Below are 121,896 nucleotides of genomic sequence, written 5' to 3'. Positions count from 1 at the left end.
CAGCTTTGGTAAACGCAGCCCCCGATAAAGCTGCCAGCAAGCCTTCACCGCACATCACTGCGCGTAGGGGCCCCTGCTTTGGTGCCGGGCGCTGCCAGGGCTCCTCTACCACCAACGCCACAATGGCGCTGGAGCGAACCCGCCGACGCGCGCTGCTGCGGGCGGGAAGGACCACATTTCCCAAGAGCCTCCGCAGCGCGGTGCGCTGCGATTGGCCCCGGCCCGCACCCAATCGGCGGCAGGAGGTGGGCAGCGGCGCCGCAGGTGCTATCCTGCGGAGGCCAGCGGCTAACGGGAGGGGGGAACATGGCGTCGGGTAGCCGTGTCCTGCGGCGGCTGCTGCACCTGTCGGCCGGGAACTGCCTCCTCCTCTTGCTGCTGCTCCTCCTCTTTCTCTGCGGCCAGCTCGGGGGAGGCCAGAAAAAGAAGGAGGTAGAACCTTTGCTTCTTTCGCCGTCGCGCCCGGCTGAGCGGCCGGGGATGCCCTGCGGTGCCCCGGAGAGGGGTGTCCGTCCTCCTGCCCCGCCGCTCCGCTCTGCCCCGGCCCTGGGGGTCACCCGCTGGGCGCCGGGCAGCGGCTGGTCCCCGCCCCCCCCCCCCCGAACATGGCCGGTTGCCGGCTGTCCCTGCGGCGACACAGGCTGAGCCGCAGCAGGAGGAAATTAAAGCGTGTGTTGCGATGCCACCTGAATGCCCCCGGCTAATAAGTAATGCTGAAGCGATCGCAGCAGGAGTGTGGTGTACGGGTGTACATGCTGATTGCCGGCCCAGGGCATCTTCGGAGTGTGAGCCATGGAGGAAAGGGTGGCTTTCCTTTGGTGGCCATAGAATGTCTGCCTTCAGCATAAAGGAAATGTGTAAATATTTACCTGTTTCCAGATTTTAATGCTAGTGTAAGTACTTACTGCATTGGCTTCCCCCCTGTTCCAGGTGATATTCTGCCCACCTGGGTGCTAGGCCACTTTGCTACTAAGCTATCTCACTGATCTCTGTGCAGGCAGAATGGTCACAAACATTGGATGACTTTGATTTTCTTTAAGTACATAAATTATTAAGGCTCAGAGGTTTTGGGAACTAATGTAGTTTGTCAAATCACATTTTCGTCATCAAAGTGGTGGTCTGACTTTGTGGTCCTACCAGGTTAAATGTTGCCTGTCCACATAAGTCATTTGGATATCAGTGTGGGAAGTTAACACCTGAAATCTGCATTCCCCCTCCCCCCCCCCCCCCCCCCCCCCACACACACACACACACCTCCTTTTTTCTTTTTTTTTTTCCCTTCTTTTTTGTTTGCAGGACAGTTTTATGCAGCTGGAAAGCATAGACAGTAATGTATTGTTCTGTCCTGTCATTAATGTATTTTTTTTTCAAATCTTTTATGTTTTTTTCATTTAATAAAATGTGTTTAATTTTTATCACTATAGATTCCCTTTTGCTGTGGTGTACTGGCTTTGCAACTTTTGTTGACACTCTCATGTAGAGTGGCAGCTGTGCTACCAAGATAGCTGAAATGATCTTTATTTCTTTTTAAATGGAATCCTCTCTCAACAGTAAATAATGGCAAATTAAAAAGGCCATCTGCAAATACTTTCTACAAAGTTTACTGGTGTTACTGCAGAGTTGTATTATTTAACAGGATTGAAACATAGCATTTACCTAGCCACTTGCTAGTGTTGTTCAGGATGGTGGTCCTCTTACGAAAAGCATCTGTATGCTTAATGTGAAATTTGAACTTTCTCAGAGTAAGCGGTTTGGAAATTACCTCTGCAGAATATTTTGAAGGAATAAACTTAAAAAACACAAAAAGAACATTAGAACCTTTTGTTACCGGAGGTTCCTGTTCAGAACACTGGTGGTGGCAGAAGGCAAAGGTTATAGAAGTTAAGAATAAAGTGAACCTGTTTTTCCATACAAAGATTGCTATAGCTTATATGGAAATTGGAAAAATGGTTGAATGTACAGTGATTTTTTGCGAAGTGAACCTTCAAGTGGGATGTTTAAAGTGAGGTTCAAAAGGTTAAATACTGGGAGATAAACATGTTGTATCTCAGCTGGTTTTTCCTTGCTTTGTGTGTTGATTTGTTGAGGTGACTGCAAGGAGGGAGAGTTTAAGTAGTAGAAAAATGAAATTTTCCCAGTCAGCTTTTTTTGGAAACCTTGTGTACTTGAAAAAGTACTTTAAAATGAAATACTTGAGATGAACTTCAGGAGTTAGAAGAGAAACTTAAACACAAAAAGGAACCTTGCTGAAGACAGTATTTTTTTTTTTTCTAAAGCACTAACTATATAGAAAATCATGTATTAAGTGTGAATCATTGCTGGTGTCTGGATCAGCTGTTTGAGTGTAGAAGATGGAAATAATGACTGCAGGAAGGAGAGAATTGAGTTATTAAATGTTTTTTGAAGAACTTATTGCTGGCAGGGAAAAATGAATACAGGAAACAAGTGAAAACTGGTGTGACTTTGTCACAGATACATTGTATTGATTGCGAATACTGTGTTATAACTCTTAAGAGTGGAAAACATGTTAGTTCTTAAGTTGCTGAAATACATGACAAAATACACTGATATGTTCAGAAACTTTTTTTATTGTGTATTACAGAAGGCTACTGAATTCCACATTAAATTTGATTATATTTGCAAATATATGAGGAACTATCAGAGAATGAATTTGAATTAGTTCATAATTAGCTGTGTGCCGTCATTGAAGTTAGATTTCTGGAACGGCACCATGATTATGTAAACACATAAACATTCCTATTTCTTCCCTTTTTCCTGTTCTTTGTTTTTCTGTTCAGCTCTTTCACCCAGGAGAGCTTTTTCTGTTGAGGAAAGAAGTAGAAAATATTGTAGTCTTTTTATCTTAATGTTCCTCTCAGTCTTATTTCTGGTGGTGGTCATAAATGCAGCAAAAAGCCTGTCAGAGCTAGGGTCTGCCCAGCTTGCAGCAGTATGCTGCTGTCTTTGGTCACTATTGCTCCAGAATGGAAAGGGCCTTATGGGACTTCTTCCTCCATCTCCTGATACTGGTCTCATTGTCAGTAGACTGATTTCCTTCTGAGAGATATTCTGCTTGCCTATTTAATTTAAAGGGAAAAAAAAAGGTAATGAATGTGTGGCAAAGCCAGTGGAGAAGAAAGGAAAGAAGTAAATATTAGAAGAAAAGTCTTCTGCAAAAGTAGTGGTGATACTTTCTTGGGCATTATGTTATTTCTGCGTGGATCAAGTAGTGTTGGAAGAACAAAAGTAAAAAGATGTGAGAAGGAGTGTTTGACACATTCAGTGGATTGTGTGGTATAAAGGATCCTTATCTCTCAGGATCTCTGATACTTCGAAAACAAATAGTGATAATTAAAACCCTTTCCTCTTTTTCTTCCTTGACATTTTATTTAACGTTCAACTTGAGTTTAAAGACTTTTTGGTCTTTTAATTATTGGAATGTTTTGTTTGGTATCCAGACTGTGGAGCACTGCATGTCTTTGCTTGTGAAACCACATGCAGGCAAATGTTTGTCGCCTACGGGAAGTATGGGCTCCTCTTTAGCATTATTAAAAGTCAAGATGTGTCTAGGGTTGAGTTTTTGAAGGGAAATGCAGTCTTATCTAAAGATTCAGCTTGAACTAATTTTAAAGCTGTATTTAAAGTGGAAGTTTTATATTCTTTTGGGTTATTTCCTATTTTTTCTTTTGTTGTGGTAGGGAGAGAAGAGGCATTTTCAATCAATACTTAAAGCAGTTTAAGGTCTATAAGGGGTGGGATGTGATTTCAAGAATTCATTATTTTCTGCTGATCTTTGCAAGCAGCCAAAACCTCTATATCCCTTCCCGCTCCTGTTCCTAATTAACTGACATTTTGGAGAAACTTTAAAAATTAGCTAGCACTTATTTTTTTAACAAGGGTGTGTAGAGAAACTTAATGCCTCTTGTGATGGCATACAATAAGTAAAATAAGGAATACTTACAGCAACAGCTTGACAATGTTTTTGTAATTAGATTCCTGAAACTTTTTTCTGCCCAGATGTCTCCATTTGGCATCCTTGCTGTCATAAGACACATCTGTGGCTTAATTGATCTTTTCCCCTGTTCTTCTCCTTAATCAATTATACAGCACATCCTTTGTATCCACATGAAAACTACAACTAGTATCTTCTTGGGTTTTAAGTACTTCGGTAAAATCAGTATATTTAGAGGGGCAAAGAATGTTTGCTTGATTTCTCTTTTATTACTTATTGTGTGTGTTATTATTTTGGATAGCATAGAAAGCATGAACATGTCCTTTACGTTCAGAGAAATAGAAGCAAATTTCATCATTTCTTTGGGAAGACTGTTTTCCCTTCTTAATAGGATTAAGATTTTGATTTAATCTGATTGTTGCATCTAATATTTTGGAATGCCCTCAGTTTTTCATCTTCCAAAACTGCAGCTGGAGTTGTTAACCTAATTATGCCATTCCATTACTTTTTTCTTTGAAATCCAAAGCAACTTATTCTTGAATTTCATATGTTTTAGACATTAAACTTAGTAAAGTTAGGCTGTATTGCATAAAACACTTGTATATGAAGGTCATAACATAAATGGTAATTAGAATTGTGCTCTGTGGATTGATAGCCTGAGCTTACAATTCTTCAAGATTATAAGCTTCCACTGCTTTAAAGATAAAAACTATTTTCAACGTTTAGAATAATTATTGTTTTAATAGTGCTTTTTTTTTGCTGAATAATATATAATTTTATGTAAAGTGTGAGAAGTATATATTATTCACTGTCTCTCAAACTTTTCTTGGTAACTATAGGTGCTTTACTTTTTTTGCTGACTCTAGTGGTCCAAATTGTTACTTAGCACATTTATATTATTTTTCTTAATACCAACTCCATATCACTTTCCTTCCTCTACTTTTAGTAGGAAACTAAAATGAAAACTAAATTGGATTGAACCCATGGTTAGTAAATTCACTAAAGTACTGATACACTAAAAATATGAAGTCAGTTTTACTTTTAAACCTGTTTTCTGTGAATCTTTTGTCATTCTGTAGAAGTTATAGCTAGAGACTCAGACTCTGCAAGGAAGATTAATGTGTGAAATAATAAAACTGAGCAGACAGGTTGCTTTTAAATATGACTCCTTTCTATGCTCTGCTTCATCAAGGTTATCTAAAGATATAAAGAATACAAGCAGAAATCTGTTTTAACTGAAAGAGGTGATATATGTTTTTCCAGATAACGTGGAAGATGTTGTGTAGATAAAGTGAAGAAATAAAATAACGATAGCAGCATGTGTTCAGGCAGCTCTCAAAAGAGAAAAATTGAAACTGCGTATAGGTGAGGCAATTGAAGAGGGTATTAGTAAGAGTAGGACATCTCATCAGTGAGCAGTACCTTCACTCAGTGTTGTCAGTGATGTTGAACTGGAGAATTAGAAATGAAAAGGAGAAGAGTGTTTGTGAAATCTTATATCTTTTTGGATCTTGGATGCTTAAGTCAGTGTTGTAAGGCTGCACCATCTCTTGTGCTGTTCATAATTTGGTATCGTTTACTTGCGTAGGTGATTCACTGACATAAAGTGTTCCATGAACTTTAGCTATAGGAGTAGGAAGCAGTAGTTATGACTGTATATTGATTCTTCAATGAGGATTCTGTATGTTGTCCTTAAAAATAAAAATTAAAAATTAAAAAAAAAAAACAGTAAGAAAGTAAAATGTGAATGTAATCACTACATTAGGATATTGTGATATTTTTTCTTCAGGCAGTGATGTAATTATGCTTAAGGTGGTATCTGCTCTGACTTGTGTTCTGATTGTGTAAGATGGTCAAGTATGACTATTGATTGTTTATATGATATGGTTGCAAGGGTTTAAATGCTTTCAGGTTGATGATTGTACTGAACTTGTATCTCCTCACTTGGCCAAGCCAAGAATTTAGAAGGGTGCATGAATACATGCGTCAGAAAATTGATTTTCTTTTAAAGCAGCTTTTAAAGTAAATCTTCTTTGACTCCTTTCAGTAAGATGGTTCTGAGTTTGTTAGATTTTTTTTTTCTTCAGATTATGCCAAAGATCAGGTGCCTAGGAAAGGTAATGCTCTTACTGCCTCCTATATCTATCTTACTCGTGTGGGACTATAGTCATAATCTCAGTGCAAAGTCTGAAAAAATGTAGGATGTGATCAGAGGCCTAGAGAACATTGAGAGTTCTTCCTTCAGGATAAAACCATGAAGTTAGAGATTTGTATTTGCTTTTATGATTTTACCTTGCTGACCTCATTTCCAAAAAATGCTTTAGGTTTTCATCAACTGCTTATGCTGCCATTAGATTGTGAGGAGGCTTCAGCCTATCTGTCAGTTTAGCCACTGAATATTGCAAAAAACAATTCAACAGATCAATCTTTGTGATGATGGATGACTGAAGGTGATAAGATTTCTTCTTGTCAGCTACCAGCCATGTGCTTTAAGTGGAATTGCTGTTAGTGGCATGTAAAACATCATTAGTAGGCAGATTTCTCCTTCATGTTCACTCAGCAAGTCACAGGTTCTTTTAACTTATGTTGAAATTCAGCTGGCTTAATGTGTGACCTGATGTGGCAGGAGTGTTGATACATAAATATATTAGAAAATATATAGTAAGAATGCACTTCCAAAAAGAAGTTTTGATCACCTAATAAAATACTGTTTTGATCTAGCATAAATGGCAGAAAGGAACCATATGAGGTTTAACAAGAGCGAGTGTAGAGTCTTGCACCTACGGAGGAATAACTACATGCACTGGTAAAGGTTGAGAAAAGATCTGTTGGAGAGGAGCTCTGAGGAGAAGGACCTGAGTGTCCTGGTGGATGATAGGCTGGATATGAGCCAGCAGTGTGCCCTGGTGGCCAAGGAGGCCGATGGCATCCTGGGGTGCATTAAAAAGAGCATGGCCAGCAGGTCGAGGGAAGTAATCCTCCCCCTCAACTCTGCTCTGGTGAGGCCTCACCTGGAGTATTTTATCCAGTTCTGGGCTCCTCAATATAAAAAAGACGGGATCTCCGTGAAAGAGTCCAGCGGAGGGGTACAAAGATGATAAAGGATGTGGAACACCTCCCTTATGAGAAGAGGCTGAGAGACTTGGGTCTGTTCAGCCTTCAGAGAAGAAGACTCAGAGGGGATCTGATCCACATCTATAAATATCTAAGGAGCACAAGGCAAAGGGACGAGGCTGGACTCTTCTCAGCAGTGTGTGGTGATAGGACAGGGGGAAACTGCTGCATTGGAAGTTCTGCACAGATGTGCATGGGAACTTCTTCACAGTGAGGGTGACGTAACCCTGGCACAGGCTGCCCGGAGAGGTGGTGGAGTCTCCTTCTCTGAAGACATTCAAGACCCGCCTGTACCCCTACCTGTGCAACCTGGGCTAGGGAGCTGCTTTGGCAGGGGGTTGGACTAGATGATCTCTAGAGGTCCCTTCCAACCCCTACAATTCTGTGATAAATATTATGTTCATTCTACCTAGATCTGTCCGTCTGTTACAGCTCAGCAGTGATTGTTTTCACCAAATCCAGATGATTCCATTTGGTAGTTCGATGTAGGAAACTGCTCTGGTTCCTTATAGCATACTGCTACAGTGTGACCTTGCCTTTACAAATGTTCAATAGGTTTAAATACTGCAGTTCAGTGATCAAATGCTGTCAGATGCGTGGGTTCTTCAAACTTAAAAATCTGCTAGAGGGTAGAGATGGTACTGCTAAGTTTGAATTCTTTCTTATTTTTGCATCACACTTCAGTCATTATTTGTATTTTGGGAAACCACATGATGGTTCAGCTTTAATATGTTTCACTGGAAGATTTTTAATCTTTTAACTCCATGCCTTATTTCTTTGAAAACTTCCACTCAAAGTGGGAAATGAATGGCAGGAGTTTTGTTTGAGTTTTATGGAGGTCAACAGTCCTTAGAAAACTAATCCAAGATGAAAATGTGGGACAGTTGCACCTTTTATTTTATCCACAGCAGATGGATTCACTTACTGAGAATATGTCTGTGCAAAGGATGAGGCAGAAGTTCTAGGCTGTCCAGCTGGATGGAAGTTGCTCATTAAATACTGAAGTTACTGTGGTAAATATTTTTCTTTTGTTGTAAGACATTTTCTCTTCTAGGCTAGGTGTGGATAGCAGCTGTTGCCTATGTTTATAAGTTTTCTTCATATCTCTGCTTATTGATAGCAATGCTCTAACTTCTTTAGTGGGCAATTTGTTTAGAAACTAAGATAAAACATTATTAATATCCGCTGGAGAAGCTCCAGATGCTATCATTCCTTTTCATTTCCTCTTTGCTTCTTTGGCATTAGACACTGCTGATCATTTTCCACTTAAAATGCATGGTATACTTTTTCATTTTTCTAGTTGTTTTGTCTAAGCTGGATAAATCAGACAATACAGATAGCAAAATACATATATAGTGGTTTGCCCTGGCCTATACGAAATAGCATTTACCTTTGCATTGACAACTGAGTTTTTGTCTTCCAGAAGTCTAAAAGTATCTCCTATTAGGGATGAAAACACGTAAACCAGACTTCATGGAGAATTTAGCTTTTGGAGTCCAAAGTCTTCATCTAAAATGGTCTTGTGTAACTGCATATTGGTTCTGGAGGTTGTTAACTAAATTTGTCTTAAAAGTAATAGGCACATGAAGTTCTGCTTCTACACACGCTGAGAACAATCCTCATCTAGTTTGGTCACATTTAGCCAGTTCTGTGCACGGAAACTTGATGTTCTTAAACTGCTGTCATTGTTTGCTGTGAACTTGTGTAATGTTCAGCAATGGGATTTAATTTGTCAGTGGAACGTGACATCTTGTCCCTTAAAATGGTAGCTTTGTGGTTAGAGCACGCCTGGGAAATTGAAATAGTGAAAGCAATTTATACCAGTTTCCAGAAATCAAACAATTATCCTGCTTCACAGGATAAACACTTGGTTGTCTGCTGTTCTGGGTGCTTTGGTTTTTCTAAGGTGATCTGTCTTACAGTTTAAATTAAAAAAAGAGTGAAGTCAATCAACTGTCTTCCATCTGTGAGACACTGTTTTCTTGTTGAAATGATTGTGTGGATTCTCATATTGAGAAACGTACCCTCCAGAAATGCAGGTACTGCACTTTAGTTGCTAATTTACAGTCAGTCCTTGGTTGAGAATTAGGTTGAAGTAAAATCCTCAAAACGTACAGGATTTGAATATTGGGAATGAAGACCTAGGTATTTTTTCTGCTGATCTTTTCTTTAGACTTGGACTACTTGCTTATATAAATGTAGTCCCAAATATCCTCTTGCACAGGCAAAGAGGCATTTGCTGAGCCAGTGAGGAACAACAAGAGGAAAAATAATTTTGTGGCTGAATTATGAGCATTCAGGAGGAGGAGTTTTAGACTTACCAGAACTGTTCATACACATAATCCAGTAACTATTTAATGTAAAATATTGTAATGCAATCTGTTCAAGTAGGTTTACTTGTCCACCATCTGGAGATGACTGCTGCCAGACTTCTTAGTTGGGGAGCAGACAGAGGGCAGTGAAAGATGTCAAGGTTGTTTCTGAGTAGTGAGTTCTTCAGTGTAAGCCCTTCACATTGACTTTCTCCATGCAAGCTGCCATTGCATTCGCAGTTGTAACTGCTGTTATCAGTGGAGGTGGCTGAAGGAAGGAAATGTACAGTACACTATGCCCAGTGCCCTAAATGCCATTCCCTGAACATCCAGAAATAAACAAGGAGTATAAAGGTGTTCTAATCAGTATTTCCCTTTCACTCTTCTAGACTTTCTTGTGTATTACAGGAATGTGAAGGAGAGGAAGAATGCACATTTAGGCTTTAAGTACCCATCATAGCCAGGAGAAGCTTCTTCAAACCTGAAATTCCTAGCTCGTTTTACTCCCTGGTTGCTGTAGATCACAGTACCCTAGTTAACAGCTTCTTTGTGACTTAATCAAAGTGTCACTTTACTTTTACGGATCGGATACCAGGCTAGTGAGAGTATAGCAATAACAAAGTTAGTGGGGGTTGATGTAGTTTATAGATAGATTTGGTTATATATAACTTTTTTATTGGAATACAAGATGGTATGGTTTATTTTAGTGAAGAATGTTTTATAAAACATATTAGTAATAGGGCTACAGTAAAGCACAGTGGAACTTGAATTCATCCGACTTGAGACTTTAAAGTGAAATATTTTTATTGGAGATTTAGCAACCTGTAGTATCATCAGTGGCAGAAGAGAAGGCAGTTCCATGCACAGAATATTGGAATGATATTTCCATCAGTTGTGTTTGTTTTAGAATATTCTTGAGTGATGTGAACTGGAGAGTTCTGAAGTTCAAGTATGTATTATACGCTTAGATTAAATGTAATTTTGTAGAAAGTAGAACTTTCATCTGTAGTTGCATTTTTCTCATCCCAATGTGTTCAAATAATGTAATTGCAACTATGTTAGTATGTTAGTCTCTTGGCATGTATCTTAAATGTATCAAAAGTCTAGCTAAAGTTTTTCAGTTATGGCAACATCATTTCTATTTTTATCAATGAATGCATTGCGCTGTGATGCAGAACTCATGTTCATGGCTGAGAGGGGAAATTATAAGTTCATTAGCTGATACAGCAGCTTTGTTTTCAGAAGTAAATTAAAGTGTATTTCTCCTAAGAAGTCAAAATAGATTTTTTTCCTAAATTTAACAAACTGATGATAGTAAAAATGTTTGAGGAAATGCGTTTTTTGTTTTCCTCAAGGTTCTACATTGAATCTTAAATCTAAAAAGAGTTAACAAAAGTATTTTAAAAATGAGTTTATGGTCTGTGAGATACTTTCAATTGGTTTTGATTATATAAGAACAAAAAATGCATACACCTTTAGAAATTAGACTTCAGTTAAATTTCAGAAATTCATTTCAGAAGGTAGAAGTTAAGACTTCAGTAACAGTAGCATATGTCATGAGCACATCTAAAGGTTTAACACGCTGGCCACTTCTAACAGTTTTGATATAGCATTCAACAGCAAACAAACTTCTTTAGTCTTATTAATTGCACTTCTTTAGTTATCTAATTACACATTGGTATCTGTAATCTCTCCTTAAACTGCTCAGAAATAGATCGGAAAGTACAGAATCATTATTTTGTTTTGAAATGATTAGGAGTTTTATCTATCATGAGACATGACCAGAGGCTGTCCATTAATTTTTGCACCATGCTATGTCTTTTGTCATCCCTGGTATTCTGACTGAGGCCTAGACTTTCAGTTGTCTAAGGTACAGAGAGAGATTTATGATTTGATGGCATGGAATTAACTGAATACAAGATGAATGAGCATTGCTATAGTTATTTTTTCAAAGTCATGTGCTTTTAGGGTAGTTCGTTGGCTGATGATCTTAATTTCTGGATGCAGAGCTTGCAGCATACTTCAAGATAAGAACTGTCACATTACCATAAAGCTGTAAAATGACAGCTTTTATTAATTTATCCAGGTGATCACCAAAACAGCAACTATAACATATGCATAAATATCAACATAGAATTAATTTCCCTTTTGCTTCGGTACCATCAGTTAAAGCCTGCCTTGCTTGGTGTGAGGAAAAACTTTGCATTACCAGTTGCAGTACACGATTTCCAGGTGCTTTTTTAGAACATGAGGGTATAATAACATTCAAACTCATCTCCAGTTGATCAGTGCTGTTATATTTATTTTTTTTTTTAAATTTTAATGTAATTAATTTCCTGCTCAGAGGTTAATAATGATATTATATTTCATTTTATAAAATAAAAAATATTGTAAAATTATATCTCAGTGATATTCAAGATGTTGATGTAATGCAAAACCAGGAATAACTTATCTTAAATTCACCAGCAGGTGTAGATTTTTATTTATTTTTCTGCAGGTAGAAATACTGCTACATTCCAGTATTTCATCTAAATGAATAACAATAGTTCTTGTTTATTTACATTCACAAGAGGATGTTATATTTGCCTAGACTCTTATGAGAATAGGAATAAAATGAGTAGAAAAGTGAATACACTCTTTTCCAATTTCATATTGCCCATTTTTTTTCCTTGTTTTCATTACTGTCAACTTTGGGCTAGATCTCATGTCTTGGGTCAGTACAAATAACTGCTGTGTATACTGCACCTCCAGAACTCATAAGGCAGTTGTGTATACACTCATAAACATCAGCAGAAGTCCTTACTTGTAAACCTTGTTAGTAGACATTTTAGAGAAGGTTTCTGTGCTTCACTGATGCATTTTTTTAAGAGTGTACCTACTGCAATTCTGTCCCAAAAGGTGTGGTTGAAGAGTGGATAGCCATGGCTTAGTATTATGCAATAATTACCAGGCATGCTCAGTGCATCCCCTCTGAAACAAAAGTGTACCTCTGAGGTTATGTTGTTAGAAGGTATGTACTAGATCTTTTAAAGCTTCCCTTTGTGAATGTTCTGGTATTCAAAGATGTATTGAGTTGGCTGAAAATTTCATTGAACTGATTGATTACACGAAAAGTTTTCCAAATGTCCCGATGTTAAGTCTATGCTGTGATCTGTTTTACTGGTGTCTTGAACCTTGGGCTGCTGTTGATTCCTTTTCCTCTGTGTTTTCAATATCTTCCTAGTTAGAACTTTGGATATCTTCCAAGGATACATTTCAAATACATATAATCTTTTAAGTCACCACCGTGCTTTGAATTGGTTGTTGAACTGTCTCCTGTGCCAACTACAGGCTGAAACCTGCATCCATGTCTTGCAGCTGCCCTTGCTAAGGGACAGGCAGCCCAGACTGCAGTGGAACTAATTCCTCCCCTAAATGTCTTCATCTATAAAAATGACGAGCAAACTCTAAATACTTTTGAAGACTTCTCAGATAGCATGTGTACCAAGATAGAGTGTTGTTTCTTTCATGTTCAGCATGGAGTCTGAATATTTAAACTTCGAGAAGGGATTAAATTCATAAGTTTTACAAACTGGTGGGAAGATGTGTAATTTATTACTTCAGCAGTAAGAGGATTGTAATCTGTTTTTATCCTTCAAAATTCTTCTATGCACTGTGTTTTCAAATAAAATGAATGTGGTCTTTAAGCACTATACAGGTATACTGCTTTTTTGTGGAAATGCATAAATTGTCACAGAAGAATATATTTCAAGTAGTTATGTGCTTTAGTATAATGAAGCTTAAAGTTGCTGTTAATGAAAAGTTACACTGTTTAATCCAAAATGGTATAAAATCTCTTGTATATGACAAGAATGCATATTGCGTATGTATCGGTAGTAGGTATTTATCCATCCATGTGGAAGAATGGTCATTCAGTAGTGATTGTGTCACCAGTTTGCGGGACAGTTTGACCCGGTACTGTGACAATTGAGGCAGGGGACCCACAGGCCCAAGGGGAAAGGGGAAAGGAAAAAAGGAGAAGGGAGATGGGCCTAAGAACAAAACAGTGGCAACGATCTGAGGAGGAAAGCTAATTTACTAAATAAGATATCAGAAAGGAAAATAACACAATATAATATAATATATTTGGAATTTCATAGGCAAATGAATCAAATAAAATGAGCAAGAGAGAGTGTCCGATAAACCGAAGGCCTTACGCTAACGCTGAAGGCGGACGGCTGCAACAAACACCCACTGCTGAGCTCCATCCCAAAGGGAAGAGAGAGTCCTGTGACTGCAGACAGTTTTTATCTTTCCCTCTGGATGGAAATACGTAAAAATACAAAGCATCACACAGTCCTCTGGGGAATGTAGTCCTCCTTCTCTTCTGAGACAGGTACACCCAGAACTATTGATGATCCACAGAGCTGGAGCATTAACTCCTTAACTTCCAATACACCACATGATGTTATGATGTGGAATATCAATAATACAACAAAAACCATAAAACCATAACAGATTGACAAAAACAGTATGCAAAATATTGAAGTTTTATATGATTTTTTTTCTAAAGAGAAATTAACCTTGTGATTCAGTCAACTGTCTAAATATCTCCTAGAATGTCTGTTATTTAGGTGTTGTCAGCTGCCTTTTACCTAATATCTTTCACAAAGAGTGATCCAAAATGGTAATAAGCCATTTACCATCTTCTCTGTTATATGTTGGGTCAGCTGATTTTACACTCAGTGTACCCCTGTCCTTCCTTTATTTGGTCTGTTACTGTCTGTTCCCTCTTCCCTTCTGCCCCGGCCCCCCCCCACCCCCCCCCACCCCCTTTGTACCTATTTTTACTGTATAAATATTTTAGTTTAGAAACATTTGGTGCTTCTGCTTGATAACATGCCTGTCTGTCTTCCAGAGAGGTTGCTTAATAGTAACTCACATAGTGCAATTAGTTTTACTGTACTGGAATATGTGTCCTATTTTAAGGACACTGTACAAAACAGAAGAAATAGCAACATTTAGTAGGAGTAGTGAGGAATCCTAAAGAAGCTGGAATACTATCTGTGTATGTGTTTGTTTTTAAATCTGATTTTTCTCTTATGTGCTGTCCATCCTTGCATATCTTCAATTTTTGGATGCTCAATTCTGACAGATAAATTAAGGAGTGATCAGATCAGTTGATTACTCTTGTAGTTACTAAACTGATTTAATTGAAATGGGATGGGGGAAATGTAAGGTGTCTATATCAGATGTGGTTCTGTCTATGGAATAGCATTTCCACATTGAGTTTATTTCATTCTCTGGATGTTATTTTGATCTTTAAAACAAGTTTGCCATCTCAGCAGGTAGTTGTCTTTGTGTATTGGTTAGTCATCGTGACCTATCATTTCTCCTTGAAATTCTCTTATATAGGCAGAATAAATTATTTCCCAAATGTCTGGTAGGGAATGCAGTCTTTCTGTAATAGCTGTTGCTGCTAGCATTGACTTTAAATGACTTCAGATCAGAAGAGTGTTTATCTTTTCATTACTGAGACTATTTTTGTTGGCCATCTTCCTCTGTTTTTGTTATCTCTTTCCATGTAATTCTCATGGGGAGCAGTTTGGCATCTATGTTGTCTTTGTATATTTGTCTATAAAACCTGTAAATAAAGAAACAGCATAATAGCAGATCATCCTTAATAACCTCACTTTATTTTCTTCTTACACAGATTTTGCAGTACTTTATAACACATTTCTAGAAATAACTTATAACTTTCCAAGTAGACTTTTGTTGTACTTTTTTCATTTGCTTTTGATTTCAAGATAGATTTCTACTTGTCTGCCAAACCCTCTGAGCTGTTATGAAACACAGAGTAACTAGCTGTAGCACAAGTCATCACATAAAGCAATTTTATTTTGCTACATGTGGCTTCATTTTTAACTGAGAAGTCTACCTGTTTCCTTCCTGTATTCTAAAGTGCTCTTCTTTTTTTTTTTAATGTATCAATTCATATCACTTGTTTCTTCTTTCTGTTAATTTTTGTTATTCTCTTAACATCTTTTCTTTATGGATATTCATGCATTTGATGGACATTTGATGCCTGCTCAACTCATCTTGGAATGTTTATGGCTGCTGTGGGGAAAGTTACTGGTGTTATTTTCTGCCAAAAATTGGCTTCCAGGTCTGTTCACATCAAATTTAAGACTGCCACCATTCATTTACTGCATTACATTGTATTTCCTTTTTCTTTAATGTTAGAATGTAGTATTTTCTTCCATTGTTTTTTTTTTTCATACTGTAACTTCCAGTGCTTCTACTTTTTTCTTCATATTAGTTTTCCTTTGTCCTTTTTCTTTTTTCATAGCTATTGCTTTTTTATTTTTTGATCTGTTTTTTTTTTTTTCCTTGTAGGCTTTGGTTTCATCATGTACATATTCTTCTATAATATTCAACATTTTTCCCAATAATTTTGATCATTTTTCTTCATACTAGTGTACTGCTTAATTCTTATGGATGAATTTAAAGAGGCTACTCTGCACTCTGTTTTTTTTTTAATATATTTTATGTACTAAGACAGTTGTCACATTTTGCTCCTTTAAGACAAGAGCTTAATGAAGTAAAGTACGTTGAGTTAGATTTTGATGCGCTTTTATTGGAAGAAGTACTTTTTTTTTCTTCTCCAAAAATCTGAGTGTCATGTCTCTAGACTTATTTGGAGTGGTGGTGAAAGGCATGTTTGTAATCATGGTAACTGGGGACAAGGGTACCAAGGAAACAAGGGTTTAATTTCATTATTTATGAAAGAAATTCTCATCTCATTCTCTATTTGTATGATATATCTTAAAATCAAATAACATGTGCAAATTTTGACATGTTTGCAAACCAATCCTGTTGATCAGGACCAGAGTAGATTCAGTTTAGAGCATTCAAGTAGTGCACGTAATGTTTCCTTCAAAGTCCCTTTCAAGTGAAGACACCTTATCATTATTATTATTATTTTGTTTCTGAGCTTTTAAGGAATCAGTTTTTCCTGAAACCGAAACATCAGTTTACTGCTGAGTTAATCAAATCATATAGAAAGCTATCCTTTGGCTTCCACTCCAGAAAGAAGTACTCAAAATCTGTTTTCCAGATGCTAAGTAGTTTGATACAGATTTTCTTTGAGAAATTAATGACAACACTAATCTAATTGTTAGTATATACTTATAATCTCATGTTTTCCTATTGCCTCTGAACACTATGAAGTAAGAGCAAGTAGAGATCCTTCAAGGACCATTATTACCATTCCTGACAGTAAGGAACAAAATAATGTTTTAGCCTTATAAATACTTGACACATAGTTAATAAAAGGAAATACTGCATTGACTCTGCTGCAGCTAGCTTGTGTAATTGTGAAATGAAGTTCTGAAACTGAGCACAGTTCTGTTTCTTGGAGACCACTATCCTTTTATCTTAAGAAATTTATTACGTTCTTATTTTTGTCTAAAAGATCTTCATTGTAAATCTGCATCTCTGTTTTGTATTTCTTTCTGAAATTGAAAACAAGCAACGTGGATTAGCTCAAGAAATTTCTTCTTTGGTTTACTTGAAGGAAAAAACACAACTGGGAGGGTACTGTATGTAACACTCTCAAATGTACTGTGATCTTTTTGATTTTTTTTCTTTTTCCCCTCCCCCCATCTCCACTGATTGCAATACCCTGACATGTATAAGGCTGGTAATGGATTCTGCTCTCATTGTGATCATTCTCTGCACTAACGTATAAAAGGGATGATTCTCACTCATTAAGCTCTAATCGTTGTCTCTCATGTTACCCATCTATTGACAGAAGACTTGTGGAAGTGAGTTTTGTTCTGTTACTATGCACTGTTGAGAGAAAATGGTTCAGATGATATCTTTCAATAACAGCAAACTGCTGTCCATACTGTGATAATCAGAGGAAATTTTTTTTCTCTTTCCTCTTTAGTAGTGGTGCATTTAGTATTTTTTAACATCAGCCATGATCTCAATATAACATGGTAAGAATGATTTAAATCATTCAGATTGAGTTCATTCAATCCCTGTATTCTTTCTCAAACAGGACCTGAAAGGAATGCTTAGGGAAGACTAGTAACAGGAAAAGCATTACCCCATTGCCAGCCCATAATCTCCCACCCTTCCATTGTATTGTGCTCAGTCTTTCTCAAGTCTGATGTTTTCCACTAATGGAGCTCTCTGAAGAATGCTCTATTGTGATAAATTCAACAATCCTAAATCTTGCATAATATTCTGTACTTAACTAGATAGAGTTTATACAGAATCTTGATCTGTAATATGTGGAGAGGATTGTTCTGACCCCAAATTAAGAGTATCTAACCAGCTGTAAATTGTGCTGTTGTGTGCCTTCTGTTGTGGGAGTGTTGAAATTGGAATGTAGTGCAATATTGTCCTCCATTTAAGAAGCAGGAGAGCCCATTTTTCTGCTGAAGGCACATATACTTCAGGGTAATTGGGATGATATTTGAACCTCTTATTAGTAATATTCTTAGGCCATGAACACAGTCTTTCAGCTTTCTGTGACTGAAAGTACATAAGTAGGATTGAGCAGTTTTTTGGCTTTTTTATTTAGCAATACTTTTTTGTCTTTAAATATATTTTAAGTCATGAAGTTAGACTGCATTTTACTGTTGCGATAAAGGTATGTTTCATTCTTATGTGCAGTATACTGACACACAGATTGCTAATGTGGCATACTGGAGAGCCAATTTTTCAGATATTGCACTATTAGTAGCAATGAATTCCTGCTCAAAGCCTGTGGATAGCTGTCCTGGATGTCATGCAGTTTCTGAATTGCTGAAAAATTGAAGCATACTATTCTGTTTGTTTCTTATTCCCCAAAAATATGATGTGTGGGCAAGTTTGTCATTGTCTAGCACTTTGCATAGTGAAAGGACAAATTGTTGAGGGTCGCAAAATGTGTGGAAGTATGACATTCTCTGTGTAAGAGAAAAAAAAGAAAATAAAGAGGATAGCTGGAGAGATGCAAACAGATTGGATCTGTTTATGCTCAATGCGCCTAGGATTCCTATTGTACGTAGCATTTCTGAAATGTAAAGAAATGTGAAAGTTTCTGTATCTACCTGGGTAATGTTTCTGTGAAGAAAACTTTTTTAGAGAAAATGTGACTAGTTTTTGTGTTGTTTGTTTGTCTGTTTTTTAATTAAAATCCTAAAGCTGTTAAATGCACATCGGTGTACTTTTAATAGACAACTATGAATAGACTATAGACAAGTGCTTTGTAGGAATGATGTGACTACAGATGAAAAATTATCGTTTAATATGGTTGCTTTGGTAAAGAGATTAGTTTTCACATGTATGGTAATCTCTAGCTACCAGTTCTGAAACTTTGGACAAAAGAGAAAAATAGACTTTTTGAACAGGCTTCTTTATTTTGTATTTACCTATGACATAGAAAAACGTCGGGGTTTTGTAAATTATATATTTTCTGGTGTTGTGGAGGGCTGGTATAATAGCCCAAGGCTGTACTTTCAGCTGTAGTCTCTTGAATTTGGAATTAAATTGTGATGGAGATCTATCCATTGTAAAATGTAGTTGCTTTTGAAGTACATTAGCAATCAGTCTATCTGGCTGGGTGCATGGGGGGAGAGCAGTGGATGCAGTTTACTTTGATTTCAGCAAGGCATTTGACACTGTCTACAGCTATGTAGCTGTTGAATTTTCCACAACTGGAGGAGGTCAACACTACACTGATATGTAATCAGTCAATTCATTTATAGATCATAGAGTTTTCATCACAGGCCTGAGAGCTGGAATCAAGATTTTTCTTAGCTAATGTATGTAATATTTTCTAAAAAAAAATAATAATAATAATAAAAAAAAAAGGTGGATCTGTTCTCTTTTTCTTAAGGAAATGAAATAATTGTCCTCTCTGTTCCTCCTCTTCTGTCCTCTGGAGTACTTGAATATGTTAGCATTGTGTGAAAGTAGCATTTACAGTTAGGACAAGAGTAATTGCATATTTGCAAACATCAGTATTCAGTTCAGTGATTATTTTTTTTTTTTATATCTTACCATCTTGTCAGAAGAAGTCTAATGAATTATCTAAGTAAAAGTACTAGACTAAGTACTTATAGAAATTGCATTTATACTGTCACTGAATTCAACCTGAAGTCTTTTATCTGTAGTTGGTAACCCCACTTTGAATGTCGCTGTGAACTTCCTTGCTGATCTACTTTATATGCTATCACCTGAACAAGAAGATGAGAACAAAACTGTCAACTTGAGGGTGGCTAGATTTCACACTTAATTTCACACAGTGATTAGTAACAGTATTTTAATCAATTACCTGAGGAAGTGATCAGCTGTGGTTTTGTCTGTAGGCAAGGTAATAAATTTCGAAGAGTCCATCCAGACACTATTTAGTAGTAAAGTCCCTGTCATAAGAACTGACAGATGAATTTATTTAAAAGAAAATAATTTGAAGGTAAACTGAAATCAGTTTTCTCCATACCATTAATTTAGGAAAAAATGCTTTGGGGTTTCCAGAAATTTAATAAATATGTATAAGGTGATATTTTGTGTTCCACATCTTTTACATTTATACTAACTTATTAAAGATTTAATTAAGTTTTCTAAAAAGGGAGAGGATGCAGTCTTGCAAAAAATGTAGATGACAGTGTGGGTTCACAATAATTAGGGCTTCAGGGATAAAATAAAGGGTCTCTACAATTAATGAATATTAAAGCAATGGCTCCACTGAAAACTTAAAAAATGACAGCATTTTATTTATCCCGTCTGCTTTCTGTTGTATTCTAGATCTGATCCTTCAATATTTGTGACTAATGACATACCATTTACTTCTGCAACTATTGGTAGTAAACAAATGCTTCAGAATGTATTTCATTTTACTGTTCTTTGCATAAGCAGATTTTTTTTGCAATCTCTCTAGTCTTTATTATCCTGCAGTGTCTTTATTGTCCATCTGTTTAACTCTTCAAAACAAAACCACAAAAAAAAACAAAACCCCAAAAACTCACCTCTAATTCAAGTTTAGTAATATTTTACTACTGAAGCAGCATCTCCAAGCATGGTAAAGCATTTGTTCTTGTAGACAGTTCCTTAAGTTGCTTTGGCTTTTGTTATCTTATTTCCAAAACCCTCATTGTGATTAGATAGTAAATGTGAAGCACATAAATGTGTCCACTTGCATTCTTAATTGATCTCTTGTAATCTTTTGTCTTCCTTTATTCATAGCTTATACACTTCAAAGGCTAGAGTTCTCTTTAGTTTGTGCTTGTCTAGTGCCTTGTGCAGTTGCGTTCCGCTCCTAGACTTGGATTTCACAGAACTCTATATAAAGTACTATAGTGAAGTCATAGTTCCTTGCACAAAATAATTAAAAGCATAAATCAGAGTGTTATACTTGTGAGCTAATCTTATCTACAAAATCTTTATCTTTTAGAGTAGAGGAAATGTGTTGTTCTGCTATTTTAAAAAGTGTGTTCAATACTGAATTACTGAGTTGTATTAAACTGAATTGGATTCTTTTTTTATTTCCCCTTCTTTCAAGTGTGTAAGGTCTTGAAAGCTTCTTTCTTTAAGCTTTACAGAATGTATTTAAATATTCTGTTTGTCCTTGTGCTGTGAGTATAGCAGAAGCTCACATTGTTTGTGCTTACGTCTTTCCTGGCTGTTTTCACAATCTGCTTCTTGCTTTCATTGTTAATCTTTGTTGTTGATCACTCTTGTTGATCCATGTTATTTTTAAAATGGAAAAAAGAAAAATGAGTTGTTAAATCTACTTCAGACCATGAAGACAGAGAACAGGTAGCTGAGCTTTCTCTGAGTGTTTGTTAAATTTCAGGAGCTGAAGTCACCAGCACTGCCAAAGCCTCTGTGAGAGCCTTGGATTGCCTCTCGTATACATCTTCTGGCAGGAGTGTTTTGAAAGTGTACCCTTTCCTGAAGTTTTTCAAATTTCAAACTGTAATTGTCAAGAGATTACTCCATATGCCTCTCTTTTTATCTCCATGATGGTCTGTTTAATGCTATTTACAAGTAGCAGAAGAGTAAATTTTCCTTTGAACTGCGTTTATTGGTTTTTTTTTTGTTTTGTTTTTTAAGTGGAGACTTTCATATACATAAATAGAAATACTCTTTTTAAAGCATAAGTGCAAAGTTTTGTTTTAGTGTTACAGATTTGGTTAACTTATCCTGAATGCAGAACTGTGGATATGAAAGTGACTTAATAACATACAGATCGTTTATTTATTTATTTTTTAATGAAAAAGTGGGAAAAAGCCACCTGGGCTACACACCCCCCCCCCCCCTTATTTTATGGGCTCTTTAAATTTTTTATTTCTGTACACTTATTTGTCCATATATTCATGTAGTTTCTGATGGAAATGTTTTTTCGGAAAAATATTATTCTCTTCTCACGTTGTACCACAGAACTGATGCAGTGTTGAGTATTTGTCCAAAAAACAATAGGCCACGCTAATAGGTTGCATGGAAAATGATGAGTTCAGTGTAACCGGTATTACTTGGATTCTGTGTATAAACAAACTTATTTGCATGGATGATATCATACAATTTCAGTTCTTTAACTTTGTGTGTGTATATAATGCAGAATGTTAATTTTAATTTTTGTTTACTATATACATTTTATTTGTTTTACAAATGATTTCTTCACTGAAACTATATTGTTCTGTATAGCAAATTCAATTCAACTGAACTAAATTCTTGGAGAGGGAGATAAGTACTTATTCATGAGGATAATAAATTGGAAAATAATGCCTCATACTTATTTTTAAATTTGATTCAGAGCTGCAAGTTGACAGCAAATCACATAGTGTTCTTGTTAAAGGATAGCTCTCTGTCAAATGGAGATAAAGTGTGTTCTCAGTCTTCATGTCTGTAGGGATTAGGACAGTAATTGCATCTAATTTTTGGTAATTCATTTCTCCTCCATATGGTCACTGATGTATTAGTTCAGTGAAAAGAAAAGCTGAAGTGTCCATTGTGGATTTCTTAAATCTGGATGTAAACCTCGTTGTTTGTTTGATCTTTAGGTATGGCAGAATGAGTTAGTTGTTTGTTCTCCCGTCCCCACCCCCCTATAATTCTTTTCTTTCTAGAGAGGAAAAATTATTGTGTAAGTTGACAATTTTGTTTAGGCCTGTGCACGTTCGTAATACTATGATTCACATATTTCTTTTTTTGTTTGTTTTCCCCCTCATATTAGAGGGTACATTTTGTGCATTTTGTGACTGTAAATAGTAAAGTTTTGTAAAAACTGTATTTATTAGCATGAAATCTAATCATGAAGTTAGTTCATGACAGGAAATCTAAACCCTGGTGGTAATAAGGCAGTTTGGTTCATGTTTGTGTGCATGCAGTGAATCTGTAACCATTTTGATGTGAAACATATGCATGAGATCTTAACTTTGTTTTTAGGTATCTGTAATGTTCCTCTCAATAGAAATTCTTCTTTTATCAAAGGTATTCCTCACTTACTCTTCTCCCTAAAAAACCCCTTTTTTCTCACTTTGTCTTTAGTTGGTTAACTTGCTACCCATCTTTGTAATGTTGAGTTGGCAAATGAATATATCAGAGTGATGAGTAGATCAGAACTTTGTTCTCAGTTTCAGTCGTTGCTTCAATATATACAGTTTATCTTTCTAACAGGGAGGTGTGGACATAGGTCATTGTTCTGTCACAGCAACTAGATCTTTGGGGTAGCTGACTTTGACATCTAATTATAATGGCAAAAACTGTATTAGCACTTGTTGGAGAAATGGTGAAGTGTTTTGCTATAGGGTCACATGGAGAAAAAGTGTAGCACTGCAGATCTCGTTCTTAAAGGAGGAACTTTTGCATGAAGTTTCCTTCTGTCCATTGCTGAGTTTGTAAAACAAGGTTTCTGCTTTGCCTTTTCTTATTTTATTTTTTTTGCACACTGGATAGGAATTGAAAAGTGAATGGGTGCTGGAAGGTAGTGTGGTTAACTAGTGCGTTAATATTGATATTACAGAATGCAGATTTCTAAAGTAGGATATTTAAATGTGAAATAATAAATTGAATTAGCTACAGTGTATCTTTTCACTTAGCTGCTAACCAAGAAGAGGTGCATACATTTTATTCATGCACATATGGATGTGTTCCTTAAAGATAACACAGCCTTTGGCTTCAGTAATTTTTCAATATTCATCCTTCGTGAGGTTATTTTAAAGACAAAGATAGCATTTTCTATTTCAGCATGTCTCTTCAGTACAAATCATGAGGACCAAGAGAGTATATAGTAGTATGTGATCAGTTCCTGCAGTGTTTTGTAGGTGTCCAGAATTGATGTGGACTAGGCTGGTGCTTGGCCTGTCCAGGCAGAGTTGCTGTTAAAGAGCTCACTGTGCTGGAGGGTGGATCAGAGTGCCTGCAGGTAATCAAAGACAGAAGTATCTGCTAGGAAAAAAAACCACAACAAAAAACAACAAGAACAACAAAACGCCTGATTACTCTGAAGACTAGGTTCTCGTTATATGTCTGCTTTTCTTTTATAGTTTTACCATCTCTTTTCATTTTTAATTTCTTTTTCTCAACAGGGAACTCCTTAAATTCCAACACTGATAAAATACTAAACTAATACTACTTGTGCTCAGAAGCACAAGAACAAATATTAGTAATAAGTTTCTTACTAATATTGTATGAAATTGTGTTTCTTTAAAAACAAATTCAAATTGGATATCCAATCATATGACACAAAGCAGATTATTTTTACTTAGTTTTTAGGAACAACAAAACTTTGTCTTTCTTCCATTCTTAAGGTGCAACCTCCATATCTTGGACAATTTCAATTCTAGCATTTGTCAGTATCTTAGAATTCTTGAGCAAAAAGATACTGTGATTATTGCCATTGCATAAAGATCTGTAACTATTGTTCATGTCTTATGAGACACTAAAATGTAAGCTTAAGGCAAAAAACTATAGGAAAACTGAACTCATTCCATTAGTTCCTCCCAAACCTTTGAGTCTTTTGTTAAATCTCTTCAAATGTTTATACAACTCATTGTGGCAGGATGCATATACTATCCATGTATTCTGAGGCATTCCTTAGAGATTGGTGTTGGGTCTGGTGTTATTTAACATCTTCATAGGCAACATGGACAGTGGAGTCAAGTACACCCTCAGCAAGTTTGCAGGTGACCCTGAGCTGAGTGGTACAGTTGAGATATTAGAGGAAAGGGATACCATCCAAAGGGACCTGGACAGACTTAAGAGGCGGGTCTGTGCTAACTTCATGAAGTTCAACAAGGCCAAGTGCAAGGTCCTGCACCTGGGTCAGGGCAATCCCAAGCACAGATACAGGCTGGCGGAGAGTGGCTTGAGAACAACAGCCCTGAGGAGAAGGATTTGGGACTGTTGGTTGATGAAAGATTCAGCGTGAGCTGGCAGTGTGCGCTTGCAGCACAGGAGGCCAATGACAGACAAAATTTTAACACTGCCATTTTACAGTGATCTGCAGGTTGTACCCTGAATAGTTATGCTTGCTGTGCAATCTAAATTTTTATTTATGATACTACTTAAATTTTCAAACTTTAATATTCTTTGAATGTTTTTGGCATTAGAATCTTAGACACAAATGTAGCTGATAGCTGCAGTGAGTATTTTACCAGTGTCTCTGGTTAACAATACTAACTTTTTCTACTTCAAAGCTTGATAACCAGTTTGATCACAACTTTCAGAGTAAAAGCTTTGAAATTCTCATTTTGTATGTAGACCAACGTGTGCATAGTTATATATCCTATTTCAGAAAATAGTTATCTATATATCTTGACTCAAGATATTTTTATCCATTGCTTATCACTGCATCTTTGCTCTGAGATTAGCCTTTTAATTCTCTTACTATTCAGTGTGTTGTGAAGAAGCAGATGAGAAATTTAACTGTTGCTTAATTTCCCTGTGTTCTAATAAGAAAGGTTGCTCTTATTTATTAAAAATAAAGGTGCCAATAGAGAACAGATACTTGAGAATTCACTCAGTAATACCAAAAAGGCAAATCCGTTACCTCTGCCTATTCTGTTTATTAATTTGGAGAGATTAAGTAGCCAGCATGCTCATATCCAGAATGCTTTTCAGCAATATGTTTTACATGGCCTGTAGATCAAATTAACTGATCTTTCTTTGCTTGTGTGGAAAACCTTCTTTATAAGAATTCTGCTGATGGATTTAGTTAAAGGTCATTTAGCCTTCTTTAAAAATCTTTCATGTTCTTTAATATTGTCTTCTCTCATTTTAAATGCCCATTATATAGTAACAAAATAAGTTGGAAGTACTGCTATGTTCCTTGATGGAGCTATTAAAGAATAAATAAATCTTGCATTCGTTATTTAAGGGATTGTGTCAACATTATTACAGCATGTTTGATGGAGCTGTCATTGTTTTCTTGTTCAAGCAGTATATTTCTTGATTAGTAAGCAGTGCTTAAGTACCCTTACAATAATTTAATTTCTGCCCTTTCATTCCCCTTTGCTGTGGTAGGTTTTCACTCATTTATGGAACCAAAGCATCTCTGATTTGTATCATATTCACTGTCTGATTATGATTTTGAAGTGAAATTTATTAGCAGCCTTTCTTTTAACAGAATATTTTATACCATTCTTCCTTTAGAATCTAGTTCACTGTAAAGTGTTGTTGATTTTCCAAAGATAGAAGTTTATAAGAAGGTGTTTTGTTAAAACTTGATTTGATTGTAGCAGGTCTTTCCGTGATATGAAATAGAACCTACAAGATTTGCATCTTGGAATGTTATTTGAAGTAACTTAGAAAATTGATGATGATGAAGTAAGTCCCTTTTCATCATTACCTACAGTTTGGTTATCTGCTGTAATTTGGTTTGATTATCTGATTACTAGTTAGCTGAAGTGGTGGCACAGTAATCAATAGCTTTAAGGGTTTAGAATTCTGTGTGGAGATTGCATAGTGAAGAGTGCTCAGCAATATGTGGCTTATTAAAAATGTCTGTAATATTACTGTTTATAAAATGGTAGCCAAATCTTTTTGCTCACATTCTTCATTTTTTTTTTCAGAAATGCTGTTACATAGTTGTCTAAGATTGAGTCTTGAGGCACTTGACCATATGTGTGTAATTTCTTTCATCTTCACAATATTTTGACTGACTTGTCTGAGCTAGTTCTTTCTTTTTGTCTCAGCATACAGTAATACTCTGAACTATAGTTCAGTTTTTGCCCCTCTTTCAAATGATGATTTATTGCCAGTATTTCACCAAAGCAAAAATATGAAAGTGATTTACCTTTGTGTGTTATTGTCATCATCACCATCACTGCTTTATTATCTGTAAACATAAAAATTCATAGTTTCACAAATATGCTCAGGAATGTACAGGAAGTGTGGGGTAGAAAAAGCTGAGTGGGTGACCTGTGAATTTAGCAGAACTGTGCACATACTGCTGGAAAAGAAAGTATGGGTCCTTCTAGTAATGTAGATTTCTAAATTACTTCATCATGAAAAACAGAATAAATGGTCACAACATTCACTTTGAACGAAAGAGCAATACTGTTAGTATCTGTGCTCATTCAAGTTCTCTTTCCTGGAAATGCTATTATTTTGTATAGGAGAATTTGCTTCACATGCATGAAGAACCAAAAATAGGATGGCGCTACTGTTAGTACTGTTCACATGTATGCATTAAATATCATACTTTCCATCTAGTGTTTTGAAATTGGAAAGGTACTGAGGAAGGGCTTAAAGAGCTGAGACTATTTAGTCAGGAGAAGAGGCTCACAGGGAACTTATCAGTGTGCAGGAGTACTGAAGGCAAGATAAAGAAGGTGCTATTCAGTGGCATCTGGTGCCCGAAGAGTCAGTGGGCAGGAGGTTCTGTTTAAGCATTGGGAAGTACTTGTTTGCTTTGGGTGGCTGAGCTTTGGCATAGGCTAGTGGAGTCTCCTCCTTGGAGATCTCCAAAACTGCCTGGATGAGTGGGCCTTGGCACTTGCTGTGGGTGTCCCTACTTGAGCAAGAGTTGGACCAGATGGACCCAGAAGCCCCTACCAACCTCAGCTGTTCAGGAATTCTCTGAAATTGTTGAAGAAATGTGAACTAAACCTACATCTAGGCAGGTTTTTGAAATCTAGAGTCATTCTGTGGAGGATGAAGTCCAGGCATGCAAACTGTTTTCTTGAACTTCAGGCTTAGTTTGTTTCTAATTGCCTATAATACATTCCAAAGAAACATCAAATCAACTTAATGTTGATTTTTTTTTCTTCCTGTTCTTCTGCCACAGATACAGAAAATATTAGTGGACAATTTTGAAGATGATTTTTTTTGAGGATCATACTGATATATACCTTTCTTCATGAGTAGCGTTTTTTTGTTGTGTATAAAGTATGTGAGATTCTCTGTTGTGAGCTGTTTAACACATGAACAGACAGATCCTGGATTACCTGATTGAAATGGCTCTCTCTGTAGCAATGTGTTTTATTCATAATTTTCCTTTTTTAAAGAGATCTAATAAACTACAAGAATTCATAATATGTTTGGAGGAATTCCTGAGACTAGTGAAAATACTGATGGAAATTAATGTAAAAGGCTCTCTTAGCTAAGCAAGCATGTAGTAGGCTTAGCTAGAACTGTGAAATAGTCTGAAGAAATGTCTGAACGAATGAATGTCAGCATATGTTCCAATGGTCTGTAGCTGTAAGGTGTGTTTGTGGACTAATGAAGGTTTTACTTGTAAAATAATAGCTGTGCATAGAACTAACATAGAACATCTGTTTAAAAGACCTAAGTTTACCTGTCTATGAAGATCAGCCATATCAAGTTGTCAGGAATCTGAAGAGTTCTAAATGCTGAATAAAACAGTCATTTATAGTGTGAAATGAACTGTTGGCGCAGATTTTAATATTTTGCAGTGGTTTTTTTCCCCCATCTTACGGTCAAGAAACTTCATAATATTTTGTGCTAGGTCACCCTGAATCTTTTCCAGTGAGAATAAATGGAACTTGTTAAGCTTTCCTCTACAACCTTTAGTCTCAGAATCATCCTGGTTGTCCTATATTACACTCTCCCAAGTGTAACATCCTTTCAGTATAAGGGTGATCTAAACAAGATATACTATGAAGTTTAGCAGATGCTTTTGTTTTAGTATCTTATCTCAAATTCATAATGCATTCTTCTGATATTCCTCATTGTTAATTACCTCCATACTGTAGGGAAAAAAAAACAACAAAGCAACACAACAACAATGACATAGGGAGAAAAGTCTATAGTTATGTTGTATAAGGCATCTTACCCAGGCCTGTTTCTGTATACTCTGCAAGAATTGAATGTGGTATTTAATGCAATACAACAGAGATCATGAAATCATATAATCAGATAATGGCTTCTGATGAAAGGGACTCCAAGGGTCATAAAGTTTCAGCCTCTTTGCCACAGGCAGGGCCACTGACCTCTTCATCTGGTACTAGAACAGGTTGACTAGGGCCCCATCCAACCTCATCTTAAACATCTCCAAGGAAGGGATTTGTGCTTATTCGTAGTGCCAGAACCATACTCAGTAATAAATACGATTAACTTTATTTTAGTTGAACTTTATAAATATTTACATCCACGAGAAATAAAATTTGTGACAAATTATGACCATGATGAAAAATACTACAAAAAAGTTAATTTCCTGTATTTTGAAAACAGTCAAATTTGGATTTTACTTCATGGAAATTCATGGAAATTTACGGGATCAAATAAATCCATATAAAAATCTTGTAGGTTACTTTCTGTAGGTTATTTTCTACTGTGGAAAAGAAAATGTATCTTAATGTACACATTGTCTCCTGTAGAATTATCAGATAATAGCCATATTAATAGGAAATCAAAAAGGTTTTTTCTTTAGTTGCTGGTAATGGGTCTTGTGGGCTAAAGTAAAAAAAAAAGTCAGTACTTGTAGTTCTCTAGTGCTTTATTTACTCAGACCTTAAAAGGACATTTTAAATTTATTTCCACAAAATCTAGGCTATTTTGCATAATGATGAAAATCAGTTGTCTGACTTGAAGAAACAAATCCTGTCTAAACCATCAGAAATATATCAACTTCAAGTCAGTGGAGCATAATATTGAATCAGTCGTACTGTGCCAGCTAACATGGGTTCTCATTATTATGTTTAGATAATGACTTTTTGTAAATAGAAATAATACTTTTATCTCTTTTCAGAGAAGTTACTGTCTTAAAAGATTTCTATGTATATCAGTAGTTATATTTTCTTTAATACATGTTCGTTTATTAAACAAATTTAACCAAAGAAAAAAGCCAAAAAAACATAACTGATGACATGGGAAAGAAACACCTGCAGTATGGGTTCTCAACAAAGGACTTAATTTATTAGGTATAAAACAAGAATCAAAGTAATTACTTTTTTAAAAGAACTTGATATCCATATGCCATATGAGCTCTAGTTTAGCATTACCTCTTAATGAAAGAGAGAGAAACCGTACGGAATAGTTAGAGAAACTCCTGCTTTTGCAGAAAATTCAGGAAGGTTTGTGGGGGAAAGTAGTCATGTAACATTTACATTTAAAAATGGAAATAAAGTCCATAAAACAATTACATAAAATTACTTAATTAAATGTAGGTATTTTTTGGATAAGGTTGAAATATTTGGGGTATAATCAAGAAAACAGATATAGATAGTATATGTTTATATGCGGGCACAAGGTGAACAACAGATAGCAGAGAAATGAATGACTTTAAATAAGCACTATTTCTGTTAATTCCGCTGTCATTCTGCCATTAGCCTAATGGACCCAATAATTATATGTCTATGATTTTTGGAGAAGTTAACTATTCATTCAATGTAAAAATGTAATGCATTTATTAATACAGGTAGTTTTTCTAGTTACATTAAGAGTAATAGTTTAAAAAAAAAGTTACAACAGGTTGTAATTCATGGTGGATGTCAGATTAAGAGTCATACTTATGAGTCTAATGTGTCTTATCAGCCTTGGTATTTCTGTTTTTTACAGTGAAATTCGTCCAAATATTACCTTTGAAACTAACATTTCTCGGGAACATGGATCACTTTCTTCAACTTCCACTTTTTTAATAGTGCTTTATGCTGTAAGTTACCAGTGTAGTGATGTTCTAACTGTAGTCAAGGCAAATCAAAGGAGGTTTAAAGACAAAAAGTACTCAAAATAAATTTTATGTAATGTGAAACACTCAGGAAAATCTGATTATTTAGTTTTTTATTTTCCCCCAGTGATTTTATCTGAGTCTAGAGAAATTTACAGAAGATTAACAGTCAATTTAGGGAAAACATCTGTATATATTAGGTTGTGGTTATTGTTGTTTATCTTATAGACATTGTGTTTAGGGAGAATATATAAAAAAAGGTGTGTTTAGAGTTGCTAATCTGCTAGTCACAGAATACTAAAAGGAAGGCCTGTAGATGCCAAGCTCTACTGGTTTAAGAAGCAACAAAGAGATAGGGACGTTGCTGGGAAGCAGTCCCCAACTGGGAATTATTTTGTTGGAAGCTTCTAATCAACTGCAGATGCCAGAAGCCAAGCTTGCCAGCATCTTTTTTTTTTTTTTTTTTTTTTGGTAACTTGCTACAGCTTGCCTTCAGTTTTGATAGGTAGCATAGGTATTTTATTACCTCAGTGGAAACTGAGATTTATAGCCAAGGAACATTTAACTTTACAGCCGAGGAACTCTTAACTTTACTGTTTTGTTTTGTTCTTGCTTCAGTGGTGCAGACAACTTCAATGGAAAATGCCTTTGTTAGCCATAGGGACAAAAGCAGAATTATGTTGCTCTTCTAGTAACCTGATTTCAGTAGGGACTGCTCATCTGCCTAATGGGATTGAGGCCAAAACATGAATTATTCTGTTCCCTGCTGAAGCAACAAAAACGATCTTCATGGAAAAACCCCTGTCCTAAATAAAACAAAATACCAAGTTGTTTTGTTTTTTCTTAAAGAAGGTCCTTTCCTCAGATTTATGCTTGTGATTTTTTTCAATATTTCAACTAAAATAGTCCCATTGAATTATCACGTGTAAATTAACTAGTAAATATTTATAGCAACTTTGTAAATAAGTAAGCTAAAGCAAATGTAGGGTCTTTATGGAACAGAAAGGAGCAAAAAGGAGTTACTATCTGTGAATTTCTTAATAATGAGTAACAATTGTTACTGTATCTCAGTCATTGCTAGATGAGTTTTGTCTAGAGAATTATAGAATCATAGGGACCTCAAAGATGATTCATTTCCGATCCCCTGCCATAGGTAAGGCTGTGTGTCTTTCAGCAAATAAGCCACACTTGGCCTTCTCCAACCAGACCTTGAACATCCCGGGGATTGGGCATCCACAGCTTCTCTGAGCAGCCTGTGCCTCACCACCCTCTGAGTAAAAAAATTCTACTAAATAACTAATCTAGATCTCCTCTGTTTTAGTTTAAAGCCATTCCTCCTATTCCTGTCGGTATCTGCCCATGTAAAATTTTGGTCTCCCTCCTGTTTATAAGCTCCCCTCTAGACCCTTTTCTTCTCAATGCTGAGCAAGTCCAGCTCCCTTAACCTTTCTTCATAGAATAGGTGCTTCAGCCCTCTCATAATTTTGTGCCCCTCTTCTGGACCTGATTCAACAGTTCTACGTATTTCTTGTGCTGGGGGCACCAGGCCTGGATGCAGTACTCCAGCTGGGGTCTTACAAGCTCAGAGTAGAGGGGTGCAGTAACCTCCCTCTCTCTGCTGGCCTCTTCTGATGCAGCCCAGGATACTGTTATCCTTCCAGGCTACAAGTGTACACTCTGGCTCATGTCCAGCTTTTCATCTGTCGGGACCCTCAAGTCCTTCTTGTCAGGGCTGATTTCAGTGTGCTTTTCTCCCAAGCAGTACACATACCTGGGATTGCCCCCAGTTCAAGTACAGCACTTTGCACTTTGCCTTTTTGAATTTCATTAGATTCACAATGAGTGGATCAAGTTTAATCATTATTTTAGCTGTGAAGGATTCTGGCAAACAGAGTAGTTTGTCAGGTGGGAAGAGGTGAATTACTGACATATTTGTAAAAGTCCAGAAGCCTCATGGTGTTAGTTTTTGTACTTGTGTGGTTTGTTGGTTACTGGGGAAAGAAATATGCTGAAGGACATATTTATTTTCTTTGCAAGAATAATTTTGGATAGATCACTTTATTTTCTAATAGTGCTTTCCTGTGTATCAATACACTTCCTTTTTCCTATCAAGTTTTCTTTCCTTTGCTTTTCAACAGTGTTGATTTATATGGGAGAAATTTTTTTGTTGGAAATACAGCTCAGTCATGCTTTTATTCAACAACCATTTTATTTTATTCTTATACAGTTTTATTTTAACAACTCAGTTTTCTTAGAAAAATATTGAAGATACATTCTCGATTGTGAAATTCAGTCTACTGCTGTCTTCAGCATTTAAAACATACGTTTATTTCCCTTTGAATAGACTGCTCATATTTGGAGCACATAGACTAAGAAGTTAGTGCCTTTTTGATAGTAATTTAAAACAGACAGTTATAATGCTGAAATCTGCCATATTTCCTGAACATTTGTACTCAACTTTAAAGTAAAATGCATCACTACAGCAGAAGCTCATTTAACACTAGATGAATTTCTTTCATTATTAAATGAGGGGAGCAGCATTCATGGTGTAAAGATCTTATAAATGACCGGACAGTATCAGACCTTCAGCTGTCTGCACAGTGTTATAAACCAGAAGGCCTTAAAATAAAGTTCATTCCACAGATTTGATTGTGAAGTTTAGAGCTACTCTAGAAGATCTTTTGTATTAATAATTCTACAGAAGGAGACTTTCTGGAGTAGAAATGGCTTTTAAAAGTGGTAGGATAATAAAGTGCAATCAGTGACCTAAGATTAGGTAATCTGATCTATAGAAGTTTTATGATGTATGTAGTTATCCACCATCTATTCAATTGTAGTTTTATATTAAACAAAAGTATATTGCTTCATTGGATTCTGAACGAGTAGTAAAATTGTACCTGATAGCTTCGTATTCCTGAAACACTAGCCTGATTGTCTAGTGAGGTATATTTGCTAAGTTTATTTTATAGCTTTTTATCTGGTGCATTTAGAAAAAGACTGCTGTTTGTTGTTATTGCTTGTTTGTTTGCTTTAGTTGTTGTTTGTTTTCTTTTTTTTGTTTTAAAGAAGTTTCATAGTATCTTTTAGAAATGAAACTACCAAATAACTAGTAAACTTTTTATCAGAAGAAAAGTTCTAGTATTAACTGTTTCATTGGTATTCTCCTGATTCTCCTGTTGCAGTCTCTCATTCAGATTGGTGATTATAGATCTCAGTCAAAATACGAGAATGTCGATGAAAATTCAAAGCATTATTTTTAGGCTTAGTAGGGACAAAAACTATTTCAAAATTATTTATGACTTACACTGATCAAATCTTTTTTTAAACTTGAAACTTCTGATTACAGTTTGTGTTTTATAAGGAGCTGTACAAGAGCCACGCATTTTTTCTAATTTATAGGATGGAACATCTGAAAGACTAATTTTCTGGTAATATTTGTGCTTTAGTCTTTCACTAATATATGTAGGTCATGTTGGAAGTAATACCTCCTGTTTATTTCCATGGAAGCTGCAACACACACAAAGAGCGCAATAACACTATTTGATAGAGCAAATTTTCAGCTAGAAAACATTACTGTTCATTACTTTTCAGCATAGTCACCACTGTTAGCTCTGTTTTCATAAATGATAAAGATGAGCCTTCATGCTCAGCTTGTAAAAATCTGTATAGCCATCTGAAATGTGGCTTGTCTTTCATATCGTTCACTGCTCACATCCACTGTTTGGTCTCCATACATGTTCATCAAACATTGATGAATGTTAATGGGTGAATTTTTTTTCCTCATGGAGGAATTCAGAAGCACATCTTTGCTTCATATGCATTTCAATGTCAGATGCCATTTTGGCAGACTGCCAAATTGTTCAGCCTTTACTGCCATACTATTAACAACTGCCTCTGATATAGTGGGCCAATGTGATAAAATAGGAGGAAGTACCTTTGGAGCCACCCTCGTAGATATGATATGTATTAATATAGCCTTACTGATTTTTATACTGATTCTCCTGTTTATTTATTTATTAACCTCATCTCATTGAATGTTTCTTGCACAGTATTTGGGTTCATATTCATTCATGCCTGTCATCGCATTCTCTTTTTCCTAGATCCTCATTAGTTTCTCTGCCCATTGCTAACTCATGCTTGCTTTGTCATAGGTCTCTCACCTTCCAATTTTCTGACCTCAGTTGCTCTCTTGCTTGCTGCCCCTTCACCTTCTGTCTCCATTTCTGTTTATCTTCCTGTCCTTCTTGTCCTTCTGTCTCCCTCCCACAGCACTCAGCTTCTGTGTGTCATACAATCCAATTTTCTCATCTACTTTTTCTTTAGCAGATTTTTATTTCATTATAATATTTGACAGTATCTTCCTGTAATTTAATTTTTACTAAATAGAGTATGTGATATAATATGTTATTATATATGTATAATATATAATATGATATGTTTCATTTTCTAAAGTTGCGTGGAAGTTAAATGACAGCCATACTTTCATTTATTCATGCTTGCTTTACTCTTTTGTCTAGGTAACAAGCTATATGTCTGATTTCATTTTATGTATGGTTTCTCTTAAAGACCGAACGGTTACTTTAAGATACTTGTGATCTACTTGTCTACATACAAGGCTAAACTGTACTATATAGTTGCCCCATAACTTACAGGTTAAGTCAGTAGGCGCTCAGGGGATGCAAAACTAGAATATAGCCACAGAGTGCTTGCAGTTTAAGATTAAGCATTCCTCTTCTCTGTCCTCAATTACAGAATCTTCTGGCTGAGAAGGTGGAACAGCTAATGGAGTGGAGCTCAAGGCGCTCGGTCATCCGCATGAATGGAGACAAATTTCGAAGATTTGTGAAGGCTCCACCTCGTAACTACTCAGTGATAGTGATGTTCACTGCTCTTCAGCCACAACGGCAGTGCTCTGTTTGCAGGTAATTTACACTGTAGCGATTTTTTCCCATCTTTCTCACCTCAGTTTACAAGTTAACATTTTGATCGTTGTTCAATAGGAGTAGGGTTGCTCTTTGCGTGGGGCAGATATTTACTGTTTAACACCCTCGTGTGTTTTTTTACAGAATCTTTTTCAACAATTTTTAGAAGTTTTCTCAACATTTTTAAATTACAGTTGAATAATGTGTACACCACAGGAAAAAAATAAAAAGAATACATATAAGAAATTGCTTTATGCTTTGGTCTCTCCAAAGGTGTTTTGTGATAAAGTCCATAATCATTATTTAATAACATGACATCCCACAAATTTCTTCAGTTAAGTGATATCCAGGGCTCTGGTACAGACGTGAGTCTGTGATTTCATGGATTTGAACAGTTCTTAAAAATGTAAGCATATTTTTCCACGAGGACATACTTCCTGATGAATGTCTGACACTACAGTTCGATATGTGCTGGTAGCTTCTTTTAGAGTATATATTGTAGTAGTAATGGTATTCTTCTAATACAAGATATTTTTCTGCAAATTTGTAGTTCAATTGAATTAATCCAAAAATGATTAATGATAGATGTGGGAATGGGGCCAAAGAACTGAAAGCTAGTCATGTATTTAATTACCTTACTAAATCAGAAACTGTGCTAATGAAACCTTCTTCAGCCAAAACATGCATTGGAAATTACTGAGTCTAGTAATATGTGGCTGTATTGTGCTGGATGTTCTAAACAGTATCTAAATATGCAGCAAAATGCTGCGTAGAACTGTGAAATAGATAAGCTTTATAGGAAGAAATACTTCTTGGTTTTAAGCAAGTGCACTGTAAACAATATGCAAAGTTGATAAATGCAGTAGCTTGCTGGATTTGTAAGGTGATGGAATGCAACTCTTAACAACAGAAACTTCAATTTGAGTAGGGTTGTAAGATTTAAACCTGTAGTTCTATATGTTTTTCCTTGAACTTTGTCATAGTTTTTTTTTTTTTTTTTTGGTCAAAATTGGTCCTAAGTCAAAGGAATATTATTTTACCACTTCCTATACATGGGTTCTGTTTCTTCTTTGCATTGCCAGAGTTCATCTTTAGAAGACAAATTGAGAGTTGAATGTTTACCATATGTTAAATTGCTCCTTATTTTCTTAACAGGTAGATAAATGTACAGGAGTTCAGCATTATAAGGAATCTGTGTATTTGTCATTATAATGGTAGTAGCAAATTCATTCTCTATGTAATGTACAGATTTTTTGCAGGACGTGAAAACAGCATAAATATTGCTGTTATTAAGGAAGTTAATTTTGCTTACAACTGCATTTGTTTAAGGAAGTTAACTTTTTCATAAGCTTTATCCTGTAATATGCTAGTCCAGGCATTTATGTACAGAAGCAACTGAAAATCTTTAAGCATAGGAGGAAAAAATCAACATACTGCTTTTGATTAGGATTGTTTAAATGATTGTGAAGATGAGATCCTCTCTTTCATGTGGAATAAAAAGAATTTAATGAGGTTGATCATACTGCACATAAAACCATTATCAGGAAAATCGACATTTGCAAATCAATGGCTAATTAATGTGTATGAACACTGATAGGATATACAGAACTGAAATGCACACGTTATTTTATTGCTAGTTATTCAGTACCTAGTTTGCCTAAAGGAAAAATAGATTTTTAAGTAAATCTCTAGTGTTCTGTGATGATGCTTCTGTCCAAGATTTAAACTGTTACTCTTCATAATATTTTTAAAACAATTGCATCCAAAAAAACAAAAACAGTGCCGTATTTAAAAATACCTGAAATCCTTGAATAACTGTCCCAAGAATTAGTACATTTTCCCCCTAAAAATTACACCTTAAACACCGTTTAAATTACCTTTTTTTTAAAAAGGTAGGGGGGATCTTTGCTCTTTGGCTAGATTTGACGTTTTAGTATCTCATCTAAGTGTCTAGTTTCTAAAAAACATTATTTTTGTAAGGGAAATGTAGTGTACTGCTGCTGCTTAGAGCTACCTCAGAAGCTAAGCATGAATAATACAGCATCATAGAAAAAATAAGATTAATAACAGATAGGGGAACAGTGGTGGATGATGTGCTACTCTTTTGGAGAAGAGCAGTAAAAGCTGATCATCAGAGCGGGCCATTGTAGATGTGCACATCTGAGGCCATAAGAAGTTGTGTGTCCTATTATATTAGAATAACCTATACCCTTCATATACCTTAATAAACCTTCTAAATACAGCCAAATGAATAAAGCCTGAATGAGCCCAGGCTTACAGTAAAATTGATGTGACTTACCTTGCAAGCGTTTTGAATGACTGTGCTACCTGTGATGAAGAGGCAACTTCTTTCATCCTGAAAGTTAGTATCACCTTCAGCACTCTCTCAGAGTGAATGTAAAATCAATTTGTTGATCATGTTCTCTATCAGGCTAAAGGTTGTTATGTCTGTACATTGCTGAAGTGTTGCAGTTTGGTCATTGTCTAAAAGATATTAAGAAAGATGTTTTTCCTTCCTTTTAAACACCAGGGAAGTTCCAAATTTTAGATGAAACTTGGTTGTATAGCCAAATCTTAAAACTCTTTGGTTTTGTATCTGTAAAATAAGAATCTGAATGTGGGGAAGTTACCCTTTTTTTCTCAGAAAATAAAAGTTATTATTCTGTGTGAAAGGAGAAGTCATTGTCACATCAGTCAGATAAAAATGACAGGTGTGCAAAAAAGCGTGTGGAAACAGTGCCAACTTAACACTTTCAGTACTGCATACAGAGGAATCCTTGGGACTTCAGATGTTTGAACGAAACTTGTGTGTAAAAATTAAACTTTCAGTTAGAGTAGCTTATCTTTTTCATTAAAATCAAAACATAATTAGTGTTTAATAGCCATTCTGTAGCAAAAGTTAACTTAACAAGATCTTTTGTACTAGTGGAATGAGAAGCATTTTTCATTCCTGTAAGAAATTAATACATGATGTTGTGCATCAGCTTAGGAAAAGTCAAATGGAAAAAAGAGCATATTTAATGATTATTTCTTATCTTGTCAATTTTATGAAACTTACATATTCAACCATTGCTTGGCTTCTTTATACCGGATACACATCATATTGTTGTATTTAATGATTTCTCTTTATGAAGTTTTGCTTGGTTTGCTTATATTTTTTTCATCTGTAACTTCAAAAAATTTTCAAATATGTATATTTAAAAGTTAGGAATTATAAGCTTGCAGCATTGATTTATTCTATGTCCAAAACAGATTAACTTGCAGGTATTTATGAAAAGGTAACAGATAGCCAATTTGTTGAGACAATATAGCCAATCATTGAGACACAGATCAATTTGGTGTTCATCTTAATTTAAAAATTTTTCCATACAGTTTTCCCGAGGTTGTGCTTAGGAAGGAGGAGCCTTAAAAGACTGGTAATGGAGAGAAGCTTGTGCAATGAGTGATTTTTCCATTGTGAGTTGACCAGGCTATTGTTTTCTTAAAAACTTTTGAATTTGGATTGCATTGAAAGGTGCACTGATTTCTCCCATTAGATGAAATTGCATATGTATCTATAAATAGGTGTCTGAGTGTAAAAGTATATAAATGTCTTTTTATGTAATGTATAAGACTACATAATAAACGTTTTGGAGATATGGCACATCCTTTTTGAAGACTTGTTACATTTTGAGTGACTAGGCTGATTTCTATCAAGAAATAATTGTAGCTGTTGCAGGAAGCTTGTAGCTATTGCAGAAAGCCTGCTGCAGAATGATCTAAAAGTCAATTGCTTATAGGTTTTCTTTTTGCATTTCCTTCAGAATTATAATAGATACGCTATATTTCAGTGTATAGCTTGTGTGAATATGGGTGCTGAGCTAAATTTAACTTGTATTTCATAAAGGATTTTTAAGTTTAGCTGTCTTCTGCTGTTGACTCACAATGTGCAGAAGTAAATGATAAAGTATACAAAAGAACAGAGTCCGCATATTTTTATCATCATTTATTCTATCAGTAAGAGACATCTAAGAGGTTTTTTTTTTTAATCTAGAAAAGAAAGAAAATCTTTTAGTTTCACTGTTTAAGAACATGTCAGAGAACTGTTTCCAAGTAGCTGATCAAACAAGTTAATAGTTAATAAATAAAAAATTAAAAAATTTGTTTGTTGAAGAGATTTTACTACAAAGAAAAGGACAGGATCTCTCTGCCTCTCAGTGTTCTACTGGTTGTTCAAGAGCAAAAAAGTAAATAGTGAGAAAATTGTTGCCATACATCTTAGCTGTACTGAGAGAGTTATTTATTGAGCTCTTGTTCAGAAAAGGAGTGGGGTGTGGAAGGAGTCACTGAAAGTTCTACGTACATATGTTTTTCCAGTACAATTTAGTATCTGATAGAAAAGCTTGGATTGGAAGGGACATTAAAGATCATCTAGTTCCAAACCCCTGCTGTGGGCATGGTTGCTACCTAGTCAATCAGGCTTCCAAGAGTTTCATCTAACCTAGCTTTGAATGCTGCCAGGCATCTACAGGTTCACTAGGCAACCTGTTCCAGTGAGTCACCACCCTCTGATATCGTAGTATCTAATCTAAATCTCCCCCCTGTTAGTTTAAAACCATTTCCCCTTTTTCTATCAGTAGAAGTATGGGAGAGTCCTGTTTTTCGGGGATAGTAGTTATTTTTGAGAGAGAATCCTTAGTCTTTTTTGTTGGTGGTGGTTGGGTGGGTTTTGTTTGTTTGTTTTTTGTTTTTTTTTCCTTTCCACTTCTCAGATTCTACAAAATAGCATTAATTTTAACTTGCTTTCTGTTATTACTAATATTTAGAATCCAAAAATAGTGCTGTTTTTAACTACTATCCATACTGTATGGATAGCACAAAATAATATTCTGGACATAATGGCAGGTTCTTTCATGCTTTCCACCATGAAACTGAGTCATTCTAAATAAAACCAGAAGCAAATAAACATTCTTAGTTTGTTATCTTGATACTAAGTAGCAGAAGTTAAAATTATGTCTTTAGCCTCTTCCTCTCTTCTTTTAGGGAAAACTATTCCAAATAAAATACAAGAGTTGGTTTGGAGTTAAATTTCTATACTGATCACAGTTTATTTAAGTGGATGGGTAAGAACTAGGAGGTCACCTGCTAGTCCATTCTTTGGCAATTGTACATTCTTTGATGTTTTTTTTTACAGTCCATAAGGTGCCAAAAAATAATGTTTCTAGTGCTTTCTTTGGCAAATAGTTCCACTCTATTTTATTCCTTCGAGAACATTGCCTTTGTATTTTCCATACTATAATGCTGGACTAATTGAGTAAAATTAATTTAATTTAATATAACTAAAACTATACAAATGTAATTATCTGCCATAGACGCCTACATAATTAATTTTTCTAAATAAAACTTTAGTATCTAATGTGTGTAATATAAAAATATTTAATGAATGTAGTGAAAGAAATTTTGTAGAGCACTTGCTTAGCATCTTTCTTTTCCATGTGTTGAATATTCTAGGAGAACATAGTAGTAACATTCCATTTTGATCTGTTTAGCTGTTCTCTAAAGACTAGTTAGAATTTCTAATGGCATTGCTAGTTCCTAAGTTGCTACCCTCTTTTACAAAATTAAGAGGTGAATTCAGCATTATTTAAATTTTCTCTAATAAAAATCCTATCAAGCTTAACAAGAAGAGAGCTAACATTATTCTGACGAGTTCATCCAAAGTATGATCTTGTCCTATGTCTATATAGTATTTTATATAATTTATAATAATAATAATTTCATACAGTATATATATTACAATTCTATAGAATTGATGTTGCTTAATGTAAACATGCAGTAGAATTGATATTAACTAACAGTAGAGGTATACAAGTAGATTAACATTGACAGAGTTTGTATTAACTGATTTTAAATGGAGAATGAATTTTTAACATCCAAGTTCTTACACTAATAATGTGTTTAAAAAGGAGTAACGAACATTTCAGAAATTATTAATGTGATTTGTTTAATCAGTTGTGTATTCCTGGGAAATGATACAGTGGATGTAGTCTTTGTAATTTAGTACAGTAACTGTAGGATGTTCAATAGTAGTTCCCTATCTGTGTGTTCCTACTCTTCCTTGTTGCAGTCTGCCCCTTCCACACTCTCCAAGAGCTGCTATGAGGGTGAACTGCAGAATGCTTTACTATCTTAAGTGCTTTGTTATAGAACATTTTTATGTTGTTACAGAAAATTTATGAAGACTTTTTGCAAATGTTACTTTCTGAAGATATACTCTACTTTTTTATATTATTCAAAGTAGTTTAAAGATGTAAAAATACATGGAGATCAAGGGGAACAAGAGGCCTTTGTCAGATAGTAGTGGCATATCTGGAGTATCCGAATTTCCCAGAAATAGAATTTCCCAGAAATAGTTTCATCACAAGTGAAAAGCAGACTAAGGAGAATGCTAGAATCACGATGAAGTGATTTTTATCTTGTTCTTATGATGAAAATGGTCCTGCTTTAATATAACAGGTTTAATAGAACAGTGCCCTACAGAAGCTACTTTTTTTAACGCGTTCCTTTGATGTTGTCTGACTGCCCTCTTCAGGATGGCAATGAACATGTTAGTCTGCTTATTACTAGCATCTCAATCTTGAAGCAACCAATCCAATGCACAATCCATTCTTGTAATAGCAAATTTAACCTGTTGAGTAATTGCTTTAAGTTGCAAATTGTATTTGGCCAGTAAAGATTAATTTTTTTCAAAATTTTTGAGTGTTTCATGAGATTTGTTTTTTAAGGGGTGGATATTTTCTTCATGATATATTTTATAAAAGAAAAAATTATTTCTACATACAAGACAGTTCCACTGGAATTATGTGTAATATATCTCATACCTAAAGCTGATCTTGGGTAAGATGAAACTGGAGAGAGAAGTGTTTTTTTACAATATCTATCGTCTTCTTCCTCTTTGCTCTCAAGATTTGATATTTTAGTGTTCAGTGCAGAGTTTCTGTCTTGAAGCTACAGTATTCTGTGCCATTATATACGTAGAAAATATTGTTATAGAAAAGTGTTTTGAGAAAAGCTACAGAATATATTTATGCTGCTTCTGCATCTAACTACATGCAGCTAGGAGTTGCCAAATATTGGAGTGCTGGTTTGGGATCTATGACAGATGCAATTAATATGATTTATCACTAAAATAGAAGTAATCAGTGAAGCAGCCTATGTAAAGATGAAAATATTGCAGGAATCCTTCCAGGTTCTTTTCCTTTGCTTTTTATTGAATTATTCGTTGATATGAATTAGTGCTGTGTTTCTGTCTGTTGTTTTTTGGCTCTTCTCTGTGGGTGAGGATCCCCAGTGTTTGTTTGTTTTATGATCTTTTCAGTGCAGACATGACAAGGTTTTAAACAAATGAAGGTTTTAAACAAATGTTTTAAACAAACCAAAACAGAAACAACCCTGAATTTAGAGTTTGAGGAAAGCCAATAGAAACCTTTCTTACAAATAAAAGTAGTAATAAAAATGACTTAGTAATGATGATGGAAAGGATTATTTAACTCTGTATGTTGTCAAAAACTGTCCTTTATCACTTCTAAAACATGTTTATAGGAATAATCTTGAGCCTTTTTATGTTACTTACAAACATCCTGTCAGTTTAATTGCTTCCCCCATGTTTAACATTTTTTTTGGCATAGTGTGGGCAGAGCTTTTTCTGTGCATTTGCTATTTTAGAAAAAATACTGCAGTCACATTTCTTCATGACTTTTCCACTAGTTTCAGTATTCTCCTATCCTCTTCCTCAAGTAAATCCTGGTATTGTACTCGAGTACCATGTCTTTCCATGCTGCCACTCGGGCAGCTCCTGAGGCTTTTGTGTTTTCTGAGGCTTTTAAATGTGAAAAAGATTAGCATCTGAAATATCACTGCTTTAAGTTTGACGTAAAGCATTTGTAATTTTAGAGAAGGCAAGTATGAAGCAGAGATATATAATGAGCTGAAACTTCTTTTAAAATTGGTAACATGGAAGTTACGAGTGATATTGCAAGAGTAATTCATCTATCTGCTGCAGCTGGCTAGGGTGTCTCTTCAGCCAGTGAATGCTACTCGGATGTATATTTGTTTCTTTTAGGCAAGCTAATGAAGAATATCAAGTGCTGGCTAATTCATGGCGCTATTCGTCTGCTTTTTCAAACAAGCTGTTTTTCACAGTAGTGGATTATGATGAAGGGGCAGATGTTTTTCAACAGGTAAATGATGCATATTGTAAAACAATATTATTTTCTAAACAACACTAGAAAACTGTTTCTTTAGATACTCTGTATGTGCTTCATGTGTAAATTTCTGGTTACAAATAACAGTCACTGGAATTTTAATGACTTTAACAAGGGTTGCTTATGCAAGTAGCTACTTTTGGTATTTTCCTTGTGTGTTTCATAATATTTGTTTATAAATTAACTGATACATAGCGAAATTTTGTCAGCTCATTAATGTTTTCTGGAGGTAAATATAATAGAAATAATATTTGTATTTAAAGATTTCCGTTAGGGAAAAGAAGTATTTTAAAATATTTACTTGTCTTTATATAAGAAAACATTCTTCAAATGTTGAACTCTTTTCTGGAAGTTCTTCAGGCAAAAGAAAATAGACTTGGTTTTCTGTATTGACTGTGAAAAATGAGGAATCAGTTAGTGGAGTACAGTCTGAAACTCCCTCTCAAATGGAGTAGTGAAGGAAAAACACATTCCTGGAAAATGTTACTAATTACTGCCGTGCTGTTCTGTTTGATATTTATCTGTTGACTGAGGCTAAAAATGGAGATTTTAAGATTAACAGGTTTTGTAGCTCTCTATTTTTAGCCACCTTTTTGGTGCATTGTGAGAATAAAGTTTTCTGGGAAAATCTCTTATTTTCAAAAATTTAATATTTTTGAAAGTTTAATTACAATATTTCCTAATTATTTCTGCTTCCAATAAACGTTTTAGAATATGTTCTGTTAAGTATGTTTGTTAATGGTTAAAATTTTGCTTTATTAATTTTGAAATAACCTTCAAAAATTTCATCTTCCATTATTCTTTATGGCTACAATAGTACAAATTATACTCTTTAATCTTGCCTTAAGTCATCAGTGCATATTGGAATTATCCAGTAAAACTTTTTCCTCATGTAGAAAAGAGCAGAGTTTATTTCAGATTATGTAAAATTTAAAGTCACATAAAAGTTATACCAGATTAGATAAACTGTGTGAATTTTATGGCTGCTTGTGAGAAGGACAGTGCTTAGTATAAAGGACACCAATTACCAAGGACTTTTAATGTGAATTTTGGAATAATTCTGACCTTGTGCATGGTTATGCAAAGCAGTACTGTTATTGTGCTGTCAGAACAAGAAGAGAGGAGGGGAAGGAAAAAAAATCAGCAACAATGACAACAAAAGCAAAAAAACCCACTGTTTTGATTTCTGGCTTTTATCCCATTTGTAGAGAAATGTCAAAACTACTGCAAACCAACTTTCCCTAGGCCCAGTACAACGATGTCAGAAGGTTTCTGTCTCTCTGGCTTCCAAATCTTAGAAAATATTGTGTTAAACTATTTCACAACAGTTATCTTAGCCTTTCTACGGGTATTTTTATTTAGATATCAGTTCACTAATGAAGTGGGTTGTTTTTTATTTAGATAAAAAATATTTAAATATCTGGTAGTTTCTAATGATAGAATTAGTTCTGTATGTGATGAGATAATGTCTGGTACATAAAAGATAAAAAATTTTTAGGTATGAAGTTACTAATTTTTTGTGCTATTTTTTCCTGGTTTTTTAGCTTAATATGAACTCTGCTCCGACTTTCATGCATTTTCCTCCAAAAGGTAAACCCAAGAGAGCTGACACATTTGACCTGCAGAGAATCGGATTTGCAGCTGAACAGCTAGCGAAATGGATAGCTGACAGAACAGATGTTCATGTAAGTCTTTCAACAATTTTAAAAGTTGGAGCCAAATGTATATACCTTGTTAGTTTGAGACAGGCAGATGATAAATGTCATCTCTCCTTAATACCTGTTTTTCCCTCAAACATGGAATCTTGACAGCATTTTAAGAAAATACAAAATAAATAAATCCGAAGTTAGCTGCTTCTAATTCACACACAACATGCATATCTGTTTAAAATTATAATTATTATGGTATATTATATATATACATATTTTTTATATATGTCAGTTTCATTTTCTTAAGAATTAAGAATGGAAATATTCTGTATTCAAGTTTTCAGATTAGTTGCAAATTATTACTGTTTAAAAGCTGTTTTCTGTTACCTAAGCTAGCACTGTTTCTTCTTATTCATAGATACATTCAGTAATTAGTCTTTGTTAACACCAGTCTTCAGATGCTCATTATTTGTCTATATGGAAAGTGTTCTCTGTATTAATTTATTTATGATCTCTATGTATCTTTTTCAGATTAGAGTGTTCAGGCCCCCAAACTATTCTGGTACAATTGCTCTGGCTCTTCTTGTATCTCTTGTTGGTGGATTGTTGTATCTACGAAGAAATAATTTAGAATTCATCTACAACAAAACTGGCTGGGCTATGGCAGCTCTGGTATGCACTTTTACCATACTTATATGCTTTGCATTATTTCCCTGTTTCAGTATATTTTGTTACTTGCACAGCGAAAGCAAAGTTGCATGTGAAAATGAAAAGAAACACTTTACTTTTAGAGTGACTGAGCACTGGAACAAACTACTCAGAGAGATACTCAAAACCCACCTGGACACTTTTCTGTGCAACTTACTGTAGAGAACCTGCTTTGGCAGGGAAGTTGGACTGGATGATCTCCAGAGGTCCCATCCCACTCCTATGATTCTGTGATCATGTTGGTGGTTTGTTCTGTGATTCAGCAGTACCTTATGACACTCAGCTGATAAGCTCACTGACAACTTTTATTACGTGAGTTCAATGAAGAAATTATCTGGTAATTGTTAGGTTGTGATTCATTTTAATATCTAAACAATTAACAAGATCTTGAAGTAGAGTCACTGTTCAGAATTGTTTAGTATTTGGCTTTTGAATGCCACAGTTTAATAGTGGTTACTGATAATGCTATTCAGTCACATGCTATAATAGTATTTCTTTCTAGTGCACATAGGTACATAGCATACGTTCTTTTGTTTAAACACCATGTTAGTCTACCCCATACACTAAGAAAAGTTTGAAATCCAGGATTTCAAATAAACCATCTGAAGGACTGAATTAAAGTTTCCTTTCAATTTAGAGACCTAAGGGCAGAATATATTCCGTGTTCCAGAATGTCTTTTGGAGTATACTGAACTCTAGCACAGAATTTTCAGAATTCCCTTCCAAAGTAAAGCTGTTGCATTTAGTTAGTTCCATGTATTTGTCTAGATTACTGGTATTTATCAATGATAATACTTTTCTACATTTTACTAGGTGATCATTATGGTCCTTTTCAATGCAGGCCATTCTATGATTCTATGATTTAGAAAGTACCAGAAAGCTTGTTTGATAAGGATATGTACCAACTATTAGAATCTTAATTAAATATTTTGAGATCACCCATGTCAAACAATAATTAGCATAATAACATAGATATTTGTGTCAAAAAATGAATAAAAATATGTTGCTGATAGATTTTCCTGTGTTTAACCATGTACCATGTCTCTGAACGCAGAAGTTTTATTACAATTTCATGCCTCAGTGTTTCTGACCAAAAGCTTTATGTTGGGAAGGGGGGAGCAGGAGCAATTATTTTCCATCTTGCAGAGGTTAAAACTCAGTTCTTCAAATGAAGAATCATTCTATTACAATCTACATGAAATAAATAATTAAATACTGAATGAAATTAAAAACTAAATTAAGAAAATTAATGCATCAGGTTTTTTTTTTTTTTTCCAGAACATTTGCTGTTACCCATAGCAGCTACTTGACATTTTACATCTGAATATGACTGTAAACTACAGCATAGAAAACTTCTAATTACAGTGAACCAAGCTTCTTTGCAGGGAGTCACTGCCTGATTGTGATCAGATAGTTAAAAAAAACTGAACAAACACAATATTTGTGCCTTTCAGTACTTGTCATTCTACTGACTGCATTAATAGGTAAATAATAGAGTTAAAAGGGATAAGAATTGCATGATTGTGATTTATTGCTGTTTCTAATACTACTTACTCTAAAATCTGTTTACTTTAAAGATGTAAAGTACTTGAAAGGATATTTTAGAAAAACATCTTATATCTGAAAGTAAATAAGATAGCAATTAACCATGACTTCAGCTATTTTTTATTAAAAATCTTCATTACTTCACAATATTGCCAAAGCCCCATGCTGAAAAGTGATGTTTGAGCAAAGTTTATCAGTTATTGTGAGTCCTGGTTTTAATCAGATCTACATAGAAGTACAGGTTAACTGAGATTTCTTTTGGTGGAGTCAGCAGGGAATCCAGATTGCGGGCTTTTCACAGATGATCTCAGATCCTCTGTATGTTCTGTAAAATGACCAGAATGTATCAGGATTCATAGAAGTGAAAATGGACAGTCATTAATATATTCATTCTAAAATATTGTGCAATTATGATTGTCATATATTGGTGCTTTTTTTCTTACCTCTGAAAGATACTTTATCTACTAAAACTTTTGTTTTAATTTTGAAGACCTTTTTATCTCCTAACTGTTGGATATATATATATATTTTTAATTAAAAAAAATTCTTCCTTAAAAAATAGAAAAAAATTCACTGCATAAAGCACCTCTACTCATAGGAGAAAAAGGAATACCAGTTGTGTTTAGTAGATTTATTATTTTCAGCAGTATTTTAATAAAACAAACAAACAAAAAAAACCACCTGGAATGCCACTTTTAATGGCACATCTAATGGTTTTGATAGGCTCAGAATTAAGGGAACTTTTCATCTCATGCATTGACTCCAGCTTCAGTTAACACAAGACTCAAATAAGTTTTGTCCTAAATATTAAACTGAGCAGTAGCAGTTCAATTAGCTGTTTTCATCCCCTCATGGAAGCACTGCAGACTCACTAGTACCTTGTACGCCTTAAGCATTTTCACTTGCAACATTAATAAGACTTCTAGAATAGCAAACAATGGTGGTTTAGTACTTCATATTACAAAAGATATCCTTTGGAATCACACCCAAAACTTATCCCCTGTATTATTTTAGACTTTAATTCAATTCTTACTACTCATCTATGGATATTTTTTACTCTAGGTATAGTGCAACGTGAGGAGGGATTTAGACTTCAGTCCTTAGATATTTGCAGAGTCATTCATTTTATACTGATAACAAAAAGCAATTCAGTTTCTTGTCAAGAGTCTTCATTTCTTAAGCAGAGAGTAAAAGGTCAGATGGTGTAAGCTGAGCAAATTTCTAACATTTTAGATAAGGAATTGCTACACTTCATACAACAGTTCTAGTGCTGAGAAAATATTTGTTCAACTGAATAGAATGTAGCAATGGAATTGCTTTTCAAAATAGTTATTTACCAGGTTGCCCCCATGTTTTTCTGCATGTAATTTTCAGTTTCATTTCAGTGCATTTCAGTTTTGCCTATGGTGTCTGTGAGGGCAAAGTCTGTGCTCAGATCCCAATGCCTAGGAGTTGATTCTTCTGGGCAAAGGATGTCACTTGAATGAGGAGATTAAGCATGTATTTACTGTTTTAACAGTTAGTGATTATGAGAGATATGTTCTGTGCCAATACACTAAACAGTACCTATTTCACACAGTAAAGTTATCATCAGTTTCAGCTCCAAAGAAACTTAAAGGATATCATGGCTACTAGTAGATTCTTTAACTCCTTCTGAAAATGGGGGTAGATAAGCAATTTGTTTTATTCCAGGATACAGAAGGAAAAAATCAGGCTCTTCTACATAGAAACTTCAAAAAACAGCAATTAATGCGAGTTATTAAAGCGTTTTCTTTTTTCCCCATAGTTAGATGCTTCAGAGTTGCACATCACATTTAAAAATAAATGCCTTCTCTTCGCTTGTGTACTATAGTTCCTGTCCTTGAAATGTCTGTTCCCTGCTAGAGATTCTAATGTGATGGATTGCTCTTCAGAAATTGAGTACAAATCTTGCAGCCTTTATTGAGTGCAAAAGCAAATCTAAACTGGGTAGAGCAGTATAAATTTGTTTAGGACAGTAGTTGTGAGTTGGATAAAATTTTCAAATATACAGTTAATCATAGAAATTAGCTACAGAAATGGCTACCTGGGTCTCCTCATTTTTGAAATTAAGCTTCTATTTAACTAAATTTATAAATGAATCTTGACTTTTCTTATTTTTCATATGTTACCCATTCCCTTTTATCAGAACTAAGGCTGAGATTCTTCACTGTGAAACTATTAAGAACCCTACTTGCAATTTGTTAACAAGGTTCTTGAGCATTCAGGCATTTGGTGCACTCAGGACTGGTAGTTGGGATGTGCTTCATTACTGTTGAAACCATATTGTGGATATTTGGTCCTGGGACTGTAAAGTGTTGAAGCAGATCATTGGTCCTTCCCTCTCTGTATTGCTTGAGTTGATCATACAGTTCCACACTTCAGTGTTATGATTTAGATGCAGAATAAGCTAGCTAGATAAGGAAGCTCCTAAAATAGCCAAATCCTGAGCACCCCTGATAATTGAGATAGCATGCAGCTGGTGAAATATTCTGGGAGTATAATGAAAAGAAAGAAGGGTGCAGGTGTATGAAAGGGCTAACCTTGGTAAGGTGTATGTGGTACTGTACTCTGAAAAACAGCTAAAGGAGGGACTCTGCCTGGGCAAGTGGAGTTGTAAATCCTTTTAAGTGCATAGATGAAGATGCCTCAGCTTTAATCTACTTTCTATTAATTTTTTCTACCTTGACAAGATCCAAGAACACTGGAAAGAGTCCATTTTTCTGCATATGAGTAGTTTCATTTTAATCAATACCATATAAACTCTTAAGTTAAATATGAAGTCATTAATCACATGTTTCAATTCATTCATAGAAGTGAGTTTATAAAAGCTTGAACCTGAGAAACATCAACTCACAGTAATGATAAAAGTTGTGGAAAGTTTGGATCACAAAGCTTGATATCATATGGAAACTGAGGGGTTTAGAATGTTAAGCGCAGGATATCACTGTATCTTATAATACATGCATCAGTTCTAAAAATGATGGAGTATATTTCAACTAAATTTTATGAACATTAGAAATCTGCAGATTCCGATAATTAATACTGTAGAACAATACCTCAATGATACCAATAACAGAATATGGAATGGAGTAGAATGTTTGCTATAAGGGATATAATGGAAATGCTGTTTTCTTGATGTACTTAAAATAGATTAAAAGGTTTTTCCATTTATTGTCTTCCTGGGTATTTTTTTTGTTAGATGTTACCTTGCTGTGAGGCAATTTATTTATACTAACAAATGTTAGAGAGCTTCAGTAATTTGAGAGAATTCTTACTTACAAAATATATCATTAATAAAAACTGAGTTTTTTCATGTTTATGTGTGGAATCACTCAGGTTGCAAAAGATCTCAAGGATAATTGAGTCCAACCACAACTTAACCATGCTACCCTAACTCTAACAATCCTCTGCTAAATCACATCCCCGAGCACCACATCCAAACAGCTTTTAAACACATCCAGGGATGGTGACTCAGCCACCTCCCTGAGGAACCTATTCCAGTACTTAACAACCCCTTCTGTATAAAAGTGTTTCCTGACATTCAACCTAAATGTAACCTGGCACAACTTAAGGGCATTTCCTCTTGTCTTGTCACCAGTGAGAAGAGATCAACAGATTTGGCTCAAGAGTCTGTGAATCAAATACATCAATTTAAGAATAAGTAAAATGATCATTTTCATAGAAAACTATTTTCTTTTGATGTTTTATTTTCCAGCTGTCTAAGTTTTGGATTTTTGTCTCTCTCACCTCACTTTTCTCACCCTCATCAGTTTCTACACTTCACATAAGCTAGCTTCACATATGCTACCTTCACATAAGCTGTCTATTGTGTGATTCATCACCAAAATTACAGTATAAATTCTCAGCTAGAATGATCTACAAGATACGCTTTTCTTTGCCAGCAACCTAAGCGTATAGTCTTTTCACTTTATTGCATATTAATGTTTAAAATATAATCTGTTTGCAGATAATCACTACCAATACGCTTTTATCTGTCATATTAATTACAATAGTGTTGCACTCTAAGTCCTGTTATGTAGCAGCAATCACACCTTACATTTAGAACCAAGAATTTGTTCTCAGTGTAGCTGAAATCTAACAGCATATTTTAGGAGTTATTATTTAACCAGATATGATGATTATGGGGGAAAAAAACATTTTTACTATTATGTTCCTATTGATTGAAAACAGTTAATAGCAAATACACAATTAAAATTGTTATGCGTATACTTCCTACTATCTTTCCTTTCCTTTTTGAATGTCATTGTTAGTCTTCTGGTTCTCTTTGAAACAAGATCTTCAGCTATAGCCTGGGAAAAGGGATTATTATGGTAAGTTCTCAGTGTCCTAGGTTCTTCACTGGGAGGAAGATAATTTCTTCCTCTTTGCCCTAGGATCCGCTTGGGGATATTTTAACATTTTGTCCTCCATTGAATGATCTGTAATTACACTTTAAATCATAATTTACTGGATAAAAGGATGTATATACTTTCCCTCTGTTACGCCTAGGGCAGGTTTACACTAGCTTCCTTGTCTGTGTTTTACCACTAGTGCAATATTTATAGGCTTGTAATCTCCAGTGTCATCATGTGCCCTCCCTCTTACCATTCCATACTGTGTTTTGTGTTACTGCTTTAGATATCTCTGCTGTCATCTCATGCCTACACTACACCATTATTTTAGTCATAGCTAATTCATTGTAATGAGAGTAGGAAAACAACAAACAAAGGTTGTGCACTACATAAATCCTCAAAAGTAATATAAATTATGCCTAGCTATCTGGTCTGTTTCTATAAAACCTGACAAGATTCAGTCCTGAGGTGTTTGAAAGTTGGTTCAAAATGTATTTCTAGAGAGGCCATACTGTATTTACTGGGGTACAGAGTTATGCTAGCTTAAAAACATTTGACAAATGCAGTGCTAAATATTATTTCCAGAAAAACTGAAGAGCTTTTCCCCATCTTTTTAGTAAAAAAAATTTCCTTTCTCTGCTTAACAAGCCATCCCACTAAATATAAATAAAAATTTTATACTTGCAATCAATCTACTTATTTGACTTTACTATGCTAGGGGGAATGTACAGATGCAGTAAAAATGAGAGTATATGTAGAAGCTAGACTTATTTATATTAAAGTTTTTAAAGGATTATTTGTACTAATAAATCAGAAACGTATTTAGAAAATTTCTGATATTTATCAGAAACATCAATTTTTCTCATTTCGTAATCTGAAGATATACTTTCCTCCTAAGACTGTTGTAATGACTTCTGCTATGACTGATATTTTTTCATGTAGATTCTGCAGTATGACCTTCTACAAGAAGTATTTCACAGTTTTCATAGATTCCTAACCTAACTCCACATAAAGGGAATTTCACTTTTTGTTGACCATTGTACTTTGTCATGGCTAAAATGAATCACAATCATCCAGGACTAACAATAGTCCTAATTCTTAAATGGATGGACAGTTGCATTTTTTTCAGGTGTTTTTATATGGTTTCATATACCTTATAGCAAACTGTTAAACTAAGTATTTATTGTAGAGGCAGAAATAGCTTCATGAAAGGTTGAAGAAATCTTGTAGTTTTCAAAATATTTGCAGTGAATGCCTTCTACAGTCACAAGTGCTTTCTGCCATATGGATATATAAATGTGACAATTCCAAGTGCACATAATGTGATGATTGTTTCAAGTCAGATTCTGAAAATTTGTCTTTGTAAATAACGATTGTATTGGTCTTTGTATTTCTAGTGTGTTGTATTTGCTATGACTTCTGGTCAAATGTGGAATCACATCCGTGGACCCCCGTATGCTCATAAAAATCCTCAGAATGGACAAGTGGTAAGTGAATTCTTTTAACTAGGGGGAGGGGGGAATTTCACTTCCTACACTGAATCTGTGACTACAAATATGTGTGCTGTATGACAGTGGGCCAGAGTCTGAAATCTCAAATGCAAAGTCTATTTTGTTACAGAATTTTTGGTGTTTTAGAAAATTCTATTGCCTTTGATTTGGACAATGTAATTTCAAAATTCTCTTATCACGCTCCTAGCCACAGTGAATATACTATAAAGTGTTTCATAGCACACAGTTTCCACTGCTCAGTGATAAATGGGTTTTGTCTTTCTGTAGAAATATACTTCCTCCCAATGTGAAAAGCAAATGTTTTTATTTACCTTTGAGATCTGTAACCTCTTCCTCTTGAGGATTTTATTTAGAAAAGATGACAAACGAAGCACATTAAAATATTTCCCATTTTCCATCGTACTTGTCAGATTTCTGCTGAATGTTCAGTACTTTGTGGAATGCTTTTTCCTGTATTTCATTACTCTTTCAACTTAAGTTCTCTATCTGTTTCTTAGGAATTTACCATTAATTGAACATTCCTGAGATTACTATTATATGCTGTTTGTGCTTTCTTTGAAGGATTTTTCATTCTTGCTCCTTTCTACTCATAAATTAACAAGTGTTCATCAGAGCTCAAAAAGGAGAAACTCTGCCTACTGGGCGTGGGTTAGGGTGTAAAGAAGACCTTCTGTAGCTCCTGGTACTTTTACCTGTTTACTACTTTTCTAATGAATTGTTGTGAAACTTAGGCAGGAAACTTCCATGTATGTATGGCATATTGAACCATGTTCAGCTTTGACCATCACTAGTTAGAAGAGATTGGCTGATGTCTTGGAACTTAGAAGAAAATTTATTCTCTCCTTGTGTCTTATCTTGGATTAGCAAAAAAAAAAAAAAAAGATGGTTTGATTTCTGATCTGCTTTGTATCAGGAATATAACAGCATAATGAGATCATAAAGTGACGTGATTCAATCTGTCAAATTTGTTATGCAGAAGGAGAGCTGGTAACATAATAATTAATCTTTGTAAAACACAGTTTATAAAAGATTAATTTTTTTCATTACTGCTCTGCAGAATTAAACTTACAAAGCTTTCCTATTGAGTGACAGAAAGAGAAATACTGCATAGAAAAAAGCTCAGTTTCTGTTAATTTTTTTTTTTATAAATAATGAAAATGATTTTCAGAACTTAAAATTTTCCTTCATTATTTATAAGAAATGATTAGAATTTGGAAAGTTTGCGTGGAGAAGGAGATGCTGTATTTTTCTTGTCAGATATTAGATGACTTTCCTATACAAGCTGATGCTTTGTGAAATGGATAATAGTTTTGTTTGCCACTATATTAATTGGATTCTCTTCTATGTGTCTTCTATTTTAAAAGCTTGTTAAAACTGTTCATGCGTAACAAAAAGTATGTTATTAGGAAGTAATTTTTATACATTTTGGTAAATATTCTAAACAGAACAACTTTCAACATCAGATCAAATGTAGGTATTTCTTTTGCATTACAATATTGTTTAACAGATTTAAAATGGTAGATTTTTATTCAGAAACAGTCTTTAAAATATCACTTTTCGGATAGCCTCCCTGATGGGGATGTCTTGTAACCTGTATGTTTCTGAAGTTAAATGAAAAATGTTTGAACTCTCTGATTCATTTTTCCATTTGCCAATGTAGAAATAAGGTACAGTATGAAAATTTATATTTGGACTATCGAGATACTAAATTCACAGTAGTTTTCTAAAGCTAAGTAGTAAAAAAACTTTTCATGTAAATCTAATAAAAATGTAAGCAGAAGAAAAAAACACCAAAACAATCACCTGAACTGTTGTTTGGAACTGTCTTTAGAAATACCTTCCCTCTCAAGCTCAGTAGATCATAGTAAATTGTCTTTTTGTATTCAAAATTTGTGTAAATATGCATGAAGGCAGATTGTATTTGGAGTGTGTGATTTTCCTGAAAGGCCATGTTATTTTGTCGCAGCTTCAGTATATAAAAAATTTATTTTCTGTATGATGCGTATTACATATTTGTATTTCTTTTGGATTTCTTTTTATCTTAAAGTTCTCGTAAGTTATTTTCCCAGTGTCTAACATAATATGCATAATATGCAGATTGGCCTTTTACTGCAGCAGTGTTTTGGTGCATCCATCAACAATAATCATAAGTGTACTATTGAATTTAATACAATTTTTGTTGTTTTTGTCAGAATAGCTAATTATGTTAATGTACTTGATATAAGTGAGAAATTATTTACTTAGGTTTATTTATTGAAATTGATTTTCTGTAGTCATCACAACTGATTTTTTCAGAAACTTTATCTAGTAAAGGGTTTTTCTGTCCTTTTCTTAAAATTTCCATCTTGATTCAGTCAATAAAATCTGTAGCAATTGGCAGCATTAGGAGTTGAGCTAATATTAAAGTATCAAGGATCAAGCGCATTACAAATAAGCAAATTTGTAGTGTTTGGAAAACTGTTAACAGATGCATTTGTCTTAATGTTTTGAGATTGAAATGGGAGTGGTCATAGCTGGCATTTTAATAACTTCCTGTATAACAAGTGTTTCTACTTTGATATTCAGAAAGGGTGATCTCACCCCATATTTTGCACTCATTTTTAATGTGGGAAGAGAAGGAGGTAAGAATTCTCATAACAAGAGTTTTTTAGATGAGCGTTGAGAACCTCTATATTATCAATTCTTGAAGCATACATGCTATAGAGGTTTAGATAGACTAATTTTATTGAAGTATTGCATTTTGGCTCAATAAAAATAGAACACATTCTCATCAAATAAAAGTGGATTTTGAACAGTCAAGAAGTCAGCAAGTATTTTGTCGTGATAAAATCCAATTTAAAAAAAAGCCAGATTTTAATTGCTACTCCTAACTACAGAAATTCAATTTTAATTGATCAGTATTTTTAAGTAATAATCAGTTCTTCCCACTGCCCCCTTTCATTTAACTATGTGTAGTATTCTTCTAGAAGTAATTCAGTTTCATTTGGAAAATGAACTGTTCTATGCATAACAGTTCTTCTTTATATCAGAAGTTAGGTAAACCTCATCTATGTGAAGCTGTGAAGCATTTTTAGGTAAGAAGACAGAGTGATAGATCAATACAGAAAAAATACACTTTTTTAAGAAGAGAAAAAAGGAATGATGAATGGAAAAACCTGTTCATGTAGCCCTGTTTACTGCTTTAGTAAATAGAGCTTCAGAGCTAGGTAGTTGGTTTTGTTGTTGTTGTTGGATTTTTTTAAACTAGTTTTTCTCTTTTCCTGGTCTTTTCTGGCTGTGTAGATGTCAAAGGTAAGTGCTTTTTCTTAACTGAATAGTTCTGACTGGAAGATACCTATGAAGAACATCTAGGCTACCTCCATGTTCAAATCTGTTCAAATTGCTTGGGACTTTCTCATAGTCAATTTTGAATGCATGCATGAACAGAGATTTCTACAGCCTTTCCAGGCAACCTGTTGTAGTGTTTGACCATCCTCATAACTCATTATATTTACCTTTTAATTTAATCCTGTTATCCTTTTAAATTTTATTTCCTTCAAGAACAGACTGGTTAAGTTTTATCCTGTTCAGAAGATACTATTGACTTTAATGTAATTAAACTTTGCCAAGCAGTACCTCTTCAGAGTTTCTAAAAATGTATCTTTTCCTAAGTGGTGGCATCAATATCAGATCACAAAAATACTTGTGCTGGAAATGAGAAAAAGATACTAAGCCTGTAGATTCTAATTGCTATAGTTGAATAGAACTGTGCAGACATTGTTCCTGTACCATAAGATTGTTGTTTATTCTAAAATCTTAGGAAATGTTTTCAACAATTTTAAGGGAGTGGGGAAAGAAGAGAGGAAAAACTCTACCAGCTTTCCTTGTTGCATAGCATAGTCTTTTCCCATATCAGAGTATTCTGTGAATACTTCATATTCCCTTCCAGAAAATAATCTTTAACAAAAGAGTACTGATATCCCTTTTGTTGCAGTAAAATTTCAGCATTGTGTGATGATTCAAATATCAAAATATGTTCTATCCTTCAGAGACATTCAGGGTTAAAGTGTGGTATGCTCTTCTGTTTGCTCTTCTGTTGAAGAGCACTTCAATTTCCATATGGTTTTCCAGTAAACATTAATGCTGTCATTTCAGTATAACAGTGTTAGATTTCTCTAATGCCTGTGAACAATGTCAAGAGAAAGAAAAGGCATTTGAAGGGCTATCTGAACTGTTGCTTCATTTTGTTTTATTTTTTTTAAATTTGGAAAGTGTCAGTTATTTGCTTCTTGCTATCTATCCATCTATAATGCTTTTTATTAATTTTAAAAGTAAAAAATTAATCTGATTGGTCCAGCTCTTGTTCCAATATTTATTCCTTTCTTTAGCTAATCATTTATTAAACATAAAAGACTGTTTTTGAAGGAACAAATATGTAGCAAATACTTCTCTGTGTCAAAACTTTCTGGTGTTCTGCTATGTCCAAAGGACATAGGGTGTAGTGCTAGTGAAATGTTCTGTGTGTTAGAACAGAACTTCAAAACTGAGTTCTAGAAATATGCAGAAATATTTGGGCATATTAGTACTCACAGCCATTTTGTGTGGCACTAAATTTGAGAGAATTTTGACAATAGGTACCTTGCCTTCTGAGTGTGCATTTAACCAGAAATATACTATAGTAAGTGGAAATAATACAAGCATTGGGTTAGCTACACAGTTTAAAAACCTATTTTAAGAATTGATTTGTGAACCAGATTGAATGAAATTCAAACTCGATAATTGATTGTTTCGTTTTATTATTAATTCTCTCTGGAAAATGCAAAATCACAGCTACAATGTGAGAATATATATGCTACTGTAGGGACTCATAGTGATTGTAGTATGTTTGCTGTATAGTACTTCCACTATTTTGGAGTCATATTATACAATTGTTTGGATTGGAAGGGACCTTTAAGATCATCTAATTCCAACTCCTCTGTTGAATGCAGGGACACATCCCACTAGACCAGGTCGTTTGAAGTCCCATCCACCCTGGCCTTGAATGCCTCCATGGTGGAGCATCCATAACGTCTCTGGGCAACCTGTTCCAGTGTTGCACCACCCTCATAGTAGAGAATTTCTCAAAAAAGAAAATAATCTTCCTCATCCCTTAAAAACACTCTGTTAAAGTCCAGGTCTACAGTAATATATTACAAACCTTGAATATCTTGAAAAATAGAAACAGTAAGCAGGCTTTAATTTGTTATTGCTCTTTCTGTTTTCTTCTGTCTCATTTATTTCCCGTTCTCCCTATTAACATTTGAGAATGCTTCATTTCTTGAAGAACAGTTAAAATCCCTCCAAACAAGCCTTAAAGGTGGGGGACAAATTCTAGAAGTAACAGATTAAACATTCATTAAAACCACTGTTATTTAGAGACTTTTTCTGTATAAATTGAAGAACGTACCTTCAAAAAGGCTTAGCAGATAGAGCTTGGGATAGGATGGAGTCCTGAAAATAGACATCTCAACTGAAACTGTAAACATACAGTGACTTGGGGAAGGATACTTCCTGTAGAATAAGTATACTACCAAGTTAGCAAGTGCAGTCCAAATGTATAATATTGGTTTGAGTTTTTTCTTCTCTTTTGCTTCTCAATATTTTTAAAATTGTACCAATGACACCATTTCAAATAGCTCTATAATTCTAAGTATGCAAGGATTCAGAAGCAGGAGGGGCCTTGTATGATCAGTCATGGGCAAGTGCATCTTATCAAAATCATAAACTTATTTACATTTTGTTTTTATAGCACCATTGTATCACTTTGTACTCTAATTAAACTTTTTATTAATTGAGTGAATTGCCTTTTATTTATCATTGCTTGCCTCTGAGTTTATTTCCTTCTTGTCTCTTATATATATTTACAGATATCCTTCCTGTCATCCTTTATTTTCTAAAGCCTACACAAACTCTTTTGCTCTTCCTTCCAATAGAGTAACATTCTGTTCTTTTGACTTGCTCCCTGCCCGTTCTAGACAAATCCTGACTAGAGGCGATGAGTAGTTTATTAAATATTGCAAGTGTGATTTGCATCCTGAATTTGACTTAATTTTCTGGTGGACAGATCACATTAATGAAGAACATGCTTATTCATATTTCTTTCTCAGTTGTTTTTCAGATGAGAACATTATTTGTAGAAATCCTTCTGATTTCCCAAGCAGATAGCTTTCATTTCTTCCCATGTACTGTAGTGTTTTTTTAAATCGGATTTTTTTTCTGGCATCGGCTGAATTTGTTAGTATCTATTTTTGTAAGTCATCAACTTGATCCTTAATAAATTAGACCCAAAGTGTGGGGTTCTGTAAAATATTTCTAAAAGCCAATTGAGCCAGTTATTCAGTGTTCTGTAATGTTTGCTCTAAAACCATTTTTCCAGCTTTAAACGTAGCAGAATGAATTAGTGAAGTCCAGATAAGTAATACCAATTTGTTAGTCAAGAGGATTAGTTACCTTATGAAAAATATTTTCTCTGCTCAATATGGTCTCAATCTCCTTGGAAAAATTACTTCATCTCATTTTTCATATTCTTTCATACATTTTACTTTTTTTTTTGTTTCAAATTTCCTCTAAAAGCATTTCAAGTTAATGAAAGCTAGATTTGCTTTCAGAATCTGTATGCTAATCTGTAGATACGCACAAGCATTCTCTGATAGACTCAGTTGGGATAAATGTATTAAATATAACATCAGATTTTAGGGTTCATCTACTAGTTTTGAAATTAGGCTTTTTGAATTTGTCATTAGTGTGACATTTATGCATTCTGCCTGCTGCTCACCCTTACCTCTCTTTTATTCATCATTAGCATTACTGAAGACAGAATTCAGAAAATATGTCATTACCACCCTTTACTGCATATTACCTTCTTTGCTTGCTCTGTTTTAATGACTGAAATATGAGCTATCTCTTTCCATTTGCAGAGTCAGCATGGCTTACTTCTTGACAACTTGCATTTTATCTGTAAGCTTTCTGACCTTTTAAGAGAGAAATATATTTTCTACTCAGTCTCTTTTCCACTCTTTCTAAGGTCTGGTCCGTTGTTATTCCATTTGGGATTATTTATTTATTTATTTATACAGATACAGATCCAAGATAGCTTAAGGAGCTATGACTTCAAGTTAGTATTACAAACTATAAGATTGTGATTCATTCAGTTCACCAAATTTTCTAGTATAGGTGACTTCCCTCCTTTCATTTGAACTGTTTTGAAATATGAAATTGTAAATGGAAAGTTTTGTATAGACTTGTTCAATTTTTAGTCTAATTTACTAATTTCACGAGTCATTATCTCTGAATTTTTTATACTTCCTGTGGCTTTACAAAGTCTTTTCTCCTATGAAAACAGTATTGCTTCTTGTTGAATCAGTGAGTGACTGAAGATATAATCTGCCAGTTGTCACACACTCATCAGTGATGCCTGATGTTATTACTATCTGTTTCAATTTCTATCTGGAAAATTAGTCTTAAATCTATAATAAGGATCATTTTCTAAATACTTTTCAGTAGTTCAGTTTTGCAGTATCCTCCGCCATGAGTGGAGCCTGGGATATCTGTTGAAATTTTTCTATTTCTCCAGGGCCTGAAGTGTTTTGCTGAAGCTCTGCTTATTACTTTCTCACTTCCATTTTTCTGTGAGTTCACCTGTACTTAGTTCAGATAAGGAGTACTCTTTGGAAAACCTTAATTACTTCAGTTTCCACCTTACATGCTTGTATCATGTGATTTGGTTGTCATTACACAGCATTCATAGAACGTGTTCCTTTTGAATGAAGACAAAATGTGGACTCTAGGAGTTCACTCTATACACCTCTTTCTGCTGCTGTTTTTGTCAGTCCATGGAACCAGAGAGGAACTACTATAAAGTAAAACCACTTGAAATATGTAGAATGGGTAGTGAGTTCTGAGAATCAGTAGGTTCTACTTGCTAGTAGAGTTAGCTTGGGAGTCTTCAGCAGCTAAACATAAGCGTCTTTGCATCAGTTGTGATGGTCTTTTTCCAGTCAAGTATTGATATTTTCTCTGATATGAAGGGTGATATATTGAGCAGAAGGCTCCAGTTCCATGAGGATATTTCAAGAACAGCTTTGTATCTGGTACTCCTGTTCCTGAGACAAGGCGTGTCTTACATTTTGCTATATACGCTCTGATAATGGATCCTCAAATGAATGTTCATCTATTTCTTGCTGATATATGTATATATGAAAAATATAGCTAGAAATAACTTTGAGATGTGCCTATGTTTATCTTAGCAGCTACTATTGTCATCATCTATGTTAGGCTTCTCTTACAGAGCTGCTCCTCTGCATCTGTGAGGTTGAGATGCAGACAGAAATATTTTGTGTTCTCCGATTGTGTTTCGTTTAGGGTGGGTTTTTTTGGTCTTGACTTTACCTGACGGAGGGCTAACTGCCAAATGCAGCAAAGACAAATAGTGTTTCCTGGTGCTTGAGCAGGAAAGACTGTAACAACTGCTGCTACTGAGAAGTTCTTTGACTTAAATACAAGCAGCGTACTACACTAAACTATAGAATCATAGAATGGCCTGGGTTGAAAATGATCTTGAAGATCTTCAAGTTTCAATTACCCTGCCATGGGCAAAATTGCCAACCGCTAGACCAGGCTGCCCAGAGCCACATCCAGCTTTGCCTTGAGTGCCTCCAGGGATGAGGTATCTACAACCTCCCTGGCCAACCTGATCCAGTGTGTCACCACCCTCTGAGTGAAAAACTTCCTCCTAAAATCTAACCTATGTCTCCCGTGTCTTAGTTTAGAACCATTCCCTTTTGTCCTGTCACTATCGACCCACTTAAACAGTTGTTCCCCCTCCTGTTTATATGCTCCCTTCAAGTACCGGAAAGCCACAACCAGGTCTCCCAAGAGCCTTTTCTTTTCCAAGCTAAACAAGCACAATTCCCTCCCTATAAAAGAATGACACTTGTTACTCAGAAATAAACATTCTTTCATAGACATAAAGAACAAAGCTCTGTCTTCTAACAGAACTAACAAATACTTTTGTTTATAGATAAGTATGTATATTTCATAAATTAATATTCCTTCTTTCATCTTAAAAGATAGTTCTCTTATTCCTGATGATTTTAATTTGTCCAGCTTAAAAAAAAATAAAAAATGAAATAGGACACTTCCAAACTCACGGAAGTTCCATTTTAATATCTATAAAAAACAGTGTAGTTCTCTAAAGAGTTTGCTAGAAAAGGATTGCTAGATAGTATTAAAATATAGTTGCAAGGGAGACAAAAGACTAACCTTCAAACTTTTTTTGACTTTGTCTCTTATCTGTCATGCAAGTGTCAGTGTCATAATGTGAATACTCAAAAAGGCTTTGAATTGTCAGTAGATGAAGCTTCCTCTTTGAGGTTATATTCACTGGAACAGAAGAGATAACGCTATTATCAGTGTTGTTATAGTGTAGCCAATTTCTCGTTGCATGTACTAAAATGCAGTTTTTAATGCAGTTTAGATATTAGTATAATGATAAATACATTACACTTTAAAAACTGTATTCTGAACAGTATTTGGATTGTTTCAGTATGAAGTTCTGCTTTTATGTCTCATAGATATTTGTGAATATTTTCTGAAAGAAGTGATCTTTATACACAATTTTTATTTTATTTTTTGGAATTTAGTTCTGGGATGTGGATGTTGGATTGAATCAACAGCCAGCTGGAACTTTAGTGTCTAGCACCAGAATATAAACATACAAAATAAATACCAGCCCTCTGTATAATATACAAATAGTATTACAAACTATGATGATTAGACCAGGGTTTTTATACTCTTTTTGGTGATGCATGCAAATTCAATATTTTAACCACTGACTGCATGAGTTGGTTTGAACTGAACTTAATGGACTTGTTGCTATCATCTTGTATGTATTGATTTCTAGGTTTCTGTGTGTTTGTTAATGCACAAAATCCAAATGTGTTTTAGTCACTGTGCAAATTATGCATGATAAGACAATAACTCTGAGCTTTTATAACTCACTTTTTTAACTGAAAGCCAGGTTGTTTTATTCAGTATCAGAAAAAATATTAAATATTGGAATTAATCAGTCATGATCATAGATCTGCATTTGGTATTAACAGTATCCTGTGTTTTATAAAGTTGGCTGTGTTTCCCTGTTAATATCACTCAGGAGTCTGCTAATAAACACACTTTTTTTGAATGTATGTCTCCAGATGAGTTCATACAGTGGCCATTAAATCAACTTAGGATATTTTGCTAAGAACTCTTGACAGTGGACAATTTCAGTGTTGGAGATTTTATATCACTGATTAAATATATTTTCTAATATGTGAAATGTCAGGCTATAGTGCTTGTCATCCAGAACAAGGACTAATTTTTTTCTCATTTCCATTTAGTTATTCTCAGTTTCCTTTTCTCTTATCCTGCCAATCTGCAAGTCTTCAGGAAAGTGAAAATAATTGAAGCAATGGACAAGTTTCTTTTTCCCAGTTTTCATGCTGCCAAGGGAATAATTCATTGGGTTAGAAAAAGAAGAAAATACTACATAATTAGATAAAAATACATAAGAAACTTACACCCAGTACTCAACGCAGTATTATTAGCAAATATGTATTTTCACATTGATCTGCATACCTTACTGGGTTGAATCCTATCATCTATTGTATTTTAAAGAGATCCAATTCAGATAGCAGTAGATCAGTTCTGTAGGAGGTAAATCTTTTGCAAAGTGTTTGCTACAATCTGTCTTCAAAGTTCCAGACACATAGGGAAGAAAATTACTTAAAATGCTGCAATAAATACACAGCTTTACTTGTAATATTTGTAATGTCACAGTCGAACTTTTCAAAGATAAAGTTGTTTCACCTTTAAGATACAATTGGCATCTGTATTTGAAGTTGCTCTCTGGCTTAGTTAACCACCTTTGCTTACCTTTTTTGAAAGACATGCTGCAAGTGTAGACCAAGAGACTTGTGCTGTGAATATTGAATTTCTATTAGGATGAACCTGGAATCTACTGAAATATCTAGAATAATCTTCTTCCAGAAGTGCTATTTTTCAGTGATTCTAATCAGTGTTTTCTGAAAATAGGACATGGAATTTGATTCCATGGATTAAAGATACCTGGAACAAGTGTTTCTAGAAAAGTTTGCAAAGTCAGTCATGTTATTCAACATTGAGAAGAGATTTATTTGGCTTACTGATTTGTGACATTTTTACATTCAATATAAAAAGAAAAGGCTTGTATCAAAAGTCAGTACAATCAAAAGCTGGCAGTAGCTAGTCAGGAGTAGCTTGAAGTTGTCGCAGAGCAGGACGAGAATAATGAAATTAAAAAGAAATTATGTTTATATTTTTTAATTTCAAAAACTATTTGTTACATTTAAAGATTCTTTTTAACTAGCTTATAATGCATATTTTGGTTATGTTTGGTTATGCTCAGTTCAAGAAATACAGTTAGACTAACTCTTCTTAGAAAATTGATATCTCTAGGCTACAGAGTTTGTAGTAATACTTGGGTAAAATGAAGACATGCCTCTTTCAAGTCTCTCTGTAACAAAGATCTGCAGACAAAAACAACAAATTCCAGTCAGTTCGTTTTCTAAGGAAGTAGGCTGCATATTTTTGATGGATTGAGCTTACTTGAATCCTAGAAAAAGGCAAAGGAAAATTGTTTATGTGAGGTAGAAACATTGCTGAGTTTCTCCCATGGTCACTAAAAAGATTTTCTGCTAGCAATTGCATCTGATATTTTTTTTTCTCATTTATATACTTTATACTATAAATAAAATCTTTAAATCTTAAAGGTATCATGTCATCTTTCTAAGCAGGGTGAAGAACATACGCAGTACAATAGAAATATATCGAGTTCTTTGTTTTTACTAAATTGATTTTCAAGCTAAGAATGAAATGTTTAATTTACACTAAAAGGCAATGTAAGCTTCTAAATGCATGAGAGAAAGGATAAGGACATGTAGAGTATCACAGCAGTATGCTTGTCCTGGTTTCACCTGGGACAGAGTTTACTTTCTTTGTAGCGTCTGGTATGATGCTGTGCTTTGGCTTTAGGAGAAAAACAATGTTGCTAACACATGTTGTAATTTTTACTGAGCATTGTTGTATGGAGCCAAGGATATTTCAGATTCTCAGCTTCTTGTACAATCCTGCAAGAAAGGAGACTGCAGGAGCACAAGGAGCTGGAAGGGAACAGAACCAGGACAGCTGGCCTAAATTGGCTAAAAGGGATGTTACAAGCCATATGGCATAATGTGAAAAAACTCTAAAACAGTGGGGAGTTGGCCAGGGATGTGGGGTACAGCTTAGGGAGGGGGCACAGTCAGCAGGTGGTAAGCAATTTTATTGTGCAGAAGAACTCTGGAATAGTGTTTTCTGCCATTGTATTGTTTTGTTGGAAATAATCGTGATGTGATTTGAATGGAAAAAGCACTTTGTATGTTTTTGCTATTAAGTGCCTGTAAAATGATTGACTCTTAGCAGACTATTCAGGAGTAAGATCTTTTGGTTATAATAGCCAAATCAAAATTTCTTCTAAATATGCAGTAGTCCAAAAGAGCGAACAGTGTCTAGAATTATAAGGATGGTTTACTGTAAATTCTGTGTTTCATGCACAGTTTAATAAATCTGAAAAAAGATCAGGAAAGGACACAGGATGAGCTTAACTATGGAAATGCTTCTGTAGATGAAATGATAATGGTAGAGTAGGAAAGCAGATGACATGCAAATCTGAGTGAGGTCAGATTGAATAATGACAGAAAAAAGGATAAGTTTTCAGTTTATTTCATTTAAATTTGAAGGCAATGCCTTTAAATGAAGTATTTTTACACATTACATAGACAGCTGTGAAACTCCTTGCTTCAGGCTATTACAGGTATTTAAAATTTACAGCTTTCAAAAAGCTGCTGCACAAATTTATAGCTAGAAAAACCTGTTCAGAATGGTAGTTTCAGGATAGTCTGCTTAAAACCAGGAATATGGCTTGGGAGACAGTTTCTCAGAGAGGTCTACAGAGATGATTCTGGATCACAACTTGGATTTAAATATTAAGCTGTAATGTCATTAATAGGTTCTATCTAAACTATCATGTGCGAAGTTGTTATTGTCTTTGTTCACATCTTTTAATAAAATAAAAGCATGAATTAGAGAATGGTTGACTGCAAATAATTCTAGTGTGGATACTTAAAGAAATGTGAAAATGCTGGAAATATAGTCACAAGAACATTTTAATTAGTTGATTATTTAAAGAAGAAGTAGAAGTTGAGAAATAGTGGAGATGTAGTGCTGGCTGTTCTCATTTTGATGTGTGATTGTAATCGTTGACAAGAATGAGTACATACATTACATATAGTAGCTTCTAGCCATCACAGTTCTTTTCTTTGTTGAGTTGGATATTACAGTAAAAATCAGTGCTTTACCTGTTGTATCCCTTTGTGAGTAAGCAAGAAGCATTACATGCATGAGTTAAAAATAAATACATGATAAGGACCAGAAGACAGAGCTCAATTTTGAGAACTTCAAGTGCTAAAGAGGGAATACTGGACCTTGTGTGTAGTATTATTGTCAGCATGTCATGAAGTTCCTCAGAGATTTTTTTCATGTACTGTTAGTCATGTTACTCAATTCACTAAAAGCTCTCTCTTAGATCAGTGTAGAAGGAACTTGCTTGAGAGGTGTTTCTAGTCACCAAAAATTGGATGTCAGTTCACCTGCTGAACCTGTATCTTGAACTTATTTGCAGAACCCATTCTTTGGTATTATTGAAAGGTACCCAGACTTCAGCATGATTTTTCTTGTGGCATCCTATTTAGTCTTCTGAAACTCAATTAAATGTTACGTAGAAATAATGCTAAAATGAAATTCTTTAATACACAGTGAATTATTTTACTTAATAGTTTATGTGCAACTACATGGCTTATTGCATAGTGTATATCTTTCTAAATATTGATGTCCATAAATTCTATGTCTAGTAAACTGTTAGTGTGAAATATTGGTTCTTTGGAAACCTATAGCAAAAAACCTATGGAGTTCTTTCAAATCAGCATTTCATACAGATTATTTCATGTACAGAGAAGAAAGCTCTGTGCTCTTTTACTACTGTGTATAAACTAAAGAAATGGTTGAGGGTAGTGTTAAGCCTTGATTCAGGTTCAGCTACTGAAGAAGTTTTAATTTCTATATATTACTGTATACAAAAATGACACAATATATTTGGCCTCATCTCTTTTTTCTTATTGTTCAAGTAATATTTCTTATTTTTATAGTAAATTGTTTTCAGAATGAAGTTCTGAGAAGAAATTCTTTTCTCAACATAAAGCATCAAATACAAAGCACTGAAAAGGTATTCTTTAATTTGTAAGATCTCTTGGGAGGTATGTCAGTTTTATCCAGATACCTAGGCTGCACAGACTGCCATTTAGCCTGAGGAAATCCACAGAAATACTTTTCAGACCTCCTTTATTTTCTCTATTTATTTTTAATTGGGAGAATGGTTCATTTAGTCCTGTTCTGCTTTTTTGATGTTGTTATTGTTTTTGTATGTTTTCTTTTTCCTATTTTCAGTGACCCTGTCAGGTTAGATGTTTGGCCTTTCTTCATCAACCTTTTTTTGTATTTAATATATCGATGCTATTACAAAAAACGTGTTGTGCTAGTGGTTTCATTCTGACTGTGGTGCGCTTTGGCAGGGAGGTTGGACTCAGTGATCTCTAGAGGTCCCTTCCAACCCCTACAATTCTGTGATTCTGTGATGAAGTTGAGTTGTCTCAGTCTCCATCCTCAAAAGAACAGGGGAAGAAAAAGAGCTAATGGGTTGAGATGTGGATAAGGCTATCACCAGTCACAGGCAAAACAGCCTAAATGTGTGGGAGAGCCCCACCAATGGCTCCTCTCCCTGAGCCCAAGGCTGCTCCTGCATGGCTTTCTGTGGGATGCAGTCTCCTTTGGGCCACATCCACTGCTGCACCACAAGTTCCTTCATGGCTGCACATGGAGATCTGCTTTGTGTGGTGCCCATAGGCTACAGAAGAATATCCTGTTAAACAGTGGACCTCTCCTGGCCTGCAGGAAACTTCTGCTTCACACCTGAAGCACCTCTAATTCTGCACTGACATTTTGGGCTGCAGAGCTACTTCCCTTGTATTTCTCTACTTTCCCACTTGCCGTTGGATACTAGTTCTTCCTTCTCTTAAATCTGCTCTCTCAAAGGCACAATGCATGTTGCTGAAGGGTTTTGCTATGGCAGTGGTGGGTCCCTTTTGGAGCTGTTTGGAAATGTCTCTTATCTGACATAGGGTAGCTGCTGGGCTTTGCTCACAGAGGTGCCTCTGCAGCCCCCTACCTGCAAAATATGGCCATGTGAGCCCCATACAGTTATTGTCATCAGTATTTAATGTTTTAATGGGCAAATCTATATCTAAAAAGTGAACCGTCTAAGGTATTACATTTCAACAACCTTACCAAAATTAATAGCATTTTTTTTTAACTACTGCTGGTTTACTACACAGTCTGACTTAAAAATCGAACAATCACTTTGACTGTAACTTCAAAAATATGTGTGGTTTGGAACTTAGATTATGCGTGCTTTATATATTGTAATCTGAAGTACATTTACTTCTCTCATATTAGAATTATGCAGTCGCAGTAAGATTTACTCAAACTAAAGCAAGGCAAAAAAAAAATTTACTGGGGAAATTTTCAGTCTTTGTCCATAACTTACAACTGAGAAGTTTGGTACAATAAAAATAGAAGATTTCTAGCTAAAGTAAAATAACTGGGCCTGTACTGCTCCCTTCCATCACCCAGCAGTAAGTAGAGGCCTAATAATTGTTTTGATTTTTTTACAAATTTCAAAACCAAAATGGGTCATGAAAGTAAAATATAAAATTTGAGTAATTTTATGAATATAGGCCTAGTTGAATTTTGAATCAAACACCAACTTCTGATAGCTGTAGAGTGTGACTAAGGTCACGTCTCTCCTGAGTTAAAAATATACTACAATTCCACAATCTAACAGTAAAAAGCTTGCAAATTCCTTGTATGCAGGTGTCAAAGTCTCACATTAGCAAGCAGTTATTATGTCTTACAAGAATCTTTCATTTGGCCTCAGGTAATTCCCAGGTTACTTTTTCCTGAGTATGTCAGCGAGTTCTATTTTCTATTGATTTTCTTCTTCTAAGTATTATTAGTTTTGACTTCTTTAGTAAAGCTAGCATTTTAAATACTTCTGTATAATCTTGAATGTAGTGATCATTTTGAACTTTGTTGTATTTTGCCGTTGTAACATTTTGGTTCTTGACTGTGGGTTTGTATTTCTTAGAGACTGCTGACAGAAGGAACTTGAACTGCAGCTTTTCTTACTGACAACAGTGTTTGATTTGTATTCATTGCAGGCTGGAATACTTGTTAAGTATAGCACTGTAGATAGGTCTGAGGTTTTGTGTCATAACATAATTTTTACCTTCAGGCTTTTATAGTATATTAAGTTAATGCTTGCAGTGCTAAACAGATGACTATATAAAATACATCATTATAAATTTGATCATTGATGAAGTAGAAGATGTTTAGTGTTACAACGCATCTATTGAAAAAAAATATTCTCTCTTCCATTCTAATAATTAGTTAATATCTGCCAGTGTTTTAAACAACAAATTTAAATAAATGACTCCCATAGCTTCCTTCATAAATCATGGATTCAAAGCATAGAAATAAATTCCTATTTGTCAAGTCTGTCCACTATCAGATTTTATATTTCAAACATGGGGTGATTCCTTTGTTCTCAGATTGTCCTGCTTCATTTTGCTCTTGTTATGTCAGCACTACTTTTTAAAATAGGCTAACTAGACTTAAAATCCCATGCAGAAAATTGCTCTGGGCAATACAGAGTAATTTTTTAATAACTCAGTTGTACAATTCTTTATAAAATATAGGTCTATTCTAGAATATTGATGTGAACATGAAAAAGCAGCACAGCAGGTCTTGGTTCTGATCCATTTTTCAGTGGATTCAATTCTCTTTTGAATTTTATATTCAGTTTAGAGGTACTAATTATCTGAAACAAAAACTAAATAAGAGAGACTGTACTGGGAAGAAGACAATAAGCATGCACCTTTTTTTCCATTGAGAAAATTCTAGTTTAGATGTGAGTTTTCTGTTATGGTGGAGTTACTAAGCTTGTAGAAGGGACCAGAGAGATTAAATACAAAAAATAAGTTTTGGAAAAAAAGTTAAAGAAGAAAAGTTGATAAGTTTTCTTCAAGTGTTGCTTGCTTGAATTCAGATTTTTTAAAAGCTGGATTAGATATGTTCCCTTTATCCCAAGAGTAACGTTAATATGTATTGCTGTGGAGCTGTAGTATATAATAAAGTTTAAGCTTCAGTATTTAGAGCTTTAGATTATTAAACTGGTATCTTATTATAATAGCTGAATCACAGAGTTGTGAAGGTTGGAAGGAATCTCTGTTCATCTGATCATCTAGTCCAACTCACATGCTAAATCAGGTTCTCCAGTATAGGTTGCACAGGAAAGCATCCAGGTGAGTTCTGAATATCTCCAGAGAAGAAAACTCCACAGCTTCTCTAGGCAACCTGTTCCAGTGCTCTGTAATCCTCAAAATTATTGAAGTTTTTCATGGAACTTCCTATGTTCCAGTTTGTGTACATTGTCCATTGTTCTGTTGCCTGACACTGTTGAAAAGAACCTGGCTGTAAATGCTTGACTTCAGCCCATTGGATATTTATAAGCACTAATAACAGAATAATAAAAGTTCTGCAGTAGTGAAACTATACTTCCTTCTTTTTAATGATTTAAACACTAATACTTCATGCACTCACATAGTTTGGTATATAAAATCGACTACTTTGTCACATAATTACCAAATCCAAGTGCATGCTTGTGTTTATGTGACTGTGTAATACATGTAGTGAAAAATGGTTCATAAAACTGTGATGATAATTTAGAATTTTTGAAACAGTTTCTTTTTTTCTATGCAGGCATCCTTTGCTTCTCTGTGACCATCAAACAAACAATAAACACAAATAGCTGAAAACAAATACATTAATACTAATATGACTGTTGTTCCTTAATGGCAACAGGAGCTATTTTCCCTAGTGTTCATTTTAAGTCAATTAGCTGTCAATCTTCCTCTCAGTAATCCAGTGTTTACATTAAAAAAATGAAGTTGAAAGTGGATCAGAGACCCACAGTAGCAGTCAAGTAATAGTTTTTCAAATTCCTGGATTTCTTAATTCATACTATATTCACTCAGATACTACTTTTTAAAATAAGTGTTATTATGTTTAAAATTGATACATAGGTTATGCTTTATTTGATACTAGAGGTGACTTTGGCATGAATGATTAGTCTGTTTTTCCTGTCCTATCTAACTTGTCAATTATGTAGACTATTTAATAGAGAGGATCATTGCACACCATTCTAGTTGAAGAAGACATATTTAGTTTTGTTAATGCAAAAAAAACAACTGTTATAAATATTTTAAGTTTTCATGCTGAATTTTGCTGATCATACCTGCATAGTATTTCTCACTTCCCTAGTTCCTTAGCATTTAAAACTGTTCCAAATATACAAATATTCCCGCTATATCTGCACAAGATTATGTGCAACTCCAAAAAAATGATGAAAGTTAATCTTGCTGTTAGTGGTAGTCTGTGAAACCTGAAGTTGAAATAACTTATTATTTCCCTAAACTCTGTGCAGCTGGATGAGGGGCAATATCTATTGTTCATGGGATGGTTAGTTACATGAAATTCAGGATTGTTCCTCACATTCCCACATTGCTTTTAATTGGGTATGGGTTCCAGTAATTTGGAATCACAGAGTTCATTCTCCTTTTTTTGGTTTCTTAATTAGAAGTTTGGATTTCCTGACTGTAGTTTGCCTTCCACATGGTAAGCAAGCAGTATATAATCCAAAGCAACTAGTAATAGTTGAACTCCAATTGCAGCCTCTCTTTCACTAATATAATTGATTTGATGCTCACCTTTGGCTGTAATAATGTTTGTAGGAATGTCATTTTTCTCTGAGGTTTTTGTCCTCCTTTTATAAGTTGATTTATTTAAAAGTTGCTAAGTTGTTACTCAAAGCATCACAGCTACAAAATTTCCTTCTCTTAGGCAGGTTGGCCAATCTGTTGTGTAAATTTTCTCAGTGTACCAGAATTCTATTTCAAAGATGGTGAAAATTTTTCATCTATGTTAAAGTCTCTCACACATGTACTGTGTGTTGTAATGCCGTTTCTGAGAAGATAAGCTGCATGCTAATCTCTCAGGTAAGTTGGGGATTCAGTGTCACAAAGGTAGCAGTTATTTTATTCCTAATGAAAGTTCAGGTCTGGTTTTTTTTTTTTTTTCCCTCTTAAATTGATGAAGTTGTGATTCATCAAAGGATTGCTGTTTCTTCTGTCTTGTTATTATTTATTAATTAATAATTGTGAGAGAATGCTCTCAGTAGGATAACTTCTAATTCAGTATTAAAGCTATATATTGAGTAAAGAGTTCAGTTTTTGGATTTGCAAGATCACCTTTACTAAATAATTCATTTCAAAGCACTTCTGGACACTCCAAGTAATACAGTAAAAAGCTGTGCAGAGGCAACCAAATTATATAGCATAAACCAGGATTTGTATACTATCTTAAATTATACCAATTACCTTTCCCAGTCAGTTAGATTGCAAAACTGAGCAGCATCTCTTCACTTTTGCTCTAGGCTTGGGAACCCAAATCATATTCCTGCTTGCTGCCAGCTGGACTCTGTGGAAGTCAGCCAACACAGTCTGTTTCAGCTAACCAGTCGTGTGAAAGCTGGCTGCTTTCTCTGAACTGTGTTTTGGTTTCAGGCAACAGAGAATACGGCAGAGAGCTCAGGCAACTAATTAACAACTGAATCAAGGACTATGTATGAGATTGTTATGCCTAGCTACAGAGCACAGTTTTTTAAGATGGACAACATTAAATCTTTCTTAATTCAGGAGAAAATTGTCCATAGCATTTAAACTGTCTAATCCAATGTAGATAATATGTTTTATACACTTATTAGATAAGAGGTCATCTCAGTGTCTGTACTAGCAGTCACAGCAAGGATGCTGGGGCGGATATATATTTTGGGTGTTTTATTTTGGAAGTCTAGTGCTGAGTTTCTAGATTGTCTGCTTTGTACTGTGCAGGGCTTGAGCATAAGCTGAACAAATTTACTAACAGCGTGTTGTCACCAGCTGTAGTAATTTTTCTGTCTACGTCTCAGTTTTTGTGTGTGCACTGCTACTGTTCTCTTAGTCCTCATCTTGTTGATCTGTAGCTAAGCTGGATTAGTTTTCATGTAGAGGATAGACATTGCTTAAGAGAGTACTTACTAGCAACACAACAAAGTTTTCAGCATAGTGGCATTCTGTTGGCTTTCATTTGAGTTGGAGATGCTCACAGAGCTAGCAGCTTTCTAAAAGAGTTTATTTCCTGTGGGTAGAGCTAAATTAAACTGATCTTATTTCATTGTTACATAAAAGAAAGATCCCTGAAAAAACTGCTATTTTAAGTATTTGCTGCGCATTTCCTGCTGTGGTCATAAATTTTCAGTCTTCCAGAACCAAATTTATTAAATCAAGCTTTAAATAAGGACTGAGTTTAGATTTATTCTGTTTTAATACTACATTCAGTTGTGAAGTGGTTAAGCATCATTTGCAGATATACCTTTTAATTACTACTTATCTACAGTAAGAAAACAAATATATATACCATATTAAACATTTGAGCATGATCATAACTTTGGAAATAAATATATGATGAGATTAGTCAAAGTTTTTTGATCCTTTTAGTAAACAGTCACAACTTATGTTTTTCTACTTTTGATAGAGATATTACTTCAACTGTTTATCTACTTTTTCAGTATTAAGCTCTTTAAGATAAACTTATAGTCTATTGGGTTCTTAAGTTAAAATTCTTATCTGTATGTTTGAACTCAATGGAGTAATAAAATAAGCATATTTTAGAGAGCATGCTCCAAGTGAAACTCTGCTGTTCTTCAGTAAGCATGATATATAAACAAGAAGCTGCAGTGGAGAAGTTTGAAAGCTATGAACCTGAATCTGTTTTTCGTCTTGCTTTACTGTTCCATACTTGACATGGAAAAATGGATCTTCCTGGAGAAATTCTTACATAATCATGAAAACAAACAGTAAAAGTTTATCCTAGTGTTTAGCCATGAAGTGTTTCTTTACCAAATGAATTAGTTTTTCTCCACAACGTTTGACCTTCCGTATTCACACATACAATGATAAAGTAAGTGAACAGTATTGTGAGATAGTGTTTTAAAACTTTCGCATTTTTAGTATTTAAGTACTGTAGTCAGTCACAGTACTCCTGGATGTTAATGTGAAAACAGAAAGAACTCTGATGTAAGTTCTTTTTATGGTTTATTTGCTCTATAGATTAAGAGAAAATAACAAATTATTACAGCTAATGTAAGTTCTTGGCAAAATTGATTGACTGTAATTGAAGTAGGCCATTCTGAAGACATACTCATAATTAAGTAATCCATAGCTTTGCATAATGTTCCTCTTTTTGATGAATTTCATCCTGAATGTTAATGTGCTAAATTAAGACAAATTGATAGTGTTTTATCCAGTCTGCGCGGAGTTTGTAAATTTATTTTGGAGTAATTATCTAGTGTGTAACTTTACCTCTTTCTACATATATTAGCTTGAATTTGGCTTGTTCTTTCTTCCAGGAGATAGTATTCATCTAGAGATTTCTTCTGTGTGCAATCAGCATTCAGATATATTAATGTATGAATTGTTAAATCATAAAAATTCAAAACTGCGATTAAATAGAATTTAACCCACAGAAAGTAGCTGGTAGAAAATAGGTTCAGATTGGGTCTAGGGAAATAAAACCTAATGTAGGTAAGGTGTGATTGGAATTTGTTCTTAATCTGCCTGTAGCTAAGTTCTGTGCCATCTTTGTTGCCATGTGGATATGCAGCTGTCTCACAGCAGGCCTCCCATACATCTGTAAAGAATGCAGGTGCATTCTTTTCTCCTCCACTTCAGGAAATCAGCAAGCAGTTTCAGAGGCGATCAGCTAGTTAGTCCTCTCCTCCTTTGATGCTGTCACCTGCTTGTTTTTCTGTGCAGTATAGATTTTGCAGAAATAATGAAAAATGAAATTTTTCCACAAAGCCAAATCCAGCGAGCAGGGCCCTGTAACAGCTTTCCTTTGCAGCTTGCTAGAGCTGAGCCAGCAGGGTTCTTAAGTCCCTGGGAAGCTTCCTGGCCCAGTGGCCAAGCATGTACCATAAAATGCAGATACATATGGCACTGACTTGCTGCCTGTGTGAATCTGCACAGAGAGCACTGCCTTAACCAGCACCTGCTGTAATGCAGAGCTCATGTACACATGGCCACCACAAGCAGCCTAATCCTGCTCTTTGCTTTTCACCACGATAAATGTTCACTAGTGGTCACACATACTGTATATATACCTGGAGTAGTAGCTGGCCATAGCTCCCAGTCCTCTCCAGTTGCTGGTCCATGGCTCTTAACTCCAACTGCTGGCACCCAGGCATGTTCTTTTGCTTAGCAGGTCCTCCAGCCTGAATTTCTCTATCAGTCACATGTACAAAATACAGAACACACAAAAACTGTCCTAGTACTAACTATCTAAGCAAGATCAGGCTGTGGTGATGAGGCAGGGCTTAGTCAGACAAAAGGACTAACTAGCATCCTGCTTACGCTCAGCAATCTCCTTCTGCCACTTGCATTTTTCTCATGTTTGTTCTTCACCCATACACTTTATGCCATCTCTTTTTTTTCCCTTTTCTCCTCCCAAACAAGCAATCTGCCCCATTCATTATATCCATAATCACCACATTTTGCATTTTTGATGCAGTAACATCTTTGTAACATGGTATTATTGATACTGTTCTGTGAGTCCTGCTGGTTTTACAAGATTTAACTATCCAAAAGACCCTGAAAGTCCTCCCTAGGATTAATTTATGAGTGTTGGCTGTCTTATATGACTTCATCGTAGCCACATGTGAAATCCAGCTGTTCCTCATAGTATTACTGGCAGCTTTTATCAGACACTATTCTGCTGGACTCCTCCTCTGCTGCCATCTGTCACAAGTCAACAAATTATAACAGAATAAAGCTAGAAAAGTTCAATCTCTACTGTGTTTCCACCAATATTGGTGTCTGAAGTTTTGGATCAGCATAACAAAACAGGAAGCATTACTTTGAGAGCAGCCCTGGCATTTATTTTTAGGAAAGAGTACTAGAACACTTGAAATCATGCTTTGGCTTGAGTGTAAAGCTCCAGAAGTTAATTGTACTGTCTTAAGACTTGTAGCTTAAAGATGCCTTTTTTTTCCTGGTTGCTTTATTTATATTGTATTAACAGAAAGAGAAGATAGAGCACACATTACATTTAACGGAAGTATTTTACTGAATGTGACAACTATCAGTCTTGAAGGGGAATCACAAGCATGTACTGTACTTAGGGAAATTTAAAAATATATTACACTGTTGTTATCCTTGAATAGCTTAGTGAGGTATTATATGTATGTGCCATCTGCAGTTCTATAACACTAAATATTTAATGAGTTTACAAATAGTAGATAAATATTTAACACTACTTTATAGAATTTTGCACGCAATAAACAATTGTTTGTCACTGCCAAATATTATGGACTGATTTAGCTAAATAATTATTTTAGTTAGCAATTCAAATTGCTTCTGAAATAGGACAATGTTAAAGCTCTAAAAAGACACATTCATAGACTTAGCCACTCATATTTCAGTTCTGCTATTAATTTTTCTAGCACAGCATTTGCTGTTGTCTCAGTTGTAGCCATTTTTTGTCTGTACAGCTTTTCTGCTTAAGTTATGGTTGCATCTGTTCTGATGGACTTCAGCTTTACATCTGATATGGACTTTCCCCCTGGATGCTTCTAAAATGAAAGAGAAATACTGAGTTTATTCATGAGTGTATTTAAAGCAATTGCCTAGAACATTCTCAGCTGGATAGACTTCACAGAGTTTCCAAATGTGGATTAAGTGTAAAAAAGCAGAAAAGGTAGCAAAAATGGAAATCTTCCTTCTCTGTCCTTCAGTAGTTTGTAGGCTCAAATAAAATTTCACAAAAACATATTCCTTACATGTAGATTGTTCAGATATTTTATGAAGGGAAAGAAGTGTGAAAATAAAGACTTTTCACATAACCATATGGACATGGAAGTTAATTGCAGAAAAAGCACAAGTAATTCCTTACATGCAGTAGTTAGGATACATTCCTCATTTGATAAAGGTTCAGTCAGAGACAAACTCAGGTGATTCACATTATATTGTTAAATGCAAGGTATTTTGGTTATCCTTGTCACTGAATCAGACTTCTACTTTCTGAACTTCTACAGTACCATTACTCAGACTGATCTGCTGCTGCTGGTGAGATGTCCCACCCTGTTGTTTTGAGTATTTGGAGAATAATGGCATGAGGAAGAAGTGTGAGGAGCCTCATGGTTACCTTTACTTTATTACTACGTATCTGTAAAGTATAGCTTATCTAAGCAGATTCGTAATAGAACATAAAATTATATATATATATTTATGGACAGTAAACATCTATTTAACATTTCATCTAATGTTCTCTTGTCATCTCTTTTAAGTTAACCTGACATCTTTTGATCTCTCATTTAACATTGGTATGGTGGTGAGGTGTTTTTTGGTTATGATAGCTACTTGCTTTACTTTTATCCATTCTTATTCCTTTTCCAGGGAGGGAACAGTAGGTAACAATACACATGTAAAGTCTCCAGAACTAAATCAAAGTGCATTTACTTCCTTGCAAGCAAGGCTATGTCTTTGGCAACTAACATTTTATAAATATAACATTAATCCCTTTGAGATGTTTAACCAGAAATTCATATTCATCATCTTGTTTTCAAAGAAGAATCTTTGCTTTAGGTCTTCTAGGCAGGTGTCTTTCCATGTTCCATTTTGTTTGTTTTAGTTTGATTCAAACTTTCTGTTTGCAAATAAACTCTGTCTAGTCCATGTATTTTTTTTTAACTCCATGTAGTGATGATGAGAATATCTCTTTTCATAATTTTTTGTTCTTAAAGATTTATCTTCAGAGAGGTTGATCTACTGGTGTGCTTTGTATCTTGAAAGCTTCTCAAACAGCTCCTGGAAAATCCTGAAATTAAAAAAAAAAAAAAAAGATGAGATAAATATGCATTTCTTACATTATGCGATAAAAACGGTTTATTGGGGAATTTAATGAATAGACAATTGAAGATTTCTGATTGAGAACTTAGGATGAAAGCTGAGCAATCTAATGTCAAGAAACTGTTTGAAGAGAATAATGATTCCTGTGCTTATTTCACATGCATATACGTATGCGTGCTTTGATTTCTGTTCCATCAGTCATATTCCATTGATTTGAATTGCTACAATAAAAGTGAAAAATGAATATAAAGCATGTCAATAAAAATGATGGCTCTTATCTAAATGTTTTACAGATACAAAAGGTTTTATATTTATAGCCTTAACAGTAATTTGAAAGACACTTTTATTAAATGAAGATAATGTTCTCTGTTCAACACAAAAATGCATTTCTTTTAGTTCTCACTCTATGTTTTTGTACATTTTAGTGTATGTGTAGGCAGAGACCAGTAGTGATTATGTGAAAATGCATGTAGGTAGTTATTAACTACAAAGTGTTATTAGACTATGTTGTGCTTTTCTGATAGAAAGTACATTGCTTATTTTACTTCACCTCATATTATCAAATACAGTATATATGTAATTATTAGAAGGTTTAGATTATAACTTGGTGTAATAGTAATAAAAAGAAATAGATATGTGCTGTTAAGCACACTAGAATCCAGATCCTGCAAATGTATTTACACATAACTATATATGTATTCCTTTAGTTGCATGAGAAATAGTGACAGACATTATTTTGCAGCACTGTGGTCACAACTGAATTAGTGTATACTGAAGAGGAAGATTTTTGTACAGTCTTTCCATCATCATGCTGGAGGAAATCGTGGATAAAGCAACCTTAATTTAGCCTATATTTTTATAAAAAGATGAAGTTGATTGAGTAAATGTGTTTGTACTGACAATGAGATTGTGTTCTCTAGTTACAGTTTTATGTGCTAAGAGCTTCACTTATATCACTTTGCACAGAGCAGCAAGGAACAGTGATTAAGGATCAGTCTATTAAGGAGCATTTTAGCTTCATTTTAATTTTTCTTACTGTGAAATATTCCCATTTTCTTCCTCTTTTATATCACTCTATCTTACCTCAGTGAGATTTATGAGGGGCTCTGACAAAAAGTAAGGAAATAAAGATTGGCTTATTGTCATAATCACACTGCAGTGAGGTAATCATATGAGATCAGTGATTTTTATCTTGTTAAAGAAAAAGACATTTTATTTGAGAAATTGAGTCTTTAGATACACAAAGTTCTTGTGTGCTTTAGCAGATAACCAACCACTGCATAAAAAATGATTTATAATATCTTATGAATTAAATATTTAGACAGCGAATTAACCAGAAATTAACACGTGTGTTTGAAAGCATTCTTTTGTATGCTGAAGTGTCGGAGCATTTCAAATTGGAATTGTTCTCAATCTCGACATCAATAGTATTTAGGCATAAATATTCAGAATAAAATGAATTAAAGCAAAATATTAGAGGTAGAAGAAACAAACTATCAAAACCCTGAAACCATGAGGAGGTCAAAATTTTCCTTTTTCTTTACCTTATCAGGAATAAGCATTTTTCTATTTAATTGGAGTGAAAATTGTGTCTGTGCTTCAGAAGAATATGTATAAAAATATTTTGAGAACAAAGTATATTTAATTTCAGATATGATAGTACAACAAACTGTATTTGAATAATTGATTGCAGTTATGATACAGTAGAGGAAAATAGAGAACCTTGTTCATTCTGTGCATTTACAGTCCTTCACATTTTTGCTTTCGTTTGATATCATAGCTAGTAAAAGTTTCTGAATAGTATTCTGTATTAACAAGAAATGTACAAAATGAGCTCATTAAAAATAAGTATTTGGAATTATTCACATTTAGTACCTGTGATTTTTTTTACTACAATTTCATACAAAAATATATTTCATATAAATTTTATTTATGATTTTTATGGATACAAGAGTATTTTCATTGCAAAGGATGGAATATAGTTTTCATGAAGTAACTTCAGTCAAAGAGCAATAAGACTGACTTTTTAAAGGCAGTATTTTAACTTCAGACCTGTGTTGAGGCATGTCCTTGATTTCATCAACTTTGTCTCTGAAACTCTGTATGTCCTGAGCAAATAAATGCATGCACTTTCCTCCACTTTAGCAGTGTGAAAATAACTGCAGCATATTGTGTTCATATATTAAGTATTACATCTTGCGTATATGTATGATTTCTCTAAATGTTGTTTTAACGTTCTTTTTGACTAAACTTAGATACATGTGTATGTGTTCAGCTATATCTGCTGCAGTCTATTTTTCTGCAAAACAGTCTTTATCTGCATTCACATACACCTAATTGTGTTATTTTCAATTGAATACTTTGTTTTGAAGAGAATTCGTTTGTTTGTTTGTTTTTCAGAGTTACATACACGGAAGTAGTCAAGCTCAGTTTGTTGCAGAATCGCACATCATTCTTCTACTGAGTATCCTTCAAAATCATGATGAATAGAAAAAAAAAGCAAGCTGACCTATTAATTTCTCTGACAGTGATCATTCAACTTTTGAACAGGTATTGTATTTTGGCTTAGTATATGATTAAATAAATATTCAATGTTGTTTCTATATTTGTTACCAAGGAAAGCCAGTATTGCTTTTTGCTAACATGTACCTTATCTCCCTTTTAACTCTTAATGCCTGGTTATACCTGTAATGTTTTTCCCTTTGGTGTTTTTTCTTCAATGGCAGAAAGTAATTTTCTTCTCTTTTTCACTGTATTTTAAAAGTTAAACATGATATTTTTAGGTTATTTTACTTGTTTTAATTGATAAGGAGAACATGCTAGCTCCCTAAATTGATATTTAATAATAATGTATAAAGATATGTTTTGTTTTGCAGTAATATTTGTGGTGTTTGTTGTTGTTATTTTTCTTACTACCTAGTCTAAACAATTTGCATCCTGCTTTTAGGAGAATAATTAACTCAGTCATTTTTGTTCTCACATTAACTCATGACATTATTTTCAATTTTTCAATCCTATTGAGTCAGAGCAAATTACACTTTTTGCACAAAAATGTCTTAAGAATATGTAAGAAAAATTAAGAAAAATGTGTGTTCTCTCTCTCAAGCTTTAAGACTTGCTTTTGATCAGATTTGCTCAGCAAGGGGAAACTGTAGTCACTATTAACTGATATTAAGTAGAATCATTCATTCAGAAGTATTTTTATTCAGAGAATGAGAAGAACAAGAGAAAAGCCGGTGTTTCCCTAGCTGTGAAGTAGGCACTGGATCTCAGACTTTGATTCTTTGATCATAGCTACTCCCTTGTCCACTCTGACATGACACCTGAGGACATATCCTGCCCTTTGTCTGGCTTCCCCATCTGCCACCTAATTTGGCATTCAGTATCCAAAGAGAACACCATCATTGTGTCTTCTTGCTCCCTTCTTTCCATAATTTGTGTCATTAACATAGCATGAATTTTGCTACCTACCTACTTGCTCCACATATAGCCATGGGAAATTTAACTTAAAAGTTATGATAATATTTTTCAGATTATGTGCAATATTCCTTATTGAACTATTCTAATATGTCCAGTTCTGTGTCCACTCCCAGTCCCAAGACAGGATAAATACAGCCTTCCTTGAGCAAATCCAGTAAAACATCACAAAAATGATTAGAAGACTGGAGCACCTCTCATATGAGGAAAGGCTGGGACTGTTTAACCTAGAGTAGAAAAGACTCAGGGAGAATCTTGTCAGTCAGTATGTGTGATTTCCTCCCCACTGGGAGGGAATGAAGTTGATGTTGACAGACTTCCTTAGTAGTACTCTCTGACAGGATAAGACACAATGGACCCAGAGAGAACATCTAGTTTCTCAATCTGAAGGTAAAAACTGTCTGCGGTCACGGGACACTCTCTCTTTCCTTGGGGATCGACTCAGCAGTGGGTGCTCGCTGCCGTCCACCTTCAGCGTTAGCGTAAGGCCTTCGGTTTATCGGGCACTCTCTCTTGCTCATTTTATTTGATTTATTAGCTTTAATTCCAATTATATCGTATTATATTGTGTTATTTTGCTTTCTGATATCTATTTAGTAAATTAGCTTTCCTCCTCAGATTGTTGCCATGGTTTTGTTTCTAGGCCCATCTCCCTTTTCCCTTTTCCCTTTTCCCTTCCCCCCTTCCCCTTTCCTGGGGCGTGGGTCCGTGGGTCCCCCACACCAATTGTCATGGTACCAGGCTGAACCTGCCCGTAAACCGTAGACATTCTGATATTCCTTTTACCTTATGAAATGAGGATTTTCTAGGTCTGTCAAAATCATACATGTTAATTCTGTTGTTTGAAATCAAATGGTCATGTGGTCCACATGACACCAGAGATACAAAAGTATCTCTGGTCAAACTCCAGCGCAGCACAGCTTCACTGCCTTTGTACTTTGAGAGCATTTTAGTCCAGAACAGTATCTCCACTCTGTCCAGAGGTCTCATGTATCTAAACCATAATATATCCAAATCTACAGAGTTGACTTAGCATTCCAATACAATTTTCCCATTAGAAGGAATGTAGTACAAGGTACCTGGTTGCCAATGCTTAAGCTGATCCAGTATTAATAAGTATTGCTGCACACACATGAATGTCTGTTCAGTCATTCAGTTGGCACTCAGCCTGTTAGTTCTGGTATGAATCAAATATATTGAGCTAAAACCAGAAGTGTCTAAGCTAATAAGACCTACTGCATGAATACTTGGCAGAACAGTGAAAGAATTTGCTTGGTTAAAATTTACAGTTCTTCTTTGATTCTGTTTGGACTTTTTGCCAACCTTGTAGTGGGATCTTCAGTAATATTTTTATGCAAAAAGATTTTAATTTTTTTTTTCTGGCTGCCTCTGCCCCAGTTTAGTTAGTTTGGCATGAAGTTCAGCCTATGTCTGTTGAGTTTCAACACATTCTGGGATTCCTTCCCAGAAGCAATGAAAACTGATTAAAATTTGCAGTTGTAGATTTTTCATGTAATACATTGTGATATTTATTCCTATATCAGCCTGATGATCCCTCCTGTGTGTAATTTATGCACACAATAATTTGGAAAGTTATGCAAGATGAATACATTTATTCACATAAGCAATTGTGCAAAGGCAGTGTACATACTATTTGTTGGCTACTACATAAAAAAGAGGTTATATCTGAACATGTTACAGTTTGACAATAATGCTTAGCATATTCTCAAGTTATTGTCAGTCATAGTTTACATCTTTGTGCAGCAGTGACTTTTAACCTCATCTTTAGATGAGTTTAAAACATCAAACCATAATTGGCAACTTAGGGATTTTGTAACCAGACCTAACATACAGAATATTTTAGCTCCTTGCCACTGATGAATACATTTTTATTTCTTTTTAATCCTTTTTTTTGGATTGATAGTGGCACAGGATTCTACAGCAATGAATCTTTGCACTGTTAATTTCATGAAACTTTGTGCATTTATTAATTCATGGGAAATAGTGTTCAGTGCCTTTTTAATTTTAATTTATTTTTTCAATCTATTTCAGGCTTCATAGAATATAGATTTATCTTTCTTTTCTTCTCTCCAAGCTGAAAAACTGTACATTTCCATTTTGGCAATGATGTTCCAGACTGCTGGTGTCTGTTCTTTCAGCCCTTTCCTGGCAGAAAAAGGGTCACAGACAATGACTCAGAAATAAAAATCAGGTATTTATAAAGAACAAAAAACTGCAGGTAGAGATTCAACTGTGGAATTAAGATCTGTCTAAGGGAGTAAAAATATGAAGTAAACTGCACGATCTGTGCTGTTGTTGGTGTTAATTATAGCTGTATCAATCACTTGAAATGTGCAGTGCTGAGCTGTAATTGTGTGTCTGTGTGAAGGTACAGTAAGAAAGGTAAGGAACAGTAAGGTTGGAGGGGCTTTGTTGAAGTCCAAAGACTCATTTGTTCATTTCACCAAGCAATACTTTTACGAATGCCCATTGTCATTCCTTGGGAAATAAACTGTCTTGAATGTATGTATCTTTTTCTTCATGCAGTAACATTAAATCTTTATAATGCAGAGTAAGCTTAAAAGTTACCATAAATATTTGCTTTTTCAAGAGTTTCAGTTATTAAGCAAATAATTTGCATAGAAGATGTAAATCTAAAGGCACTATGATAGGAATTAATAGTTACTTTTAGCATGATAATCTTTCTCATTATTACTGTAAACCTACTTAACTTTAATTGTGATAAAAACACATGCACCTAATTGAAAATAAAAATGTCTCTCCAGTTTGTTAATTTGAATTTCCCAAAGCAAAATTGAATGTGACAGCTGTGTAGGTGGATATGAGATGTTGATTGAAAAGGAAAAAGAAACTTGATTGGTTATGAAGGAAAATACAAATCTTTTCCATAGCAGTTAAATTATACCTTTTAAGAAAGACATTTCCTGTCCTACAGAGTGAATTTAATGAAGTATACTAAGTGCCTCTTTGGTTTAAGGAAACTTAAGCACAGTATGAATTTAAATGGAAGTTGCCTTTCCATGTGTCAGTAGAGTTTGTGTAAATGTAGTCACTTGAGTGTAGGAAATTAGTCCTAGAAATGCATGTTTAGATCTCTGTTCCAAGACACTATCAGTTATTCATAATGGAATCAAATTGTGTCCCCCAGAAATTATGTAAAAAGATGCTGATGGAAGAAGTGAGAGATAGACTTTCTATTTGTTTAATCCTAAGAGTAAGAAAAAAAAGATCACCACTGTTGAAAAATATGAAACTAATCACACAGAACTATAGCATTTTTAAATGTTTTCTTAATTAACTATATAAATCAATGTGCAGTGTAACAAAATATGCTGCATGTTTTCAGTGCTCTACTTGTACTTATCCACTAATAAAGATGTCTATAAACCTTGTAGGCTCTTTTGGAGGCTGCCTGACTCCTACCAAATATAAGGAAGTATATGTAGATGGTAATTAGAAAAATCAATAGTACTGTGATTGATGTTTCTTTCCATTACCTCATTTACCAACTGATTTGATCTCAAAATAATTCATAATTTATGACCTTCTGAGGAAAATACTAAAATCTCTTAGATGCCACTGAGATGCATAATGACTTTGTTTGTAGCTGTGTATTTGTGAGTACAACAAGCAGTGTTTTTCATCAGCTAATTGAATGACAAGTTGGAGAATTGCTCTCAAATGTGGTATGTGTCCCATGTATGAAATTGCTAACTCTGCAGTTCAGTGGTTTTCAACCATTTTCAATATCTGACTTTCTGTAAATTTCCAGTGGAAGTGCAGAACCTTGTGAAGCAAATTTAGCTGTTGCTCTGGCAATTGCCTGATTTTCCTTATCTGCCTTTTACAAATATCTGACTGCTAGTACACAGATGAAAAAGCATTCACTATCTGCAGGCTGAAGACAACAGGATTTTTCATTGTTTCTCCATCAGCTCATAGTTTTAATGGGTATTTTAATTGTTAAGTGACACAATTATTTGGCTAAGAGTTACAGAAACATAGTCCAAAAATAAGCTTTTTACCTTCTGTATCCCCAGACAGCTATTACTAAATTGAACAATCCTTGACTGCATTCAGCTAAGGATAAACTCTGCACTGCAGAGTTAACAGTTAAAGCACTGCAGAGATCTTTAAAAGTGGAGGAAAGTACAGTACTAGCCTAGAGTCATATTGATGATGATTTATGATAAAGAATATGTGATATTCTATAAAAAATCTAAAGGTGCTTTGAGAAAGCAAAAGAAAAGGAGCATTATTTGTGCTAAAAGATTGTGTACTAGCAAAAAGATTAAATACTGAATGCAAAATTAATCTACACAAAGTTAATTTTAAATATGATCCTAAAAGGCAACACCAGTATGAATAACTAGGATGTAAATCAGGCTGTAAAACCCTGAGTTGGAGGGATTAATATTTGATTAGTGATTTAGAACAAGCTTAGTCAGATATATCTATGCTACGTTGCTGCAGTTCAGTTAAAATACATTCCAGAATCTTTATCTTCTTCTAAAGCTTTTATATAGCCTTTCCATTTTAAAGTGTCTAAGAGCATCACAAGAAGGCACGTTCCATCAGATTATATCTGGATTAAAATAACAATCTTTGTGGAAATCTCATCAACTGAAGCTGACAGTAATCAAATGAATAATAAGGGAATTTTTTCACTATAGCAGATTTTATATTACTATCTAATTGATTCTCTGTTCTGTAAAATTAATGGAAAAGCATCAAAAAAGTGAATGTTGTACTTTAGTTGACATCTAAATGGATGAAATGCACACTTACAGCTCCTTCACTCTTGTGAATTGCTAGTTTCAAGGAGTCACAGGGAACCTGAGTGCCAAAACTAGTGCAGTAATTCATAAAACTCTTGAAAAGCTAAAGCCAGAAAATCTTGGTCTGAAAGAACGTTCAGAGTTTTTACTATTACTGTCAGTATAGTAACAATTCAGACAATTAAATATATTGATGTTTGACCTGATTGTGTATAATTTATGAATAACTGATGTTTATATTCAAACAAATGATTTTTGAACTATGCTTATTTTATCAGCCTATAGTGTTATGCTTCACTGAGTTCCGACATATAAAGATTGGTATCTTAAACTCACCTCATTCCTCAGCCCTCAGGTCTTGTTGAATCATCCACTGCGATAGTTATGGTCTAATTTGGAATTGATGGCACATTGAAAAGTAGAAGTGGAACATCAGACTTGTTCATGAAATGAAGCTACAATGTCATAAAAGAAACCATGAGAGTGCTTTCATTTCAGAACTGTAATTTTTCTTGATTACTTTCTTTACCCTATCTTAAAAAAAAAACAGATTCTCAAGATGGAAATGTTACTAACACTGCATTTTCAAGAACTGCACATAGCTAAAGAGTATTTCCTGAGTAGAATGATCGGAATGCATGTTATGTTTGCATTTTTTAAATGTAAGCTGAAAGTTAAATACATTTTCAAATTGCTTAGTTAAAGAATAAATATAGTTAATGCACATGCAATATTTCTGAAACTATAGTAGGAATTTTAGAGGTTTAAATATTAGTAGAAAGAAGCTAAGACAAATAATTCTGTATGTTGGTGGGATGTGCCCTCTTCTCATAAGGGGAGAGCATATCATGTTTTACTGTTTCACTTATTATTCCTCTGGGGGGGGGAGGGATAATGCAAGTCATAGATTTTCATGTTAATCTTGGTACCCCTTCACTAAAATGTCTGGTTTTGTTTCTTCCATGCATGATAAAGTGAACGAGAAGTTTTTAAAAGTTGAGAGATAGTCTGTCCCCATTTTAATTAACAATAAACTGAACAGAGTTCAGCGAATTAACATTTTGTCCCTTAGTTATTTTTGCTTGTATATTGTTAAATATTGTTAAAGCTATAACACAAATACTTCTTAGTATGAATAATGTTGATTTAGGATTTTTACTCCTAGTGGCAATTCAGCAAAATATGAACAAGACCACTATACTTTTTTTACAAAGTTGACAAGTTTTCCCTCACATAATTTTCTCTCCTTTTGTTTCCCATTCACTAGCGATTAGGACTGAATTTGTGAAGAAAAGGTATAAATGACATAGCACATTAATAACTTACAGACAGACAGGTTTTCTTCTTTGGAGCATTCTGGATGGAATTAGTAGTAATTAAATGTTTAGTCGAAGTGTGCTAATAAAAAGTATCCAGAATTTACTTGTTATCGCTTTCATTAGATAAGGTATCTATCATCCTGGAATTTATTGATTAATCTTTTTTTTTAAAGTACTTTCAATCAAACATCTTTGTGTCTGCAGAGCTAAGTATAATACTCTGCTACTGCTAATCATTTTGTGAATAATCTTATGAATTTTGATCATCACTGTTTTTCATTATACTAAACTGCTCCTCATTTATCAAAGTATTAAAGGCCTTTTCAGAAGCACTAAGTAACTTGTCAATTTCCATGAGGATTATGTGCCATCTGGGAAAAGGGGTAGCAGAAGTTTAATAGGTAAAACTGAAATAATTCCAAATTTAAAATGAAAATATATTTAACAGGCTTTGCACTTGCCTCTGCAAAATTGCTACAAAAGGTTATGTCTACCAGAAAACATGAGCATGGGTTTAAAACATTTTCTAGCTATGGTTTACCTGAGTGCCACATTTCCATTATCTTTTCAGAGTAGTTTCATAATGCATAGTGAAAGAGATCAAGAGAAATCAGAAAACAAGTACATCTTTTCATGCTACTAAATTTTTTGAAGGTAGAAATCTGTCAAAGTAACCACTTGACAGAATTTTAAATTCTGTGTTGCTGAAGAAATGAGATACAATAAAAGATTATTTTTTGTAGTAGGACTGTTGCTTTTATTTTGTAGAATATCAAAATAATGTAAAGACATAACATATAATGCTAGGAAGAGCCCAAAATATTAATTTAAACTAAATATTCTATGGTACATAGCTAATGATTGCATTAAATATGGACTCAACTGACTGAAGTTTTGCTTCAACAACACAGATTTAAAGTAAGTGATTCACTCACTGTTAGAGTGTGAAGTTATAAAGCCAGTGTCATTGACATCAACTAAGTGAGGCTGAAAACCCAATGAGGACTGAAGTTAGAAAGCAACAACTGAAGCAAAAGCAGTGACAATGTGAAGGAAGTTGGAGGGGTAATGATGTGAGACTCCAAAAGAAAGAAAAAGGAAAGCACAGTTCAGCTGGTTACAGATCTGCTCTCAGTTGCAGAGGAGATGCTGCTTTTGTCAAATTGGTCTTCCCAGTAATAGGAAAAGTGAATTAAAAACCTTTGCTTCTTTAAAAAATTTGGAGCTCATATCTGCCAAATGGCTTTTGAGTGGGTTTTGTTCTTCATTTTGTTTTAATGTTTTGTTTTGGTTCTTTGTTTGTTGTTTCTTGTTATTCATTTAAAGTAAGAACAAAATTAGTGTTAAAAATCTAAATGAGGGATTGGTAAAAAAAAAAAAAGTTGAAAAAAAGTTCAGTGTTAGGGGCTTTTGTTGGTAGAGTTGAAATATATGTGCAATCTGGGTGGTGTTTCTTTCTGCCCTTCTTGCGACTTTTCAATTCAATTTTGATTTCTTAACTTTTGAAAGCAGAGAAATGAATTAAGTTTCATGACACTCTTACTTGTCCTGGTTATGAGTAGCACAAGAAATTTCCAGTCTCTTGTGCTCACAAATTGGAATCTAAGCAGGAAAAAATTTCAGAAGGTTATTTTTACCTTCTCTTCCAATTTGTATAATTCTGTGGATTCCATTCCTCCTCCTCTGTCTCCCAGATATTTTGGTAAAGATTTTAAAATATACTGTGATGCCTACAAGTAAGCTCCTGGGATGTTTTTGTTAATATTTTCCATATTTCTCATTTGAATCTATTAGTGAGTACTTTTCAAATTGGAATATGTATTTTACTGAATTTTGTAGCAGAATTAAGATAAAATCCATTCATGAACTCTGCATTAAAAGGTACTATGTATTATCTGTGACACTAGGCCTGATATGAACATTTAAAGAAATAATGTGTAAAGTTTTTTTTTAGCCTGTGACTCTAATGAAAACATGATTAAGCCCAAGGATGACATAAGGGAAAAGATGTTCCAAGTATCGTATTTTAAATATCCATTAATAAGATTTTCGTGTGTGTGATGAAGGAGCTATATGTGTAAAACATGACAAGTCCTAATGACCTTTCTTAAAGCATTTTCACAGATTTATAGAGCAAGTAGCTGAAGTAGGCAGGACCCTCTGGGTCCATCTGGTCCATACCCTGCGCCAACAGGGACACCCAGAGTAGGTGCCCAGAAGCATATCCAGGGAGTTTCTGAAGATCTCCGTAGAGACTCCATAGCCCCTGGGCAGCCTGTGCCTGCGCTCTGTCACCAACACAGTACAGAAATGTTTCCTGATGTTCTGTGTTCCTGATGAAACACAAGGAAACCTCTTGTGTTTCAATGTGCTCTGAGAAACAAAATTTTCATTATCTTAACCTCCAAAGTCCTTGTATAATTACCTACTATTTTATTCTTGCTTTCCTTTTATCTTTCATCTACAGTGTTCCCAGTGGTAATATAATGTCTACATCTGAAGCATTCACAGTATTACCAGCTTCATTTTGCCTTCAAGAAATTTTAGAGCTCTTCTTTCAAAGAGGAAATAATACTGATTCTGATACCTCTCTTAACATAGATTTAGTAATAAATTCCTTTGTATATTTCCTCTGACTTCTTGATGCCCTGGGGGATGAAGAAAAACAAACTATAAATAGACTTTAGAGTAGGAATCTAAGGAGATTATTCCCTAGAATTGCTGGGCTTTGGTTAGTCTTTCTCTTCCTTTTCTCTGCCACTAAGAATATTGTGTTTCTTTCTCTCTTGTAAAGTGGTCCAGCATGATGAGAAAGATGGCGAATGCCTTAATTTCAGGAGGAAATAGATCCCCAGTTTTTCACATTTTTAGACAGTGATATTTTGCAAAACTCAACTGTAAGAATTTATTCCAACAAGTGAACCCATGCCTTCTACCTTATACATGTATTGCTAATGTCTTAATTTAGGACCACAGATAGATGTCTGTGCCTGAAAACTTGTTTTAACTTACATTGCCTTGACATTGCCTGTTGGCTGATAAGAACACGTACTTCCTTTCACCTCTAGTGCTTCCTTTTTAAAATTTTGTTATTCTTCACTTGACTTTTCTCATTCTACGTGTATGAAAATCAGAACTCTCAAACCTGAACCAGGATACTGAATCTCTTATGAAGTGAGATGTTAGCATTGGCATTTCTAAGTACTTCTGTCCAAGCTCAGTTTAATTGAAATCATATAAATGAAATTTCAGGTATATTGGAGGATTTTGGTCTAATTTTGAACATTTTTAATGTAAAAAATGTTAATATTGATAACGTTAATGCTGGTATAATGTCAGAGGCTGGATATATTATTCATAACTGTAGTTACGAACTGTAGTTTAAGCATTTCATGTATTATCTGTGTAGGTAAATTGAAATATGTCTCATTCTTAAAGTTGGTAGTTAGTCTGTCATCCTACTGCCTAGCCCTGGGGAAAGTAAATCTTAAAAATCTCTCCCTTATTCAAGATTCAACTGTGTCTATTAAAGTTCACATTTTCTGAAATTGTGAGATATAGCTCACGTGACATGCTCCTGCTTCAGTGTGGCATTCATGCGTGCTTCCTCAGAGCAGATCTTAAACACAGTAAGTAGCGACCATTCTTTTTTATTAATGAAGTTTAAAATAAGGATTTAATGGTATGGTTTAAGATCTTGCTATATTGTTTTATCATTATGTAGTTGTTTGTATTTGTAACAGTAATAATTAGGCAAAAAATCTTAGAGTGACTGAGGACTTTGCCTCTGGGATGTTTCTGTGCTGCGGTATGGCACTAAAAACTGACCAAATGTCTTATCTAGAAGCAGATAAAGTAGTCCAACTGCTTCAGTTTTGATTAAAAAACTGTGGAATGGAAATGATTTCTTGTTCTTTTAGTCTTCATTTTCTAAAATCCTTTACTTCCAATATACAAAATATTGGAAAATATTGGGGAATATCTATTTGCATAACTATCAAAAAGATATATGTCCTACATAATGACTTATTGTTTAGAGCTTTATGAACCTTCTTTCCTCCTTTATGTAGTATGCTCAAAGAAAAATGTTGTTACTTATCCCCCAGGTGAATCTATTGGTATGGGAGATTGTAGTATGCAGTTTTATATAGAAATACTTTTTATCAACTTGAAAGTTTTAGTTTTTAGCTGTTCCTTTGTGGTTTTCTGAGGTATCCACACATCTACTCTTTCCTTGACAATGGTGATATAGATGCTGCTATCACCATGGGAATGGTACTCCTGAATGAAGCTGCTACCTCCAAAGGGGATGTTGGAAAGAGGAGAAGTAAGTTACTTAGTACAATTAAGAAAATGTTATCACAATTAAAAAGATACTGAGAAATTACAAATGAATATTTGATTAAGTTTTTAAAAGCTCTTCCTTACACTAATTTTTACATGTTGTGGGGTGCAGAAGAGTATAGCATAGTGCTTCAACAGATGAAACTATATTAACATGTTGTAACAGTTTAAAAAAAAGTCTTAAGCATCCCCAGTGAACTTAGAACTTGACATCTTGACATGGTATCTCTATGACATAGTAAGGCAGAGTGTGATTACTTTGGCTTTGTATTATATTGAAAGTCTGTGAGCTAAAGAACAGAAGTTTCAAAACATTTTCAAAATGAATTTAGGCATTTAAGATGCTTGTGACAACATCCAGAGTGAAAAAAATTATTGTTACACTTTGTACAATATGTCTCCAGGGGAAAGTGAAAGCACAGCAGTGCAGAATATATTCTGACATGAAATGTCTAAAGACTCCTAGCCAGAAGTGCTGGTTTAATGTTTTTTTTCTGAATTTCATTCTCATTCAGAGTATTTAGAAGATTTTTTTTGTCAGTCAGTTGCATAAGAATACAATATGAAAGCATTTTATTCAGATTTAAACTTCTTACCAAACAATCGTTGTTTTTTTTCTCACGTTAAGAAGTTGAATATATTTGAAGGATACCATCATTTCTATGCTACTTATTTGGTTCTTTTAAAATCCATTCTTTAGCATTTTTTATGTAACATGCAGCATTGCAGATAGGGCTAGCTAATAATGCTTCAGAATGGTAGGTTGAATGTTGGCTATTTGTACTAATTTGAATGTCATCTTCAGTGAGCTGTAAAGGTATAATTTGATTTTGTGTATCCTTCATGTGTCTTAACTAATACTGATTTTGAAGATGTTGACATTTGATTAATTAGCATGTGTTGTTAGATCACAGTGGGTTTTGTGAGAATGTGTGTGGTGACATTGGGCTACAGTACAAATTCAGACTTGCTTCTGCATGTGGCCTTCATTTGAATGCTTTCTGTGCACCTGGCATTGTTTATGCTTAACAATTCATTTCACCATGGTTTGAAATCATGTTTGTGACTGGCAGTCTCTGTATCATGAAGTGTGTGTGAAAGATCTGTAAAGAGCTAATTTTCTTAAAATAGCTGCAGAAATTTTAACATTTAAATTGATATGTATCAGTTTTCACATAGTCAATTTTAATGACAAACTGCATCCATTTTCAGCTTATATAGTTGTTTATTCTTTGCCCAAAGCCAGCCACTTTTGAAGCATCAATATTCCAATCAGATAGCAAAGGTTTGCCTTAATTAGAAATGGTCTAAGAAGAAAAGCTTTCAAAATCAAATAAGCTTTCTAGAACCAAAACATAACCAAACATATCTAAGTTGCTCTGAAATTGATGCCTCCTATTTATTTCCATGGAAACTACTGCAGATACAAAGAGCACCAACTATTTGAGAGAGCAGATTCTCAGATACAAAACAAATTTTCAACATGTTCAGTGCTGTTAGCTCATTAGCTGTGCATTTCAATAGTAATGAGCAAAAGCCTGTGGTGACCCACTGTTGCTGTCACCACTGCTGAAATGCATCACCCACCACCTGCTATGCTCACATCCACTATTTGGTCTCCACAGATGTTCAGCAAGCATCAGTGAATATCAGTGGATGCCTTTTTTTCCTTTTGGAGGAATTCAGTGACACACCTTTACTTCATATGCACTTCCTTGTCAGATACCATTTGGTCAGACTGCCCCTTTGCTGCTGTCACATGGCACCAAAATGTAACGGGATACTTCTGGGAGGGTTCAACCTCCATTGCTTACCACCAACATCCACCTCTGTTGTGGTCTGTTGAGAAATTACTTTCAGAGCAGCCTTTATAGATGAGATCCATCTCAGTTGTGTACATTGGACTGTAAAATGTTTCGCTTTTTTTTTTACTTGCACACAATTGAGTGAGCTGTGATGATTAAAAAGTTTTTTCACTATTACTACTGAAATATCAACTGGTGTTTCAGATTTGATTTGTTTTTGTAAGTATTTACTTTGCTAATTCATTCTTAGCCTGAAAAGGCTATAACAGCTTTGCATCTGGATGCTCTCAGAAGGTCTGTGTCATTGTGACTTATCTTCAGTATCCAAAGACATTATAATATTTCTGTTAAAGGTAATTTATCTGCTAGCCCTGGAACTTAAAACAGTGAAATGTTTTAGCCACCAGGAATTTACTAAAGCAGTTACTAAACAGCCTTTGTGGTTACTTTAGCCTTAGATGGTTGATTGGAGGCAGCATGACTCCATTAGTCCAGGGATGTTTTTCTAAACATAATTTGTGTTCCAGAAGAACAAGCAAATACCTGAAATAACATTACTTGATATGTAAAATTTTCAGGGTTATTAAATCTGTTACAAGCAGTAAGGTGTTTGCATCCAAAACCATTTGAGTTGCAAATTCCTGCTCTCTTTTCTTGAAAGTGCATTTATACTGATAAGTTATTTTTTCTTAATAACTATAAATATTATTTCCATGTCTATTTTAAATCCTGTCAGAAGATAGTTGACATCAGTAGGCAAGCAGCAATGTTTCTGCATTTCACTGTCAAAATTATATATAAATGATTGACGTAAATAATATTCTTCGTAGAGATTCCAGTTTTAAATCTTTTATATGCTAGTAAACAAAGTTATTTTCTTTCCAGTAATATGCCTGGTAGGCCTGGGTCTGGTTGTCTTTTTCTTCAGCTTCCTGCTGTCTATATTCCGTTCCAAATACCATGGCTACCCATACAGGTAATTTCTCATTAAATTCTTATCTTATATATTTTAATAATACTGTCTACATTTAAGAACAGTTTTTAGGTAACAAATCTTTAATTTTTACCACTGCAATCTGAGGGAACTGGAAAAAGGAAGAAAGGTGATCAACTGAAGCAAATCAAAAAGGGATGGAAAGCTGGTGGAGTTAGAATGACTGTTAATGCAGACCAGTTACATATGTTTGAGTGCAGATCATGGCTTATACAGTGCCCCATGAAAAATTATGCTTGAGTTTATAAAACTTTTTACATATTTCTTTCTGTGATTCAGCTGTGAGATACCTGCAGATTACCTAGATTTCAGATTTACACCTTGCTCATTTGTTACCCCTTTTTTTTTCTTTAGTAGCCTGTCAAGAACCCATATCCTTTTCTCATGATCCTGATGTTATTTTTAGATTGACATGAAAAAGGCAAGTTAGAGGAAAAAGCATGCAAGTAAGTCTTCTGTGCTATAGTAATGATGAACCACGCTACTAAGATAAAAGCAGTACAGTGATATTTCCTGAGTTGTCAAGTTTACAGAACAAAACTGAGAAATCTATCAATTTCTCTCTCCCAAAGCTTTGTTATGTAAGAAATCTAAAATATTTTTAATGAGAAAAAGTCAGTCTTCTGTTGTGCCTGCTAACTCCAAGATTAATAACTTTGCTCCATTGATTTTTGATCTTAGTTGAAACTGTGCTCTTCTTGCGTTTGCTTTTGCTACAATCTTTGCTCATTTTTAACATTTTTTTTCCTATGTACATATATATATATTTATATATATAAGTAGGCATATATGTCTATTAATATTATCAATTCTGCAGGTTCTTTTTTCAGTCACTATTTAATGAGTCATATGGGAAATGCTACATTTTTTTCTGATACTACTTAGTGTTGATTTCCATGTTTGAAAGTATAGCAGCCAGCTTTGTATTCTCAGTTACAGAGTTAAACACTTCACCTTCCAGTATGCACAGAAGATCTTTTCCTTGTTTTTACTCTGTTCTGATAAAGAAAATGGTCTGTGAACGTTCTGTAGTACAGTATTATGAGATTTCATCAGTTTGGGTTGGTAATTTGCCATCTGGAATCATGGAACCATAGAATCATGGAATAGTCTGTACAGCTTCTCAGCATCTTCTGTGGAAACTACCTCTTAGCCTTGCCTTTGACATTTCAGTTGTCTCAACCATCTTCATGACAATGTCATCCACTTTCTGCAGATGAGTTTTTTAGTTATGTGCATAGTTACAAATTCTAATGAAGTGAGTATGCAGAATAGTTAGGAAGACCAAGTATATAAACTCTCTTATTTTCTGTTTTTCCCTTTAATTACATATTCTACACTTTAATTTTAGTCATATATGTTGATACATACTTTTTTATTTCTGAATCTTAGCATCTTTCCAAGAATTTTATTGTCTCATAAATGGATCCCAGTGTAGTTATATCTTAAAAAGTGAAATATGTCTGTCTTTTTACTTTCACTGATTGTAATTTCACCTTGAAACTGTCAGTCTTTATGTGCTAGATTGGCCTCAGGCTAGTAAAACTTTTAACAATGCTAGAAATAGTGCATAGTAATGATTTATTAGAGAAAAGAAAGAATGCTTATGTTGGCATACCTAAAGGGACATTTAAAGAAAACAAATTGTTGAAGTGCTATGTATGCTATCACAAGCATTAATTTTTGTCTTACTTTTAGAAAAGCCAAATACACAGAATTTTTTGTGTATTTTTTGAACATCTAAAGATTAGGTTTTGATTCTCCCTTCCATAGAAAATTTTTTCTTGAAGGTTAGGGTTAGGCAAACATAATGTTTTAATATGCTGGTAAAATGTGCTTATACAATAAAGCTTTGTAATAGGAGAATGGATGCAAAATTGAGATCATCATAATGGATAAGTAAGCATGTGGTAAATTGCTCTCCTATATTCATTTTTGCTATGTCTGGGCTTTTTCTGCTATTACTAAACCACCTTTTTGTGCGAGCGGGATAGAAATTTTCATTTTGCTAAAACTTTTAATTGTTGCCATGAATGGTTGAATGATTATGTATTGATTTTATTTCACACTGTTGACCATTTTCCCCTTTAATAATACTTCCTGGGGCAGATTCTTTTCAGTGGTGAGGAACAATAGAAGAAGGAGCAATGGGCAGAAACTGGAATACAGAAGTTCTGTAATAACACAAGGGAAAACTTTGTTACTGTCAGAATGACACAGCACTGGAACAGGCTGCCCTGTGGAGTCTCCTCTGAAAATATTCAAGACCCATCTGTGCAACTTGCTATAGGGAGCTCTGCTCCCACCTGCTTTAGCTGTGGATTGGACTTGATCATCTCTGGAGGTCCCTTCCAACCCCTGCAATTCTGTGGTTCTGTGATAAGACAGGGAGTGCTGATATATTCAAAAGAAATATTTTTAGAATCCTTCTCACTCCAGCATTTAAACTGGATAAGTGATGTATTAAGCATCAGGTACTCAGTCATTGAGCATGTTACTACATCAACATATCTGTAACAAGGATACATGCTAACAATAGAGAGAACATTTCTAACTATAAGCCAAAAGAATTTAAGTTAGCTTTTGCATTCAGAAAAGAGATTGGAAAATTCTATGCAAACCTTACTTTAGGTTGGTGCAGTCCAAAAAATTACATGAAATATTAAGAATGAGGAAGGACAGTAAGAACAAGAGAAAATATATCAGTATACTAGCAGCATAGAGTATTACTGTGAGTAGTAGGAATAAAAACATTTGTAATACTGTTTTCTTTAAGAGAACACCAAATAAGACAGGAGTCATGTTAATGATGTTAAAAAAAAAAAAAAGGTTACCTGAGATTTTTTTGTTTGGTTTGTTTCATCTTTGGCTGAAATTTATGTAGCGGAGTTTTTTGAAATTTTTATGGTCATTTTATTATTAATGGCATTTCTTATTGTCCTCTCAGGTCTAGTTCTTACTGTTGTTTTAATACAATTTTAAATTATATGAAGAACAGAAAATTTGAAGTTTTTATGCAATTTTTTATTAAGTTGCTTGCATTATGTATCTTCTTTAAGAGTTTTTTGGCACCTGCAGTTGAGAATTTCATTACCAGATAAGCCTTTAAAGCAATTGTAATTGTGTATTACTAAAAGCATTAAGGTGTTTTATTAAATCATAAACAATAATCAGCCTTCAGAACTATGAACTAATAGAATGGAAAAAAATACATATTCTGAACACAGAAAAAGAAAGAAGCTGCAAGAAAGCACGATAAATAAAAGATGCCTTATTTTCATGAAATAAATATAGATGTTAAGTCAGACATGAAGTATTTGTTCTTTGCCTACAGTCAGAGCAACAAGAACAGACAAGGTACAGAGCTGAAGATCTCCTTGCACTTACTGTATATGCCATGTAAGAAATGTCTGCCCTCAATATAATTAAATTAGTTTCAGTAAAGAAATCTAGAATAATTGAGATTAAATACAAGTGAATAAAATAGAATAGTTATTTCTTAAAAATAGACAAAATGTAAGTAAATAGATCAGATAGTCTGCAGGCAAAATTAAAATATTAGTAAATGTGATTGCTACAAATAACTGCTCAGGTGTTCCATGTTGACTATACACCTAATTAGTTTGATTCAACTGAAGTTTACGAACTGGTAAATCTATTTCTGTTGATCACAAAGATTCACAGTCAGGTCTGAGCACTCAGCAAAATAGACTACTTCCTCCAAAACTGAGCAAATCATGATAATTCTTAAGGACAGGAGAATTAAATTACAAACTTACCATTTTCCATATTTCTTCTCTTATTGTGGCTGGACAGCAAGCAGCAAGTTCTTCAAGGATAAAAAACAAAACAAAAAAAACCCGGTCCATTGAAATGGAAAACAGCCTAGTTTCTTCTGTTCTTCTAAATCATCGAACAGCATACTGAGTTCATGAATAGCCACATACTTCCACAGTCCTCTCTGTGAGGTTTCTAGTCTTCTAAAGAACAGATCTACATTTCAGGTGTCTGGCTCCATAATACATCTTTTAAGATCAACTTACTTAAACAGATGTTGCCCAGCTTGTCCTTACAGGTTTTTCTAAAACCCCACCGTCTCCCCATCTTTTTTGGCTATTCTTTGTTTCATGATTTTTATAATGTTTTGATGTTCTGTGGTTTTTCCACCTTTGGCTTTTTCCTTCTTAGACTTTAACTTCTGCGTTACTTAAGCTGTTTTCCTTAGCTGCTAAATGTGCACTTCAGTTATGGACAAACTAAGGAACAGTAGATATGGTAGCAGCATATTTATTCAAAGTGACACTGCCATATTTATATTTTCCTACAGTTATATCTTCCAGTTTTTCATGCCTCCTGTTTCTTTCACTGTTACCTTCACGATTACCCTTTACATTGCCTATTCTTCCTGCCTCAAATTTTCCCCAGTATCTTTATTCTTAGTTCCTTCCTTCCTGTACATGGCCTTGCACATCTATCCTACAGCATTCTCTTCTCTGTTCAATGCTTTGTAATTCTCTGCTTCATGCAGTTGTTGCATTTCCTTTTCAATAATCACCCTCTAGCACCCAGCCAATTGCCATCTGTTTTGCCTTGGTTTGTATATCTTGCCTAATGAGCATGTCAACTTTTTGCTGCAGGGAACATCTTCACAGTGGTATTCTTTTAAGCTTATGACACATGCATGGCTGTTTTGTAATGAGTAGTTAATTATGCCATGAATGGAAAAAATGATGAAGTTGATACAATGTGTATACTAGAGCACACTATATATCTTTAAGGAGTCAAAAACTCTTTCATGTGAAGCTAGAGGCAGCAAAGCTATAGTAACCCATCAACTCAGTGTGTCATTATTTTGTGTTTGTAGAATTAGCTTAGTCTGTGTTTGTGCTCAACTCATTCTCTCTGCATTGCCCTTTGTAAAGTTATCTCATTTAATAAAGTCCTTGAAAAAGTTCAAATGAAATGTATGACAAGTAAAGTCTAAGGTTTTTTTAAAAAATTACTTTCAAAACAAAGTTTTGTTCCAGGGGTGAAGAAGCTTCAGTGTCATCTGAAACTCCTTAATTTATTACTACACTTAGAATGTAAGGGTTTAGAGCCTTACAGGTTCTTGTCAATCCCTCTTCTACCCTCCCTGCTAGGGGCCAGTTCTACAGTGGGAAGAAGTTTCAGATTTATTTTTATCAATCTCCCAGGAGATGTAGCTTTTACTTTAAGTAGTAAGAGCAGGTGCAGAGCTTGATTAAAGAGAACAGATGTTTGAAGTGCATTCTGCTTTTAATATGAAAATATATGTTTCATTTACTCTGGTTTTTATTTGATGACTTTCATGCTTACTTAGTAATTATCTAATGAGATATAAAAAATTAGGAGATTATTATACAAACAGTGAACGGCTTTTCAAATGAATATTTTGAACTCCTTGTTTATTCTCTTGAAATAATTGTAATGGTATATTTTACAGGCATTTTTCAGCTTTTAATCATTTTTCCTTTCTTTTCAGCTTCTTAATTAAGTGAATTCAAGAGAGATTCATTTAGAGCTGCTTACCATGAAGATAACATCAGTAACAGCCTATCTGCCTGCCACTGTTAGACGTACTCAAGATTATTTTCTTGGCTCATCTGTTTCTGTGATAATTTATATAGTATGCTAATAGAGAAACGAATACAGTTTTATGCAGTGAACGCTTAATTTATAGATATATACCATAAACATTTCATTGGGAAGTACTAAAATGTTACGTATACTCTGTGCTCAAGAATTTGAATAAACTTCATTATGATGGGCTTAAAGCTTCTATATTAATTTTAGTACAAGAATCCAAAACGTTTTGCAGGTTTTAAATCTGAAGTTCATTAAATGGTTCTAAGATGCGTTTTAGAGTATGATCAAATAATTGTTCCCGCTAACGTTTAGAGAAATACCATGGTGGGAGGTATAACAACTGTGTGCATCTTGCCACCACTTTGCTTTGAAACTGTAAGCTTAGGGAATAATAGGATTCATCACACGAGTTTATGTGGTTGCACAGTGTACAGTCATGCTAACACAGTGCCATGAAGGATTTCCGCCAAAACACTATAATCTTTGGTAGCTGCAATGATCCTAAAGATAGTACCACCTCATATTTCATAGCTAACAGAAGAACAAGGATCAAATCTTAGAAAAGTCACTTCTCTACCGGTTCACATACCTTTGTATATGCCTACATACTAAGTTTAGTGTAGCTCAGGAAACAAGAATTGCAGAACGTCCCTATACTTACAGTTTTTCCAAGTTCCAGTTCACTTTCACTGGCATTCCAGGAAATCAGATTGGAAATTCCTTCACATATTATATATGAATGCCTCTGAAGGCAAGGATGAGTTTCACAAAACTCACTTCACCAAATGCTGTAGTTATTAGTTTTCTGGAAATTACAGGACCTGGACAGGCTGGATAGTTGATGAAGAGGAACCTCATGAGTTCAACAAGGGCAAGTGCAGATTCCTACATCTGGGGAGGATTAACTGTGTGCATCAGTACACATTACAGGATGATCTGCCAGAAATAAACTCTGTAAAGACGGATTAAGGTGTTCTGGTGGCCATAATCCAGCAGTGCATCCTTGTGGCAGGGTGGCCAATGGTATCTTGGAGTGCATTAAAAAAGAGCTTGGTTGGCAGGTAGAGGGAGGGTCTCCTTTTTCTCTATTTTGCCTCAGTGAGACCACATATGGAGTACTGTGTCCAGTTCTGGGCTCCTACAACTCTGGGAGGTATGTTAAGAACAGGGAAACCTCTTAAAATGAAAAGGACAGGGTTAAAGTGCCAGCGTGAAACTGTTGCAAAGATGTAGAGCAATATTTAAAAGTAGAAACTGGGTAAAAATTGACAAACTCCAAAACCTGGTTTATAGCTGGAAGCAAGAAAACAAGATACATCCTTTTCAGAGGAGCACTGAATGCTAGCTAGAAAGGTACATCATAATGCATAGGGAAGGCAAATTAGACTGCCCACAGTACCACATATCAAAGTACTTTGTATCAATTTAAGATAGTGGAAGAATTAAAATGTTTGGTATCAAACCACAGCCCTAGAATAACACCTCAGAGACCTAGTGGGAAAATTGTATGCACGTATACGTGTATATATACACACACACATATATATCAGTATGACACTGTTGACAGGCTACTACTAACTTCAAAACAGCATAGCACATGTGGGTGAAAGTGTCACTGCACATGAAGTATGACTTAAGATACAACAGCATAGAGGTAATAAGAAATTTAATTCTTTCTTTAAAAATAATCCTGTAATAATAAAGTTAATTCTTAAGAAGAAAACTGTGATACTGACCTCTGATCAAGGTGATGATAGCAATCAGGAAGTGAGAAGAGAAACTGCAGTGTTCAGGTAGTGGTAGTGAGAGATTTGATGTGATTAAGTTTTTCAGTGGTATACAACAACTTCCTGGAACAAAGAATAGATCTCACAATTAATAATCCAGTCAAGAGCAGCAGCTTGCTCAGTGCATGGATACCTGCACAAGAAGGATTCATGGGGGAATAACTTGGTAAAAGAAAGAACAATAAAATGGGTTTTGTATTGTTGCAAGAGTGGACAGTTAGAGCAAAATATGAGAATCAGTTTCAAAAAAAGGAGCATTAAAGGCAGGTAATTAGAATACATAGTGGAACAATCCAAACAGCAAGACACCAACAGGCAGCCTGGAGACTGTTAAATATTCTATTGGACATCTAGGTAAAACGTGCAACAACTCAAAGAGAAGTAAAAGAGACATGTAGATCAAGTTACAAAAGCATCTTAGGGAGTTCTGTGTTTAAATGCTGGCAAGGGGAACAGAAACAGTCAGAACATCACAAGTCAACTGTAAGCATAAGATGATGCTCAGGTTGGTAGCACCAAATTATTAAAACGAAAAAAGCAGGGAAGCAGGCAGGGAACTGATAAGAGGGCTGATGATCAAGGTTTGAGAAGAGGATACCCACTGGTAAGGCTGTGACATAGAGGCTGAATTCTCTGTATCAGATAGGTCAGAGGAGCTAGATCACCTTCATTCAAGCACCTTCTGTCTATCAGCTTTAAATAAATAAGCTAGATGCTGTTTATTGAAGAGCTCTGAGAGAAATCAAATGTGAGGCTGCCAAACTACTGACCAAGGTGCCTTCACCCATCTTTAAGATTGTCACTGTGTCAGAGGACTGACAGATTAGCTGCATAGCTCTCCCCTATAAAAATGAATCTAAAAGGAAACCTCAGTGTTGCAAACCTGTGAATAATTTCCAGCCCTGACAGGATGGTCAAATCTGTAAAAAAGAGTAAGTTAGTTTACTGATGGTAAAGATTAAAATGATCAGCTGAGATTTGTGGGGCTTCTTACAGATTCACAAAGCTTCTACAGCGCTAGAATCATATTAGAGAAGGATGTGGATAAAAATCCTTAAGCAAGGCTTTAATAAATAACCTAATCTGGATTGGAAATGCCCTTTTCATGAGTTGAAAACCAATTAAAGGATACCAAGTAGAAGATAGGGCATTCAATACTCACATTTCTTGACAGAAAAAGCAAAGGATTGGTGCTGAGATCACATTAATTCATCAACAAATGGCACATGCAGCATAGCCTTCCAACTCATAGATTTGGATATTCTAGTGCTGTGTTGATAGGGTAAAAACTCAAAAAACCTCTCAAAGCTCAGTGACTGGACAAAAAGGTGACAAATGAGCATTGACACATACACAAGAAAGTGAGTCTTATCTATTCAGGTAACTCAGGAAAGGCACCAATCTCACAAATGCTGTGAGAAAAAAAAAATACAAAATTTAGCAGAAAGCAAATACCCAGAACACGTTTAGACCTCAATAACAGCACTTATGAGAACACACACAAGTAGATTTTAAAATGTATGCAGAAAACTGTCATTATTCCTCCTGTGAGGGCATCAAAATTTTTTGGGATCCTCTAGTGCTAAAACAACATTTTATGCAGTGGTATTTCTTGTAAGAATTAATTTTTCTTTCTGTTATACTCAGAAGGAGCCTCCTGTCGTAGATCACAGGTAATCATTTTTAGCACTATGAATTTACCACCTTAACTATGTCATTCATGGTAGTCTGGGGACTGGTTGTGGTTTGATTTAAAGAACAAACTACAGCAGTGAGAAACAACACAGCTGTACTATGGGCAATAAAAACTGCACTTCTACACACAGCAGGCAGTATGGATTCCTTCATTTCTTATGCTTGCTCTGCTGCATGCTACTTGGCACATATGCTCACTCTCAACCCCCTGGGTTTAACTGCTTTCCTCTGGACCTTGTGAAGCAGTTTCAAAAACATTTGCTCCGTTTTCTTACATTTTTGTGTGCCAGCAGCTTCTCCCTTCTGTCATTTTTCTGTATTACAGGCTTTCACGTTTTTACATGGCTCAAACTGAATTCTGAGAAAATACTTCATACGTTTGTTTTGTTATCCTTGGATACTATAACTAGATGTTGATATAACTGGAATAATTGTTAAAGGGACTATTTAAATGCAAATGTAAGACATATAAATCTGAAGGTGTAGAAAGGTGTGCAGTATCTTTCAAAGTACTGAGATTCTAAATGAGCAGAAGTGTGGTACTTTAAAGCTTGAGGGCATTTTACACTAGTTCACATTTGTGGCAGTAGACACCTAGAAACATGTTACAAAACAAAATCCGTACTTGAGGACTGAAAGAAAGATTTATAGTGGCAAAGCCAAGCAACTGAAGTCTCAAAGTGAAAATATTCACCAATCTATTTCCAATCAATTCAGGTCCAGCTCTTCAGAACAGCCCAATAAAACTCTGTCAACAGTTGTGTGACATCATTAAGGCTTGGTGCCCCGTTAAAGATCAAGAGCACACCTCCATATGGATGCAGGGTTTCCCTCTCCTATAATAATTTCAACCCTACATCCATCTGTCCCCCACTAGATAGACATGGTGTTATGAAAGATACAAGATATAGATAAAATAAGTAAACAAAACAAAATCTTTTTCCTTATGCACTGCAGTAAGTTTGTGATGTGGAAAGAAGCATCCTTCCATATTTTCACAGAAGGTTTGTATTATGTGTTAGCACAGATCCATGCCTTTTTTTTTTTTTTTTTTTTTTTTAAGATTAGTAACTTCCATATTTACTGTTTTATATATTGGTCCCTAAAACCACTTGGATTACATGCATACATTTATCTAGTTTGTATTTAGCCTTTTTGTTTTGCATTTTAAAAACAGTTCAGGAGTGTAAACAACAAAAAAAGAAAACAACCCTTAATGTAAGACATTACTAAGAAGTGCTTCAGGAAAAAAAAAAAGGAATGCATGAGCAGAGCACACAATTACACAGACATTTGTTTACCTTCCAGTAGCATTTGGTGCAAAAGTCTTATTTTCTAGGTTTAATGATAGAGATCATGAAGCTTTGTGTTACATATAAAGGAGAGATATTTAAGTTCAATTCAGTTATAGTTTGGCTTGTAATGGAACATATTTTCACTAGCAATGGCTTCTTTTTTGCAGAATGAAGGTAAACAGAACCATTTACATCTTGTGTGAAAATATTTCCACTGGTCAAAGCTAGAAGTTATTTTTAATACTAGAGAGAGCTTTTCCTTTTTTCAGTGGGAACATATTAATTACACAGCTTTAGATACAGAATTTTTCATGTTTTAAACTGTTGCCAGGTCAGGCGAATCTTAAACGGACAAGAAAATTAGTCTGAAGTGCCTACTTACATCATAATCTAAATGTCATTTCATACCAAGACGAGCTGCAGTCCCAAGACTTCAGTCCCCATACAGACTGCTGCTAGGAGAAATCTGAAGTTGTCTTGGTGTTTTAGGGATGCTCCAGGCACATGTCCTCTTACATACAAGTTTTGGTTGCTCATATCCTGATAGTCATGTCTGTTTAAAGAATCTGTGTGCGCGTGTCACATACACACACAAAGGCTACCACTCATGCTCTGCAGAAGTATATTACTTAACAACAGTACAATCAGGTTCTACAACCAAGGAACTATGGAGATGTACTGTAAGTGTTCAGATTTTGTTTTATATTTCTTTTCACTTCCTCACCAGAAAATGCTTCTACAAAGCATCTTCAAATAAGCTATATCTCTTGCCTAAACAGTAGGGGACATCTGAATGTCCCTAAGGGTTCTGTGTATTTAAAAAAAATATATATGAAAAACTAGAAACACATTTTGATCCCTAATATCTCTTCAACACCAGTATGTAAAAAAAATGTATGATTTATAACCAGTGCATTGTATGCCAAAGTGTCATACTAATCCCACTTTCTCCTTAAAAGCCACATTTCATGGATGTTCTTCCAGCTTCCTTTCTTGCTAAATCTTAAGTATACCAAAAATTTTCAAAACATATGTTTCTCTAAAAGGCTCACTACTGATACTAGTGTACAAGTAGTACCATTTACCATTTTCAGTAGTCCCTCTGAAGTGGGACAGTACTTTGAGCGTACTGAGGAACACCTAGAGTGCATTAAGAAAAAAACTGATTTCTGGGTTACTTGTCCTCCAAACACCTCTTAAGTTTGATTCATTTCAGGAAAACACATTTTACTGTCATTATGAGCTTAAGTGGATATTCATCATCCTTCTGAGGAAGGGAGTTTCCTTTCTGCAGGTCCTAGTTTTCGTGACACTTAAATAAATCAGCAGCACTGACTGGTGCTCTAGTGCATCACATACTAATAAAGACAAAATATTGGACAAGATAATGATAAATGAAGATGTAGAATAGAACGCCTTGATACAGATAGACTAGCTTGTTTAACATGGCTTGTAGTTGGGGTGAAACAAGCAGAAATCTCAAGGCAAAGGTACTGATCAATGTTTAGATTTATAATATTATGTACTGGATTGTAGATGAATGAATGTTACAAAGTGCATTCTTGATATGTACCGGACTCTCAATTTTCACATGATAACTGAATTCACTAACAAGTATATTCATACAATCTTTCTGTTTTCTACATGTCATGCTTCCTAAACTAATTTTTGTCTTTTGACGAAATGATGAAATTAAGCTTTATAGTCCCCTAAACACTATCTGTATTCTGACATGCTCTGTGCTTGTAGCTCTTCATTTAAACCTGCAGTCAATAGTATATAGTATCCAGTTAAGTAATTGAAAAATCTGCTCCTAATATAACTGAAAGCAGAAAGCCACATAGTTGTAAGGAACTGCTAGCATTCAGCACATGGTACTCCAACTTGCACAAAAGTACCTAACTGCTGTAGTTTTGGAAAGTAGAAAATGCCAACACACAAAGCATTTGCATGATACTGATTACAGGAAATGGCTAGGAATACTTCATTCAACTCATGTTCAAACCATGCAGTATGGAGAGAAAGCTGCAGGTGATTTGATCTTAACAAAACAACTATTTCAGTGTTACCACCTTCACCAAGGGAAAGTTTATCCATTTCCATATGCCATAAAAGTAACAGTATCTGATGTTCTCTAGTGGAGAAGAAAACCAACTTTCTAAAACAATTAATTCAGATCACCAAAGCAGAAAATGTAGTTGTTTTCCTTAATTGCAGTCAGCATAGTATTTGTTACATAGAACATCATCACCTCCCTGCTAGATTAAATGCAAATATTACAACTGAAGTATTTCATCAATTGATACAGGATGGTAGGTCACACTGCTTACACAACCTAGTAAATGTGGTAAACAAAACAGTCTGCTCTTCTCAACACTGGTTTGTTATTAAATCTAGAGCCAATCACTAAACCAAATCAGTTCTGCTAAATAACTTGAGAAGCAGAAGAACCACAATATAAGTGGCTGCTCTCAACATTGTAATCTTAGGAACACCAAAGAAATAGGAGCAGAAAGTCTTAATTTAAGTTCTGAGGGGATTTGACTGCAATTAGATCAAAACCCATTAATAAGCACACCTCATTCTTTTTACAGACAGAATTTTTCTTCAAGAACTATCTTGTGAGTTCCTGTGACCCTTCAGTTCAGCACCAAATATATCATCAAATACAGAAGTAAAGGCCAAAAATTATGTAGAGACATAGACATTCTAAGTCTTGAGCCTATGAAGGAAGATGTAGACACAATCAAATCTAAATACAGTGATGTGGTGACCTGATGAGGAGTAGAAGTATATACAGAGCAATTAAGGGAAATTTGTAGATGTATGTATGTAAGGTACAAATCAGGAAACAATCAGTTAGTAATTGCTGAAAAAATGTGAAGATTGGAGAGCAATTTATTATTATTATTATTAAATCTCCTACATGGAGATAAAGCTTCTTAGGCATCTTGAAATGAAATGCAGCGTTCATAAATATAGTATTATTGTTTTCTGATTAGTAGTAGCATAGTATTGCCTTGTGAAATCTAGTGCAGTCCCAAAAAACTGGAAATTGATTTTCATTTTAATGGTGTTTCTTTTTAAGTAGTTTGTCATTTAGAAGATTAACCATCTCTTATTCTTACTAATTTTTTTTCTTGAATTACTATCCTTTTCTTAGCACACAGTAAACTTTACTTGATCCCACCAACATCAGCAAGAGCTATACAGAAAACATTACTTACACCCCATAATGACTCATTCCTTAAGCAGTACATTGCTCTTATTTGCATAAAAAATGTATACCATTTATCCGATTTAGATGCAAGAAAACATTAATCTGATTATTGTTTGGAAAAAACAAACAAACAAAAAAAAAAATCAATAAAACAGTACCACAATTAGCCATGTCCTCAGAGTGAATGGTCTAGGGCTAGAGGATACAGGATTAACCTGGCACATGGATCTGATGTCTAGCCTCCTATGTAATTGGAATTACAGCTATACAAGGTACATAATAACAAACAATTCTAGATTATAAAAGCAACAATTATGTTTTACAAGAATTTTCTCTTATGTAAAATAGTTGCCTTCCTACTTAGGAATAATTGATCGGTTACCAATTTGCTCAGTTTGAAGACTGCTGGGCAGGGTTCTTACTCATGCTTTCACAGGGCACATATTTATGCTAATTACCAGAATCAGCTTCAAAATCCTAAGCAACAATGATATGGCAAGAACAAGAGTTCATGGTACTTCCAATAAAGAAATTACATCAAACTTAGAAGTCCCGTATTTGAAAGCAACTTTCAACACAATGCACATGGAATTTAAAACCAAAGTGTAACAGGCAACCCAAAACAGAAAACACAAATCACTTCAGGTTAGAAATGAAATTTGAGTCACTGTTACTTCTAACAAGAAAATGATAATTTTCTTGAAATAAATTTTAATTTAAAATTTAAAACTGATTTTTTTAAGTTAACTGAAGCATGAATAAATAAATATGTATTGGTTAAAATGCAAATTACACAGAATCAGTAAGCCTTTATACTGTTCCTTCTCTCTATCTGCATGTAGTTTTACTGGATATTATGATTGATGGTACAGGCTGCTTGCTAAGTTTACACTATATCTGACTCTATATCTATTATTTATTTACCTAATCTATTTCAGGACAGTAGGACAGATTTTCTCATAACCAGACACAACCCTGTGGTGAAAGCACATCCCCCAAGGCCGTTGCACCTGACTCCACCATCACAGGTGCCTTACAGTCAGGCTGTAGGCCAAGGAAAGACCAAGAAAGTCAGTACTTCCTGCAAAGACAGATTTACATTGCTGTAAGCAGAGAAACAGAGCAGATCCACATCTAAAAATCAGAAGCAATACTGCATATCTTTTTGCAACTCCTGGGCCTAGGAGGGAAGAAAAATCCAACAAGGATACCACAGGCATTAAATAACTCATGTTTTGTTCCACTTTCTGTAATGAGTCTGAATTCATCCTTTAAGTACTGAAATAAAACTCACCCTTTAAAGACTGCAGTTATCCTAAGTTCAAAGAAAAGACAGAATCAGGTCAATTTCAGCTATCTCTGATCAACCTCATAAAATCTGTTTCCAGTGCAACACAAAGAGCACTGAGTCCATGAGGCACCACTGAGTGCTTTGACAGAGAAAGCTTAGTGACTAGTGAAGCTTACATGCATACTCCCACAAGAATAATTTTCACAATGCAATGAGCCAGCATAATGCCAGGGACACCATGCCTCAGGGCCCAGAGAAGCCTCTTCATGCAGAAGGAAACCTCCCAACACAGTACTCCACCACAGCTATACACTGCTATTGTTCACAGAATCAATACCTGCACACCCTCCAAGGCCTCCTTACCCTCTGGAAGCTTCCAGCTGTACTCTCTCCCCTTGCTCTGCCTCTTCTTGATCTTTTATCCCCACCAGCTGAGCCTGCTGTCGGCTGCCCTGCCTCTTCCATGAAGTTCACCCTTGTCTCTCGCTGCATGTTTGATCAAAATTAGCAGGGGCTACTTGAAACACTTTCTCTATGTTTGAAACACTTTCTCTAAAACATGCATATTTACACAATATAATCAGCATAATTTGTAAAAAATTGATTTATTTTGTTGTCTAATTTATTTTTAAGGTTCTGTTGAATTCAAAGTGAAGCATGGTTCTGGAATTCAAAACACAGAAGCTTTAAATCAGTAAGATAACAGTCAAAGACATCATTTGCACTTCCTTTCTTTTATTCCTTTTTTGATTGACATCACTGCACTTACTAATATATCTGAGCTATTGCCAGAGTCTCTTGTAAAAGGTGCATTCATTAAATTTTAAAGCTTTGGTGTGCAGTAAGTGACTGCCTGTAAAATAAAAGCTGTTTTAGTGAGATTCAAAGCTGAATCCAAGCTCAAAGAAAAATTGCTTCTCTTGTCAAATCTTTCTTTAAACTTTGTGCAGATTTCTGCTTAATCATCTTTAAATTCACTTGTCTCCTAAACTAGAGATGCATTTTTATAGCAAAAGCAAATTGTTTTGTATTTATTGATGAACTCAGGTACCACTTTCAGGTTGATTGTTAATAAATGGATACCTTCATAAGAGACGATCCCAAAAGTGAAGTGTTTCTGTGTCTTTGAAGAAGAAAAAAAAAGTTATCTACATATATAAATAATGCTCCTATTTTTTCAGGCTCTGGCTATGCGTGTGTAGTTAGAAAACACATTTCACGGACTTGGTGGGAGATTATTATATCAAGTACTTTATCACTAAATTTACCAAGCTTTTTACATCATCACCGAACTAATTCTCTCTGATCTAATGACTAGTGTTTAAGATTAATATTTCCTAATGAAAAAGAAAACATCACAAAAGAGAAGATCAGTGGTCATCCTTCACAAATAGGCTGCCCTCTGACAAGGTCTGCAGTTTTTGAAATGTGGATCCATTTGATGAACTCACTGTCCACCTTTACTGCTCTTGCCCAATGTCACACAGGTACAGTTCATCAAAGTAACTGTTCATGAAGAGATGTGTTGTACTGATGCTTGCTGCCAGGGTGAGAAATGAAGCTACACTATTGAACAACACCATGGCTGAGTGCTTTTCCTTCTCTCGAGGGTAAGAAAAGAATTAAGGAAAAAACGTCACAATATTAAGGAACACTACTGCCCTCACACATCCTGTTCTTAAGCTCTTTCTACCTTTCCTAATTCAAAGAAACACCAGAATGCTTGTTGGAATGAAAGTGCAAGTTCAACTGCTGAGAATGCTGAGTCAGTAGTTCACTTTCTGCAGTTACACTGCTCTCAGCAAGGCTACCGAGGTGACATCTCCCGTCTACTGCAAAAGCACTTAAACCCCTGCGGGGATCCAACGCAAACTTTGGTGGCCATACTAATTTGTTATTTGCTCTCATTCTCCCCTTGTACTTCTTCTCACCCAAGGGCACACAATTCTCAACTTATAACCTACAAACTGTATTGATTCTGTAGCTCAGAGACAGTCAGGCTATGAAGATATAAAATGATTAAAAAATTATAGCTTTTTCTATGAACATCAAGAAAATGAATGAAAGACCACAGTTATGGTTTGGCAAAGTAATCAGTAAAATGTGATGACTAAGAAAAATATCAGCAGCAAAATCAATAGAGAAGGAAAGGAAAAAGGAAAGGAAAAAGGAAAGGAAAATAATGAAATTAACTAAGACATGCAAACCATTTCACGTTAAATATAATAAAATAACTGCTGGACTGTATTCAGTTTATGTAAGAATTGTATCAAAATTTCTACTGAATTCAGCACTGCTATTTCTCAGCTATAATTCTACAATTCAATGATTTCTGACTGGGAGTTCACAGAAAAATTCTCAGGATATAGATTTTGCCAACCTGATTGCTCTGAAGCTGCAAAAATATAAAAACTTCACCTGTGTTCTGCTGTATGTTAAAGTCTTGAACTTCTCTATACCTTTAAATGTGGTTGGACTGATTGAGAGGGGTAGCACATCCAATGAATTACTTTGCAGTGCTAGAAGTAGATATCAACTTTTTCAGGTGTTTATTTTCTAAACATGTAAATGTTAGTACTGATCTAACTACGTGTGCCATATTTTATCTGCATCCCACGATGTCATTATATTGTTTGATTTTTTTTCTCATGATAGCCTTTTTACTTAACTGACAGGCAGATTAATGCCTGCATGCATCTTGTAAAGGCCTTGAGATCTTTGGAGCACACTGAGCCTTATCTTAACTCTGTTTCCACACTTTGGGGGTTTGTCCATCACTGATATTATCAGAATTACTTATTTCAGTGCCTCAGGAGAAGAAAACAGTTCCAATATCATCTCCTCTGATCTACTGAAGGATATTAAAGGCAGTGAGGATAAAGATATAAATGAACTTGAAGAATGAAGATAAGTTTCCACGATGGTGTACTGGACTGTTTTACTCATATCTATCGCTGTCTCTTAATTTGCACTCTTAGTCTACAGAAAAAAAGGAGCTTCAATTCATAACTATCTTTCTTTGTTTCTCATCTATTCCCTCAAGATCTGCTCATCACAGAAGTTTTAATTGTATTGTCAGTATTCATTAAACTGCACTTTAACTTGAAATTCATTTTCTGTCATGAAAGGAAAACTAAAAAATTGTGTCTCCTTTAGGAAAATTATTTGAATTACTTTAACCATGAGAACTAGTTTTTTTGTTTGTTTATTTTAGAGACTGAAAAGAGACAACAAATCTAAATTTTTAAACACACACAAAAATTGATTTAAACAATAATATGAGCAAAGAAGTAGATGGCAGAGAAAGGAAAGAGAACAAAAGGCCCTTAGAAGTGGAGAAGCACCTGTCAAAATAAAATAATCTACCGCTGTCAGTAGCTTGACCAAGAATAAATATTATTTCCTGATTCACTCTATTGTGCTTAGCATGGGCTGACTATTGCAATCATGATGGAAAGACCAAAAAAAAAAAAAAATGCCACAGAGCAAGCTACGAGATGGCAGTGAGGCACCACAAGCAACCACTCCTTATTGTAGTCTCCTGATGCCATTTTAAATTAGAGATTGGTGTAATTACAGAGTTAACATCACTAAGAAAATAGTACGACTCAAACTCCATTTCAGTTTAACCTCTGTCAGCCTGTTTTTCTTAACTCTGGCCATGGAGTGGAAGGACATGGTCAGCCAGGCACTTACTCAGCTGTTCTCAGAGAGGATAAACAGCATAAGAATACAGTTTATGGGACTGACTCTATCTGTATTCAAAAACCCTAGGCCCTTGTAAGTTAACTTACAATATTCTCCATTTAACCAAATACCTGAGACCACTGTGTTCACCAAAGTCTAATTAACCATTAGGTTATACATATTCTTTTATGTGTAGACTCATAACTTCTCCCTAAATTATTTTACATCCTTGGATGTACTGTAATTTAATTTCAATTTATTTATTTATTTATTGTTATATATATACATTTAATCCAGAAATCAGAGAAACCTGACTGATTTTAATCATTTTGCTTAAAATTTCTGAACTATATATTTGACTGTTGTTTCTGGTGATTCACAGCAGCTGACAGATGATTAAAGCTCAATGCGTCCAGAAACCAATAAGCTATTTTCCTTTCTGCATTCACTGATTAACAGGAAACCTGAGCAATAAAAGTTCAGACAGACTGTAGCAAATTAGTTGAATTTGCCACTGTGAAGAGAAGACAATTCCCATTACTAAACAGTTATTCCACTTTCACAAAAAAAATGCTACTTTCCTTGAACAAAGACACCATGACAGATAGAAAACAGAAACAGAAAAACTCTGAGATCTTCTGAATACATGAGAAAAACTAGTAGAACAACACTTGGACCATTGCCAGAATAAAAATTAAAATGTCAAAGAGTCAAAATTTAAAATACTAGTCTTCAGGAAACGGTTTGGCTTCTAGCATAAGAACAAAAATTCTGGATTTATTTGTTGTTGTTTAATCTGTCAGGAAGCTAAACACCATGCAACCTCTTGCTCACGTTTCTCCAAGTGGAATGAGGGAGAAAACTGAAAACAAAATCAATTAAGATAATAACTATTTACTAAGACAGAAAAGGAAAACAAAAACAGAAATGTAATTATAACTACATATATTCTTAAAAATGATCATGCTCTGAACAAGGATGCCAGTTCCTCTTCAGACAATGACTGCACTTTCTCTCTTGTACCACAGAGCATACCAAATCAATGCTGGACAGTCCCTCTTTATGTCAGTTTTAAGGAGGTAAAGTAATTGACAGTGTGCTATGGCAATGCTCAAAAGGCTGTAGGGAATTTCTCAGGACCAAACCTCAGTAAAAATAAAAATTGAAAACAGGAGGCTGGACATGTTATCTGTTCACAATAATAGAAAATGCCAATTTTCACTTACTGTACTTCATAAAACATTTTCCTTTCAATCAATTAACTTTAGATTTCCCTTTTCTCCATTGAAAATTTGGCAAAAACAGAGCTTGTATTTTTATGTGGATTTTTCTAGTAGATTTTTTCTTTGGTTTTTGTTGCACAATGTCTCTAGAGAACTGCATTATTGCAGAATGTCAGCATTCATTGAATTTGAGCAGTTTGCTTCCTCTGAACACTCCTCTAGTCTCCAGTGAATTGTTTTACACAGTATTGTATCTCTATCATGTAGTCTAATCCAATTTAATGGTTTCACAAAATGCTTATGATCACAGTAAGTGCCACATAGGTAAATTAGATCAGTGTAGAAAATAAAAAATCAATGTAACAGCTTTTACAACTTCCACTTAAGATGTTTTGTACTTGAGATATTTTTTTAAATAGTTCCTGTTGTGGATGAAAAAGATAAATGAGTTAATGATACCAGAATCTGATCAGAGACAGTTTTGCTCACTATTATAACTTAATTGAGGGATGCTCAACTAGGAATCTATTGTTTAAATCCAGAGGACCCAATAGATGGAGAGCAGTCTCTGACTGAAGATATTCAGAGTATTCTCATGCACAGGCTTCTCTTCCTTAATCCCTAGTAATGTTCATTGGTTCAGATACAACTGTACTAGGATTATATGAGTCAATTTGCTCCAATTTGGCAACTCATCACATAAGCACTTGCCTCATGTGTAGATATGGAGAAATGTGCACATAACCATTATGCAAATTTAGGTGCCTTTGGAAAGAGTAAAGAGAACTCATATTTCTTGATTACATCTCTCATGAGACAGTAACTGAACAATATCCTTTCTCTTTCATTAAGCTGAAATCCTATTTCAGTGTAAACTAAGCTTATTAAGATTCCTAGGTTCATAGCTGTTCAGTTTAGCTAGCACAGACAACATTTTGAGAGAAATTTGGACTACTTCTTGTCTGGCAAATACTTAAACTCAGTATTTGAAATCACCATTGCCTATTCAAATACTCCCAGTAATTTAAGGCAGAGCACAGTTGGCATTCTCATCTAGGAGAACTGGGTGGCTGATGTTGAAGACATTAATTTTTTTTTTGTTTTTTTTTTTTCCTGAAAGGATGTTTGCTGTATGTTAACTTTGTCAAGCTTAACTAATGTTACAACCTTGTATCTTGGCTGCGATGCTATAGAAATCTAATGCAATATTTGCAATCTTTTGTAATATTTGTTCATGTGACTGTCTGTATCTGTAGAAATAACTTTTGTTATTGTCATATTTAAACACTGTAATAAAATTAATACTAATAAAAAGCATCTCAAAGATACAATCCTGGTGTGTGAGATGCAAGTAAATTTCATTTGTCTCATTGTCTTTGAGCTTAAACATGTATGCATAGCATCTACATTTTTAAGAGTCTCTTGAGCAGACAATCAGGAATCCATGAGATTACATTTCCTGCTTCAGTAAATGTTTGGGAATGTATTGACCCACTTCTGCTCATTTGGTATTATTTTAATTCTTGAAAGAATGAGTAAAAGAGAAATGCATTTAGCAGGCTACACCTAAATTAAAATGTTGTGATTCTTGAACAGGAAAAGTGTGACTAGTGACTAATAAGCACTGTAGATAGAGTTACACTTTTATTATACATTCTCTGAAGACACTGGGCCTGCTTCCTGCTACACTGTGTTTGCAGTAATGCAGAGTAAGAATTCAGTGCCTCCTCATTTCCAGCAACATATGACATCGTCTCAGAATTCCATAGACATTTTTCTGGGGAGTTTGTAAGACCTGGACACATGTTCCAGCCATTCCATGTTTTTAACTCTGAAAAAAATAGTTATTTACAAATTCCCCCAGGATCTTGAGCTCCGTTGAAAATGCTGAAGTATTTTGCTAACAAAAAAGAACACATTTTTATACTTCCGAAACCTACAGGTTTTTTTCAGTCCCCAGTTTTTTTGTTTTTTTTTTTTCTATATGGAAAATGATTCAGTGCTCATCTTTGAGACAAATGAAATAGCAATAACCCAAATGTTTTATTTCAGCTATTTTCATTTCCATGCACACTGTACTCACTGCTAGATTTGATCATGTTCCAAGATCATATAACTGCCTTACTTCAGGGATTGTCTTTAAAAGTGCTGTGGGATCTAACCTTGAAGTATTTCTCTAATAAGACAGTATCTGAAAATATTTATTTTATTTTTTTTACACATTAGCCACTTATTCTATCTTTCTTTTATAGGCGAGATTTACATCTCTAGAGTACTACTGTGTTCAACTCATTTACCCCATTACCCAGTCTGTGTGGTAGAATTCCAGGATGGTGCATCCTCCATCCTATAACAATTTTGGAAAAGTTTTATCCCTCAACATAGAAATGATTAAGGCAATATTTCTTTTCTATTTAAAATATGCTTAAAACTGTGAAGTTGTAGAGATTTGTATGAAACTTTCTTAAATATGTCAAAGATTTTGTAGTTCTAGCATTATCCATGAAAGGTAGAAAATGTGAAACATAGAAATGTCCTCTGTGGGCAAAATGCCGCTGGCAGCTAAAACTGAAGGAATGGACTTCATTACCTTACATCTCCAAAACAGCATTAGTTGCAAAAGTCACAATATTGCCTGAAGGTTATTTCTTATCTTACCAAATGCCTAGAGGAGATAGTCAGACTTTGTTCTCTCACATACACTGAAGTATATTTTGTATTTCACTTTGTAAGGGAATTATATATATAATTTTTACCTCTCTAGATATATGTTTATATAAAATTTTGTATCAGTATGAGAACTTAAATAAAATGAATATATAGTGACAGAGATGTCCTGGTTTAAGAAATATTATTCAGTATTGAATATTTTCATGCTTACTGATTTGTTGACATCACAAAAAAGTATACCTTCCTAACTAATGTAGAGGTGATAAAGAAGATCACCTTAAAGAAAGCAAAGAATGCGCAACTGCTTGCCTATTTTTCTCCATTATACAAGTCTGAACACTTAAATTTAACTTTAATCCAAAGAATTAAAATCTCTCCTATTTATTTCAGTTTGAAATTGTGTCAGGAAATACTAGAAAGCATTAATAATGGTTCTGATAAAGACTTCCATAAGAATTTCAACAATCTGTAGTCTTGGTTCTCAGTGTCAGAGAACCAATAGCCAAACTGCCAAGCCAATTTGAGAAGCTGAGTTTTCTATCACAAGAAAACAGAGAGTAGGATAAACCCATTGGAATGTAATAGTCTACCAGTTTCCATATAGGCAAATGGCATTCAAAAGAAGCAATAAGCCAGGAGCTAACATGACACGGTCAGCATTAGCCTTCACTCTAGTGCCTATGATAAAGACAGAAATGTTCATGAATACTCCGTTAGGTCTGAGAGGAGTTGGAAACTGTCATGGTTATATGATCTTTTGGTATTAGTATTCCACATCATAACATCATGTAGTACCTTGGGAGTAAAAGAGTTAATGTTCCAGCTCCATGGATCATTGATAGCTCCAGGTATAACTGTCTCAGAAAAGAAGAATAGGGGACTTTGCATTGCTTTGTATTTTTACATTTTTCTGCTCAGATGGAAAGATAAAAACTGTTTGCATGTCACGAGACACTCTTTTCCCAGCAGCGGGTGCTCGCTGCCATCTCACCTTCAGTGTTTAGCATAAGGCCTTCAGTTTATCAGACACTCTCCCATGTTCATTTTATTTATTAGCTTCAATTCCAATTACATTGTATTATATTGTTATTTTGCTTTCTGATATCTTATTTAGTAAATTAGCTTTCCTCCTCAGATCATTGCTGCTGTTTTGTTTGTCGGCCTGTGTCCCTTCTCCTTTTTCCCTTTCCCACTTCCCCTTCCCCAGGATGCGGATCTATGGGTCCCCCACCCCAGTCATCATGGAACCTGACCAAACCAGCCTATGAACCGTTGACAGAAATCAAATAACAAGACAGACTGGAAAATATTGGTGGTTAATTTACTAGTAGAGGAAAGGAGAGAAAAAGTACAGAAATAACTATACTGTTAGAAATTTAACTTCTCCAAATAATGTGCACTAACTGAGATGCCAGCATGCGACCCAAGCATTACCCATTCTTATACCATCCAATTTAGCTTCCAATACTGCAATGACATTCTGCAGCACACGACCTATCTTTACCTTCACAAGGCTACTTGAGATCTGGTTCTCTGTTCAGATTTCCCCAAAGTTTTCTGCCTGGCATTTGTTTTGTGCTTCCTTTTGTGATCTGCTTCAGTCAAGAAATAGGATTTTTTCTGACATATAATTCCAGTTTTTCAAAACAATCAAATCAGAGTTCAGAAGGACCTGGCAATAATGCACCTGATTTTATAGTGGTGGGAAATTGTCACTTCAACAGTCGGAGCATTCTGGCTCTCTCTGAGCTAGAGGATTGACAGAACCCAAGGAAAAAAACATTCTCTGCCTCAACAAGAGTCCGTGGTTTCCACTCTTCTGTGAAGTAGTGATAGCGATTACTGCTTCTCATGTTTCATCTAGACAGAAACAAGTGTTCCTGGCTTGTCATTTCCATTGATCTCAGACCTCTGCGCTCAGATATGAGAGCCAGGAGGGAGCTTGGACCGCAAGCCAATATGAGCGTGAGTCACTGCAGGTCATCAGGACTGCAGCCTTTCAGACTTTTGGGAGAATATACTACTCTGGGTCCCACCAAGAACAAGGATGAATATTGCTCCCACAAACAAAACAGAAAGATGCTCTTTCTCCATGGACAATCTAGCAGCAACTTTAAGAGGAAAAAGGAATTTAAACTAAACAATTTAAATTGAAAGAGCTAGTATGCTGCTATGTATTTCAAGTAACATCTGACTTCCTTTCTAATAATGCTGTGAGGAATATTAACATTTCTGTTGTGTCTTTTTTTAACTAGGTTAAAAAATAAAATAAAAAGCCTATTAAAAACTGCAGCTAAAAACTGCTGCCCATTGAGACCTGTGCTTGAGCAAACTGCTTCTGAAGGATAGACCCTGTGGCACAGAGCCACACTGGAGCAGTGGTTGAAGGGATGCCACCCATGGGAAGCCTAAGCAGGGTCAGTGTGAGAAAGATGGCATCCCATAGAGTGACCTCAGTTGGAGCAGGGGCAGGGAGTGACCATGGAAGAGCAGAAGTGATTAAATGTTATGGACTACAGCCTCCATTCCCTCTTCCCCTGCACTGCTTAGGGTGAGGAGCTTGAATAGAATAAATGGGAGAACAATGATTTCTTTTTTTCCTCCAGTTACTCACTGCTCTAGTCTGTTAGCAGGAGGCAACAAATTATACTAGCCTCTCTTATGCTCAGTCCATTTTGCCCATGAAGCTGACTGGAAAGTAATCTCCCTGTCCTTCTCGCAACTCATGAGCCCTTTTCTGACAACTTTTCTTCCTGTTCTTTTGAGGAGGGGGACTGAGAGAGTGATGCAGTGGAGCTGAGCTGCCCATTATTGTGAAACCACCACAGTGAGTTTCACAGGGGTGACTTTCCTGCAATTTGGCATTTTCCTGGAATAGGAAAATAGAAGATTAACTATCAATTTTTTAAGTTACATTATATTGATGATTCCAAATTTAATGATTCTTCCATTCTATAGAATCTTCTATAACTATCTACTGAAGTGAGAAAAAAAATCAGAAAGTATCCCCAAAGTAAATAATGTTATTACTAAGAGGGCAGCCTTTATAACAAGTGCCAACAGACAATGCCAATTATTCTGTCTGCACCCATAAGATATAATAGCATCTTGCTAAGAGCATGGTGTTCAAATACTGTTACAAAATTTAATTACATAAAAATATGGTTGATGACTCTGCAAAAATTATTACCACTATTTGTCTGTGCCACTTTTGTGAACTTTGAGATAGATGTTGATGAATGTCAGTACAACTGACTATGAACTTCAGTTGCCTGATATATTTTTGATGATAAATATTGAAAGAATAATTCAGTGCATCAACTGGGACAATACAAATGGATTAGCTATGTACCTAGCAGAAGGGCAGGCAATTCTGATGTGGATTCATCTTATTATCAGTTTGGGAAGAAAGTCTGCTGATATAAACTCTATTGCATATTTAATGACATAAGAAGTCTCCTTGGATCAATTAAATTTTTTGTTTACTTTTTCATTAGGTGAAGTTGTTTACCAGTTTAGCACTGCTTACTACAGTTTAGCTGCTAATGGGAGATTTATCACTCATAGCTTTTCAGCAGTCATAAATCTAATGTATTCAGCAAGCTGTCTCTTATCAATAAAAAAAATGTATGATAAATTTTTAAGCTGCTAAATATTATTGACTGTTAGATTCTGTCTCATAGTTTCTACATCCAGGGTTTATGTTATCTGACAAATTGTGTGGAACACATACTCTTTATTAACTTACTTTGGTGTATGTTGTCATAAGTTTAAAAATAGTATATGGGCTGCGAAAGCATATATTAACTATCTAATACATCTCAGGTTAGTGTTTTTGTATTTGGGTGTTTTTTTGGTAGAATGCCACATAAAGACATAGTTTTGCTAAAGAAATTACCTCTAGTGAACCTGCACCAATAGGGAATTTGATCTGTAACTACAATTTCCCCGTACAGGGAGACTATTATTTTTAATCTTTTATCCTTTTGGACAAGTAAATTTAATTC

General features: G+C 34.8%; 1 protein-coding gene across 1 annotated transcript; it reads left to right on the top strand.

Annotated features, from left to right (window-relative positions):
- The first annotated feature begins 304 nt into the window (after positions 1–304).
- On the top strand, positions 305–101,228 carry TUSC3 (tumor suppressor candidate 3). The gene is made up of 10 exons (XM_065736120.1): positions 305–432; positions 35,234–35,403; positions 43,505–43,622; positions 45,191–45,331; positions 45,827–45,967; positions 53,319–53,408; positions 81,077–81,140; positions 92,524–92,598; positions 95,306–95,396; positions 100,918–101,228. The coding sequence occupies exons 1-10, from the start codon at positions 307–309 to the stop codon at positions 100,931–100,933; spliced, it is 1,032 nt and encodes a 343-aa protein (XP_065592192.1). The 5' UTR covers positions 305–306; the 3' UTR covers positions 100,934–101,228.
- The last annotated feature ends 20,668 nt before the right edge of the window (positions 101,229–121,896 follow it).

The sequence above is a fragment of the Cyrtonyx montezumae genome, unplaced genomic scaffold, assembly GCF_038088225.1.
Source record: "Cyrtonyx montezumae isolate F1298 unplaced genomic scaffold, pur_monq_1.0 scaffold_2, whole genome shotgun sequence".
Lineage (NCBI taxonomy): Eukaryota > Metazoa > Chordata > Aves > Galliformes > Odontophoridae > Cyrtonyx > Cyrtonyx montezumae.
This window is presented reverse-complemented; position numbering and strand designations above follow the sequence as displayed.

Excerpts from the sequence above, each read along its gene's own strand:
- TUSC3 (XM_065736120.1), top strand. The coding sequence starts at position 307 with ATGGCGTCGGGTAGCCGTGTCCTGCGGCGGCTGCTGCACCTGTCGGCC. Across the intron at positions 81,141-92,523 it reads GCACATCATTCTTCTACTGA|ATGCTGCTATCACCATGGGA; the intron begins GTATCCTTCAAA and ends ATGGTGATATAG. Across the intron at positions 92,599-95,305 it reads GGATGTTGGAAAGAGGAGAA|TAATATGCCTGGTAGGCCTG; the intron begins GTAAGTTACTTA and ends TTTTCTTTCCAG.